General features: G+C 32.4%; 6 protein-coding genes, 1 long non-coding RNA gene, 1 other non-coding gene and 2 pseudogenes across 30 annotated transcripts; 6 read left to right on the forward strand and 4 right to left on the reverse strand.

Moving 5' to 3' along the window:
• Positions 1-5,924: 5,924 nt before the first annotated feature.
• Positions 5,925-6,582, forward strand: LOC130805306 (uncharacterized). The gene is made up of 4 exons (XR_009040183.1): positions 5,925-5,961; positions 6,200-6,241; positions 6,414-6,440; positions 6,556-6,582. It is a non-coding gene; the product is annotated as an uncharacterized LOC130805306 (long non-coding RNA).
• A 6,339-nt stretch (positions 6,583-12,921) lies between these two features.
• On the reverse strand, positions 12,922-23,592 carry LOC130805492 (uncharacterized; annotated as a pseudogene).
• A 10,145-nt stretch (positions 23,593-33,737) lies between these two features.
• Positions 33,738-37,716, forward strand: LOC130805311 (uncharacterized). Its single transcript, XM_057670025.1, has 7 exons — positions 33,738-33,894; positions 34,112-34,215; positions 34,446-34,487; positions 34,660-34,686; positions 34,802-34,907; positions 36,104-36,347; positions 37,473-37,716. The coding sequence occupies exons 2-7, from the start codon at positions 34,139-34,141 to the stop codon at positions 37,547-37,549; spliced, it is 573 nt and encodes a 190-aa protein (XP_057526008.1). The 5' UTR covers positions 33,738-33,894; positions 34,112-34,138; the 3' UTR covers positions 37,550-37,716.
• A 3,901-nt stretch (positions 37,717-41,617) lies between these two features.
• LOC130805309 (uncharacterized) lies at positions 41,618-43,328 on the forward strand. Its single transcript, XM_057670024.1, has 3 exons — positions 41,618-41,659; positions 41,733-41,819; positions 41,918-43,328. Exons 2-3 carry the CDS (start codon positions 41,817-41,819, stop codon positions 42,788-42,790), a joined length of 876 nt encoding a protein of 291 aa, XP_057526007.1. The 5' UTR covers positions 41,618-41,659; positions 41,733-41,816; the 3' UTR covers positions 42,791-43,328.
• A 1,411-nt stretch (positions 43,329-44,739) lies between these two features.
• LOC130805493 (uncharacterized) lies at positions 44,740-48,371 on the reverse strand. Its single transcript, XM_057670269.1, has 3 exons — positions 47,350-48,371; positions 46,003-47,287; positions 44,740-44,919 (listed from the first exon to the last, which is right to left on the reverse strand). The coding sequence occupies exons 1-3, from the start codon at positions 48,369-48,371 to the stop codon at positions 44,740-44,742; spliced, it is 2,487 nt and encodes an 828-aa protein (XP_057526252.1).
• LOC130807092 (small nucleolar RNA R71) lies at positions 48,088-48,193 on the forward strand. The gene has a single exon (XR_009040465.1). It is a non-coding gene; the product is annotated as a small nucleolar RNA R71 (small nucleolar RNA).
• A 2,939-nt stretch (positions 48,372-51,310) lies between the features above and the next one.
• LOC130805312 (uncharacterized) lies at positions 51,311-52,771 on the forward strand. The gene is made up of 2 exons (XM_057670026.1): positions 51,311-52,445; positions 52,535-52,771. The coding sequence occupies exons 1-2, from the start codon at positions 51,963-51,965 to the stop codon at positions 52,619-52,621; spliced, it is 570 nt and encodes a 189-aa protein (XP_057526009.1). The 5' UTR covers positions 51,311-51,962; the 3' UTR covers positions 52,622-52,771.
• A 17,377-nt stretch (positions 52,772-70,148) lies between these two features.
• LOC130805307 (uncharacterized) lies at positions 70,149-102,197 on the forward strand. Of its 23 annotated transcripts, none has more exons than XM_057670006.1 (13): positions 70,149-70,290; positions 70,510-70,612; positions 70,728-70,750; positions 70,852-70,893; positions 71,066-71,092; positions 71,132-71,237; positions 72,432-72,684; positions 73,807-73,863; positions 74,603-74,688; positions 88,852-88,954; positions 89,157-89,199; positions 89,372-89,398; positions 89,514-90,813. In XM_057670006.1, exons 2-13 carry the CDS (start codon positions 70,574-70,576, stop codon positions 89,635-89,637), a joined length of 930 nt encoding a protein of 309 aa, XP_057525989.1. In that variant the 5' UTR covers positions 70,149-70,290; positions 70,510-70,573; the 3' UTR covers positions 89,638-90,813. The 23 variants fall into 23 exon arrangements, 17 of the variants coding, with proteins under 17 accessions (XP_057525989.1, XP_057525990.1, XP_057526001.1 ...); XM_057670007.1 differs by having other exon boundaries at positions 70,520-70,612; XR_009040184.1 differs by lacking the exons at positions 89,372-89,398; positions 89,514-90,813 and adding an exon at positions 90,820-90,916 and having other exon boundaries at positions 88,852-89,057; positions 89,158-89,199.
• On the reverse strand, positions 94,806-98,889 carry LOC130805314 (uncharacterized; annotated as a pseudogene).
• LOC130805313 (uncharacterized) lies at positions 98,889-99,366 on the reverse strand. Its single transcript, XM_057670027.1, has one exon. The coding sequence runs from the start codon at positions 99,246-99,248 to the stop codon at positions 98,925-98,927; it is 324 nt and encodes a 107-aa protein (XP_057526010.1). The 5' UTR covers positions 99,249-99,366; the 3' UTR covers positions 98,889-98,924.
• Positions 102,198-127,829: the final 25,632 nt, after the last annotated feature.

A 127,829-nucleotide genomic window follows, 5' to 3' on the forward strand; every position in this document is an offset into this window, starting at 1 on the left:
CCGAGAGGGTCAGCTGAAAAGGGTATGAGCTCATACTTTTCCATGGGCGCCGGGTGGCTGATAACGCCCTTGGCCGTGTCATTATGCCATGAATAGAGCAAAGATCCACTACTTTTGAATATACTTCAAAGGATTAGTAGTTGAAAGAGAAGCCACGAATAGAGCAAAGATCCACTACTTTTGAATATACTTCGAGGGATTAGTAGTTAGAAAGAGAAATCATGAGCAAATAGAGGTGTTTAGACAGATGAGTAGATTCGTTATTGCTATGTTATATCGTTGTATATAGTGTTGTTTAATGACTCTAATTGTTATAAGTTCATTGATTACTAACGTGTATGTGTTTGTTGTTTGTTCATGACTTCCTATGATGTTCCTGTTATGATAGATTTGACTATGGTCATTATGTTGACCAGCAGGAGGATCATAGTTTGACGTAACATGTATAATGCTTCTTTTGCATTGCATTGGGGAAAAGAGTGGAGTACGATCGTAGCAATTGTGTACAAGTTGCCTAATGATTTGTAGCTTTTACATTACTTGTAAAGTTTTCCTTTTTGAGGTTGTATAATTCTTTTGTTTGGAGACATGTGACTCCTTGTATGATTCATAGTTTCGCTGCGTAGTTTTTGGATGTATGATCGTAAGAATAGTTCTTTTGTAGCCGTTAAAATCGATGCGTTAACACTGGAACCACGATCCATATTGGAGTTGATAATTTGAGAAACCGACGATGATTCACTCCGTCGTGACATATTTTGGATGGGATTGAGGTCTTGGATCATTTTAGTTGTGTTATCTTATTTACTTACCTTGGTCACACCCTCAATTTTTAGAAGAGGTGCTGCCAAAATTTCTACTCACTCATCTCTTTAAAGTTAATCTTTAACGTTTATTTAAATTCTTTCTTTTTCTTTTTATGTAACACAAGAATTTCCTCCCACCCTTCACGATTTTGGTTTTTTTTTAAGGAGATGGAAATTCAGGGGTGTTACATGCATTATATAAACAACCTACATGCAAAAATGCAATAGAAAAAAGGCACACTACAAGCACTCCACGACATGTGTAACCCAAAATGAAGATGACAAAGCAAAAACACTAACATACGTGCAAAAAAACTAACATACATGCAAAAGCAATCTACATGCAATCCACCACATGTGTGTAGCACCAAAGATGAAGTGCAAAGAACCCTACATGCAATCCACGACATGTGTAACCCCAAATGAACATGTGTAACCCCAAATGAAGATGACTAAGAAAAAACATGCAATCCATTACATGTGTGTAACACCAAAGATGGAGTGGAAGATGACTAAGCATAAACACTATTCATTTCCAAAATGTGAATAGTGAAGAAGCCTTACACTCTTTTTATTTATAATGGAAAATTTATAAACCGTGGTTGGCACGAGAATCTATCTAGTTAATGATAGTTGACACATTGTGATTGACTGATTTTAAGTATCAGATTATTTGTTTCATTTTTACTTTGGGGTTCAGTATTATAAATGGATATGATTAAATTGTTTAAATATTCTATTGATAAAATCATTAATCAAATAGCACAACTATCCTAAGTCTGCCACCTGTTAATATACATGAAAATTAATAATTGGTATGATCCAATCGAAAAAGACAATCTATCTATACATATACTAATAAAAAAATAATTAGGACTCTATATAATATACTAATGAAGAAACAATTAGGACACTTGTCGACTTTAGGATAAAAATTTTCCCCCTCTTTTAAATTCTTATTAGATTTGTTTAATTAATTAGTCACAAAATAATTTTTGAAACTAGACCTTATTTGCTAATTTTTTACCATATGCAATCAATTAAGATATGTAGTATCTTTTAATTACAATGGTTAATTATCTAATAACATATTAATTACTTTTATAGTTTTTTAAAACAAATTGATTTATAGTTTCAATATGCTTAGGAGTAATATATAACTTAATTACATATATAAAATTAGTAATTTTTTATTTAAATAATTCATAAACCGTGGTTGGCACGAGAATCTAGCTAGTATTAAAAATTTTAAGTAATATATTAAATTTAAATGATATAAAAAAATAAATTAAATTTAAATGATATATGGAGTGAAAATATAAAAATTAAAAAATTTTAATTGTGAAGAAAATATTATTTACTGGGTGTTGTCATTTTTATTTTGTCTTCGAAATATTTCATCATTTTAATTATTATATATAGTAGTTAGAAAATATTTTCTAGGTGTTCAAGTATGTAAAAAATTGGAAAATATTTCAACAAGAATCAAGTCCCTGATGGACCTTGAGTGTATATCTATTATTAAGGTGTTCGTAAGATATTTCGAGTCATGTCAATTTTAAATCGTGTGTACATAAATATCTTATCAATCTGATATAATTTTACATACAAATTATTTTGAGTTGAGTCGAATTATGCTAAATTTGGATCATGTATCATCTTAGTTTATTTGTGTAGAAATTTAAAGAAAAGTTAGTTGGACGGTGATACCAAACCAACTAGGACTAGGTCACCATCACACTACATACTTTAGTTAAGTTCAATGACCACTTGTAATTGCTTAAAATCCAATTATGAACATAGAACTAAATAAATGCTAAAATACTACTGCACATATTCTAAACACCAACTTAACCAGCATCAAAATCCAACATATTATGTAAAATTCCTACTTATATCATCTTTATTGCCTACTTATAGTATGCTTAATGTTACTTACAATATACTTAATGCCAACTTACAGTATGTTTAATGCTTACTTACATCATCTTTAATGCCAACTTACATCATTCTTAATGCCAACTTACAGAATGCTTAATACCTACTTACAATATACTTAATGCCAACTTATAGTATGAATGCCAACTTATAGTATGCTTAATGCCTACTTACAATATGCTTAATGCCTACTTACAATATGCTTAATGCCGACTTACGATATGCTTATTGCCTACTTACATCATTCTTAATGCCTAATTACATCATCCTTAATGCCCACTTATAGTATCCTTAATGCTTATTTACATCATTTTTAATGTCTACTTACAGTATAGTTAATGCCAACTAATAGTATGCATAATGCCTACTTAAAGTGTACTTAATGCCGACATATAGTATACTTAATGCCTACTTACATCATTCTTAATGCCTACTTACATCATCCTTAATGCCCACTTATATTATCCTTAATGCCTATTTACATCATTCTTAATGCCTACTTACAACATGATTAATGTCTATTTCTAGATTCTTTAATACCAACATATCATGTAAAACAACAATACAAACACCAAAAAAATAAACAAAATAAAGGATTAACCATCGTTTTTCAAGCTTGCTTTCTTCTTATAAGTTTTGCTATACTTAACAAAAAAAGTTATATATTATTCTCACGAAAAAAATTACATATTATTCACACGAAAAATTACATATTATTAAACAAACAACTAGATCGATTCCCGTGCTAAGCACGGTTTATAAATTATTCAAATAAAAAATAATTAATTTTATATATGTAATTAAGTTATTATATGACTGTTAAACCATATTGAAATTATAAATTGATTTGTTTTAAAAGCTGTAAAAGTATTATTAATATATATAAAACATAATCATAAAATCATACATTAAACAATATAGATTATAAGTAATTACATAAAAATAATTGAAAATTTCAACACATAAAAAATAATATAAATAATAATTTAAATGTTTAATGTCTTTGTATAAAACCTTAAAAATAAGTTTTCAGGCTAAAGATTATACTGCCACCATTCCTTAAATAAGTTTCTATTTGTCATTTTGGGATGCTCCATTTGTTGTTCTCATAAAATATCTTTTTGCTTGTGTCACAAATTTTGAACAAAATAACCTTATTCATCCCAATTTAATATTTTAATAATACTTATGGTCTCCACATATTTTTAACTAACTTCATTTTAACATTTTTATATTCTTTATGCCCCTATATATTTTCCACTAACTTTATAAAAATATTTTTTATTAGTTGTGGTCCTTAGAATTTTATCCACTAAATTTTATTTAATATTTTTTAACGTTTATGATCTCTTTTTTTCTTGCATTAAATTTATTATTTAATAAAATAGTGTTTCTATTATTTAAAAGATTTTATTTTTCTTAATTCTCGTGAACATTACTTGTGGAAACTTTATTAAGAAATGAAGGGAGTATTTTTTTACTATAATAATAAACATATAACATAATTTATTTATTTATGTGTTATAACTTTGTCAAACATAGGTGATAGAATTATCATTTGAAATTAATTTCACCAACATTTTTTTCTTATTATTTACTTAAATAATTAATGCATAGTCTATTTGATTTGTGTAGTTTTTTTTAATATAGTCATGTAAGTTCACTAGTGGAAAAAACTTCATCTGCTACGCCACATATGCTACAGTTTTTTACAGACGTAGCATAAATAGGATAAAAAAACAAGGGAAAAAAATAATCATAAAGGCTGCGGTTTTATTACACTACGTAGTGTATTTGATTATCTATAAAAAAGCTATTTCAAAATTATTTTCTTTTTTTAATTTATTACAAAATATTTTAATGAAAATAAATTTTTTACATAATTAATTAATATGTTATCCGATAATTATCCGTTAATTATCCATTGTAATTAAAAGATACTACATATCTTAATTGATTGTATATGATAAAAATTAGTAAATAAGATATAATTTTAAAATCTTTTGTAACTAATATATTAAACAATCTAATCAGAAAGATAATACATGATATGCGAAAATATATTTGCCTGATAAGAACATGAAAAGAGCGGAAATTTTTTTATTGTGAAGTCAACATGCGTCCTAATTGTTTCTTCATTAGTATATTGTATAGATAGATGTATAGATAATAAGAACATGAAAAGAGCGGGAAAACTTTTATTGTGAAGTCAACATGCGTCCTAATTGTTTCTTCATTAGTATATTGTATAGATAGATGTATAGATAATAAGAACATGAAAAGAGCGGGAAAATTTTTATTGTGAAGTCAACATGCGTCCTAATTGTTTCTTCATTAGTATATTGTATAGATAGATGTATAGATAATAAGAACATGAAAAGAGCGGGAAAACTTTTATTGTGAAGTCGACATGTGTCCTAATTGTTTCTTTATTAATATATTGTATAGAAGATTACAAAAACAATCATAAATATTATGAAACAAATAATTACAAAAACAATCATAAATCCTACAAAAAATCACTTATTATTAAACAAATAATACCAAAAAAAAATAAATCAACAAATAAATGAATCAAACTTGTTTACTTGTGAACAAAGAAGAATAAAGAAGATGAAAAGATAAAAAGTTTAATCAAACTTGTTATTTCAACAAGTAATGGTCTGAATTTTTAGAAAATATGATAAGAGAAAACTTGAGGATGGATAGTATAGGTCGAAGAAAGTTGAATAGATTGATGAGGAAAAATTAAAACTAACATAAATAATGCACAAATAATAAGATGAACTTTTTGAAATTCACAACTTTGAGCTCTCTTGAGAGTCCGTCTTTTATAAAGACGGCTCTTAAAAGCCAAGCCAAAATCTAATTTATATTAATTGTAAAAAAAATTACTGCTGAAATTAAAATGTACGTGTCAAGTGGGATGTGAAAAAGTCACATAACCCTAAATATATTATATGACTTTTCAGATTTCATAACACGCTTTTGATTTCAATAGTAGTTTTTTTTTTATAACCCTAAATATATGTTATAACCCTTTCTTCTTCAAATCTCTTCATCTTCAAGGTTAGTTTGTTAATTTTCGTTTAATCTCTATTAAATTTTTCGATTTGTTTTGATTATATATTTTTTTTTCTGTTTTTTATGTTTGGTTAACTGATCTCATTCTAGTTCATGCATCAAGGCCTCAAAAAAAATTGAAATCAATTCCTTGGTACGTCACTGTTTGTTCATTTGTTATGTTTTTAATTAATTTTTTAAAGTTAGTTGTTAGTTATGTTATTGCTAATTCCGATCCATAATTCGTTTACCATCTGTGCCGCATAAAGGCCCAGAACCTTGATCGTTATATGTATGTACTTCTATGTGTTTAATATTTCCTTAATTTTATTGACTTGAATTTTTAATCATAGTAATATAATTCACTTGGTTTTTTGTTTGCTTTTTCTCAGCCTGGATTATCCTGGAGATTATTACATTGATCGTGATCAAATGTATGTGTGTAATCTTTGCTTAATTTTAATATTTGATTTCATTTTGTTTACCTGTTCAACAGTTTATGTGTTTAATACTGTATTTGCTTAATTAATTTATTTACTTGGAATTTTATTACTAGTAAAATTGACTTGAATTTTGATTTTTTGATTTTGTTTATCTGTTTAATAGTGTTGATGAGGAGGAGGAGTCTGATACGTAAGTAATTGAATGAATGAGTGAATTTGTGTTGTTTTGTTTTATTTTTTGAACCCGATTTTATTTATTTCGTTACCCCTTCAGTGGGTATTTTTCTTTGTTTTGCTTTGTTTAGCCCTGGATATCTCGAAGGCCCTCCCAGAAGGGTGGCTACTCTTGCTAATTTGAATTTCTATAAGCCTCTTGCCGAAAAGGCGCTAACCTACTACAATTCTAAAGAGGTCAGTTTTTATTTTCCCTATTGTTTGTTTAGTGTCATACTGTCTTGGGCATTATCTGTTGATTATTTTTTTTCTCTTATATAGCCGATCGATTGTTTTGTATTCCTTTTATAGATTCACTTATAAAGTTCTTTATATGCAGTTGTTTTAAAGTTTTTTTTTTTTTGCATTGCTTACAATCTTTACCTCTTTGCTTGTGTCTCTTCTTTTGATGTTCCCACTGCTCCCCATTAGAAGTTGAATTAGTTTGGGGGGTTGACTCAGGTATCGATATCGACATACTCGGAAAACTGTGCGTTTACTAGCATCGGACCCGTCTCAATATGCAATTTTTATACCTAAAATGAAGTGTCCAATGTCCTAGTATCAAGGATTGGATATGGGTACGTGAACCAAAATGAAGAGTCGGAGTAACAAACTGATTGATTAGGCATATGTGTGTGTTCTGACCACCCTTTTCTTGAATTTCATTCTTGTTATTTATATATGCATTCTCAAGTTAATTTTATAATTCTACAAGCATAAGATTTATTTTTGCTTTAGTGTTGGAGAAGCACATCAATGCTTGTTTTAGGCTTGTGTAAAATTTTATTTGAATAGAAACAAAATTTAATTCAGTAGGCATTTTATTTTATATCTCATTGTTGAACTATTTTATGTACTTCATATTAACTCAAATATTAATACCATAGATGTGATCAATTACAATGACGAGTCTTTACAAATTTTGCTACGACCAATCTTGTGGGAATTGTGAAAGAAGTACTGATAATTCTGAATAGGGCGTGTGAGCTATTACGAGTCTTAAGTGTTTGATTTGATATGTTGTACTTTTGTGAAATATTTCCAATGGACTTATTGATACCCTAGGAGAGTGAGATGTAAGGATCATGGGCTATTTGAATTGATTGAAATTCTGCATGGACATTTGAGGTGTAAGGATCCTTACCTCATGCATTTCTTCCCTTTCCTCCCATGAAACCCACCCTAAAAAAACATTATCTCTTTAAAATCTTAAAGATTGTACCAATTTGAACTACTAATTCTACTCCAAACACAGTTGTGCAACTTTATCATAATATTTGAGATGTTTGTTGCAGTGCACAAATTTGTTGCTGAAGGAGGTACTTGTTGCAGATAGGCAGCACCAACCTGTAACAGTGGTGTGCATGAATTTCATCGCTCGTTCTGAAGATGATTCCAAGCTGTTTTATTTCTTTGCTAAACTTCAAGATGGTCCGTATCCTAATTATCATGATGTCAAGGAGATGTGCTTCGAGGAAGATTTTAAGGAGCCTCAACCTAGTGACTTTCAAGTCAAAGAGTTATGTTCGTTGGAAACACATGATTCCGGTAAGTCTCTTTATGTAGTTACAATGTTGCTCTGATTCTTCATTCTGACTCATGTACCCAGTCGTATTGTTGATGATCGGACATTGGTAGACACTTAGGACACTTTATTTATAGGTGTGAAATTGAATATTATAGACATGTTCGATACTTGGAAACATACCAGTATCGGAGTCCAAGTAACATAGTGTAGAAACGTATACATGAGTTTTCAGTGAAGTATTGAATAGGATATATTGAAGAAATGAAATCAGTCACATGAACATTCATTTATTAAATTAATACCATGGAATGAACATCATCGAGTATTTATGGAACATAATCAGTATTTATGGATGGTTGTTCATTGCTTATCTTATCTCATATGGCAAAGGATATTCTTGTTCATTGCCTATCATACTTTTTGATTTAGTGACTTACTGTCGCTATTATTATGTGAGAATTGAGGACTTGTGTTGTTGATTTTGTTCTCTTACCCTCTTACATATATCATTTGAAAGATAGAAAAAAAATATAAATAAAATTCTATTTTCGAACTTTTTCACCAAGTCATTGTATCCAAACAAGTTGTCAAACAATAATGTATGTATCATGTACTGCAGATTATTCGCAGAGTATTGCTAGCAGAGCTTGGGGTTACAAGGTTGTTTATCCGCAAGGTTATTTCTTGAGATTTTGAGCATGTCAAGATTAAAACCAAATTTGTAATCTTAATGATCATAACGGTCAAATTCTACTACTTTTTTAACTGCTTATGAGACATGTTCTTGCACATCACTATGTAGGGAACTGAATGTAGTTTTTATTCTCTTAATTTTACCGTTTTTCTGGGTTGTTTGAGTTGTAGATTACCTTTTGATTTTCTCATCTAGTTTTTTATTTTCCTTTCATCTTCAATTTTTTTCCTCTTAAAAGACTAATACAAATATTAGGGTACTATACTTCAATGTATTTTGGAACTTAATCAGTATTTATGGTTGTTCATTGCTTATCTTATCTCATATGGCAAAGGATATTCTTGTTGAAAATATTAGGTTTTTATTTGCCTATCATACTTTTTGATTTAGTGACTTACTGTCGCTATTATTATGTGAGAATTGAGGACTTGTGTTGTTGATTTTGTTCTCTTACCCTCTTACATATATCATTTGAGATTTTGAGCATGTCAGGATTAAAACCAAATTTGTAATCTTAATGATCATAATGGTCAAATTCTACTACTTTTTTAACTGCTTATGAGACATGTTCTTGCACTTCACTATGTAGGGAACTGAATGTAGTTTGTATTCTCTTAATTTTGGTTCGGACACATACACTTTTTTAGAAATTAAAATTTTTCTAAACTTATTTTGGGAATTCTTTAAAAAAAATGAAGGAAAAAATTATCTATAATAATCCAACTTTTTTATGATTTCCCTACAATTATCCAACCTATTGATTAACTATGAACAATCCCAATTTTAGGGGTTTTTGTCTTGAGTAACCCGATGACCTGCTATAGTAGGTAATTCACTAAAATAGTAAACTAAAAATTAATTTAATATTAGAAAATTTTCAAAAATTTACATACAAAATTTTCTGAATAATAAAAAAATCATAAAATTTTTAAAACATTTTTTTAACATTTTTTTGATATTTTATTTTAATTTATATTTTTTTATAAAAACAAAACTTGTTATTGCAAGTCATTTGGTTACCGGGTTTACTTTACGAAAATACCCTTTAAAGTTGAGATTATTCATGGTTAATCAATAGGTGAGATTATTGTAGGAAAATCATGAATAGATTGGATTATTATAGATAATTTTTCCAAAAATTTATGTCAAAAAGGGTATGACTTTGGACTAATGAAAAGAAAACTGAATGTTTTTTGGTTTGACTTGGTTTTGATAGAAACCAAACCGTAATCCAAACTTTCATCCCTACGATTTCAAGCATTTTCTCAAGTTGGAGCTACTTAATGCTCGAAAGTTCCAAAAACGCTTAAAACCCCTTAAAATTGCAACTTAGTACGTAATTTCAAGCATATGACTATGATTTTGAATTCTAACCATGTCAACACAATAATATATACCAAATAGCGTTGTGTGTCAAGTTTCGTGCAAAACAAATCAAGTTTGAGCTACTTTATGCGCAAAAGTGCCAAAAACGCTTAAAAACCCTTAAAATCGCAACTTAGCACGTAATTTCAAGCATATGACTAGGATTTTCAATTCTAACCATTTCAACACAATAATATATACCAAATGGTGTTGTGTGCCCTGTTTCATACAAAACAAACCAAGTTTGAGCTTCTTTATGCGCGAAAGTGCCAAAAACAAATACGTCAAGATCATCAAACATCAAGTGAATAACAAAATGCAGCTAAGTCCTCGATAGCACAAATAATTGGTAGCTACGGCCTGGATCGGAACCTGAAACTAATTCCTGCAAAATCCTATCATCCATAAAATTGTGGTGGGAGTCGTCACCCCGCCAATGTTTATGCTCGAGCTGTAGCTAACTCCCTGTCTAACACCGCATTTATACGTGCCGGCTAACATGGGCGCCGGGATTTTACATGTCGGTCCATGATTTGACATTACCTTACTATCATGGTCATTCAACCAATAATCAGATAATTTCACATAAGTTCATCACATTTTCGTTATTACATGCTAACTTTAACTTTATTCAACTTAGGTGAGAATTTCTTTTATTTAATATAGTTACTACCATAGACTTAAATTTTACCTCTAGGCCCTTGTGATTCATATATTAATCTTTACTCATTATATTTTATTTATCACTCTATATTTAATAGTTTCCTCATTTATTACCAAAAAGTTTACTTATTATTTTGTTAATAGTCTTCTCTTTAATATTTTCCATTAGTAGCTTATAAAATTTATTTTTCTTGAAATAAACTCCTAAAATCGATATTACCTAACTTAGAATCAATACAACTTATTCTTTTCGGATAATTAATTATTTTATTTATAACTCCAAGTTAAATGGTAATCTTAGGATAAGTTTTCCAAATCCAACAATTTCACAAAAGTCAACGTTTCAAGTTTTAGACAAACAAGTAACTTTATTAAGTTTACAAAAAAAATTAATATTTTAGCAAATAATCATAAAACTTGGAACTTCTCAATAATTAATATCTCTAGTTATAAAAACAGAGTGACACTTACAAATTTTTCACAAAAATCCATATTTCACGTGAACTTTGTAATTTTTATGAAAATTCAATATTTTTAGTTGTAAAGCAAGTAAAACTTTATTACTTCACAAAAATCATTATTTTAATTAAACTTTATAATTTTCAAGAAAATCAATGTTTTAGATATAAAGCGGATAAAAACTTTATTTTTTTGACATTTTCATAAAAATCAATATTTCACTCATAATTTAAGAGACAAATTTCTTATAATACTTTCACATTTTGTACCTAAATTTTCGCTCAAATAGTAAACTTAAAAATTATTTTGTACGACTAATTTATTTAATATCATAAAAGTTATGTTTATTATAATTTCTCATATATTCAAAGAAACACTTTAAATGCTTATAAAAAGTTATACACAAATATATTTTAAACTTATTATGGATACTTAGTAACTTATAGTATTTAATTAAAACGCTTTTTTTCTATTATATATAAACTAATTTGGTCGAATGGCTTAGGTACTTTTGGAGTATTAATTTTCCACTTATAAACAACTTAATTTATTTTATTGTAGTATATCCTAAATTTAAATAATTAACATAATCATTAAAAAAAATTAAAACTTTTACACAATAACTTGAAAATTTGATATAACATTAAGGATATCATAAATATCAAATAAAATTCTAATAACAACTTTTTTAATATAATCCTAGTTAATATAACATGTTCATAAAAAACTACTCACAACTTATTAAAATTATTTAAAACTAACATAAACATATTAAAAATAAATTCTAGTATAAACATACTTAATTATAATAACAATCCTAATATAGCACATAACCCATAAACATACTAACACAAATTTATACATAAGTAAAACTTAATTTTAGTTCTAGCATAATAATCCACCCAACTTTGTAACATGTTGAAAATTTATTAAACAACATACTAACAATATTTTTAGTATAACACTAGATAGATACCCGTGCCATGCACGGAGATTAAAAAAATTTGAGTTAATTTTATACTTGTATTATAATTTTTTTAAAGGTTATTAGTTAGTATTTTAAATATTATATATATATATATATATATATATATATATATATATATATATATATATATATATATATTATTGAATATTTAATTTTTTGTTCAATAAAATTAGGAAAATAATAAATGGTAATACAAAATTTATCATTAATAACTTAAGTTCGTTACAATAATTAAATAATTACAACTAAATCAAAATTTTTACCATAAAAATGGCTTCATAACTTCAATATAGATCACCTTGTAACTATATTGTATGAAACACCTTGCAATATATATATATATATATATATATATATATATATATATATATATATATATATATATATATATATATATATATATATATATGTATATATATATATATATATGTATATATATATATATATATATATATATATATATGTATATATATATATATATATATATATATATATATATATATATATATATATATATGTGTATATATATATATATATATATATATATATATATATATATATATATATATATATGTATATATATATATATATATATGTATATATATATATATATATATATATATATATATATATATATATATATATATATATATATATATATATATATATATATATATATATATATATATATATATATAATATATATTGATTAGTTATATTAATAATAAAATTATCAAAAGGAAATTACTTAAAGAATATGAACGCGTAATTTTTTACCTCATAAGTTTTGAAATACTTCTTTATATACCACATTGTCAGTAGACGACGACGACGACGTAGTTGTTTGATTATCTTTGTCAACAATAAGAATTTTAAGTCCTTTCTTACTTCTCACTCTTGATACGGCAACATAAAGTTGTCCATGACTGAATACAGGTTTAGGCAAAAATAATCCAACATGACTCAATGATTGTCCTTGACTTTTATTAATAGTCATCGCAAAACAAAGCATCAAAGGAAATTGTCTTCTTTGAAGTCTAATTGGGAGCTGTGTGGTATCTGTTGGAGTCAATGTTATCCTTGGTATGAAAACCTTTTCTCCTTTATTGCATCCCGTAAGAATAGTTGCCTCGACAATGTGATCTCCAAGCTGGTTGACTACCAATCGTGTGCCATTACACAATCCAGCTGATTGATCAATGTTTCTAAGCATCATAACAGGAGCACCAACCTTCAATTTCAGCTCATGATTTGGAAGGCCAAAGCACTTAATACTGTTTAAGTACTCTACAGAAAATGAATCGACATCAGACTCAAAACATCCATCTGCTTTATTTATAGAATCAGAACTTAAGTAAACCTTTTCGTCCCCAGGTAATAATGAAAGAACATATTCATTCACTTTCCCAACAATATCATTTGTAGGACAAAGTATGACCCTTTCTTGAAAAAAGTTTGTGTCACTTAAGTTCTCCTGTATGGATGGATATGTACTTTCAACTATGGCACCAATAGGATCTACAACATCCTTGATGAGAAATTGATCAGGAATATCAATAATGGCTTCTCCATCATTAGGTTCTCCTAGTATGCCATCACCAATCTTTAAAATCCAATCAGCGAAATCCTTTAAATCATTATCATCAACAGACTGAGTTTGCAACCTCATATTCTTTGTAAGCCTTAAAACCTTACACGAATGCCAAATGTAAGAAGAGTTTAATGATGCAAAAACTATATCTTGTCGTGTTCCTTTTGGAATAACTGGTAATACCTGCCTAAAATCACCTCCAAAAACAACTACCTTACCAGCAAATGGAGAGTCCGAAGCAATACCATTTGAATCTCGTAAAGCGTCTCGCATACTCCTGTCTAAAGCTTCAAAACAATATTTGTTCGTCATAGGGGCTTCGTCCCAAATGATGAGCTTAGTCTTATTTAGCAAAGAGGTTAAATCGCTACCGGAGTAATACCTCTACACATAGAATCAGGAGTGGCAATCAAAGGAATTCCAAATCTTGAATGTGCAGTTCTTCCTCCTGGCAGTAATAGAGAAGCAATACCACTTGAAGCAACAGGAAGGACAATATCCCCTTTTGATCGAATAGCTGCACACAAAGTTCTCCACATAAATGTTTTACCAGTTCCGCCATGCCCATAAAGGAAAAAAGCACCACCTTTATTATCATTCATAGCCTGCATAATATCATCATATATGATCCGTTGTTCAGCAGTCAAACATTGAAATAACTGCTCATGCTCTATGCGTAGTGCTTCTCTATCATAACTTAACTCATCAGCTATGAGTCTATTAAAACTATGCTGAATTATTAATTCATCTGGAAGTAGCTCATTGCTATAATTGCGTAGTGAACAACCATTATTCTGCAGAATCTTCTCAATATCAACTAATGCATAGCATTTCAATTGTTCATCACTAAGCTTCAAATCTATAATCATCACTTAGAAATTAATATAATACTTAATGGTTAAACATGATTAATAAAGCTATTTCTTAATTAAATTAAATAATAAAAAAAATTACCGGGAAATCGAAGTATCATGCGTTGCCTATATAGTACATCTTCTAAAAGCACATGCCATGTACTGTTCCATACAAATTCAGGTCTGGATATACTATTAGACATAAGCAAAATGGCAAATAATTTTCTTAAGTAGTGTGCAGATCCCCAAAAACTTGCCTCTAATATACCATTAATATATTCTTTATCATCATCTAACAAACCCATTGCATAGCAAGAATCTTTAAAGGTAGGGTAGAGAACACCATTTATGGTACGAATATCTTCAAAACTTGTTGGGCCCTTAACATAGTTCAAAAGTGTGCGTAAGTAATATCGTTCCCCACATCCTGGAGATACATGATAAAGTCTACCGATAGAAAAACCTCTCTTACGAATGGTCCACTCACGCTCTTTTCTCTTCCAAACAAATTTTCCCGGAAATTCAAAATACCGAAGTTCTCTAGCTTCTTCAAATCTAGAATTACATTCCATTCAAGCCAAAAACATTGACTTATCAACCAAAGGTTTATTCAAGACATTTTCAATTGTTTCATTTTCATTGAACACAACAGTTTGTTCTCCTGGTAGGTGAAAATTCAGTCTCTCAACAGAAGGATGCCTATAGTGAATCTCGAAGGCAAAAATTCTCCAAATAGCCTCACAAGCCGAAACATAACGACAATCATAATATTCTTTGATCTCGTCGATAGTATTATCATCGGCATTCTCATTTCGTTTCCTAACTAATCCTGCTGTTACTCTATCATTACCCTTATTAATGTACTTGAATAAATATTTAATTGCCCGAGACTGATTGCACCACTCTACATTTATGTGTGCCTGATATTTCAAAAGTAACGTAGGGTTATAAGGAACAACAAAACGATTATCAATCGACACATTGTTTTTGTCCACAGTAGCGGAGTAGCCCCCGTATCCCTTCTCCTGTACACAGGATATCCTTCATCACTTAGTACTGTAGTATTGTTGAATTGTTTTGGATATCTTTTACTACAGCTTCTATCTCTCATATACGGTGAATTTAAATTTAAGGTACCACATGGACCATGTATCATAAAGTCTTTTACATTCTCGTACAAAATGAGAAAAAGATTTTTATCTGGAATCTCTGCAGATATTATGTTGTCTACATCTTCTATTCTTGGAATTTTATCGTCTCGATGCAGAAATAATACAATGTGTGCATGTGGTAGTCCTGTTTTTTGAAATTCAACACTATAGACAACTGCAAATAAATTAAAATTAGAAGCATGTTAAATAAATTAAATCTTCTTCAATATTTATCTATAAAACGAACGAAGCAAAGTAAGTAACAAACCTGCATTGGCTTTGCCAAACAAACTTCCTTTTGTAATATCTTTCAACAACTGGTCCAATTTAAGCTTGAATACTCGACAAAGTATATCTGGTCTATCTTCAGGACGCAAATTTCTCTTCTTAACGAATCTAGATATTTCAGGCCATTTGGAATTACACGTGAATGTAATGACCAGGTCCGGATATCCATATGTCTTGCAAATTCCCATAGCATCATGATATAGTTCAGTCATAAAACGATCACCTCCATGGAAGGTAGATGGCAACACAACACGACGACCAGTATTAGATAAATCTGGAATACCATTAGAATTTGAATCAAGCAGGCTATTATAATTTTCAGCCCTTAATAGCGTTTGATTTTTACGGACAAAAAATAGCCTTTCTGATTCAATCATTGTCCACCCATACGATAAACTGTTGAAATAATTTTCCAGATCGTAAAATTGTATCTGCTTCATTTTCCCTATCCATCAGTCTATAGGCAAACCATTCATGCATGGTTAATTTGATCCTTTGATTAGAATTCGATGAAGAGTAAGACTCCAATCCTCTATGATTTATACCAATTCTATACCCATCTTCTCCATATACAAAAATTAAGGGATATTGTAAAGCTAGATATGAGGGGTGCAACTCACTAATACGCTTCAATAATCCACTTCGATTCTCAATAATTATGTCTCTCTCTTCACACGAACTGCCAATATCTCTTACAATAAGGGCAGCTACTTCAGATGCAGATGGCATATTATATGTCCGACCATCTGTAGCTCTTTTCCCAATCAACTTTAATTGAATGTTAACCTCATTATTCAAGTCAATTCTGTCTCTTGCCATTCTGTATACCTTAGCATACGGGTTAAATTCATCAATCATTTGTTTTAATTTTTCCAACAAAACATCATCAAATTTTTTCGTAGTTTTAGAACTGAAATGAATGGTCAAAAATACATTAATATATTTTACTTAAACATAAATTATAATATTAAAAAATAATTTATTGTAAATTACCTAAAAGCACGTTTTTTGTTTTCAATCTCATTTTCAGTATCTACGATGTATAATTGTTGAAACTTTGCTGTATTTCCTTCTGTTGGCAACAAACTACCAATTCTATGGTAATTTTGACCTCCTAGTCTAAAACAATATGGCCCTCGACCTTTGTTAACAGTATTATCTACTCGACCTCCCATTGATGTAAATGCAAACATCATGTTGAACGCACGTATATTTTCAACAAAATATCTACTCCTAGAATCTTTCCTGCTCAATAAATCCTCCAAAAATCTCGGTGGATTTTTAAGTGTAGGAATTTGAACTTTGCCTTTCATACAGCATAATGAAAACTTTGCATTTTTCAATGATCCATCCTTCCGCGCTCTTTCGTTTAGGCCAAACAATACTCACATTTAAAGTCAGGATCTCCAACATCAAAATACACTGTAAAAAGAATATTACACATTAAATATTAATAAATTACTAAAAGCTAATTTATATATATATATATATATATATATATATATATATATATATATATATATATATATATATATATATATATATATATATATATATATATATATATATATATATATATATATATATATATATATATATATATATATATATATATATATATATATATATATATATATATATATGTATTACCTTCAACATCTGTTCTTGTAAATTTTTCATCATCTAAAAAAATAAATAAAAATTAATTTTATTAGTATGATGTACAAAGTAATGTATAAGTTCACTGCATATTTTTTTCTTAACTCAAAAATTTATATGACATCAACTCTATTTAATATTGGGATATTATAGAACCTTATACATAACACTTACCTATATCAATACTATTTTCTAAATGAGAATCATTTACCTCAAGAACGTTGGTTGTATGTCTTTTGATGAAATTTCTACCAATAGTATACTTTCCAGCCCGAGTAAGTTTGTTTGAGCATACTTGAGGATAAGTGGGTATAGAATGCGCCGTTGATTTTTGTAATTGCGATAAATCAACTACTATAAATCAAAGAATAAAAAACTATTATTAATAAAAGTCATAAGTCTATTAACAAAATGTACATTAATTATTTTTTTCATCATACTTACAATCCATATTAAAACTGGTAATATTTTTTAGTCATGTGAGAATTACCTGAAAATAAACCTTCATTGTCTGGGTTATAGGCTTGGTGCGCAGTATGACGACGTTTTGAACGTGGATGAGAAAAATCGACTGTACAAATGATAAAATATTAGATATAAAATATAATTCCTAAACATTAAAAATTATATTTTATAAAATATTTATATGCTAAATTGTAAACTATTTAATTCATTATTGTTATCCCATTTGATTTTCGAACAATATTTATCAATCATTCTTACACCATCCTTAACAAATAACAATGATCCAATTATAAAGATTATGAAATTATTTATTTATTTCCCCTTTCCTAAAGATCATCTTTTAATCTATTTTTATTAAAAGTAATTTTTTTTTAACATGTAATCATTTATAATCAAGTATAATTAATGATATTTAAGATTAAAATGATTGATTGAAAAATATATCAAAATCACATAAGACAATAATAATGGATAAGAGAAAATAGCAAAGTGTGATATTATTTGATTCGTCTAGATTTAATTTTTATTAATACAATTTTTTACAATATTAAATTATCTCCAATCATAAATATTAGTAATTCAAACAATATATTAATTTGTTTATAAAATAAATGAAAAAACAATAACAGAAAATACCGACGTGGGTATCAGAAAATGTAATAGCTCAATGCTAATAATAATTACCTTAACCTGCTTATCAATTAACTCTTTAGCAGTAACTTGTAATTCTTTCTTCACTTGTGAATCAAAAAGAACAAAAGTGGATTGCCCAACACCATCCGAAACACGCACAAAAATCTTGTACCTTTAATTCACATTGATGGAATTTAGATTAGTTGAGTGTATTGTTGAAATTTTACTTGTTTTACTTGTTAATCAATAGAAGTCAAAAGCCAAAAATTTTATGTAAATTATTTACCTTGGCCAAACAATTAGAATAGGTACTTTGCATGTAAGACAACTCATGGAACCATCTGACTCTTTTTGAACAGCATGATAGCATTTGTAACATGATGAATAAGACCATTCGTGCTCACAATCAATAGATGTGATTGTGCCATATGTGACATAGTAACCTTCCTGTAGTTTACAATTTGCATACAATTCAGTGGTTTAGTTTTGTATTTAAGATTCTTATAAATTAAAGTTGTAAATATAACCTTTTGCAGCAGCACTATATCCTTCAATTGCACAGCCTCGTGATTATGAAGAAATATTAACTCTGATGATTTTAAACTGTGATTAGACTTATCAAGCAATGATCGTTGAATTATTGAACCGTCGTTGAGTTTCCTTCTGTTGAATGAAATAAAACAGTAATTGATGGTGCATTTTGTTAGGTATTTTAATTTGGTACATGTTTAATTTGGGGCTTGGTATTAATTTCTAGATTTTTCAGATGCACACATTTACTAATCCCCAATGCATAATTAAATAAGTTTTAAATGATTTTTATACCTGTTTTTAAATTCATGCACTTCATGAATATCAGGTTCAATGGTGAGTCACGTTATGAACATTGAATTGGTCAATGATGTCGTACCTAATACATATGGATAAAGAGTTATTAAATAAGATAAGTATTTTCTTAATCATGCAACATTCAATTAGGTATTTTAAAATGATTATTACCTCTCCATAATTTGACTTTTGCATATTGAATAATAATCACAAAAGATTTATTATTCTCTGGTTTGGATACGTAACTATAAATTTCCTCTGCATATTGTTCCCAAAACCTTCCTGAAATTTGGTTGTTCCTACATCGAACACAAGGTTTAAATAATTATTTAATCTCAATTTTTCTGTAATTTAATTTTAATAAAATATGATATTAAAATGACTTACTCCTCATCAATCAGTTCAAGGTTGATTTATAATTTGAAACCATCATTTACATTACTATATGCAGTTACTTCTGCAATTATGTCTGTGTAGAAGAAGTAAAAGGTCAATATTTATGCTATTTAATGTTTTGCAATCAGTTCAATGTATTAGAATTGTTGGTAAACCTGTCAATACTGTTGTGTCATATTTCAAAGCAAGTATGTCATTGAAATTGGGAAAATTAAATCGGTCTGCTGGAATTGTTATGTCATTGCATCTTCTTATGACAGAGTTCTTGAGAAAAATTATCTTGTGATTGTGTTTAGTTGGTTTATAGTCTCCAATATTTTCGGTCACTTTAAACCTTGTGATATAGTAATGTTCTCCCTCCTTGATTTTATCTTGATGAGCAGATAATACATACTTTGAGATAATAGCTTGAATTCTAGTACCCTGTAAATTAACATTTTTTCATCAGTTAAATAAATAGTAAATAAAACCAAAACATGTACGATAGTCTATTATGTAAAACATGAATTTGCTAAACCTCTTCATCAATAAGAATTGTATGGATGCCGTTCACTTCACCATTCTGTTCATATGTTTTCCATTGATAAATTGCTTTGATTTTTATTCTCCATGTTCCGGTTTCTCCCACAATATTTCTAATCATGTGGTAGCTTTGAGCCATAGGAATAATTTGTGATAAAAAACTGAAATGAATGACAAAGGGCTAAAATTATTGAAGTGTTTGATAGGTGAATGCCAAAGGGCTAAAATTTTTGGAGTTTGATAGGTGAATGACAAAAGGTTAAAATTCTTCATGCATTTATAGCATGAAAGCAGGGTTCAATAATCCTAAAATTTTCTGTAATGTTATTTTTGTATTATTCTCCAAGTTAATTTTGTTCTATTTCCAAATTAAAATCTCTGAAAATAAAATCTTCTCAATTTTCCCCAAATAGAACCCTAAAAATCAAATTTGGACTTCACTGTAATTTTATTGCTTCTCTTATGACTTGTCTGATTTAATATCTAAAATCAGTATAATAATTATTAATAATTTCTGTATTTTAGGAAATGATATTGTAATTATACAGAATTTATTGACAATATTACAGGAAATTTGTAATTATATATTTTATATTGACAATGTTACAGAAAATTAGGTGTTGGTTGTTAATAATTTCTGTATTTTAGGAAATGATATTGTAATTATACAGAATTTATTGACAATATTACAGAAAATATGTAATTATATAATTTATATTGACAATATTACAGAAAATTACAGATTGGTTGTAAATAATTTCTGTATTTAGGAAATGATATTGTAATTATACAGAATTAATGACAATATTACAGAAAATATGTAATTATATATTTTATAATTACAGTATTACAGAAAATTTTAGAAGATAACGTTTATGTATTTCAGCATTCATATGGGCGGGAAACTAATGAAGGACAGGCTGACATGTGTCAGTCTGTTTCTTCATTAGTATAATTAATGATACTTAGTATAAACATAATCATAAATTCATCAACCAAATTTTCTTAATTAATCATGCCCAATATATTTCATACTTTGCATATTATAAAGTAAATATAATGTAAAATTTCCACATAAAAAGTAGAGTAATAAATTATACCATACTATCATCAAGGATTACTACTAAATACAAATTCAGAAAATGGATTGTGTGATCCTCCAAGCTCCAATGCTCCAAAGCCCAATACTCTAAAATGATAATCTTCAAGTACCCAAAATTATACCCAATTATGCTTCTTCTTCTTGATTTTCTTCAACTAATTAATTTTAGGGAATTAGTATATGACTTTATAAAGTGAATTTAGGAGAAAATGGAGAAAAAATTAGTGGGTTTATTTTGCACAAAGGCCACGTCTAACAAGAGGGAAAACATAGGTTGATTTTTCTTCCCACTTTTGCAAGATTGACTATGTAGTTAAATAGGCTAAGTTAAGGTATGGTTGTTGAGATATTTTGATAAAGAAAATCAAGTAAACATGGCCTATGTTGCTAGAATAACCTCTAAGATAAGGAGGGTATCGTGTTGGGATTATTTTTTTTCCAATTTGGTTTACTTGCATAAGTAAACAAGATTAAAATATTGGATAGGTTTTGAGTTATTAGTATTAGGTAGTTAGGATTAGTTTAGGTGTAAAAACAAGCTTAAAAGTGTAATTAAATTTAGTATTATAATTACACTAGTTTTAAAATAGTTTAAGTGAAAGTGTTAACTTCGTTAAAATAATTGTTAACGGAATTAATTAGGAATTAAGCATATAAAACGTAAAGCTTTAGTGAATCGTAAGTTAATTAAATAATTTTGAAAATTTTGTAGTATATAAATTAGTATTTAAAACTTTTGGGCTCAAAAAGAATATTTTAGAAATTTAAAATTTTGAGTTCGAAATAATTTAAAGAAATCAGACACGTATTGAAAATTTAAAGGAGTATCGAATTGTATATAAGAATTGAATCTTGAGGAAATAATGTTATGATGACTAAACTATATTGGAGTTAAGGATTATGAATTAAGAATTTATTGGGAAAAATTAATCGGATGATTAATGGGAAATTTCGAGTCTGTTACAATTTGTTTACCCAAACTTCATGCAGCATTGAAGAAAAATTACCAACACAATAAGAAAACAACATATATAAGAATCTTTCTTTGAACAATGAATAAATGTAAATCAAAAATTAAAAAGAAGAATAATTCAACTATATCACCCAAAATCAGAGGGTTTTGATTTTGGTTTCTTTGAAAAAGTTGAGAAACAATGTTGATCAAGAATTAGAATTGGATTAGTGCATTATATAACTAACAAGAATTAGAATCAACGAGAATAAGAATCAAAATTCAGATTTTGGCTATAATTGATAATTGATTAAGTGCATTGTAACACCCCGAGATTTTTATAACGCTATTAATTAATATTTTAAATAACTTTTGGAGATTTTACAATTATATATTAAATTGTTTGAATTTGTTTTAATAAATTTCTTTCATATCTGAAAATAAATATTAACACATTTATACTAAAAATAAATTACGATTTCTAAGATGAAGAGGTTTGAATTATATGATTATAATTGTATCAAAAATAAAAGTACGAGTAAAACGAATGTGTGTTTTTCTTAGTTGGGCCTTATGAGACAATTAATCTAGGAAATTAATTAATTAATTAATTAAATGAGTTAGGGTTTTACTTTTTAAGTGAGACCAGACCCTTTAATGAGCCGCACACTTCCTCCCTTCTCCCTTCCCTCTCTCAATTCCTTTTCCCTCTCACTCACGGTTCAGTCCACAAACAACCAAGCAGCAGCAGTTCCTCCCTTCCCCACCAGCAAACAGCCGACAACACCTCACAAACAGCCAGCAACAGCCCTCCACGCAACCAGCCAGCAGCAGCCCGGTTTCCTCCCTCCTAGCAGCAGCCACGGCTGCCTTTTTGTCCCCCAATAGCAGCAGGCTGCTGTAACACCAAGTATAGCACCACCACGCAGCTTTCCTCCACCATTTTGTGCTCCACTCCACCACAACTACCACCTATACCTTCACCCATTTCTAGTTCCCCCTTTGTGAGTCATCTCCTCTTTTCTCTAATTTATTTCTAGTTTTTAATTGGAGTTTTATTAAGTATATTGAGTTTGATGTTGGTTTGTGTTAATTTCATTGAATTTTTTTGTGGGTAAGAGTTTGATGGATGAATTGAACATGTTTATGACTTAGAGTTTGAAGTGTGATTTGAAATTATGGGTTATGTGTTGATTTTGTATTAGTTCTTTGAATCTTAGTATGGGTAGTAATTAAAGATGTTATCTTTGAACATGAAATGACTAGGGTTTGGATTTAGAGATGAAATTACTAATGATTTGTGTTTTGTGCTATATTTAGTGATGATTGATTAAATAACCTTAAAAATTATTTTTTAAGACTTAGTCGATTGGTTATTGTCGTGATAATTAGTAATGTTGATGATTTTAGTTGACGATGGAAGTGATTTTGGTATTCAAATTGGGAATAATAGTTGCTATTGTTATGGTTTGAATGTTGTGAATTACAAATACTCTTATTAGATTGTTATTGAAGTCATAATGCATAATGTTAGTAAGCCAAGAGCATAATGTCAACTTATCGTCGATGGTTGCAAAAAAAAAATTACTTGTCGTGTTGTTTTGATTATACTTCTCTCTAACTCTGTAGAATGTAGCGAAGGATGTCGCGATCCGACCACTTTAAGAATTGTCATCATGTCATGTTAGTGTTATATTTAACATTGCGAGACTTAAGTGTGAATTGTTGTTTATTTTCTAAGATAATGTAAATTGTTATAACTCAAAGTTAGTTGATGTAAGGAAACGGTTCACCTAATTCTTTTATTCCTTTGTCAATGGAAAGACTTGTGTTATTGTTGAATTAACGATTATGTTTGGTGTTGAATGAGTTGCGTACGTGCTAGAAGTAATTGAAAACTTGTCGTGAATGGATGATAGTGGTTACTTTGGCTCCTAGCTGGTGTGACAAAGCATTAGGAGACTATGAGAACAAATTTCTAAATAGTAGAGAACGCACTATGGTTGTGTGTGGTATCGAAGTGATTCCCTAGTTATTGAGCCTTGATTATGATTAGTTGGCGTGACTCAACTAGATTATGTCCGGTTGATTTAGTAGTCCCCTACGTGAGATCCGACGGGATCAACGTAAGGCGGGGTATGAGCATACTTTTGTCGTTGGGCGCAGGGTGACCGATACCGCCCCTTGACCGAGGTGTTACCATGCGGGCCTTGCAAACCCCAATATGGTGGCCTCTTCACTGGATTGATACCCCAGTGTGTTAGTTTTCCCAAAGGTAGGACCCGAGAGGGTCAGCTGGAGGGGGTATGAGCTCATACTTTGCCATGGGCGCCGGCTGGCCGATAACGCCCTTGGCCGTGTCACTATGCCATGAATAGAGCAAAGATCCACTACTTTTGAATATACTTCAAAGGATTAGTAGTTGAAAGAGAAGCCATGAATAGAGCAAAGATCCACTACTTTTGAATATACTTCGAGGGATTAGTAGTTAGAAAGAGAAATCATGAGCAAATAGAGGTGTTTAGACAGATGAGTAGATTCGTTATTGCTATGTTATATCGTTGTATATAGTGTTTTTTAATGACTCTAATTGTTATAAGTTCATTGATTACTAACGTGTATGTGTTTGTTGTTTGTTCATGACTTCCTATGGTGTTCCTACTATGATACATTTGACTATGGTCATTATGTTGAGCAGCAGGAGGATCATAGTTTGACGTAACAGGTATAATGTGATGCATGTACGTGGTGGAACAATCCAAGAACCCGCTTAATGTCTTCAAGAATATGGCCAAGAACACTCTTGACACACAAAGAACAAGTAAACCTCCTGTTTGTATGAAAACAGTAGGGTGACAAGAACAATCCTTGGGGATTGTTCTTTGTCGTGGATGGAGACAAATGGACCTTCACTCAGTCCTTGGCCTCGTCCTCACACTCAAGATTAAGATTCACTCTCTTAACCCTCGTGGAATTGATTGAATACCTCCCTTGCTTCACTCACAAAGGTAATACTCAAGTTTGTAATTGCACCAATTACTTTGAATGAATTTTCATAAACCAAGTCTGAGTTTTATTACAATGATCATGCCCTTTATATAGAGCTTTGTCTAACGGCTAGTTGGGGGGGTTTTAACAAACTAACTACCCCGTGCTTATTACTACAAACACGTGCAAAATAAAGAAAATAAAACAGAACAAAAATATAGCCTAAGTGTTCTAACTCAGCCATTATCGAACAGTTGGCGAACCAGCGACCTTGGGGCTGGTCTTGTGGGCTCTGTGAGGATTCTCCGTGCTAGCTCTAAGTCTTGGCTTCTTCCTTCTTGTCCAAAGATGCCATTCTTTGAAATCCCATGCTCAAACACACACCAAGATAAACGTTCCAATGCTCGCACAGTGGGCTGCCAGGCTGTTTGACGCCTTTGCTGTTCAGCAGCTTGCTGGCTTGGGAACAGCATTCTGTTCTGGTTGAAAGCTATTGGGAGACATCCTTTTGTTTCCCCTTGGTCTTGCCATGCTTGCATGTAGATGTTCAATCCAATTTGAAGATGATCTCCTTTATTCAAGCCATGATCAGCACGTTCATTAAGTTTAGTACATGAAGGTTCAATGGGTTTTAATAATGTCATGATGCAATTATGTCCTAATTTGATTTTGAATTGAGAGCTCTTCATAATTGCATCATAATGCTTCTTTTGCATTGCATTGGGGAAAAGAGTGGAGTACGATCGTAGCAATTGTGTACAAGTTGCCTAATGATTTATAGCTCTTACATTACTTGTAAAGTTTTCCTTTTTGGGGTTGTATAATTCTTTTGTTTGGAGCCATGTGACTCATTGTATGATTCATAGTTCCGCTGCGTAGTTTTTGGATGTATGATCGTAAGAATAGTTCTTTTGTAGCCGTTAAAATCGATGCGTTAACACTGGAACCACGATCCATATTGGAGTTGATAATTTGAGGAACCGACGATGATTCACTCCGTCGTGACATATTTTGGATGGCATTGAGGCCTTGGATCATTTTAGTTGTGTTATCTTATTTACTTACCTTGGTCACACCCTTAATTTTTAGAAGAGGTCCTGCCGAAATTTCTACTCACTTATCTCTTTAAAGTTAATCTTTAACGTTTATTTAAATTCTTTCTTTTTCTTTTTATGTAACACAAGAATTTCCTCCCACCCTTCACGATTTTGGTTTTGTTTAAGGGGATGGAAATTCAGGGGTGTTACATGCATTATATAAACAACCTACATGCAAAAATGCAATAGAAAAAGGCATACTACAAGCACTCCAGGACATGTGTAACCCAAAATGAAGATGACAAAGCAAAAACACTAACATAAGTGCAAAAAAACTAACATACATGCAAAAGCAACCTACACGCAATCCACCACATGTGTGTAGCACCAAAGATGAAGTGCAAAGAACCCTACATGCAATCCACGACATGTGTAACCCCAAATGAACATGTGTAACCCCAAATGAAGAGGATTAAGCAAAAACATGCAATCCATTACATGAGTGTAACACCAAAGATGAAGTGGAAGATGACTAAGCAAAAACACTATTCATTTCCAAAATGTGAATAGTGAAGAAGCCTTACACTCTTTTTATTTATAATGGATAATTCATAAACCGTGGTTGGCACGTGAATCTATCTAGTTTATGATAGTTGACACATTGTGATTGACTGATTTTAAGTATCAGATTATTTGTTTCAATTTTACTTTGGGGTTCAGTATTGTAAATGGATATGATTAAATTGTTTAAATATTCTATTGATAAAATCATTAATCAAATAGCACAACTATCCTAAGTCTGCCACCTGTTAATATACATGAAAATTAATAATTGGTACGACCCAATCAAAAAAGACAATCTATCTATACATATACTAATGAAAAAACAATTAGGACTCTATACAATATACTAATGAAGAAACAATTAGGACACTTGTCGACTTTAGGATAAAAATTTTCCCCCTCTTTTAAATTCTTATTAGATTTGTTTAATTAATTAGTCACAAAATAAATTTTGAAACTAGACCTTATTTGCTAATTTTTTACCATATGCAATCCATTAAGATATGTAGTATCTTTTAATTACAATGGTTAATTATCGGATAACATATTAATTACTTTTATAGTTTTTTAAAACAAATTGATTTATAGTTTCAATATGCTTAGGAGTAATATATAACTTAATTACATATATAAAATTAGTAATTTTTTATTTAAATAATTCATAAACCGTGATTGGCACGAGAATCTATCTAGTATTGAAAATTTTAATTAATATATTAAATTTAAATGATATAAAAAATAAATTAAATTTAAATGATACTCCCTCCGTTCTTTTTTGATCTTCCACATTACTATAACGGGTAGTTTCAAAAGTTCTTCCACTTTAGAATACTTTCTATTTTTTGAAAGTTTTTATCCCACTTTTACCCTTTAAAACCCCATTTTTCTTTTAATGTACTCCTTTTCTTTTATTTATAATTATTTTCTCTCTCATACTTTCAATACAATCATTACTTCACACTACTATTTAATTAAAATAATATCCACTACAACCTCATACTTTCAATACAATCATTACTTCACACTACTATTTAATTAAAATAATACCCACTACAACCCAAAGATACTATCTTCCTTAATATGTGTGAAAAATCCAAAGTGGAAGATCAAAAAAGAACGGAGGGAGTATATGGAGTGAAAATATAAAAATTAAAAAATTTTAATTGTGAAGAAAATATGATTTAGTGGGTGTTGTCATTTTTATTTTGTCTTCGAAATATTTCATCATTTTAATTATTATATATAGTAGTTAGAAAATATTTTCTAGGTGTTCAAGTATGTAAAAAATTGGAAAATATTTCAACAAGAATCAAGTCCCTGATGGACCTTGAGTGTATATCTATTATTAAGGTGTTCGTAAGATATTTCGAGTCATGTCAATTTTAAATCGTGTGTACATAAATATCTTATCAATCTGATATAATTTTACATACAAATTATTTTGAGTTGAGTCGAATTATGCTAAATTTGGATCATGTATCATCTTAGTTTATTTGTGTAGAAATTTAAAGAAAAGTTAGTTGGACGGTGATACCAAACCAACTAGGACTAGGTCACCATCACACTACATACTTATGAATCGAGGTCCGAAAAAACACATACACAAAACGATCACGTATTAGAACGTGTTCACACATTTAATCCACTCCATACAACTAAGATATCACTAAGACTTGATAATTTTAAATGTTTTCATCCAATTCCCAATGAATCCAAATTTCAAATTCTGACCAGAAACTTTAATGGCAATTTCGGATAGTTTAGAAAGTTCAAATGAAAAATCTGACTTCATCACTGCATCTGGAACGCATCAATTACCTTGGGTACCGAATTTCACAATTTCTAACATCCAATTACTATTTTTAATTATTTTAAGCGTTTAACGAGTTTTTAACGCATCAGATACATAAACCAACAACGGAACACAACTAACGTTTCCGGATCGGCACCAAAACCGAGGCAGCAGCTGCTGTCCAACACTCCATTGTTATTATTATTATTATTATTATTATTTTATATATTCATTATTCAAATTACTAACTTTTTTAATCCCATGACCAAAATAATCTAACAAGACCAATATCACAATGACTAAAATAAAACAAGCAAGGCAAATTTTTCTATCACATAGCCACTTGATATATCCACACATATATTAATACACAAAAACCCCATCATCAAAGCATAAAAGTCATCAAATAAAAAGAAATATGCCCATCCACAAGATCCTTCAAGAACTTAAAATTTCACAAATTATGATAATTAAATTAAATATTTAATTCTCTTAACAAATTAAAACTTTGTAAAGAATTATAGAACCAAATCATCCTTTTTAAACCAAGACATATTTAAATACACAATCCTTCAAGCAAATCAAATTTTGCTAAAGGATTTATAAATTCTTCGATGACTACACCACTTGATCCATACCAATTAAATTTCTTCTAACAAATTGAAATTTTTGTTAGAGAAATTATAAATCATAAAAAGAAATTTATTAAAATATCAATATAAACTTAATTCTTATAACAAATTTAAACTTTGTTAAAGAATATAAATCAAGAAACATAACTTAATCCTTTTAACAAAATTAAAGTTTATTAAAGGATTATTAGAGAAAATTATATATATACATAAAAAAAAATACTCAATCCTCCTAAATGTCATAGGATATCATCATACAAAAAAAAATATAATTCACCTTAGAAATCTTGTATATAAAATTTTTAATTAACAATTCAATTAACTTACCCCTTAGATCAAAAGATTGGATTGAACAAACAAAAAAAAATTTTTTTTTTCTTTGTGACAGCCGAAACCAGGAGCAAGGGAAGGAATTTTTTTTTCTGATTTTTGTGTTCACTTTTGAGGATTAAGAATGTGAGGAATTCAAATGAGGTTTAAAGAATTAATAGGAATTAATAATCAACTTATTGTGCCATAAAATCCAATTATGAGAGGAGTTACAAAATTCCTCCTATTCACCTATACTCAACCGGCTGCCCCCTTCCCATTCCCTCCATAATTTTTTTTTTATTTTTTTATTTTATTATTATAATTATTCTATTTATTATAAATAATGTTAAATCGAAAAAGAATACTACGCGATAACAAAGTACGCGATAAAACACGTTACCGTTATTTACATTTTTTTTTTGTTTTTATATTTAATTTACTTTATTTCGTATAGTTGTCCATGTAAATAATATAATTTTAATAATATTTCTTTATTTAGTTTATTATTTTTTTTCTAAAACCGATAAAATACGGGGTGTTACAACTTGTAATTGCTTAAAATCCAATTATGAACATAGAATTAAATAAATGCTAAAAGACTACTGCACATATTCTAAACACCAACTTAACCAGCATCAAAATCCAACATATTATGTAAAATTCCTACTCATATCATCTTTATTGCCTACTTAAAGTATGCTTAATGTCTACTTACAATATACTTAATGCCAACTTACAGTATGCTTAATGCCAACTTACAGTATGCTTAATGCTTACTTACATCATCTTTAATGCCAACTTACATCATCCTTAATGCCAACTTACAGAATTCTTAATACCTACTTACAGTATACTTAATGCCAACTTATAGTATGAATGCCAACTTATAGTATGCTTAATGCCTACTTACAATATGCTTAATGCCTACTTACAATATGCTTAATGCCGACTTACGATATGCTTATTGCCAACTTAATTACATCATTCTTAGTGCCTACTTACATCATTCTTAATGCCCACTTATAGTATCCTTAATGCTTATTTACATCATTCTTAATGCCTACTTACAGTATACTTAATGCCTACTTACAGTATACTTAATGCCAACTAATAGTATGCTTAATGCCTACTTAAAGTATACTTAATGCCGACTTATAGTATCCTTAATGCCTACTTACATCATCCTTAATGCCCACTTATATTATTCTTAATGTCTATTTACATCATTCTTAATGCCTACTTACAATATGATTAATGTCTATTTCTAAAACCTTTAATACCAACATATCATGTAAAACAACAATACAAACACCAAAAAAATAATCAAAATAAAGGATTAAGCATCGTTTTTCAAGCTTGCTCTCTTCTTATAAGTTTTGCTATACTTAACAAAAAAAGTTAAATATTATTCTCACGAAAAAAATTACATATTATTCACACAAAAAATTACATATTATTAAACAAACAACTAGATCGATTCCCGTGCTAAGCACGGTTTATAAATTATTCAAATAAAAAATAATTAATTTTATATATGTAATTAAGTTATTATATGACTGTTAAATCATATTGAAATTATAAATTGATTTGTTTTAAAAGCTGTAAAAGTATTACTAATATATATAAAACATAATCATAAAATCATACATTAAACAATATAGATTATAAGTAATTACATAAAAATAATAGAAAATTTCAACACATAAAAAATAATAAAAATAATAATTTAAGTGTTTAACGTCTTTGTAAAACCTTAAAAATAAGTTTTCAGCCTAAAGATTATACTCCCACCATTCCTTAAAGAAGTTTCTATTTGTCATTTTGGGATGCTCCATTTGTTGTTTCCATAAAAAATCTTTTTGCTTGTGTCATAAATTTTGAACAAAATAACCTTATTCATCCCAATTTAATATTTTAATAATACTTATGGTCCCCACATATTTTTAACTAACTTCATTTTAACATTTTTATATTCTTTATGCCCCTATATATTTTCCACTAACTTTATAAAAATATTTTTTATTAGTTGTGGTCCTTAGATTTTTTTCCACTAAATTTTATTTAATATTTTTTAACGTTTATGATCTCTACTTTTCCTGTATTAAATTTATTATTTAATAAAATAGTATTTCTATTATTTAAAAGATTTTATTTTTCTTAATTCCCGTGAACATTACTTGTGGGAACTTTATTAAGAAATGAAGGGAGTATTTTTTTACTATAATAATAAACAAATAACCTAATTTATTTATTTATGTGTCATAATTTTCTCAAACATAGGTAATAGAATTATCATTTGAAATTTATTTCACCAACATTTTTTTCTTATTATTTACTTAAATAATTAATGCATAGTCTATTTGATTTGTGTAGTTTTTTTTAATATAGTCATGTAAGTACACTAGTGGAAAAAACTTCATCTGCTGCGCCACATATGCTGCGGTTTTTTACAGACGTAGCATAAATAGGATAAAAAAACAAGGGGAAAAAATAATCATAAAGGATACGGTTTTATTACACTACGTAGTGTATATGATTATCTATAAAAAAGCTATTTCAAAATTATTTTCTTTTCTTAATTTATTACAAAATATTTTAATGAAAATAAAATTTTTACATAATTAATTAATATGTTATCCGATAATTATCCATTGTAATTAAAAGATACTATATATTTTAATTGATTGTATATGGTAAAAATTAGTAAATAAGATATGATTTTAAAATCTTTTGTAACTAATATATTAAACAATCTAATCGGAAAGATAATACATGATATGCTAAAATATATTTGCCTAATAAGAACATGAAAAGAGCGGAAAATTTTTTATTGTGAAGTCAACATGCGTCCTAATTGTTTCTTCATTAGTATATTGTATAGATAGATGTATAGATAATAAGAATATGAAAAGAGCGGGAAAACTTTTATTGTGAAGTCGACATGTGTCCTAATTGTTTCTTCATTAATATATTGTATAGAAGATTACAAAAACAATCATAAATATTATGAAACAAATAATTACAAGAACAATCATAAATCCTACAAAAAATCACCTATTATTAAACAAATAATACCAAAAAAAATAAATCAACAAATAAATGAATCAAACTTGTTTACTTGTGAACAAAGAAGAATAGAGAAGATGAAAAGATGAAAAGTTTAATCAAACTTGTTAATTCAACAAGTAATGGTCTGAATTTTTAGAAAATATGATAAGAGAAAACTTGAGGATGGATAGTATAGGTTGAAGAAAGGTGAATAGATTGATGAGAAAAATTAAAACTAACATAAATAATGCACAAATAATGAGATGAACTTTTTGAAATTCACAATTTCGAGCTTGAGAGTCCGTCTTTTATAAAGACGGCTCTCAAAAGCCCAGCCAAAATCTAATTTATATTAATTGTAAAAAATATTACTGCTGAAATTAAAATGCACGTGTCAAGTGGAATGTGAAAAGTCACATAATATATCTAGGGCATAATTTATTTGAAGTTATAACATAATATATTTGAAGTTATAACCCTAAAATATATGCTGGTATAATACCAAATGTATTATGTTATAACCCCAAATAAATGTTGTTATAACTCCAAATATATTATGTGACTTTTCAGATTTCACTTAACACGCACAATTTTGATTTCAATAGTAGTTTTTTTTTTTTAAAATTAACATAAATTAGATTTAGATTGGACTTTTAAGAGCCATCTTTACAAAAGACAATTTCAAATGAGAATGTGTTCGGTTTTTGATGAAACTCTACTTCTATTTTTATTTAATAAAAATATTAAATGGGCTAGCATGTCTATACCGTCCTTCATTAGAATTTGTGTTGTTCTATAACCCATTTCATTTTCCAGTTAGGGCAGTTACCATTTCACGAAAACCCTCTTCGCCGCCTCCTTCTCTGATTCTCTCTCTAACCTTAACCCTTTCTTCTTCAAATCTCTTCATCTTCAAGGTTAGTTTGTTAATTTTCGTTTAATCTCTATTAAGTTTTTCGATTTGTTTTGATTATCTTTTTTTTTTTTTTTTTTTTTTTTCCTGTTTTTTATGTTTGGTTAACTGATCTCATTCTAGTTAGGGTTATTGATTTTTGTTAGTTTTAATCTCTATTATGTTTGTGTTAGTTTAATCTATCAAGTTTTATTTTGTTTTTTTTTTCCTGTTTTTGTAAGTTTTTTTCAGAAAAAAAAGCTCTTTTAATGGCGACGATCGACCCCGATGGCGGTGATATAGTTCATTCATCAAGGCCTCAAAAAAAATTGAAATCAATTCCTTGGTACGTGTTCATTTGTTATGTTTTTAATTAATTTTTTAAAATTACTTGTTAGTTATGTTATTGCTAATTCCGATCCATAATTCGTTTACCATCTGTGCCGCATAAAGGCCCCAAACCTTGATCGTTATATGTATGTACTTCTATGTGTTTAATATTTCCTTAATTTTATTGACTTGAATTTTTAATCATAGTAATATAATTCACTTGGTTTTTTGTTTGCTTTTTCTCAGCCTGGATTATCCTGGAGATTATTACATTGATCGTGATCAAATGTATGTGTGTAATCTTTGCTTAATTTTAATATTTGATTTCATTTTGTTTACCTGTTCAACAGTTTATGTGTTTAATACTGTATTTGCTTAATTAATTTATTTACTTGGAATTTTATTACTAGTAATTTTGACTTGAATTTTGATTTTTTGATTTTGTTTATCTGTTTAATAGTGTTGATGAGGAGGAGGAGTCTGATACGTAAGTAATTGAATGAATGAGTGAATTTGTGTTGTTTTGTTTTATTTTTTGAACCCGATTTTATTTATTTCGTTACCCCTTCATTGGGTATTTTTCTTTGTTTTGCTTTGTTTAGCCCTGGATATCTCGAAGGCCCTCCCAGGAGGGTGGCTACTCTTGCTAATTTGAATTTCTATAAGCCTCTTGCCGAAAAGGCGCTAACCTACTACAATTCTAAAGAGGTCAGTTTTGAATACTAAAGTCCACTTCATCGTTTTTTATTTGATTGTATCCACTTTTTATTTTCCCTATTGTTTGTTTAGTGTCATACTGTCTTGGGCATTATCTGTTGATTATTTTTTTTCTCTTATATAGCTGATCGATTGTTTTGTATTCCTTTTGTAGATTCACTTATAAAGTTCTTTATATGCAGTTGTTTTAAAGTTTTTTTTTTTTTGCATTGCTTACAATCTTTACCTCTTTGCTTGTGTCTCTTCTTTTGATGTTCCCACTGCTCCCCATTAGAAGTTGAATTAGTTTGGGGGGGTTGACTCAGGTATCGGTATCGACATACTCGGAAAACTGTGCGTTTACCAGCATCGGACCCGTCTCAATATGCAATTTTTATACCTAAAATGAAGTGTCCAATGTCCTAGTATCAAGGATTGGATATGGGTACGTGAACCAAAATGAAGAGTCGGAGTAACAAACTGATTGATTAGGCATATGTGTGTGTTCTGAAGATATGCTATAGCATCTATTTTTATTTTACCTTGCATAACATGACCACCCTTTTCTTGAATTTCATTCTTGTTATTTATATATGCATTCTCAAGTTAATTTTATAATTCTACAAGCATAAGATTTATTTTTGCTTTAGTGTTGGAGAAGCACATCAATGCTTGTTTTAGGCTTGTGTAAAATTTTATTTGAATAGAAACAAAATTTGATTCAGTAGGCATTTTATTTTATATCTCATTGTTGAACTATTTTATGTACTTCATATTAACTCAAATATTAATACCATAGATGTGAGTCAATTACAATGACGAGTCTTTACAAATTTTGGTACGACCAATATTGTGGGAGTTGTGAAAGAAGTACTGATAATTCTGAATAGGGCGTGTGAGCTATTATGAGTCTTAAGTGTTTGATTTGATATGTTGTACTTTTGTGAAATATTTCCAATGGACTTATTGATACCCTAGGAGAGTGAGATCTAAGGATCATGGGCTATTTGAATTGATTGAAATTCTGCATGGACATTTGAGATGTAAGGATCCTTACCTCATGCATTTCTTCCCCTTCCTCCCATGAAACCCACCCTAAAAAAACATTATCCCTTTAAAATCTTAAAGATTGTACCAATTTGAACTACTAATTCTACTCTAAACACAGCTGTGCAACTTTATCATAATATTTGAGATGTTTGTTGCAGTGCACAAATTTGTTGCTGAAGGAGGTACTTGTTGCAGATAGGCAGCACCAACCTGAAACAGTGGTGTGCATGAATTTCATCGCTCGTTCTGAAGATGATTCCAAGCTGTTTTATTTCTTTGCTGAACTTCAAGATGGTCCGTATCCTGAATATGATGATGTCAAGGACTTGGAAGATTTTAAGGAGCCTCAACCTAGTGACTTTCAAGTCAAAGAGTTATGTTCGTTGGAAACACATGATTCTGGTAAGTCTCTTTATGTAGTTACAATGTAGCTCTGATTCTTCATTCTGACTCATGTACCCAGTCGTATTGTTGATGATCGAACTTTGGTAGACACTTAGGACACTTCATTTTTAGGTGTAAAATTGAATATTATAGACATGTTCGATACTTGGAAACATACCTGTACCGGAGTCCAAGTAACATAGTGTAGAAACGTATACATGAGTTTTCAGTTAAGTATTTCCTGACATTAGGATTGAATAGGATATATTGAAGAAATGAAATCAGTCACATGAACATTCATTTATTAAATTAATACCATGGAATGTTTCGTGTCAAATTGCTCATGCATTATTGTGGTTAATATATAAAGTACTTATTACATCAAGTATACCTTGTTATCAATTCAGATAAGCACATGTTACCATCATCGAGTTTGATGCTATATTATGTAGTATTATTAACAAAACTCCTTGTTTTATTCTTCAGAATAGTAAGAGAAATTAATTCAGATTTGAAATTATTTACGCTCTAATTTTTTTAAAAACAAATCAATAAGTAATTTGGGAAAACAGGATTACTGATGTAAAATGGTACTCCCTCTTCTAAACCTCATTTACCATTTTGGATCGTTCAAGAATATAAGCAACTATGCATTGCGGAACTTTATCGGTATTATTTAAAAAATTATAAACATGGAGGTTGTTGCTCATTTCTTTTCATCTAGCAAAGGATATTCTAGTTGAAAATACTTCTATTAGGTTTTTATTTGCCTTTCATCTTCAATTTTTTTCCTCTTAAAAGACTAATACAAATATTAGGGTACTATACTTCAATGTATTTTGGAACTTAATCAGTATTTATGGTTGTTCATTGCTTATCTTATCTCATATGGCAAAGGATATTCTTGTTGAAAATATTAGGTTTTTATTTGCCTATCATACTCTTTGATTTAGTGACTTACTGTCGCTATTATTATGTGAGAATTGAGGACTTGTGTTGTTGATTTTGTTCTCTTACCCTCTTACATATATCATTTGAAAGATAGAAAAAAAATATAAATAAAATTCTATTTTCGAACTTTTTCACCAAGTCATTGTATCCAAACAAGTTGTCAAACAATAATGTATGTATCATGTACTGCAGATTATTCGCAAAGTATTGCTAGCAGAGCTTGGGGTTACAAGGTTGTTTATCCGCAAGGTTATTTCTTGAGATTTTGAGCATGTCAGGATTAAAACCAAATTTGTAATCTTAATGATCATAATGGTCAAATTCTACTACTTTTTTAACTGCTTATGAGACATGTTCTTGCACTTCACTATGTAGGGAACTGAATGTAGTTTGTATTCTCTTAATTTTACCGTTTTTCTGGGTTGTTTGAGTTGTAGATTACCTTTTGATTTTCTCATCTAGTTTTTTTATCATCGTTGATTTTTAGTTTCATATTTTATTTAGTTTTGAGTTATTGAGCTATAATTGTACAAAATTATCCTCTATATTTTACATGGAAGCGTGAAACTTGCTCTTTCTAATTGAAATCTGTAGGGAGTTTGTTCTTGGTGGTTTATTTAGGAGGAAGAGAAATGGAAGGAAAGTTATTTCGGAGGGAATGGAAGAGAAATGGATGGAGATGAGTGTTTTTCCTCCGGATCTTTCTGCCTTAGAAGGGATTATATCCTCTAAATATAGAATATTTGTAAGCAAGGAATATTGTTCATGATGAACAATACTTTGTACATGTCAGCAAGTGCCTTTCCTTTATCTTCTTCTCACATTCTCATCTTTTCATTTCTTCTTGACCATTTCTCGCCAGTCGCCATACTTGCCATTTTGTATAAGCGGGTCCCATTCTCGCCATTCTTGACATTCTTTAACTCATGTAAAGATGAAATGGTGTGCTTAGTCATTCTCGCCATTCTCTATCAGCTGGTGCCAGTCTCACCTTTGGTAAGAGCTGCAGTCCTTCCATCTATCACTTGGCCAAGGCCTCAAGAAAAATTGAAATCAATTCCTTGGTACGTCACTGTTTGTTCATTTGTTATGTTTTTAATCAATTATCTAGCCAAAATAGGCTCAACAAATGTGCAAGAACTTGTTAAGCTCTTTCTGTAGACGGTCTTTGCTTAAGCTTTTTCATTAAGGCTGTTGTGAATCAAGGGAAGTTGATTGTCATCATCGATATTTTTGTGAGAGATTTTAATTTCAATTGTGGCAATCATTTTGGGACATAGGAGTAGTTTGTTGACCAAATATGCAGGAACTAGGAACCGGGTTTTTTTGTGTAGCCAACAATGGAAAATTGCATAAAATAAATTTAATTCTTTTAAAAATTAAAATGAAAACTTTAACTTTGGTTAAACTTATTTTGGGAATTCTTTAAAAAAAATTAAGGAAAAAATTATCTATAATAATCCAACTTTTTTATGATTTTCCTACAATTATCCAACCTATTGATTAACTATGAACAATTCCAATTTTAGGGGTTTTTGTCTTGAGTAACTCGATGACCTGCTATAGTATGTAATTCACTAAAATAGTAAACTAAAAATTAATTTAATATTAGAAAATTTTCAAAAATTTACATACAAAATTTTCTAAATAATAAAAAAAATCATAAAATTTTTAAAATATTTTTTTAACATTTTTTTGATATTTTATTTTAATTTATATTTTTTTATAGAAACAAAACTTGTTATTGCAAGTCATTTGGTTACCGGGTTTACTTTACGAATATACCTTTTAAAGTTGAGATTATTCATGGTTAATCAATAGGTGAGATTATTGTAGGAAAATCATGAATAGATTGGATTATTATAGATACTTTTTCCAAAAATTTATGTCAAAAAGGGTATGACTTTGGTCTAATGAAAAGAAAACCGAATGGTTTTTTGGTTTGACTTGGTTTTGATAGAAACTAAACCGTAATCCAAACTTTCATCTTTACGTCTCATGAATCATTTTTTATTAGGTTACCAAATGTACACTTGTAGTATTAATACGATTACTTATAACCTTAAAATAATTAATTATAACTATGGTGAGATGGTCTTCTACAAATTTAATGCGAAAAATAATGGTGGTATCAATTTAAATCAATATTTATTTAGTAGTCAATTTTTTAATAATTATATGAATGAATATTGTTTGTTGCAGACATAGATTAATTAGATTTATGAATCCCTTTACAAGTAGGTTACGTTGCTGTGCAACTGTGCGAGGCCACGATGTAATTAAAGCTTGTAGGAGTACTAAATACCTTAATTGTTATAAAAATTTGAAAAGAATAAGAAAGTTAATATAAATATAAAAAATTCAAAAAATAATCAACTTTTAAACTTATTTTTCAAAATAAGTATTTTTTTTTCTGGAGCACAGGTTTGGGGTTAGAAGCTTGGTAAAATAAGTCAAGGTCTTTGTTCACTTTTAGTAACAACGAACAAAGATTTTTATCAAGCATTTTTGTTCGCTGTTATTAACAACGAACAATTACAAGTCTAATTATGTGCACTTTCTTGTTTCAATTTTAATTGTTATTTTCTTGGGCCATGTCAATTTTACAAGGCTTATTTTTAGAATTTTAATTATTAGCTTTCCTATTTTATTTTCTAAAAATTTGGGAAAGTTGATAATTATGGGATTAGAGGTGATTTTATTTAATTATATAAAGTGACTTAATGTTATTTTAATTCTCTCCAAAAGAATGTTATTTTAATTAAAAAACTAAAATTAACTTTTCTAATTTATTTCCTAACAATTTGGAAAAGTTGATAATCATGAGATTAATGGTGATTTTATTTAATTATAGAAAGTTTTAATAATTGAAAGCCTAAAAATAAGCCTTATAAAATTGACATGGCCCAAGAAAATAGCAATAAAAATTGAAACAAGCAAGTGTGCCTAATTATCCTTGTACTTGTTCGCTGTTAATAACAGCGAACAAAGAAGCTCGGTCAACAATGGTTAAACAGCGAATAAAGACATTGACTGACAGCGAACAACCTCGAACCTGTGCCCTGGGCAAAAAGTGCTTATTTTGAATATTAAATTTAAAAGTTGCTTATATTTTGAATTTTTACATTAATTTTCTTATTCTTTTTAGATTTTCAATTTCTATTTCCCTTATTTCTTCTCATTTTATTGCCTTGCATACTTCTTAGTTGTTCTCTTGGGCCGTAACAATTGTACGTACTATTAATTTACTCCTTTTTTATCACGAACATTATAATCTTTCATCTTAAAATATTTTATATAGATTTACATAATATTATAACAATAGAACAAATAAAAATCTATTCTGCTGTTGGAGTTTGTATTATGGAACTCAAAAATCTCTTAAATATTCAAGTCTCATAATGCAAATTCAAAGAGACAGAAAAAGTATTTCCTCTGTTTTACTATATTTATTACATTTGACTTTTTACACAATCGAATGTGTTATTTTGATCATTTATATAGTGAAATATAGACATCTAAAAATTGTAAAAGTTAATATTCTAAAACTATGCGATTAGATGATTCAAACAAGATCTCACCCGACTATATTTTCTTACATATTAGCTGTAATAAATAAAATAAATTTAAACGATAAATAGTATCAACAATCGTAATGTAGCGAGTATTTCAGAATGGAGAAAGTACACATACATGCAAATGAAGGAGTAATTCATTTAGAGAAAGTAGGCTTTTCAAAATAAGGTTTGAATTTCATTATCATGTAATTCTTCTCTTTTCTTAGCCGATTAAAATAAAATAAATAGATAAACTATGAAAGTAGAATGTTATAAGATGTAATTAAATTAAAACTAAACATACTAGATATTAATTAATATTAATAATTAATATTAATTTGAACAAAATGTGGCTAAGGATTTAACACTATTTATTTGAACAAAATGTACTTTTGACGTGTTCGGTTTATGGCTTTTTGGCTAGCTTTTTAATTGACTTTTAGTCTATTGGTTGAGCAAATCAATTATCTATTATCTATTATATATTATCTATTATCTATTATTAATATTGGTAATATTAATTAATATTAATAATTTATGTTAATATTATTAATATTAATTTACATTAATATTGTTAATATTAAGGAAAATTTACCCAAAATAATCCAACCTATTCACGATCTTCCTATAATAATCCCAACTATCGATTAACCATGAATAATCTCATATATTGTATCAATTTACCCCATCTGCTCCATGTTTGTTTCTACTTCCCACTCCATTGACGACACAACAGTGAGTGAAGAAGCCCATCTCTTTTGAGCTCCCATTTCTAGTGATTAAGTGCAGCTCCGCCATTTCCAGTGACTATAGCCATCAATGGTAAGTTTTCGAATTTTGTAAAATTAAATTGATGGGTTTCAAATTTTCATCTCCAATTATGCATTCTAAGCAGTGAGTGAAGAAGCCCATCTCTTTTGAGCTCCCATTCTAGTGACTATAATCGCAGCTCCGTCATTTCCAGTGACTATAGCCATCAATGGTAAGTTTTCGAATTTTGTAAATTAAATTGATGGGGGTTTCGAATTTTCATCTCCAATTATGCATTCTAAATTTTGTTCTTGATTTGATCTATGCTAGGCTAGTCAGTGTGATTCCTTTACAATAAAATGGTGGTTTGGTGGGGTGTTTAAAAAGACAAGGTTTGAATTAGAGTATGTGGGTGGTATGTGTAAATCCATGAGCATAGAACCTGACAAGTTATCTTGGTTTGAACTTAAGGGAATAGTTGAGGAAGATATTGGTTTCAAGTCTCCATTTAGCTTATACTACTTAGATCCTAAGGCAATGACTTTTGAGGAAGGGTTGAAGAAACTAATCAATGATGTTTCTGTAAGTGAAATGGGTAATGTTGGTACTGACTTTAGGGCTGTAGATGTATATGTTGTTGATGTTAAAGATGATGACAAATTGTCTGTGAAAATAAAAAAAGAATTCAGTAATGTAGGTAAAGCATATGGCTTTGTAGGTGAAAGGAAGAAATTAACACCTAGGAAAGCACATAAAGATACATGTGAGGCAAGTGGTCCCCAAGACCTCATTATAAAACCCAACCCACCTAATATTTCAGATATTTGTAATGAATCTGAAAATCAAAGTTGCTTTCTTCATATCCCAAACAGCCCCATAAACTCACAACATGAAAAGAATTATAAGCTAATCCCCATCGAACAAGGTTTATCTGAAGATGAGCTAGATTTTACTTGTGATTGGTATGAGACTTGGCCTGGTAAAATTGCATCTGGTGAGATAAATGAGGGTTATGAAGAAGCTTTTGAAGATGAAGATGATAGCACAGATCTAGACTATATCATATCAGATGAGGATGAAACTGAAGGAGATGGGTCAATTGAGCTTGTTTTGAGTGAGGACTTGTCAGTGGAGGGGGATGAAGGTGTTGTTCAATCAAATTTGAAGATTGGTGAGTGCTCTTTCAATGATATTGTGTCTTAATATGAAAATAGTGATGATGAAATTGTCACACCTACTATAGTAAATGATAAAACAGATTTTAGGAGGTTTAAATGGTGTGTTGGAATTGTTTTTGGTAATTCTCTTGAATTTAGACAAGCTGTTACTAGATATGCTATTGCTCAAGGGAGAAATGTTAAAATTTGTGCAAGTGACAAAAAAAGATTGCAAAGAATTGGAGTAAGATGTGTTGAAGGGTGTCCATTTAGGATTTTTGCTAGTTGGGATAGGAAGACGGCTTCATGTGTTGTGAAAACAGTGGATGGTCAACATACTTGTCAAAGGAATATGGATTCAAATAGGCAATTCAAGGCTTCTTGGTGTGCGGAAGAGTTACTTGATCTGTTCAAAAGTAGACCACACATAGCATCATCTGAAATTATAGACATTGTGAGGAAGAATTTCAGGATAATTATTACTAGGGTTTTGCATATAAGATTAAATATGCTACTCACAGAAAGTTACATGGTTCAATGAAGCAACACTACTCCAAGCTAATGAGTTACATGGAAGCATTGAAATAAAGTAGCCCAAAAAAGCCATTTTAGAATTGTCACTGATGGGAATATTGATAGGTCGTTTATGTACTACCAAACAATTCCTAATATGCAACTAGTATAGCAGCAGTTAGGGTGGAATCCACAGGGAACAATATAGTAAGTGATTATTTTCCGGCTACCAATTGATCCTAGGTAACACACAAATTTGGAGGATATATGTCTAAACTAACTAAACAACTAGAGCGCAAACAATTAAATTAGAAAAGTAAATCGATGATACTAAAACATCCAGGGATAAACTTCCCCACTAGCATGATATGATGACAATGAGATCCTACTACCCTTACAACAATCATAACCAAGTTCAATAGGACGAATACACCATTAAGAATACTAATAACTCCTTTCGAAGACTATTAGCTTCACTACCATACTATCAAACATATTTTCATGGAATCAAGTATAGTAATGACATTGAGCACAATATTCTATAAGATCCAACAATCAAATCTATCTATTTTCATGAAGATTATCAAGCCCTTGATCTAAAAGGCCATTCATTCAACTCTAACTTTCGTTAACGATGAATAAATTGTTAACTACAATTTCCAAAGTTTCCATTGAAAAACGTAAGTTAACTAGCATAAGAGATCAAGCATGAACAAGGATTGTGCATAACAAAAAGGGATTGAAACTCAATAATTCATCATCAAAATCATGGCTAGGGTTCCATCTAACCTTAGATTAAGAAACTACTCACACATATTAAATGCAACAAAACAAGAATTCATTAAAGGAAACATGATTAAAAATAATAACAAGAAAAGGGATAAAGAAATAGTACTTGAATTCGAATACCAAATGATGAACGAAAGTAAATGAAGTTACAAAGTTTCTTTCCTAAAGTGAAGAATTAAAAGTATCTAAAAAAAACATAGAAAATGTTAACTCCCCTTGTTTGGTTACATTCCCCATCATTTAATAAAAAACCGTGCGGAAAATAAAATGGCCTGAAAATAATCAAAGACACACAAAACTCCAACCAAGCGTAAAACCACATGGAAAATGCGAAATCACACATCAAAATGCCATAAAATGCAAGGGAAAGGAGCATAAAAATATAGTACGAAGTGCATACATCAAACTCCCCCAAGCCAAACCCTTGCTTGTCCCCAAGCAAATGGACCATCAAAGAAAAGTGGAGATCAAATAGGTCAAAAAAGTTCTTCCCCAAAAGTTTTCGAAATTCATTTAAAAGAAACTTCAAACGACTCGGCATTTAGGCGCACTTAACCTCAATCCGGAATATCATAGCGCAATCAGGCTTTCACGATTCATCCAAAAGGTAACCAGTTAAGGCCATCGTAAACACATCATAAATCAAATGAGGAGGTACTCACGGGGCAACTCACCACTCCATTGTCGATGAGTCTAGAACTCATTACACACACCGAAGTAGTAAAAAGGACTACTTCCATTCCCCAGCAGTGTTTCCCTCCCAACTCTCACACTCATGTGTTTAGAAGGACAAAAAGTTCTCTCCAATGCAAACAACATTCTAAAGACTTTCACTTTAACTTTGCTATCCTTCTCCTTTGAAATAGACTTCAACTACCAAGAGAATCAATTCAGGTTAATAATGGGAGCGACGTTGGCTAAGGTTATTGGTCGTGCTAAAAGTATGAGACCTAGTAGGGACAGTAGGGAGTGAAATCTCTTTTCTCGCAACTACACACATTTCGAGCATGAGCATCATACAACCAATCATAAATGAACTTAACCAATGAAATTTCGAGCTTCTGGAAGAATAAGATATAACCCCTTTTAATTGAATTTATAACTACAAGCAAAAATCACATTCTTTTTGTTGTTTCTGTTGAGTTTTTTTTTTTTTTTTTTTTTTTTTTTTTTTGAAGAAATAATACTTGGGGGCGTCTATATACAGAAGAATTTAAAAGAAGCTCGAGATTTTACCATTATGGATCAGTAACCACACCAACAACCAACATCAAACTTAAATAATTGATTCACTCCCTAAGTGGTGTAAGAGGGGGAAATTTTGGGATTGTGGAGCTTTAGTAATGCGGGTTGAAAGAAAAGGGGCTCAAGCTCAAGAGGGCTAAAACCTAAAGTCAAGTAGTGCAAGGTGGCTTTTTAGTCCATGTGGTTTCAAGTAACATCTAAGCCTGAAAATCATTTTCAACAAGGTATATCTAGTCAAATTCTAGGAGGAGTAAAGCAAAGTCAAGATCAGTCTAGCCCCTAATGGGCATCCTAGCACATAATGCACACACATTTGATTAGGCCAACTCACCAGCTAACCTACTCATGCTCATGAGGCAATTAAATGCCACTTAACTGGTTCTCAAATTAGGAGTGTCTGCGGTTTACCTCTGACATCCAAATAACAGTATCACATGCCAAAATACCAGTCAAAACATTTTGCAAAATTCATTTTAGGGGAAAAGACAGTGTTACTCATATACAGGGGATTCCAACAATTCTCATCAAGCCATAACACGTTTTTTCTTTTTTTTTTTTTTGCGAGAAATAAAACCTAACTCAATATGCTGAAAATGATAAAAATATGCAGGTGCATGAGTGAGTGAGTGAGTGAGTGGGAAGTGATTATCCCCCCCAAGCCAGTCCAAGCACGGTCCTCAGTGTTTGGCACAAGATCAAATAAATGATCACTGGCCCGAACCACCACCTCCAGGACCAGAAGGACCACATCTTATGAGTGCAGAATGAGGGATTAATACCCTTGATGTCATCAATAGTGTACCCAATAACACTCTTATACTTTTTCAAAACTGTGAGCAATCGCTCAATTTGACTGCCATTGAGTTCAACATTGACAATAACAGGGTAAGTGTCATTATCCTCTAGAAAGACATATTTCAAAGAAGGAGGAAGGGATTTTGATTCTACCTGAGGAGGCGTAGTACACTCCTTTTGTTCCTCAATGGTGGACACCTTCCAGGGTAGGATGTCCTCAAACTTAGCTTTTGCAGGAACAAATGTAGGTGCAACATCTAAAACTTGGACCATCTCAATCACATCGGCTCTATCCTTCTCGTAGTTGCCTTCAATAGCTGCATAAAGTGGATCAACAATGGAGGGTGTGGACTCCCTCTCTGTAGTAGCATCAACTATCGCATCCACTCGATAAACAGTCTCCCCAATGACAGAATGTGCCATGGATGAGGGGAGATGGAAGTGCAGCTGTTCTCCAAAAATTTCAAGTGATAACTTCCCAATCTTCACATCAAAATTGGCTGCAGTAGTCTTTAAAAAATCACGACCCAAAATCACCGGAATGCGGGCATCCTCTTCCATATCCATAATGACGAAATCGCAGGGTACGAAGTAATTACCAACTTGGACGGGGAAATCCTCAAGAATACCGATTGGGTACCTCACAGATCGATCGGCTAATTGTATAGACATCCGAGTGGCTTTCATCTCGCCATTGATCTTTTTGCATAGTGTTAACGACATCACACTCACACTAGCCCCTAAATCAGCAAGGGCTACAGCAGACACATCTTTCCCCAACTTCAGTGGGATAGTAAAACTACCAGGATCGGCTTGTTTCTTAGGAAGCTTGCAATGCAAAATAGCGCTACATTGCCCATTCAAAGTTTCCACCACACTCTCCTCTAGCTTGCGTTTGTTGGAAATGATGTCTTTGAGGAATTTAGCATAAGAGGGCATTTCCTTAATGGCTTCTAAGAAGGGGATGTTGATCTGTAGCTTGCTCAAAACTTGAAGAAATTTTCCATATTTATGCTCAAGCTTCGCCTGTGCCAATCTAGAAGGAAATGGCACTGGTGGTGTGTACGTTCGACCGGCAGTCATGGGCTTGTCTGAATTGACTGGCTCATCTTTCTTTTCTTCAGAAACATCATCATTAGTACCTGGAGCTGGAACAAAAATGGGTGAAGTCTTTACCTTTGGGGTTGGATCATGAAGTGTCCTACCATTCCTCGTAGTTACTGCATTGAGTTGTTGATGTGGGGATGTGGTTGGGTTCTTTACTTCTTTTCTCTGTTTCCCGGAAGTTTCCCCTTTTGCATGGATAGGTTACTCAATTGTTGTGCCATTTGAGCCATCTGAGTATCGATCATTTTGTTGTGGGCCAAAATCTGATTAATAGAGGTGCTGAAGTGTTCATTTTGCTTGCTTTGGGTAGCAATAAAGTTCTCCATCAAGCTCTCAAGGTTAGACTTCGGCGGATGTTGTTGTTGAGGTGGGAAGGGAGGTCTTTGTTGGAAACCCGATGGTATGTTGTACGAGGGTGAGGGATTCTGCGCATTGTTGTTTCTGTAGGAAAAGTTTGGATGATCCCTCCATCCTGGATTGAAGGTGTTGGAATAGGGGTTGTATTTTTGTCTCGCATTCTGATTTTGAATGGCGTTGACTTGTTCCACAGCAGCAACCCCTTCGGCTTGAAGTTGGCAATCAACACTAGAATGCCCTTTTAACCCACAAGCCCCACAGACTTTATTTATTGCAGCGACATCCAATTGTTCAACCTTCCTTGTCAAAGCCTGTACATTATTTGTCAAAGCAACAATAGCATCCACTTCATACCTACCACCTCTCCTTGGAGTTGATTGTTCTCGCCAGTGGTAATTTGAGGCCATATCATCATGAATTTTCTTCGCCTGGGTCAATGTTTTCATCATGAAGTTACCCCCAGCAGCAGCATCCAAAGAAGTCTGGATTTCATGCCTCAAAGCATTGTAAACTGTCTCAATAACCATCCAATTCGGTAATCCGTGATGTGGGCACTTTCTGATTAGACTTTTAAATCTCTCCCATGCATCAAAGAGTGATTCCCCGTCTTTTTGCTTGAAAGTAGATATTTCATTTCGGTACTTTGAAGTTTTTCCGGGTGGGTAGTATCGATGCAAGAATGCCTTTTTCAGAGCCTCCCAAGTAGCAATGGAGTTGGGTTCTTCCTCACGAAGCCACTGTTTAGCCGCCCCCGCAAGAGAAAAAGGGAAAGCTATTAACATTAATTGATCGGAGGTGACGTTGTTGTACTTGTGTGTCATGCACTTGTCGATGAACAGATTAATGTGATCGGTTTGGGCTCTCATTCTCAATACCATGAAATTGGTCCTGAGCGATCCAATTGAAGAATGCTGACCGGATCTCATACTGGTTCCCGGAAATTTCTGGCCTCACAATGCTTGTAGTGACTATGCTAGCATCGGGAGTGATGTAATCCAGGAGGGGTTTCTCTGGTGTTTCAGCCATGGTAGAATCTTCCCTTCTCTTGTTTCTTCGCCTTCTTTGCCTAGAGTTGAGTCTTTTTGCCGTTGCTTCGATTTCAGGGTCAAAAGGTACTAGTTCGTATCCGTGTCGTCTGGTATGCATGCAACAAAAGAAACTACAAGCAAAGGGTTAAATAGATAGGGGAGGGGGACCTAACCTAAGTACAATCAGAGAAAAAAGAATCAATTTAAACTCTGAAAATAAACACTAAACTAATCCGTTGTTTCCCGGAAACGGCGCCAAAATTTGATAGGTCGTTTATGTACTACCAAACAATTCCTAATATGCAACTAGTATAGCAGCAGTTAGGGTCGAATCCACAGGGAACAATATAGTAAGTGATTATTTTCCGGCTACCAATTGATCCTAGGTAACACACAAATTTGGAGGATATATGTCTAAACTAACTAAACAACTAGAGCGCAAACAATTAAATTAGAAAAGTAAATCGATGATACTAAAACATCCAGGGATAAACTTCCCCACTAGCATGATATGATGACAATGAGATGCTACTACCCTTACAACAATCATAACCAAGTTCAATAGGACGAATACACCATTAAGAATACTAATAACTCCTTTCGAAGACTATTAGCTTCACTACCATACTATCAAACATATTTTCATGGAATCAAGTATAGTAATGACATTGAGCACAATATTCTATAAGATCCAACAATCAAATCTATCTATTTTCATGAAGATTATCAAGCCCTTGATCTAAAAGGCCATTCATTCAACTCTAACTTTCGTTAACGATGAATAAATTGTTAACTACAATTTCCAAAGTTTCCATTGAAAAACGTAAGTTAACTAGCATAAGAGATCAAGCATTAACAAGGATTATGCATAACAAAAAGGGATTGGAACTCAATAATTCATCATCAAAATCATGGCTAGGGTTCCATCTAACCCTAGATTAAGAAACTACTCACACATATTAAATGCAACAAAACAAGAATTCATTAAAGGAAACATGATTAAAAATAATAACAAGAAAAGGGATAAAGAAATAGTACTTGAATTCGAATACCAAATGATGAACGAAAGTAAATGAAGGTACAAAGTTTCTTTCCCAAAGTGAAGAATTAAAAGTATCTAAAAAAAACATAGAAAATGTTAACTCCCCTTGTTTGGTTACATTCCCCATCATTTAATAAAAAACCATGCGGAAAAACCGGACCGGGTTTCATCAAGACCGGACCGGGTTTCAGCAAGAACGGACCGGGTTTCTGGAAGACCGGACCTGGTTTCTGAAGACCCGACCGGTTTTCCGGAAGACCGGACCAGGTCCGTGTGTTAAGAGTTTTCTAGAGAGTAGAAGTTGCAGGACCCGACCGGGTCCGTGGGTTGAACATTCCAGCAAGTGATTTTAAACAAACCCGGCCGGGTTTATGCGGGACCCGACCGGGTCATGGGCTTGGATGCTTGCGTTCTTACTTCTTGCTTGAAATCACCCGGGTATGAAAATACCCGCCCGGGCCTATCATCTTGTGCTCACTTTTCTTCATGAGAACGCGGAGAAAGTACAAACGAAACCCAACGGGACTCAAAGCATGTCCGAATGGGCTCGTGAGCTCATTAAAGTGTCGCAATGCGGTCTCGAACTCTGCCAAATCTCGAAGCACGCATTCTAATGCTCAGGAGTGATCCGCTTCCAATACAAGAGTGGAGTAAAATGGCCTGAAAATAATCAAAGACACACAAAACTCCAACCAAGCGTAAAACCACATGGAAAATGCGAAATCACACATCAAAATGCCATAAAATGCAAGGGAAAGGAGCATAAAAATATAGTACGAAGTGCATACATCAAATATAATTTCACCTACATTTCAAAGAATGTTTGTTTGTTTTGAAGGTGTGAAGGAAGGTTGGGTTAAAGGGTGTAAGAAGGTTTTGTGTATTGATGGTTGCTTTATAAAACCTTCTTGGGTGGCATGTTACTAAGTGCAGTTGGAAGGGATCCAAATGAGCAAATGTATCCCTTGGCATGGGCTGTAGTTGAAGGTGAGAATAATGATTCTTGGCAATGGTTTATTTCTGAGCTTAAAAAAAGCGTTCCACATGGCAATGGCACTGGATGGACTGTGATTTCCGATGAACATCAGATATGATTTCAAGGTATTCTTAGTTGTTTAGAGCTGGTGAAATTTGCATCCATATTATTGAAATTCTTAGCTGTTTGAGCTACTGTTTAGCTGCTGTTTTGGTATTGCTTTGAGCTGGATTTTGTTATATGAAGTCATTACATGCTTAACTGTTTACTTCAAGCTAACTAGTTGTTGTTTCAGCTGTTTTGAGCTACTGTTTAGCTGCTGTTTTGATATTGCTTTGAGCTGGATTTTGTTATATGAAGTCATTACATGCTGAACTGTTTACTTCAAGCTAATTAGTTGCTGTTTCAGTTGTTTTGAGCTACTGGTTTAGCTGCTGTTTTGGTATGATTTGAGCTGGATTTTGGTAAATGAAGTCATTACATGCTGTTTTGTTGAGTCAAGGTAATTAGTTGCTGTTTCAGCTGGTTTATCTACTGGTTTAGCTGCTGTTTTGGTATTGTTTTGAGCTGGATTTTGTTAAATCAAGTCATTACATGCTGTTTTGCTATTCTTAGTTGTTTTGAGCTGATGAGCTACTGTTTTAGCTGTATATGAGCTGGTGAACATGGTGTGTTGGGCTATATATATGCTAATTGGATGTGATACACAAAGCATTGTAAGGGCTGTGGGAATTAAACTTCCAAATGCCGAACATAGGTATTGTGCGAGACATATATATGCTAATTGGAACAAAAGCTTCAAGGGTGAAGAGATGAAGCTTTTATTTTGGAGGTGTACAAAAGCTTATAATGAAGCTGATTTTAGTGATGGAATCACAGAAATGAACAAAGTAAACCATGTTGCTGCTGAAGCATTTAACTTGGCTAATCCTCGTTTATTTTGTCGAGCTTTTGTGAAGGTTGATACAAAGTGCGATGTGATATTGAGTAACATGGCCGAAACTTTTAACAATTACATCATGCATGCTAGATCAAAACACTTGATTGATATGCTTGATGATATTTGAACAATGATAATGAAGAGGCTAACTACAAAGAGGGAGGAGTGTGCAAGCAAGTGGAGTGGATTATTATGTCCAAAAGTACAAGTTATATTGGATAAAGAGAAAGAAGAGGCATCTAATTGCACTGTTCTACCGTCTACTGCTACAGTATTCCAAGTTGCTCATCACATTGACGTATTAGAGGTGGACATAGAAAGAAGAACATGTACGTACAAGAAATGGGATCTTAACGGGATTCCTTGTTGTCATGCTGTTGCCTCAATTAGTTACCTACATAAAGACGTCGAGTCATTTGTGGATGAATGTTACACCAAAGCTGCATACACAAGACTTATACAGGTAGCATAGCTCCTTGCATTGGAGAACATCATTGGCCTAAAATTGATATGTCCATCGATCCACCCCCCATCAAAATTGGTCCTGGAAAACCAAGAATGTCACGAATCAAAAGTGCTCATGAGGACCCAAAAAAACCAGGGAAACTCACAAGACATGGCATGCAGATGAGTTGTACCATTTGTAAATTCACTGCACATAATAAACGAAATTGTCCGGAAAAGGGTAAAGCTGCTGACCCTACACCCCCACCAATTAAGAGAGGAAGAGGAAGACCAAGAAAAGATGTTAGTGAAAGAAGAGTAAACCCAGAATCACAATCATGTCAACTAGCCCATTATCAGCTAACTGCACATCCTGGGGCAATAGGTAGAGGGGGGAGAAGGATCCATACAGGGCAAGGGAGCAAGGGTGGTAATCCCAGTGGTTCAGTTACAACTGCTGAAACGGTTAGTTAGTTAAACTTTATGCCAAAACATTATTACACATCAAATAAAAGTTCAGTCAATCTAATAATTGTTATGTTCCTTTTTAACAGTGCAAAAGAAAAAGAGGAAGGCCAAGCAAGGGAAGCCAAATTCATGTAGACGTACTCTCAAGTCAAGCATCAACAACCAAGCAATGAAGAATCTTTATTAATATTCAGACTAATAGTTAGTATAACACTTAAGAGTTTTTGTAAACAATGAAGCGTATGTATAATTAATGTATTGTTAATGACTTAAGTTTTGCTTTTGTAAACCTAAATATTTTGTCAAACATTTAAGTATGGTAGTGATATTTTGTCAATGTAATGGAGCACACGACAGTGATATTTTGCCAAATATTTTGTGAAGCAATATATTAGGAAATGGGATCTAATTTCATTACATTAATTGTCTTACATTGTTGTAGAATTTTCATTACATTGTACTAATCATGTTAACATAAATAAGATTACAAATAATAACCATGATGCAACAAGCACAAATCCTAAAGCTTTTGTTGCATTAATTTGTTTAGCAAGTTCAATCTTCAACAAAGCTTCACTCTACTTCAATTTTTGTTTCTTCATCTTCAATTTGTCAATTTTCTCAAGTAAAATAGAATTTTGTTCTTCCAAACAATATGCTCCTCCAATTGCTTCCGACTTGATTACATCATCCTCCCACTTGAAAAATTTGCAATTTAAGTCCTATAAAAAAATACAATCAAAATTAGCTAAACTAAATTACTTTACTAAAATAAATCATAACCACAAAAATCAAACCATAACTTACAGGCCAAAGACCACAACCATAAAATCGATGCCCAACTCTAGAACCTTTTCTAGCAGTTTGCAATTTTGCTAGAACACCATGTTCACATTTAGGGCTTTCCTTTGCAATTGACCTTCTTGGTGTTGAAGAATGAGATGTGGTAATGCTCTTCATAGCATGAGACAGATGAAAAAAAAAAAAGAAAAACAGAGATTCTTGCTGAATTTTTCGGTTTTAATGGAGGATTTGGGGTATGGGTTTTAATGGAGGAAGGAATTCATGGTAAAATGATGAAGAAGCTGGGTTAAGCATAAGCTACAACAACTTAACCGGAACAATTGGTAAAAATGGATTCAACAGCACTCCGGGTAAATTGATACAATACATGAGATTATTCATGGCTAATCGATTGTTGAGATTATTGTAGGAAAATCGTGAATAGGTTGGATTATTCTGGGTAAATTTTCCTAATGTTAATAGATGAAATTCTTGTATTCTAATGTGTTATGTTTTGCGCATTGTATAAGTAATAGATGGAAATAAAAAACTAGAAAAATGGCGAGACGAGGACAAATTACAAGAATTTAGAAGAATTATAAACTCATATCAAATCAAATCAAATAATAAAACAAACAACCAACCACAATTACTGAATTTGTTGGATTAAATGGCAGAACTTGAGATGTAAAGGAAGAAACTGAAAGAGAAAATGAAGAAATGGGGAAAATGAGAAAGAAAATGACAAAGGAAGAAACTAAGAGAGAACGTGAAGAAATGGGAAAATAATAAAGAAAATCAAAGTAGTTGATGAAGTGGCATACGACGTGGTAGTTCAGTGGCAAAAGAACTATTCATCAACTAAGGATGAATAGTGTTCATCCTTGTAATAATTCACATTTCATTTTGCATGACTCGGCCCGACCCGACCTGTTTCATTTAAGTCCGACCCAACTTTTGCCATGTTTTATTGTCTACTAGGTTATCATAATTATATTGAGATCAATTGTTGAAAGATGCAAATAATTATATTTAATTTGTTTGTCTTACTTTATAGAATTAATTTGATTTGAGGGCAAAATTTCATACCAATTTCACGCGATTAGAGTTAGAGTTCATGATAAAATGTTGCATTTTGTGAGTTTTGTTTCACCTCTATGTTTGTTTGGGGTTGATTTTCAATTTGTTTGTGAGTTTTGCTACATTAATACAATGTCATTTTAGGGATTTAGGGTTTTAGCTAATAAAGCTTAAGTCTAATAATTAAATAATTTATTTTTTTTCTTTCTTTAAATTTCTTCTCTTTAATCTAATATTTAATTACTTAAATCAACAGATGTTAGGACCTTGGACAAACTGATGTTTACATAATTACATGATGACTACATGTGTCTTGTAATGGAAAGTTTGTGTTGAAAGATTACAAATATCTTAGATTGACCAGCAACGCAGATAACACAATTCTGCAATATAGATCTAAAGCAAACGATAATCATCCATAACAAGACAAGTGTCTCATACATATAATGACTTTAATATTTTTCCATGTCTCAATTTAATTATGCTACCTAATATTAACTATACACCTCCGGCCCTTGCATCATTTACCCTTTACACGCTTTTACATTTTAATATTTTCATTGCATTATTTTTAATAAAAATGTATAAAACTACATTATTGCATTTAATAGTGTAACTTGGGGGACCGCGTGCCACTTTTCTTCTATCTAAACATAATGTTAGTGTTTTATCCATGTATAACCTTAAAATTGTGATTTATTGTTTTTCTTGTCACAAACTATAGAGATGTCAGGAAATAGGTGATTAGAGTTGGTTCGCATTGGATGTTACTTCTATTCTATCGTTTGTACTTTAGCTAAATTTTCATGTGCAAAATATATCTCATCTTCGTATTTATAGCTTAACAGTTTACTACTTGCGTTAATGTAATGAAAAGTATTCTAGTAGAATAATATAAGATAGTTTTAGTTGAGATAAACTGCAATGAAAATGAATAAACTTTAGAGGAATTTGCACTTGTCTTTCATTTAGGAGCGAGTCAAATAATTTTATGTTAAGTAACTTAGACTCGAAGTTTGCATCATTAATTTTGAATGTGTTATAAACGATGTCAGATGCGAGAGTTCTATTGGGTGCTCGGAATCTGCATATTAAGTTCCAGAATTTGAAGGGTAAAGGTTTGAAAAAGGAGCATGCTGTCACAAACATTTCTACTAAAGTGTGGAAGAGGCAAACAACTGCTTTTAATGTTGAAAAAGCAATCAAAGGTCAGTAAGAGCGCAGGGTAATTATTCTTAATTCATTATGATAAATTTTGTTGCCAATTAGTGAGAGCAAGGACTACATGTAATCTATATTAGGATGGATGAGAAAAGTCGATAGGATTGTGATGAAGGGTACTTTGGTACATTGCATTGATCTATGCTTTTCTATATATACTCTTCTGTAATAAATGTAAGGCATTAAGGATCATTTCCTATATGGTATCAGCCCTCCCTTCGATCCTCTTTCACATTCTGCCTATCAATCATCTTCTTCCTTTCTTCTTCATTACCATGGCTGGTGAGAGAAACTCATTGCACCCTTCTCTCTCTGTAACTAATATCAAGAACCATATTCCTATACAGTTAGAATTGGAAAGTGGGTTATACTCAACATGGTCTCAACTATTTCAAACCCACTACAAAGCCTACCGTGTTCTTGATCATATTATTTCTAATATGGCTGCCTCTGATTCGTCTTCTACACCAGTTGTAACATCTCGGAATAACTCGGATCGTTTGAAAAGAGAAGAAGACCTTTTTAAAGAAAGGTAAATGTAGTCCGAGTCAAACCAGGATATTAGAAGGCAGTTATAAAAACGGATTTTTGAAAACAAAGAAAGGTTGCGGATCGAGTTCTATTAGTGTTATTATAAACTACTAGATAAAAGAAATTCTTAGCAGCGGATAAGAACGTAAAATTAAATCTACTTATTACAACTTGAGAACGAAATCGCCTCATAAACCAAATATTCTTTAAAATTTATTAGAAGTTCTTATCAAGACTTCTGTATCCTAACGATTTATTTCTCCAAGGGACAATCCTCACTCCCCAGACCTGCAACTTAACTTACTGCTAGTCATTGCCCAGATAGGAAACAACATCATCGCAGGGTCGTTAAGACCAAAAGTACACGTCTGCAAAAACCTCTCTTATAACATTAACATTATAGCATAAAGCACAATGGCAACTTACCATACGTCGGCTACAGTTCAATATTTACTTTTTAATAAATATCAAATAATTCATTGAGTCAGTTAGCCATACTGCTGTACTTTTCCTGGCCATACTGCCGGACCAAACCCCAAACTTCAAGAGTGAGACAATACATTAGGGGAAGCTAACCCCTAAGCAAGTCTCTACCATAGACACTCGCCTTACTTCGGTGCCTATGGTTAAGTATGCATACCCCCGCGGTGGCTCATAATGCCCCCATATACCGCGAGTAATTCATTTCCACCAATTGACGTCATACTACGTCCACTTTTAAGGTTAGTGAGGTCATACTATCTCTGCTTATCAAAACAATGTATCAAAATTATTTATTCGGAAAGATAACATTATTCGTACTATATATCCATACTTTACTTTTGTATGCCATTATTATATGATACATCGAACTAAATGCGAACTTCGCTGCGTGTACATATGTAACACCCCAGAATTTCCGACCCCTTAACGAAACCAAAACCGTAAAGGACAGGAGGAAATTCGGGTGTTACATAAAAGAAAAAGGAAAAGAATTTAGATAAACTTTAATTATTAACTTTAAAAAGGTGAGTGAAAATTTCGGCAGCATCTGCCTTAAAACTGTGCATCTTTATAGAAAAACAAAAGTTATTTAGAAGCTAATAAAGTAAAGGCACCAACGGCCTATCAAAACTATGTCACGGCGGAATGATACGTCGCCGGCTTCTCAAATCAACATGCCAAGCATGGATCGTGGTTCCAGAGTCGACGTTTGCGTTTTAAAAAGACTTAACTCCTTAAAACCATATAGAGTTATAGACTACGCAGCGGAAATACAAATACACGTGGGAGGACACAAGGCCTCATAACAAAACATATACAACCAAAATTTACAAAAGATAACAAGAGATACAAAATCGAAAGATAGGGGTAATGACACAAGTTATGCTTCGCCCTCATCACTTTCCCCAAATGCAATGCAATGCATAAGAAGCTCCAGTACCTGCTACGCCTGTCTATGATCCTCCTGCTGCTCGACATTAGACCAAAGGCCAATGTGTCATAGCAGGACAATCGTAGAAAGTCATCAACAATCAAACATAAACACAAACACGTACACGTCAGTAACTAACATCAAATAGAATAAGGCCAACTACTAGATAGCATTATATCATAAAACAAAATAAGATGATTTCATAAAACGCAAGCAAGGATAGTAACCGTTTATCGGCCACTTATACTTCTTAGTTTCATTACGTGCTTTCCAACCCGAACCATGTGCTCTTGGGTAGAATGTAGGTCTTCACGCTCCTCGTTTCAAACATAAACTTTTGCAAAACACGCATAGTTCAACTCGACCAAGGCATTAACAGAATACCTAACACATAACCTTATAGAGCTTGTCTATCTTAAGGTAAGTGTGATCATAGTCCGTAATACCCTTGAGGTGACTTAACTTAGGCACATTTCTCAATAGCATAACTATTCTATCGATAAGTAGATATCCTATCAAAGAGTAAATATTCTATCAAAAAGTAAACGTTTTATCAATGCGTAAGCTTTCTACCAAAGAATGAACCTTCTATCATTAAATAACTTTCGATCAGTGAATAAACTTTTTATCACTGAATAGTTTTCTATCAGTGGATCTTTCTCTATTTCCTGGCATAGTGACACGGCCAAGGGCGTTATCGGCCATCCGGCGCCCATGGCAAAGTATGAGCTCATGCCCCCTCCAGCTGACCCTCTCGGGTCCTACCTTCGGGAAAAACCTAACACACTGGGGTACTAAACCAGTGAAGAGGCCACCATATTGGGGTTTGCAAGGCCCGCATGGTATCACCTCGGTCAAGGGGCGGTATCGGCCATCCGGCGCCCAGTGACCCAAGCATGCTCATACCCCCCTTACGGTGGTCCCGTCGAACCTCACCTAGGGGACTAATAAAACAACCGGACATAATCCAGTTAAGTCACGCCAGCTAATCATAATATAGTACCTTATCAGATGGGAATAACTTCCACTCTCAACTATTAATGAGCGCCCTGGGATAGCAGCGCGCCAAAACCCACTGAGCCACTCAATAGAATATGAAATTCACCTATAAAGGAGTCATTCTAACTCCAATTAGACATAATCTAATTCTTAAATAAATAAGGGGTAGTTCTCGTCCTCTATTAACTCTCATTCTCTAAACTATTCTAAGCGCAAGGATTTCATAGTCGATAGCTCTTCATGTAAAGTGTACTCAATAGTATCTCATAGTTTCAATGCAATGTATATTATCACAATAAACAATAATGTCTTAAAGCAAATTACATATAAGGGTTAGTTTCTGCGTGTACGTACCTGTAAGTGTCACTGCACGATCAAGAATCATAAAATCACCCAACTAAGGCTCTGCTTCCTCTTATGAAATAGGCACCTATATAAGTTATGAGTAGAACTAATAAGTTCCCTTAACTACTTTGCCATACCAAACTAAATGTCCAAGTAACCACTATCACCCATTCAACATGAGTTTCCGATCACTCTAGCACGCACACAACTCATTCAATACAAGTCAAAATCATCAACTCAACACAACATAAGTCTTTCCATCCATTTAAAGTAAAAGTATGTGTGAATCTTTCCTTTACATTAACTAATTTTGAGCATATCGGCTCGCGTTACCCAAAAATAACTAATCACAACTAAATCTTACAATTTTAATATGACATTAATATAACGATAAGACTAATCGTAGAGTTATCATGTTGAGATATCATTTGTTCATTCTCCAAAACTATTAAGAACTATAGTCAAAACAACACGACAATTAACTTTAGCAACCATCGACGATAAGTTGACATCATGCTCTTGGCTTACTAATATCATGTATCTATAACTTCGATAACATCCTAATAAAGACATTTGTAATTCAAAACAATCAAACCACAACAATTAGTAGCTATTATTCTCAATTTAATCAATCAAAAATCACTTTCAAAGTCAACTAACATCTTCACCATTACTAATTATTCACAATAATAACCAATCGACCAATCTTAAAACTTTTAAAGTTGTTTAATCAATCATCACCAAGATATAGTATAAAACACACATTATTAGTAATTTCATTTCTAAATCCAAGCCCTAATGGTTTCGTGTTCAAAGATAACATATTTAATCACTCCACATACTAAGATTCGAAGAAATTACTACAAAAACCAACACACAACCCATAATTTCAATCACACTTTAAACCCTAAGTCATAAACATGTTTAAATCATCAATCAAATTCTTGCCCACAAAAATTCAATTAAAATAACACAAGAATCAACACCTCACTCATAAACTTCATAAAACTTCAATAAAACTTCAAATAAAACTAGAAATTAATTAGAGAAAAGAGAAGAGATGGCTCACAAAGATGGGACTAACAAAAGGATGAAGACTAGATGGTGGTGAAGGAGAAGACGGCTGGGCCGTGGCTGTTGGTGGCGCAGCCTCCACAGCAGAAAAGGGAGAAGAGCCGGTTGGGTCGTGGCTGTTTGGGGAAGGAGACGCAGCCCCCTGCTGCTGCTGGTCGGGAAGGTGGGAAGGAGACGCACGGCTGTTGTCCCTGTTGCCTGTGCTGGTGGTCGTGGCTGCTGGCGGCACAGCAAGGGGAAGGGAGGAGAGAAAGAAAGAAGAGAAAGAAGGAGAGGAGAGTGGCGGCTGATTTTTGGCATGTAGGGTTTTACAGCCTCCTATTCATTATTATTATTATTATTATTATTATTATTATTATTATTATTATTATTATTATTATTATTATTATGTTTTATTTATTTATTAAATCTAAATTCATTTTCTTGCGAGGCTCAACTAAGAGACTCGCCTTTGTGTTTTCACACATTTCGATAAAATAATTATTTTGATTCAAACCTCTTTATTTAGAAGTCGTAATCTTATTTTTTAATATAAATATATGTTAATATTTAAATTCATATACGAAAGAAATTTATTAAAACTACTTCAAAATTAATTTAATATAATTATAAAATACCCTAAAGTCATTAAAATATTAATTGATGACGTCAGAAAATCTCGGGGTGTTACAGACTACCCCCCTTAAAAGGAGTTTCGTCCCCAAAACTAGAGTAACAAGAGTACAATTCATGGAAACTTGTATTTCTAATAACTCAAGAAGGTGTTTTAACTATTCTGAGCTCCAAAATTGACTCAAGGATTGTGACCTTATTGACACTTTTAACAAAAGGATACTCAATCTATCAGAATATTCATACATATCTCATTTCGAGTATTTATAATCACCTAAATTGGCTCAACATCTAATCAAAAGCATGTAAATATCACACCAATTGATTCAAACAATCAGTTAAAAGCATGTAAATAGCTCAACATCTAATCAAAAGCATGTAAATATTACACAAATTGGTTAAAACGATCAATCAAAAGAATGTAAGTTTGTAATAGGTTGTTATCATAGACGCGAAAATGCATGAAAGTGCAGGTGAAAATGCGTGTAAACGCGCGAAATTCTATCGCATTCTACCCCCCTTAAAACTTAGTTACGACCCCGTAACTCACTAACCTCGAAACATATGCAAGGATAGTGTGGTTATACCATGGAACTCCAATTATTTAATATCTTTGATCTCAGTACTACACACCTTAGTATCTAGGTCTCAATATGTTCTAGTAAGACAACTCTCCTCAATGTTTACAAGAGTAATGGATCTAGCACATGTGCCTTTTAAAGTGTATCACTTGAGCTCTTAACAACACGAAATGTCCTTTTATCTAATGTTATTCTTCAAACAACCTTTCCACTTCTACGTGACCACCTAAGGTCGTACTTTTTGATAATCTTGAAATGTACGGAAGGTTTAACTATTATAATTTGAACCATGAATGGGGGTAAAATATCAAAACAACAAGGTCCTAAAAGTAAGGTGCACGAAGTTGCTCGACACTTAACTCGTATTACAATTAGACCCTATACCTAAGGATACATGAATCTTACAAAACTGGTTGGTTATCAACTCCCAAATCGAGTCACCACTAACTTTACTTATCCTAACATAATCCTAACCTTTTACTTAACATGAAATGCTCTTTTCACTAATCATATATGATCAAATTATTTTATAACATTCTAGATCATACATCATGACTTGATTAATAGATTAACAACTCGAATTAATAACTCATAACATAATACATGTTTCAAGTATATAATCCAATTATATATGCCATATTTTAGCAAGAGACTGTAGTTAATAATCATACATTCACAGCCACAATACTAATACACATATCATAGTTATTCCATAATAATATCCATTATCCATCATAATATCAAATTCTAATTATGACAATGTGAGGATGATTTAGATTCATGAAGGGTAATGTCAAAGGTTATCAACATTTTCTGGCTATTCACTTACTATGCGACTAGATATGTTGAAAGTATAGAATGTATATCAATTAAGATCACGAACTTATACATGACTAAAGTAATGTATGATGTACATATATAACGACGGTGCTAATGGTACTATTAGGGTAATAATAATAGTAATGATCAACAAAGATGACATGTTATGTATACATAAAAATATGCACGATGAAAAGTAACTGATGAACACACCTACATCACCGCAATTTTCAATATCAATAGCAAAGCAGTCATGTATCATACAGTTTGATAAAGTTGATATCAACACAAATTTCACAATATCCAATCTTCATCATAACATTTCCATCACAATACTACCTCTAACTATAAGACCGTTATCGCAACCACATGACTGCTACATTAATAATCCTAACACTATACAAAAGTACAACGACACAAGCCAACAAAATAACACAACACTTGAAATTATGCATTACAATTATTCCTTCGCAAACAAGTGGAATTCAATTGTCCTTCGACCTAAGATGCAAAACTTAAAACTAACAACTATAACATAATCGTTTGTATTAAAACACGTCAAAATTTCAAAACTCTTTTCATCAAATGCTTATTACGATCCAACAATTTAGTAACATCAAATTAAAACTCTTCTTAACACAAGTGCGAATATTATTTAACTCTCCTTATCACATAATAATGATTGTGTATAATAATCGTTTAAGACATAATCCATTATCTCGATTCATTTCTCAAATTATGATTATTCGCATACTCATTGTCATTTCTTCACTGTTTAGGTTTAAAATACCATAACTCTCCAAATTAATTTACCACGTATCACATCAATCCTTATTAAAACAATAACTTGCGTAAAGTCAGCTTCATTTAGAATCTCATCTAAGTCTTTCATTTCAATACATTGGCAGGACTATTGAATTGGTGATCAATGAGATACTCTAAAATACTTAAAACATTTAACTGTATCTTACGTACACAAAGACGCTTAATCCACCTCATCATCAGGTTATTTTATCCTTATGTCTTATAAATGCCATGAGGAAAAACAAATTATAATATCGCTGATTCCTTTTTAATTTCAAATATCATTTTATCCAGCTAACGCTTTAAAACAGTCATGATTCTTCTTCACATTATCAACCGATTAAAACATTCATCACTCTATATAAGCATTTAATGAGATAAAATGTCTTAACTCAATAGTGTTCCCTCGAATCGATTCTTAGGCCCTTAGCACACAAATTTGTTTATGACGATTATTCTTTGACTATCCACTTTAATATAAAGTTACCGACTTATGTATGAATGATATACCATGTCTCAACGCTATACAAAACTCAGAGGACTTGCGAATGATAATTCTCTCCCTTGATACTCAAACTCATATGTCTTCAAGAAAAAAAAAATCACCCTTATTTTATCCAAAGAACCACTTCAACTAGGTTTTTATTTTATTTTATTTTATTTTTTTTTGACAACAAATAGTGATTTAAAGGTCGTTATCACTCGACAAACATGAAATACTATATTCAGTATGATGAGAGTTGGATGCTTACAAAAAAAAAATCAAAATCAATGACAAGGGACCCTTATAGTATATAATTCATCAAAATATATATAAAGTGTTTACTAAGGCTAATAGGTTGACTATCATTTTCACTCTGAACTGATTCTCAAGGTCTCACTACAAGCATAATATGTTGGGTTTAGAACTAACAAATATATGTTACATAAACCAATTTAAAGCATCAGTCTCAATCAATGTATGAGACTAAAAACGTTTATTGGTAGACACGATCATGCCACACTAAAACACAACCCCAAAGTTACTATAGCTAATTACAAAGGCCAAGAGCCTCAACCTAGTAAGAATAATAACTTCAAATGAAAATATTAAGGTAATTCTAGTTTGAACAACAATACTAATGTGATAATTTAGTCCAACTAATATAACATTATCTTTAAACACTTTGAGACGTTGAAAACAATCTCTTTACTTAAACTCATCACTATATGAAGAATATATCAATAATACTCTTATAAACCATGGTTCGAAATTGGGGGTTGAATTCTCAAACTATAAACTCTTAGCGTGCTCTCAAACTTCTCCTTATATTTAGGTTTTAACGCATCTGTACTTTAACAATGACCATATTATTATCATCAACTGGTGATAAAAAAAAAATTTATTTACAAGGTATCGCATACAAGACCCCCCCCCCTTTTTTTTTTTCATTTACAATATATCGAATTCTTATTGCCCTTTAGCTCTTATCCTTATTCTAGTTCAAACTTCTTACGCTCGTACTTGCACAGTCATTCAACATATTCAAGAGAATTATGATCACCACCTTCTATGTTATGATATGATGGACGAATGCACTTAACAAAGGGAATGCTCAAGCAGATAAATAAATAGTGGGTTCATGTATAGAATCAATATCAAAACTAGTAAGCTTTATGAAAGCAATTAACATGAACAAATACTCAAACACATAAGGCTAAATTTCATATAATCATCACGAGCAAGAGGAAATTCCCGATGCAACCAACTTCTTTAGAATTTCTTCATTCATACTTCATATCTTCATAATGACTACTTATAATACAACTCATGAGTTGAACCAAATACTCAAAAATTTCATTATTGCTTGATAATGCATAATTCAAATCTACTGATTTGTTAAATCATATCATCATTCAAACCAGCATCATAATTATTATTTATAATAACACACATGAGAATTAGTCTCATAACAAGCTAAACAAACTATATATTGATCTATGCACGTGCAACGGTAATCATTATGCATGAATATGTAATGTATGCACCTATCCCGTATCTACCCAAACTCTCACGAATGACTTCTAACTTCAAGCAATCTCTACACGATTTTGAGGACACAAAGCGTCGAAAATAGGGACCACTGGCTCTGGTAACCACCTATAACACCCCAGAATTTCCGACCCCTTAACGAAACCAAAACCGTAAAGGACAGGAGGAAATTCGGGTGTTACATAAAAGAAAAAGGAAAAGAATTTAGATAAACTTTAATTATTAACTTTAAAAAGGTGAGTGAAAATTTCGGCAGCATCTGCCTTAAAACTGTGCGTCTTTATAGAAAAACAAAAGTTATTTAGAAGCTAATAAAGTAAAGGCACCAACGGCCTATCAAAACTATGTCACGGCGGAATGATTCGTCGCCGGCTTCTCAAATCAACATGCCAAGCATGGATCGTGGTTCCAGTGTCGACGTTTGCGTTTTAAAAAGACTTAACTCCTTAAAACCATACAGAGTTATAGACTACGCAGCGGAAATACAAATACACGTGGGAGGACACAAGGCCTCATAACAAAACATATACAACCAAAATTTACAAAAGATAACAAGAGATACAAAATCGAAAGATAGGGGTAATGACACAAGTTATGCTTCGCCCTCATCACTTTCCCCAAATGCAATGCAATGCATAAGAAGCTCCAGTACCTGCTACGCCTGTCTATGATCCTCCTGCTGCTCGACATTAGACCAAAGGCCAATGTGTCATAGCAGGACAATCGTAGAAAGTCATCAACAATCAAACATAAACACAAACACGTACACGTCAGTAACTAACATCAAATAGAATAAGGCCAACTACTAGATAGCATTATATCATAAAACAAAATAAGATGATTTCATAAAACGCAAGCACGGATAGTAACCGTTTATCGGCCACTTATACTTCTTAGTTTCATTACGTGCTTTCCAACCCGAACCATGTGCTCTTGGGTAGAATGTAGGTCTTCACGCTCCTCGTTTCAAACATAAACTTTTGCAAAACACGCATAGTTCAACTCGACCAAGGCATTAACAGAATACCTAACACATAACCTTATAGAGCTTGTCTATCTTAAGGTAAGTGTGATCATAGTCCGTAATACCCTTGAGGTGACTTAACTTAGGCACATTTCTCAATAGCATAACTATTCTATCGATAAGTAGATATCCTATCAAAGAGTAAATATTCTATCAAAAAGTAAACGTTTTATCAATGCGTAAGCTTTCTACCAAAGAATGAACCTTCTATCATTAAATAACTTTCGATCAGTGAATAAACTTTTTATCACTGAATAGTTTTCTATCAGTGGATCTTTCTCTATTTCCTGGCATAGTGACACGGCCAAGGGCGTTATCGGCCATCCGGCGCCCATGGCAAAGTATGAGCTCATGCCCCCTCCAGCTGACCCTCTCGGGTCCTACCTTCGGGAAAAACCTAACACACTGGGGTACTAAACCAGTGAAGAGGCCACCATATTGGGGTTTGCAAGGCCCGCATGGTATCACCTCGGTCAAGGGGCGGTATCGGCCATCCGGCGCCCAGTGACCCAAGCATGCTCATACCCCCCTTACGGTGGTCCCGTCGAACCTCACCTAGGGGACTAATAAAACAACCGGACATAATCCAGTTAAGTCACGCCAGCTAATCATAATATAGTACCTTATCAGATGGGAATAACTTCCACTCTCAACTATTAATGAGCGCCCTGGGATAGCAGCGCGCCAAAACCCACTGAGCCACTCAATAGAATATGAAATTCACCTATAAAGGAGTCATTCTAACTCCAATTAGACATAATCTAATTCTTAAATAAATAAGGGGTAGTTCTCGTCCTCTATTAACTCTCATTCTCTAAACTATTCTAAGCGCAAGGATTTCATAGTCGATAGCTCTTCATGTAAAGTGTACTCAATAGTATCTCATAGTTTCAATGCAATGTATATTATCACAATAAACAATAATGTCTTAAAGCAAATTACATATAAGGGTTAGTTTCTGCGTGTACGTACCTGTAAGTGTCACTGCACGATCAAGAATCATAAAATCACCCAACTAAGGCTCTGCTTCCTCTTATGAAATAGGCACCTATATAAGTTATGAGTAGAACTAATAAGTTCCCTTAACTACTTTGCCATACCAAACTAAATGTCCAAGTAACCACTATCACCCATTCAACATGAGTTTCCGATCACTCTAACACGCACACAACTCATTCAATACAAGTCAAAATCATCAACTCAACGCAACATAAGTCTTTCCATCCATTTAAAGTAAAAGTATGTGTGAATCTTTCCTTTACATTAACTAATTTTGAGCATATCGGCTCGCGTTACCCAAAAATAACTAATCACAACTAAATCTTACAATTTTAATATCACATTAATATAACGATAAGACTAATCGTAGAGTTATCATGTTGAGATATCATTTGTTCATTCTCCAAAACTATTAAGAACTATAGTCAAAACAACACGACAATTAACTTTAGCAACCATCGACGATAAGTTGACATCATGCTCTTGGCTTACTAATATCATGTATCTATAACTTCGATAACATCCTAATTAAGACATTTGTAATTCAAAACAATCAAACCACAACAATTAGTAGCTATTATTCTCAATTTAATCAATCAAAAATCACTTTCAAAGTCAACTAACATCTTCACCATTACTAATTATTCAAAATAATAACCAATCGACCAATCTTAAAATTTTTAAAGTTGTTTAATCAATCATCACCAAGATATAGTATAAAACACACATTATTAGTAATTTCATTTCTAAATCCAAGCCCTAATCGTTTCGTGTTCAAAGATAACATATTTAATCACTCCACATACTAAGATTCGAAGAAATTACTACAAAAACCAACACACAACCCATAATTTCAATCACACTTCAAACCCTAAGTCATAAACATGTTTAAATCATCAATCAAATTCTTGCCCACAAAAATTCAATTAAAATAACACAAGAATCAACACCTCACTCATAAACTTCATAAAACTTCAATACAACTTCAAATAAAACTAGAAATTAATTAGAGAAAAGAGAAGAGATGGCTCACAAAGATGGGACTATCAAAAGGATGAAGACTAGATGGTGGTGAAGGAGAAGGCGGCTGGGCCGTGGCTGTTGGTGGCGCAGCCTCCACAGCAGAAAAGGGAGAAGAGCCGGTTGGGTCGTGGCTGTTTGGGGAAGGAGACGCAGCCCCCTGCTGCTGCTTGGGAGGGCGGCTGCTGGTCGGGAAGGTGGGAAGGAGACGCACGGCTGTTGTCCCTGGTGCCTGTGCTGGTGGTCGTGGCTGCTGGCGGCACAGCAAGGGGAAGGGAGGAGAGAAAGAAAGAAGAGAAAGAAGGAGAGGAGAGTGGCGGCTGATTTTTGGCATGTAGGGTTTTACAGCCTCCTACTCATTATTATTATTATTATTATTATTATTATTATTATGTTTTATTTATTTATTAAATCTAAATTCATTTTCTTGCAAGGCTCAACTAAGAGACTCGTCTTTGTGTTCTCACACATTTCGATAAAATAATTATTTTGATTCAAACCTCTTTATTTAGAAGTCGTAATCGTATTTTTTAATATAAATATATGTTAATATTTAAATTCATATACGAAAGAAATTTATTAAAACTACTTCAAAATTAATTTAATATAATTATAAAATACCCAAACGTCATTAAAATATTAATTGATGACGTCAGAAAAATCTCGGGGTGTTACAACATACCTTAAGCAAGATAGCCAACTCTAAAGTGTCCTATTAAATTCCCGGTCACGAATCGACTTCCTACAAGGTTCAGTCGTATTCGGGAAATAAGCACACATACACACTTTCCCCAAATCAACCATAACACACACATACAATTACACCCACACCTAGAATACGACACACATCATGAACATCCATCACATACTATAACATGGTAAACGCACAAAACCAAACAGCATACATAATCTGTCCAGAAACGCAATTTAAAACTAATATATATAAAACATAATCATAAAATCATACATTAAACAATATAGATTATAAGTAATTACATAAAAATAATAGAAAATTTCAACACATAAAAAATAATATAAATAATAATTTAAATGTTTAACGTCTTTGTATAAAACATTAAAAATAAGTTTTCAGCCTAAAGATTATACTGCCACCATTCCTTAAATAAGTTTCTATTTGTCATTTTGGGATGCTCCATTTGTTGTTCCCATAAAAAATCTTTTTGCTTGTGTCACAAATTTTGAACAAAATAACCTTATTCATCCCAATTTAATATTTTAATAATACTTATGGTCCCCACATATTTTTAACTAAGTTCATTTTAACATTTTTATATTCTTTATGCCCCTATATATTTTCCACTAACTTTATAAAAATATTTTTTATTAGTTGTGGTCCTTAGATTTTTTTCCACTAAATTTTATTTAATATTTTTAACGTTTATGATCTCTATTTTTCCTGTATTAAATTTATTATTTAATAAAATAGTATTTCTATTATTTAAAAGATTTTATTTTTCTTAATTCCTGTGAACATTATGTGTGGGAACTTTATTAAGAAATGAAGGGAGTATTTTTTTACTATAATAATAAACATATAACCTAATTTATTTATTTATGTGTTATAACTTTGTCAAACATAGGTGATAGAATTATCATTCGAAATTTATTTCACCAACATTTTTTTCTTATTATTTACTTAAATAATTAATGCATAGTCTATTTGATTTGTGTAGTTTTTTTTAATATAGTCATGTAAGTACACTAGTGGAAAAAACTTCATCTGCTGCGCCACATATGCTGCGGTTTTTTACAGACGTAGCATAAATAGGATAAAAAAACAAGGGAAAAAAATAATCATAAAGGCTGCGGTTTTATTACACTACGTAGTGTATATGATTATCTATAAAAAAGCTATTTCAAAATTATTTTCTTTTCTTAATTTATTACAAAATATTTTAATGAAAATAAAATTTTTACATAATTAATTAATATGTTATCCGATAATTATCCATTGTAATTAAAAGATACTATATATCTTAATTGATTGTATATGGTAAAAATTAGTAAATAAGATATGATTTTAAAATCTTTTGTAACTAATACATTAAACAATCTAATCAGAAAGATAATACATGATATGTTATAACCCCAAATAAATGTTGTTATAACCCCAAATATATTATGTGACTTTTTAGATTTCACTTAACACGCGCGCTTTTGATTTCAATAGTAGTTTTTTTAAAAAAAATTAACATAAATTAGATTTAGATTGGACATTTAAAAGCCATCTTTACAAAAAACAATTTCAAATAAGAATTTGTGTTCGGTTTTTGATGAAACTCAACTTCTATTTTTATTTAATAAAAATATTAAATGGGCTAGCATGTCTATACCGTCCTTCATTAGATTTTGTGTTGTTCTATAACCCATTTCATTTTCCAGTTAGGGCAGTTACCATTTCACGAAAACCCTCTTCGCTGCCTCCTTCTATGATTCTCTCTCTAACCTTAACCCTTTCTTCTTCAAATCTCTTCATCTTCAAGGTTAGTTTGTTAATTTTCGTTTAATCTCTATTAAGTTTTTCGATTTGTTTTGATTATCTTTTTTTTTTTTTTTTTTTTTTTTCTGTTTTTTATGTTTGGTTAACTGATCTCATTCTAGTTAGGGTTATTGATTTTTGTTAGTTTTAATCTCTATTATGTTTGTGTTAGTTTAATCTATCAAGTTTTATTTTTGTTTTTTTTTTTTCCCGTTTTTGTAAGTTTTTTTCAGAAAAAACAGCTCTTTTAATGGCGATGATGGACCCCGATGGCGGTGATGTAGTTCATGCATCAAGGCCTCAAAAAAATTGAAATCAATTCCTTGGTACGTCACTGATTGTTCATTTGTTATGTTTTTAATTAATTTTTTAAAGTTAGTTGTTAGTTATGTTATTACTAATTCCGATCCATAATTCGTTTACCATCTGTGCCGCATAAAGGTCCCAAACCTTGATCGTTATATGTATGTACTTCTATGTGTTTAATATTTCCTTAATTTTATTGACTTGAATTTTTAATCATAGTAATATATTTCACTTGGTTTTTTGTTTGTTTTTTCTCCAGCCTGGATTATCCTGGAGATCATTACCTTGATCGTGATCAATTGTATGTGTGTAATCTTTGCTTAATTTTAATATTTGATTTCATTTTGTTTACCTGTTCAACAGTTTATGTGTTTAATACTGTATTTGCTTAATTAATTTATTTACTTGGAATTTTATTACTAGTAAAATTGACTTGAATTTTGATTTTTTGATTTTGTTTATCTGTTTAATAGTGTTGATGAGGAGGAGGAGTCTGATACGTAAGTAATTGAATGAATGAGTGAATTTGTGTTGTTTAGCCCTGGATATCTCGAAGGCCCTCCCAGGAGGGTGGCTACTCTTGCTAATTTGAATTTCTATAAGCCTCTTGCCGAAAAGGCGCTAACCTACTACAATTCTAAAGAGGTCAGGTTTGAATACTAAAGTCCACTTCATCGTTTTTTATTTGATTGTATCCACTTTTTATTTTCCCTATTGTTTGTTTAGTGTCATACTGTCTTGGGCATTATCTGTTGATTATTTTTTTTCTCTTATATAGCTGATCGATTGTTTTGTATTCCTTTTGTAGATTCACTTATAAAGTTCTTTATATGCAGTTGTTTTAAAGTTTTTTTTTTTTTGCATTGCTTACAATCTTTACCTCTTTGCTTGTGTCTCTTCTTTTGATGTTCCCACTGCTCCCCATTAGAAGTTGAATTAGTTTGGGGGGTTGACTCAGGTATCGGTATCGACATACTCAGAAAACTGTGCGTTTACTAGCATCGGACCCGTCTCAATATGCAATTTTTATACCTAAAATGAAGTGTCCAATGTCCTAGTATCAAGGATTGGATATGGGTACGTGAACCAAAATGAAGAGTCGGAGTAACAAACTGATTGATTAGGCATATGTGTGTGTTCTGAAGATATGCTATAGCATCTATTTTTATTTTACCTTGCATAACATGACCACCCTTTTCTTGAATTTCATTCTTATTATTTATACATGCATTCTCAAGTTAATTTTATAATTCTACAAGCATAAGATTTATTTTTGCTTTAGTGTTGGAGAAGCACATCAATGCTTGTTTTAGGCTTGTGTAAAATTTTATTTGAATAGAAACAAAATTTGATTCAGTAGGCATTTTATTTTATATCTCATTGTTGAACTATTTTATGTACTTCATATTAACTCAAATATTAATACCATAGATGTGATCAATTACAATGACGAGTCTTTACAAATTTTGCTACGACCAATCTTGTGGGAGTTGTGAAAGAAGTACTGATAATTCTGAATAGGGCGTGTGAGCTATTACGAGTCTTAAGTGTTTGATTTGATATGTTGTACTTTTGTGAAATATTTCCAATGGACTTATTGATACCCTAGGAGAGTGAGATGTAAGGATCATGGGCTATTTGAATTGATTGAAATTCTGCATGGACATTTGAGGTGTAAGGATCCTTACCTCATGCATTTCTTCCCCTTCCTCCCATGAAACCCACCCTAAAAAAACATTATCTCTTTAAAATCTTAAAGATTGTACCAATTTGAACTACTAATTCTACTCCAAACACAGTTGTGCAACTTTATCATAATATTTGAGATGTTTGTTGCAGTGCACAAATTTGTTGCTGAAGGAGGTACTTGTTGCAGATAGGCAGCACCAACCTGAAACAGTGGTGTGGATGAATTTCATCGCTCGTTCTGAAGATGATTCCAAGCTGTTTTATTTCTTTGCTAATCTTCAAGATGGTCCGTATCCTAATTATCATGATGTCAAGGAGATGTGCTTCGAGGAAGATTTTAAGGAGCCTCAACCTAGTGACTTTCAAGTCAAAGAGTTATGTTCGTTGGAAACACATGATTCCGGTAAGTCTCTTTATGTAGTTACAATGTTGCTCTGATTCTTCATTCTGACTCATGTACCCAGTCGTATTGTTGATGATCGGACATTGGTAGACACTTAGGACACTTCATTTATAGGTGTGAAATTGAATATTATAGACATGTTCGATACTTCGAAACATACCAGTATCGGAGTCCAAGTAACATAGTGTAGAAACGTATACATGAGTTTTCAGTGAAGTATTTCCTGACATTAGGATTGAATAGGATATATTGAAGAAATGAAATCAGTCACATGAATTAAATTAATACCATGGAATGTTTCGTGTCAAATTGCTCATGCATTATTGTGGTTAATATATAAAGTACTTATTACATCAAGTATACCTTGTCATCAATTCAGATAAGGACATGTTACCATCATCGAGTTTGATGCCATATTATGTAGTATTATCAACAAAACTCTTTCTTTTATTCTTCAGAATAGTAAGAGAAATTAATTCAGATTTGAAATTATGTACGCGCTAATTTTTTTAAAAACAAATCAATAAGTAATTTGGGAAAACAGAATTACTGATTTTGTAAAATGGTACTCCCTCTTCTAAACCTCATTTACCATTTTGGATTGTTCAAGAATATAAGCAACTATGCATTGCGGAACTTTATCGGTATTATTTAAAAAATTAAAAACATGGAGGTTGTTGCTCATTTCTTTTCATCTAGCAAAGGATATACTAGTTGAAAATACTTCTATTAGGTTTTTATTTGCCTTTCATCTTCAATTTTTTTCCTCTTAAAAGACTAATACAAATATTAGGGTACTATACTTCAATGTATTTTGGAACTTAATCAGTATTTATGGATGGTTGTTCATTGCTTATCTTATCTCATATGGCAAAGGATATTCTTGTTGAAAATATTAGGTTTTCATTTGCCTATCATACTTTTTGATTTAGTGACTTACTGTCGCTATTATTATGTGAGAATTGAGGACTTGTGTTGTTGATTTTGTTCTCTTACCCTCTTACATATATCATTTGAAAGATAGAAAAAAAATATAAATAAAATTCTATTTTCGAACTTTTTCACCAAGTCATTGTATCCAAACAAGTTGTCAAACAATAATGTATGTATCATGTACTGCAGATTATTCGCAGAGTATTGCTAGCAGAGCTTGGGGTTACAAGGTTGTTTATCCGCAAGGTTATTTCTTTTCTTGAGATTTTGAGCATGTCAGGATTAAAACCAAATTTGTAATCTTAATGATCATAATGGTCAAATTCTACTACTTTTTTAACTGCTTATGAGACATGTTCTTGCATTTTACTATGTAGGGAACTGAATGTAGTTTGTATTCTCTTAATTTTACCGTTTTTCTAGGTTGTTTGAGTTGTAGATTACCTTTTGATTTTCTCATCTAGTTTTTTTATCATCGTTGATTTTTAGTTTCATATTATCTAATTTTATTTAGTTTTGAGTTATTGAGCTATAATTGTACAAAATTATCCTCTATATTTTACGTGGAAGCGTGAAACTTGCTCTTTCTAATTGAAATCTGTAGGGAGTTTGTTCTTGGTGGTTTATTTAGGAGGAAGAGAAATGGAAGGAAAGTTATTTCGGAGGGAATGGAAGAGAAATGGATGGAGATGAGTGTTTTTCCTCCGGATCTTTCTGCCTTTGAAGGGATTACATCCTCTAAATATAGAACATTTGTAAGCAAGGAATATTGTTCATGATGCACAATACTTTGTACATGTCAGCAAGTGCCTTTCCTTTATCTTCTCGCATTCTCATCTTTCCATTTCTTCTTGACCATTTCTCGCCATTCGCCATACTTGCCATTTTTTATAAGCGGGTCCCATTCTCGCCATTCTTGACATTCTTTAACTCAGGTAAAGATGAAATGGTGTGCTTAGTCATTCTCGCCATTCTCTGTCAGCAGGTGCCAGTCACACCTTTGGTAAGAGCTGCAGTCCTTCCATCTATCACTTGGCCAAGGCCTCAAGAAAAATTGAAATCAATTCCTTGGTACGTCACTGTTTGTTCATTTGTTATGTTTTTAATCAATTATCTAGCCAAAATAGGCTCAACAAATGTGCAAGAACTTGTTAAGCTCTTTCTGTAGACGGTCTTTGCTTAAGCTTTTTCATTAAGGCTGTTGTGAATCAAGGGAACTTGTTACTCGTCCCATGTTGATTGTCATCATCGATATTTTTGTGAGAGATTTTAATTTCAATTGTGGCAATCATTCTGGGACATAGGAGTAGTTTGTTGACCAAATATGCAGGAACTAGGAACCGGGTTTTTTTGAGTAGCCAACAATGCATAAAATAAATTTAATTCTTTTAAAAATTAAAATGAAAACTTTAACTTTGGTTCGGACCCATACACTTTTTTAGAAATTAAAATTTTCCTAAACTTATTTTGGGAATTCTTTAAAAAAAATTAAGGAAAAAATTATCTATAATAATTCAACTTTTTTATGATTTTCTTATAATTATCCAACCTATTGATTAACTATGAACAATCCTAATTTTAGGGGTTTTTGTCTTGAGTAACCCGAAGACCTGCTATAGTATGCAATTCACAAAAATAGTAAACTAAAAATTAATTTAATATTAGAAAATTTTTAAAAATTTACATACAAAATTTTCTGAATAATAAAAAAATCATAAAATTTTTAAAATATTTTTTTAACATTTTTTTGATATTTTATTTTAATTTATATTTTTTTATAAAAACCAAACTTGTTATTGCAAGTCATTTGGTTATCGGGTTTACTTTACGAATATACTTTTTAAAGTTGACATTATTCATGGTTAATCAATAGGTAGATTATTGTAGGAAAATCATGAATAGATTGGATTTTTTCCAAAAATTTATGTCAAAAAGGGTATGACTTTGGACTAATGAAAAGAAAACTAAATGTTTTTTGGTTTGACTTGGTTTTGAATTTTGATAGAAACTAAACCGTAATGCAAACTTTCATCCCTACGTCTCATGAAACAATTTTTTATTAGGTTACCAAATGTACACTTATAGTATTAATACGATTACTTGTAACCTTAAAATAATTAATTATAACTATAGTGAGATGGTCTTCTACAAATTTAATGTGAAAAATAATGGTGGTATCAATTTAAATCAATATTTAATTAGTAGTCAATTTTGTAATAATTATATGAATGAATATTGTTTGTTGCAGACATAGATTAATTAGATTTATGAATCCCTTTACAAGTAGGTTACGTTGCTGTGCAACTGTGCGAGGCCACGATGTAATTAAAGCTTGTAGGAGTACTAAATACCTTAATTGCTATAAAAATTTGAAAAGAATAAGAAAATTAATATAAATATAAAAAATTCAAAAAATAATCAACTTTTAAACTTATTTTTCAAAATAAGTACTTTTTTTCTGGAGCACAGGTTTGGGGTTAGAAGCTTGGTAAAATAAGTCAAGGTCTTTGTTCACTTTTAGTAACAACGAACAAAGATTTTTATCAAGCATTTTTGTTCGCTGTTATTAACAACGAACAATTACAAGGCTAATTATGTGCACTTTCTTGTTTCAATTATAATTGTTATTTTCTTGGGCCATGTCAATTTCACAAGGCTTATTTTTAGAATTTTAATTATTAGATTTCCTATTTTATTTTCTAAAAATTTGGGAAAGTTGATAATTATGGGATTAGAGGTGATTTTATTTAATCATATAAAGTGACTTAATGTTAATTTTAATTCTCTCCAAAAGAATGCTATTTTAATTAAAAAACTAAAATTAACTTTTCTAATCTATTTCCTAACAATTTGGAAAAGTTGATAATCATGAGATTAATGGTGATTTTATTTAATTATAGAAAGTTTTAATAATTGAAAGTCTAAAAATAAGCCTTATAAAATTGACATGGCCCAAGAAAATAACAATAAAAATTGAAACAAACAAGTGTGCCTAATTATCCTTGTAATTGTTCGCTGTTAATAATAGCGAACAAAGAAGCTCGGTCAAAAATGGTTAAACAGCGAATAAAGACATTGACTGACAGCGAACAACCTCGAACCTGTGCCCTAGGCAAAAAGTGCTTATTTTGAATATTAAATTTAAAAGTTGCTTATATTTTGAATTTTTACATTAATTTGCTTATTCTTTTTAGATTTTCAATTTCTATTTCCCTTATTTCTTCTCATTTTATTGCCTTGCATACTTCTTAGTTGTTCTCTTGGGCCGTAACAATTGTACGTACTATTAATTTACTCCCTTTTTATCACGAACATTATAATCTTTCATCTTAAAATATTTTATGTAGATTTACATAATATTATAACAATAGAACAAATAAAAATTTATTCTGCTGTTGGAGTTTGTATAATGGAACTCAAAAATCTCTTAAATATTCAAGTCTCATAATGCAAACTCAAAGAAACAGAAAAAGTATTTCCTTTGTTTCACTATATTTATTACATTTGACTTTTTACGCAATCGAATGTGTTATTTTGATCATTTATATAATGAAGTATAGACATCTAAAAATTGTAAAAGTTAATATTCTAAAACTATGCGATTAGATGATTCAAACAAGATCTTACCCGACTATATTTTCTTACATATTAGCTGTAATAAATAAAATAAATTTAAACGATAAATAGTATCAACAATCGTAATGTAGTGAGTATTTCAGAATGGAGAAAGTACACATACATGCAAATGAAGGAGTAATTCATTTAGAGAAAGTATCGCTTTTCCAAATAAGGTTTGAATTTCATTATCATGTAATTCTTCTCTTTTCTTAGCCGATTAAAATAAAATAAATAGATAAACTATGAAAGTAGAATGTTATAAGATGTAATTAAATTAAAACTAAACATACTAGATATTAATTAATATTAATAATTAATATTAATTTGAACAAAATGTGGCTAAGGATTTGACACTATTTATTTGAACAAAATGTACTTTGGGCGTGTTCGGTTTATGGCTTTTTGGCTAGTTTTTTGATTGACTTTTAGCCTATTGGTTGAGCAAATCAATTATCTATTATCTATTATATATTATCTATTATCTATTATTAATATTGGTAATATTAATTAATATTAATAATTAATGTTAATATTATTAATATTAATTTAAATTAATATTGTTAATATTAAGGAAAATTTACCCAAAATAATTCAATTTATTCACGATCTTACTATAATAATCCCAACTTATCGATTAATCATGAATAATCTCATGTATTGTGTCAATCTACCCCATCTCCTCCATGTTTAGGGATGCAGGCGGGGTGGGTCTAATAGGAGACCCGCCCCATCCCCGCCCCGATGGGTCCCGGTTTGATGGGTCATGGGGCGGGTACGGGTATAAAATTGATACCCACCGCGGGGATGGGGATGGGGATGGATTTTAGGTGATACCCGCCCCATCCCTGCCCCGCCCCGCCTCCCTAAATTTATTTTAAAAAAAAAAATTTTAAATTTCTGGAAACCTTGAATTTATTTTCAAATTTTTGAAAATTTTTTTAAAAACCCCAGTTTTTATTTTTTTTATTTTTAAAAAAAAAATTCAGTAATTTTTACCAAGATTAACATCCATCGATCACTGCACAGTTGTTTTTTCCGATCTCTTTTTCCTGCCTTTTTTATTCCACTCTGGTAAGTTGATATTGTGATAGTTTAGTTCTTCTCATGGATGTTTTTAAGCACAGTTGTTCTTCCACGTTCTGCTCACTAAGTGGCACTTATTGTAATTCATATGTAGGTATTGAATTTCAATATGTTATTATATTGTGCAAGTAAACACTGATTAATTTTTAGTTCTTCAAACACCCTTAATATAATGATCAATTTTTACATGATTAATTTTTACATTGTTTCTGGAATTTCAATATGTTATTATATTGTGCAAGTAAAATGGGTTTTAAGGCCTAAATAATTGAATATAAATATGTGATACAGATGGGTATTAAGCGAGGATTTGATGGGTGGTGGAGCGGGTAAAATGAGTATTAGACGGGGATGGATACCTAGATGGGTGGCGGGGCGGGGATGGTATTAGGTACAAACCCATCGGGGCGGGGACGGGGAAAAAAATTATACCCGCCGCGGGGATGGGGATGGGGATGGGGATTGATTTTCCAGATGAGGATGGGGATGGTAAAGCCAATACTCCCCCCCCCGCCCCGTTTGCATCCCTATCCATGTTTGTTTCTACTTCACATTCCATTGACGACACAACAGTGAGTGAAGAACCCCATCTCTTTTGAGCTCCCATTTCTAGTGACTATAAGTGCAGCTTCGCCATTTCCAGTGACTATAGCCATCAATGGTAAGTTTTCGAATTTTGTAAAATTAAATTGATGGGTTTCGAATTTTCATCTCCAATTTATTATTCATTCTAAGCAGTGAGTGAAGAAGCCCATCTCTTTTGAGCTCCCATTCTAGTGACTATAATCGCAGCTCCGTCATTTTCAGTGACTATAGCCATCAATGGTAAGTTTTCAAATTTTGTAAAATTAAATTGATGGGTTTCGAATTTTCATCTCCAATTATGCATTCTAAATTTTGTTCTTGATTTGATCTATGCTAGGCTAGTCAGTGTGATTCCTTTACAATAAAATGGTGGTTTGGTGGGGTGTTTAAAAAGACAAGGTTTGAATTAGAGTATGTGGGTGGTATGTGTAAATCCATGAGCATAGAACCTGACAAGTTATCTTGGTTTGAACTTAAGGGAATAGTTGAGGAAGATATTGGTTTCAAGTCTCCATTTAGCTTATACTACTTAGATCCTAAGGCAATGACTTTTGAGGAAGGGTTGAAGAAACTAATCAATGATGTTTCTGTAAGTGAAATGGGTAATGTTGGTACTGACTTTAGGGCTGTAGATGTATATGTTGTTGATGTTAAAGATGATGACAAATTGTCTGTGAAAATGAAAAAAGAATTTAGTAATGTAGGTAAAGCATATGGCTTTGTAGGTGAAAGGAAGAAATTAACACCTAGGAAAGCACATAAAGATACATGTGAGGCAAGTTGCTTTCTTCATATCCCAACCCACCTAATATTTCAGATATTTGTAATGAATCTGAAAATCAAAGTTGCTTTCTTCATATCCCAAACAGCCCCATAAACTCACAACATGAAAAGAATTATAAGCTAATCCCCATCGAACAAGGTTTATCTGAAGATGAGCTAGATTTTACTTGTGATTGGTATGAGACTTGGCCTGGTAAAATTGCATCTGGTGAGATAAATGAGGGTTATGAAGAAGCTTTTGAAGATGAAGATGATAGCACAGATCTAGACTATATCATATCAGATGAGGATGAAACTGAAGGAGATGGGTCAATTGAGCTTGTTTTGAGTGAGGACTTGTCAGTGGAGGAGGATGAAGGTGTTGTTCAATCAAATTTGAAGATTGGTGAGTGCTCTTTCAATGATATTGTGTCTTAATATGAAAATAGTGATGATGAAATTGTCACACCTACTATAGTAAATGATAAAACAGATTTTAGGAGGTTTAAATGGTGTGTTGGAATTGTTTTTGGTAATTCTCTTGAATTTAGACAAGCTGTTACTAGATATGCTATTGCTCAAGGGAGAAATGTTAAAATTTGTGTAAGTGACAAAAAAAGATTGCAAAGAATTGGAGTAAGATGTGTTGAAGGGTGTCCATTTAGGATTTTTGCTAGTTGGGATAGGAAGACGGCTTCATGTGTTGTGAAAACAGTGGATGGTCAACATACTTGTCAAAGGAATATGGATTCAAATAGGCAATTCAAGGCTTCTTGGTGTGCGGAAGAGTTACTTGATCTGTTCAAAAGTAGACCACACATAGCGTCATCTGAAATTATAGACATTGTGAGGAAGAATTACAGGATAATTATTACTAGGGTTTTGCATATAAGATTAAATATGCTACTTACAGAAAGTTACATGGTTCAATGAAGCAACACTATTCCAAGCTAATGAGTTACATGGAAGCATTGAAATAAAGTAGCCCAAAAAAGCCATTTTACAATTGTCACTGATGGGAATATTGATAGGTCGTTTATGTACTACCAAACAATTCCTAATATGCAACTAGTATAGCAGCAGTTAGGGTCGAATCCACAGGGAACAATGTAGTAAGTGATTATTTTCCGGCTACCAATTGATCCTAGGTAACACACAAATTTGGAGGATATATGTCTAAACTAACTAAACAACTAGAGCGCAAACAATTAAATTAGAAAAGTAAATCGATGATACTAAAACATCCAGGGATAAACTTCCCCACTAGCATGATATGATGGCAATGAGATCCTACTACCCTTACAACAATCATAACCAAGTTCAATAGGACGAATACACCATTAAGAATACTAATAACTCCTTTCGAAGACTATTAGCTTCACTACCATACTATCAAACCTATTTTCATGGAATCAAGTATAGTAATGACATTGAGCACAATATTCTATAAGATCCAACAATCAAATCTATCTATTTTCATGAAGATTATCAAGCCCTTGATCTAAAAGGCCATTCATTCAACTCTAACTTTCGTTAACGATGAATAAATTGTTAACTACAATTTCCAAAGTTTCTATTGAAAAACGTAAGTTAACTAGCATAAGAGATCAAGCATGAACAAGGATTGTGCATAACAAAAAGGGATTGGAACTCAATAATTCATCATCAAAATCATGGCTAGGGTTCCATCTAACCTTAGATTAAGAAACTACTCATACATATTAAATGCAACAAAACAAGAATTCATTAAAGGAAACATGATTAAAAATAATAACAAGAAAAGGGATAAAGAAATAGTACTTGAATTCGAATACCAAATGATGAACGAAAGTAAATGAAGTTACAAAGTTTCTTTCCCAAAGTGAAGAATTAAAAGTATCTAAAAAAAACATAGAAAATGTTAACTCCCCTTGTTTGGTTACATTCCCCATCATTTAATAAAAAACCGTGCGGAAAAACGGTTATTAAAGTAGGACCGGACCGGGTTTCAGCAAGACCAGACCGGGTTTCTGGAAGACCGGACCTGGTTTCTGAAGACCCGACCGGTTTTCCGGAAGACCGGACCGGGTCTGTGTGTTAAGAGTTTTCCAGAGAGTAGAAGTTGCAGGACCCGAACGGCTTTAAGCAAGACCCGATCGGGTCCTTGGGTTAAACATATTAGCAAGTGATTTTAGACAACCCGGCCGGGTTTGAGCTGGACCCGACCGGGGCTTGTAATCTTGTGCGAGACATATATATGCTAATTGGAACAAAAGCTTCAAGGGTGAAGAGATGAAGCTTTTATTTTGGAGGTGTGCAAAAGCTTATAATGAAGCTGATTTTAATGACGGAATCACAGAAATGAAGAAAGTAAACCATGTAATTGCTGAAGCATTTAACTTGGCTAATCCTCGTTTACTTTGTCGAGCTTTTGTGAAGGTTGATACAAAGTGCGATGTGATATTGAGTAACATGGCCGAAACTTTTAACTATTACATCATGCATGCTAGATCAAAACACTTGATTGATATGCTTGATGATATTTGAACAATGATAATGAACAGGCTAACAACAAAGAGGGAGGAGTGTGCAAGCAAGTGGAGTGGATTATTATGTCCAAAAGTACAAGTTATATTGGATAAAGAGAAAGAAGAGGCATCTACCGTCTACTGCTACAGTATTCCAAGTTGCTCATCACATTGACGTATTAGAGGTGGACATAGAAAGAAGAACATGTACGTACAAGAAATGAGATCTTAAAGGGATTCCTTGTTGTCATGCTGTTGCCTCAATTAGTTACCTACATAAAGACGTCGAGTCATTTGTGGAAGAATGTTACACCAAAGCTGCATACACAAGACTTATACAGGTTGCATAGCTCCTTGCATTGGAGAACATCAATGGCCTAAAATTGATATGTCCATCGATCCACCCCCAATCAAAATTGGTCCAGGAAGACCAAGAAAGTCACGAATCAAAAGTGCTCATGAGGACCCAAAAAAACCAGGGAAACTCACAAGACATGGCATGCAGATGAGTTGTACCATTTGTAAATTCACTGCACATAATAAACGAAATTGTCCGGAAGAATGAGATGTGGTAATGCTCTTCATAGCATGAGACAGATGAAAAAAAGAAAAGAAAAACAGAGATTCTTGATGAATTTTTCGGTTTTAATGGAGGATTTGGGGTATGGGTTTTAAGGGAGGAAGGAATTCATGGTAAAATGATGAAGAAGCTGGGTTAAACATAAGCTACAGCAACTTAACCGGAACAATTGGTAAAAATGGATTCAACAGCACTCCGGGTAAATTGATACAATACATGAGATTATTCATGGCTAATCGATTGTTGAGATTATTGTAGGAAAATCGTGAATAGGTTGGATTATTCTGGGTAGATTTTTCTAATATTAATAGATGAAATTCTTGTATTCTAATGTGTTATGTTTTGCGCATTGTATAAGTAATAGATAGAAATAAAAAATAGGAAAAATGGCGAGACGAGGACAAATTACAAGAAATTAGAAGAATTATAAACCCATATCAAAATCAAATCAAATAATAAAACAAACAACCAACCACAATTACTGAATTTGTTGGATTAAATGGCAGAACTTGAGATGTAAAGGAAGAAACTGAAAGAGAAAATGAAGAAATGGGAAAAATGAGAAAGAAAATGAGAAAGGAAGAAACTAAGAGAGAACGTGAAGAAATGGGAAAATAATAAAGAAAATCAAAGTAGTTGATGAAGTGGCATACGACGTGGTAGTTCAGTAGCAAAAGAACTATCCATCAACTAAGGATGAATAGTGTTCATCTTGTAATAATTCGCATTTCATTTTGCATGACTCGGCCCGACCCGACCCGTTTCATTTAAGTCCGACCCAACTTTTGCCATGTTTTATTGTCTACTAGGTTATCATAATTATATTGAGACCAATTGTTGAAAGATGCAAATAAATATATTTAATTTTTTTGTCTTACTTTATAAAATTAATTTGATTTGAGGGCAAAATTTCATACCAATTTCACGCGATTAGAGTTAGAGTTCATGATAAAATGTTGCATTTTGTGAGTTTTGTTTCACCTCTATGTTTGTTTGGGGTTGATTTTCAATTTGTTTGTGAGTTTTGCTACATTAATACAATGTCATTTTAGGGATTTAGGGTTTTAGCTAATAAAGCTTAAGTCTAATAATTAAATAATTTATTTTTTTTCTTTCTTTAAATTTCTTCTCTTTAATGTAATATTTAATTACTTAAATCAACAGATGTTAGGACCTTGGACAAACTGATGTTTACATAATTACATGATGACTACATGTGTCTTGTAATGGAAAGTTTGTGTTGAAAGATTACAAATATCTTAGATTGACCAGCAACGCAAAATAACACAATTCTGCAATATAGATCTAAAGCAAACGATAATCATCCATAACAAGACAAGTGTCTCATAAATATAATGACTTTAATATTTTTCCATGTCTCAATTTAATTATGCTACCTATTATTAACTATACACCTCCGGCCCTTGCATCATTTACCCTTTACACGCTTTTACATTTTAATATTTTCATTGCATTATTTTTAATAAAAATGTATAAAACTACATTATTGCATTTAATAGTGTAACTTGGGGGACCGCGTGCCACTTTTCTTCTATCTAAACATAATGTTAGTGTTTTATCCATGTATAACCTTAAAATTGTGATTTATTGTTTTTCTTGTCACAAACTATAGAGATGTCAGGAAATAGGTGATTAAAGTTGGTTCGCATTGGATGTTACTTCTATTCTATCGTTTGTACTTTAGCTCAATTTTCGTGTGCAAAATATATCTCATCTTCGTATTTATAGCTTAACAGTTTACTACTTGCGTTAATGTAATGAAAAGTATTCTAGTAGAATAATATAAGATAGTTTTAGTTGAGATAAACTGCAATGAGAATGAATAAAATTTAGAGGAATTTGCACTTGTCTTTCATTTAGGAGCGAGTCAAATAATTCTATGTTAAGTAACTTAGACTCGAAGTTTGCATCATTAAGTTTGAATGTGTTATAAACGATGTCAAATGCGAGAGTTCTATTGGGTGCTCAGAATCTGCATATTAAGTTCTAGAATTTGAAGGGTAAAGGTTTGAAAAAGGAGCATGATGTCACAAACATTTCTACTAAAGTGTGGAAGAGGCAACCAACTTCTTTTAATGTTGACAAAGCAATCAAAGGTCAGTAAGAGCGCAGGGTAATTATTCTTGATTAATCATGATAAATTTTATTGCCAATTAGTGAGAGCAAGGACTACATGTAATCTATATTAGGATGGATGAGAAAAGTCGATAGGATTGTGATGAAGGGTACTTTGGTACATTGCATTGATCTATGCTTTTATATATATACTCTTTTGTAATAAATCTAAGGCATTAAGGATCATTTCCTATATGGTATCAGCCCTCCCTTCGATCCTCTTTCACATTCTGTCTATCAATCATCTTCTTCCTTTCTTCTTCATTACCATGGCTGGTGAGAGAAACTCATTGCACCCTTCTCTCTCTATAACTAATATCAAGAACCATATTCCTATACAGTTAGAATTGGAAAGTGGGTTATACTCAACATGGTCTCAACTATTTCAAACCCACTACAAAGCCTACCGTGTTCTTGATCATATTATTTCTAATATGGCTGCCTCTGATTCGTCATCTACACCAGTGCCAGATAAGACGAGTGGGAATATGTGGACGCTCACGTCCTAATGTGGATTTATGGATCCATCTCTCGTGACCTCCTCCTTAGCATCATCTCCAAGGCCGACACCGCGCAAAAAGCATGGGACAACCTACGTGATATATTTCAAGACAACAAGACTACCCCTGCTCTCTATCTTGAAGAACAATTCACACACATTGATCTTGCAAATTTTGTGGATATGAATGCATATTGTCTTCATTTAAAGAACCTTGCGGATCAACTTGATAATGTTGAGACTTCGATTACGATTCAACGATTGGTTCTTTAACTAATCAAGGGCTTAACTCTTTCTTATAGTGAAATTGATACTGTGCTTGAACAACAAGAACTCTTGCCCTCGTTCCATCAAGCGTGCTCTAAAATTCTCCTTCACGAGACTAGGCGAAATCATCAGGCCTCAAGAAGTAATTAGCAGACCTAAATCCTTCATAGCAAACTCAATAGCAAGTAAGGAAATAATATGTCTACGTAAGAAAGAAATATTTGAACCCGGACGATAGATAAACAAGGAAGTGTCACACACACTGTTCACAAAACCAATCGTCCGAACATAATCAGCAAAACGCTGGTACCACGCTCTCGGAGCCTGTTTTCAGTCCATGTAGATATTTCTTAAGTCGACACACATAATCAGGATGCAACTGATCACGAAACCCCATCGGCTGATACATATAAACAGTTTCATTCAAATGACCATGTAAGAACGCATTCTTGACATCAAGTTGATGAATAGACCAAGAACTAGCAACAGCCAAACTCAGAACCACCGGAATGGCTGCAGGTTTAACCACAGGGCTAAAAGTGTCAATACAGTCAATCCCAACCTGTTGAGAACTACCATCAACAACTAACCGAGCCTTATAGCGCTCAAAAGAACCGTCAACATTAGTTTTATGACAAAATATCCACATACATCGAATAACATTCACATTAGAAGGACAAGGAACTAACTCCCACGTATCATTATTAATAAGAGTAGTATATTCATCAGTCAATTTTTAGGGCTTGATCTAATATCTCTTTCTTTGATCTAAGAACCTCAGTACCAAAAAAGTACTTAAGGTTTCCTAGATCCTTCATCTCGAACTCCAGGAACAACCTTCTTTTGAGCTCATTAATATCCTCTTCATTATTTCCAGTGATAACCATATTGTCAACATAGATTATTAAGCAAGTAATTTGATCCTTTTCCTTCTTTAAGAACAGTGTTACTTTGCACACAACCAAACTTTCTCATTGCTGTTGTGAATCCACCAAACCATGCTCGTGGAGATTGCTTCAACCCATATAGTGCTTTCTTAAGCCTACATCCTTCCCCTTGAATATAGTCATCAGAGAACCCCAAAGGTGCTTTCATGTAGAATTCTTCTTCTATTTCACCATGAAGGAAGGAATTTTTTTACATCAAACTGGTACAATGGCCAATCTTTGTTAGCTACAACTGAAAATAAGATTCTAACCGTGTCGATCTTGGCCACAGGGGAGAAAGTTTCCATGAGTCTACCCCATATGTCTATGTATACCCTTTGACTACGAGTCTTGTTTTGTATCTTTTGATGGTTCCATCTGCATGAAATTAAATTGAAAACACCCATTTGGGTAACATACAATTTTCCCTTTAGGTAACATACAATTGTCTTCTTCCCTTTGGGTAACATACAATTTTCCCAGGTTTTGTTCCTTTAAAGTGCTAAAATCTCTTCTTCCATCGCCTTCCACCATCTAGGGTTTTGGAGTACTTCCTCAACATTTCGGGGTATAGCATGAGAATACAGTGAGGTATTGAAAGCTACAGCTGCTTCAGGTAAGGATCCACTATTACCCTGATCAATAGGCTACCGAGACCTCATTGCCTCAAACTCTGGATCATATCTCCTTGGAGAAGCACCCCTTGTACTCCTTGGTGGAAACTTATATCTGCACTGTTCCTCAACATCTGGTATATCATTAGCAACATCAATTAAAAGTTCAGAGTGTACCTCTTGTTTAGTATTTTACTTGATGCTTCAGATAGAACAGGGATAGTCTGAGGAAGAGGAAGTACTATGTCTTCAATGACAGCAGCTGTGGTTCACCTACTTGCTCTTTAGGATAAGGATCAATTACTATGGGATGCGTAAGACAGCTAAGTCATTAATAGTAGTCTCCCCCTGAGGACTAAGCTGGGAATAATAATATGAGTCCTTAAAGAAGTCACAGTCCATAGTGGTATAGAGTTTGTTATGGACTGGATCATAGCACCGATACCCTTTCTGAGTTACCCTATACCCAAGAAAGACACATTTTAGAGCACGAGGTTCAAGTTTGTTACGGGCTTGTTTAGGAAAATGAACATTCACAACATAACCAAACACACGTGGAGGTAAGGAATGAGAAGAGGGGATAGTATGATGCGTTTGGAGGGTGGCTAAGGGAGTCTTGAAATTGATGGATTTTGTGGGAAGACAGTTTAGTAAGTGGGAGTGACAATTGCTTCGGGCCGAAAATGGGTGGGAATATGAGCTTTAAACATAAGAGCTTGGGTTATCTCAAGGAGAGTACGGTTCTTTCGTTCAGTTACCCCATTTTGTTGTGGAGTATTTAAACAAGTGGTTTGATGAATGAGACTTGAGATGAAAAGAAATTTTGGATGTCGGAGTTGATGTGTTACCCCCCTGTCTAATCGAAGCATTTGTGGTTGTGTTTGAAATTGAGTGATGAGCATATTATAGAACTTAACAAAGACATCAAAAACCTTAGATTTGTGTTTTAAGAAGTAAACCCAACTCATACAATTACAATCATCCACAAAAAAAACATAGTAAGAAAAACCGTGCGTATTAAACTCAGAAGCAGAGCCCTAAATATCAGAATGTATCAAAACAAATGGTTTAGTACTATGAGTCAAACTAGGAAGATAGGTTTGTTTATGACTTTTTGCTAGTAAACAAGCTTCGGAATCTAGGGGTATATTACAATTATTGAGGGATGGAAAAAGACGTTTTATAAACCTGATGAGTGGGGATGGAGATGGAGATGGTAATTAAATCCAATACCCGCCCCGCCCCGTTTGCATGCCTATCTATGACCCATTTCATTTTCCAGTTAGGGCAGTTACCATTTCACGAAAACCCTCTTCGCCGCGTCCTTCTCTGATTCTCTCTCTAACCTTAACCTTTTCTTCTTCAAATCTCTTCATCTTCAAGGTTAGTTTGTTAATTTTCGTTTAATCTCTATTAAGTTTTTCGATTTGTTTTGATTATCTTTTTTTTTTTCTTTTTTTTTCTGTTTTTTATGTTTGGTTAACTGATCTCATTCTAGTTAGGGTTATTGATTTTTGTTATTTTTAATCTCTATTATGTTTGTGTTAGTTTTTTTTTGTTTTGTTTTTGTTTTTGTTTTTTTTAATCTCTGTTTTTTATAACCCTAAATATATGTTATAACCCTAAATAGTAGTTTTGTTTTTCCTGTATTTGTAAGTTTTTTTCAGATAAAAAAGCTCTTTTAATGGCGACGATGGACCCCGATGGCGGTGATGTAGTTCATGCATCAAGTCCTCAAAAAAAATTGAAATCAATTCCTTGATACGTCACTGTTTGTTCATTTGTTATGTTTTTAATTAATTCCGATCCATAATTCGTTTACCATCTGTGCCGCATAAAGGCCCCAAACCTTGATCGTTATATGTATGTACTTCTACGTGTTTAATATTTCCTGAATTTTATTGACTTGAATTTTTAATCATAGTAATATAATTCACTTGGTTTTTTGTTTGCTTTTTCTCAGCCTGGATTATCCTGGAGATTATTACATTGATCGTGATCAAATGTATGTGTGTAATCTTTGCTTAATTTTAATATTTGATTTCATTTTGTTTACCTGTTCAACAGTTTATGTGTTTAATACTGTATTTGCTTAATTAATTTATTTACTTGGAATTTAATTACTAGTAATTTTGACTTGAATTTTGATTTTTTGATTTTGTTTATCTGTTTAATAGTGTTGATGAGGAGGAGGAGTCTGATACGTAAGTAATTGAATGAATGAGTGAATTTGTGTTGTTTTGTTTTATTTTTTGAACCCGATTTTATTTATTTCGTTACCCCTTCAGTGGGTATTTTTCTTTGTTTTGCTTTGTTTAGCCCTGGATATCTCGAAGGCCCTCCCAGGAGGGTGGCTACTCTTGCTAATTTGAATTTCTATAAGCCTCTTGCCGAAAAGGCGCTAACCTACTACAATTCTAAAGAGTTCAGTTTTGAATACTAAAGTCCACTTCATCGTTTTTTATTTGATTGTATCCACTTTTTATTTTCCCTATTGTTTGTTTAGTGTCATACTGTCTTGGGCATTATCTGTTGATTATTTTTTTTCTCTTATATAGCTGATCGATTGTTTTGTATTCCTTTTGTAGATTCACTTATAAAGTTCTTTATATGCAGTTGTTTTAAAGTTTTTTTTTTTTTTTTTGCATTGCTTACAATCTTTACCTCTTTGCTTGTGTCTCTTCTTTTGATGTTCCCACTGCTCCCCATTAGAAGTTGAATTAGTTTGGGGGGGTTGACTCAGGTATCGGTATCGACATACTCGGAAAACTGTGCGTTTACTAGCATCGGACCCGTCTCAATATGCAATTTTTATACCTAAAATGAAGTGTCCAATGTCCTAGTATCAAGGATTGGATATGGGTACGTGAACCAAAATGAAGAGTCGGAGTAACAAACTGATTGATTAGGCATATGTGTGTGTTCTGAAGATATGCTATAGCATCTATTTTCATTTTACCTTGCATAACATGACCACCCTTTTCTTGAATTTCATTCTTGTTATTTATATATGCATTCTCAAGTTAATTTTATAATTCTACAAGCATAAGATTTATTTTTGCTTTAGTGTTGGAGAAGCACATCAATGCTTGTTTTAGGCTTGTGTAAAATTTTATTTGAATAGAAACAAAATTTGATTCAGTAGGCATTTTATTTTATATCTCATTGTTGAACTATTTTATGTACTTCATATTAACTCAAATATTAATACCATAGATGTGAGTCAATTACAATGACGAGTCTTTACAAATTTTGGTACGACCAATATTGTGGGAGTTGTGAAAGAAGTACTGATAATTCTGAATAGGGCGTGTAAGCTATTACGAGTCTTAAGTGTTTGATTTGATATGTTGTACTTTTGTGAAATATTTCCAATGGACTTATTGATACCCTAGGAGAGTGAGATGTAAGGATCATGGGCTATTTGAATTGATTGAAATTCTGCATGGACATTTGAGGTGTAAGGATCCTTACCTCATGCATTTCTTCCCCTTCCTCCCATGAAACCCACCCTAAAAAAACATTATCTCTTTAAAATCTTAAAGATTGTACCAATTTGAACTACTAATTCTACTCCAAACACAGTTGTGCAACTTTATCATAATATTTGAGATGTTTGTTGCAGTGCACAAATTTGTTGCTGAAGGAGGTACTTGTTGCAGATAGGCAGCACCAACCTGAAACAGTGGTGTGCATGAATTTCATCGCTCGTTCTGAAGATGATTCCAAGCTGTTTTATTTCTTTGCTAAACTTCAAGATGGTCCGTATCCTAATTATCATGATGTCAAGGAGATGTGCTTCGAGGAAGATTTTAAGGAGCCTCAACCTAGTGACTTTCAAGTCAAAGAGTTATGTTCGTTGGAAACACATGATTCTGGTAAGTCTCTTTATGTAGTTACAATGTTGCTCTGATTCTTCATTCTGACTCATGTACCCAGTCGTATTGTTGATGATCGGACATTGGTAGACACTTAGGACACTTCATTTATAGGTGTGAAATTGAATATTATAGACATGTTCGATACTTCGAAACATACCAGTATCGGAGTCCAAGTAACATAGTGTAGAAACGTATACATGAGTTTTCAGTGAAGTATTTCCTGACATTAGGATTGAATAGGATATATTGAAGAAATGAAATCAGTCACATGAACATTCATTTATTAAATTAATACCATGGAATGTTTCGTGTCAAATTGCTCATGCATTATTGTGGTTAATATATAAAGTACTTATTACATCAAGTATACCTTGTCATCAATTCAGATAAGGACATGTTACCATCATTGAGTATTTATGGATGGTTGTTCATTGCTTATCTTATCTCATATGGCAAAGGATATTCTTGTTGAAAATATTAGGTTTTTATTTGCCTATCATACTTTTTGATTTAGTGACTTACTGTCGCTATTATTATGTGAGAATTGAGGACTTGTGTTGTTGATTTTGTTCTCTTACCCTCTTACATATATCATTTGAAAGATAGAAAAAAAATATAAATACCCTTTAAAGTTGTTATTTTATTTTAATTTATATTTTTTTATAAAAACAAAACTTGTTATTGCAAGTCATTTGGTTACCGGATTTACTTTACGAAAATACCCTTTAAAGTTGAGATTATTCATGGTTAATCAATAGGTGAGATTATTGTAGGAAAATCATGAATAGATTGGATTATTATAGATAATTTTTCCAAAAATTTATGTCAAAAAGGGTATGACTTTGGACTAATGAAAAGAAAACTGAATGTTTTTTGGTTTGACTTGGTTTTGATAGAAACCAAACCGTAATCCAAACTTTCATCCCTACGATTTCAAGCATTTTCTCAAGTTGGAGCTACTTAATGCTCGAAAGTTCCAAAAACGCTTAAAACCCCTTAAAATTGCAACTTAGTACGTAATTTCAAGCATATGACTATGATTTTGAATTCTAACCATGTCAACACAATAATATATACCAAATAGCGTTGTGTGTCAAGTTTCGTGCAAAACAAATCAAGTTTGAGCTACTTTATGCGCAAAAGTGCCAAAAACGCTTAAAAATCTTAAAATCGCAACTTAGCACGTAATTTCAAGCATATGACTAGGATTTTCAATTCTAACCATTTCAACACAATAATATATACCAAATGGTGTTGTGTGCCCTGTTTCATACAAAACAAACCAAGTTTGAGCTTCTTTATGCGCGAAAGTGCCAAAAACAAATACGTCAAGATCATCAAACATCAAGTGAATAACAAAATGCAGCTAAGTCCTCGATAGCACAAATAATTGGTAGCTACGGCCTGGATCGGAACCTGAAACTAATTCCTGCAAAATCCTATCATCCATAAAATTGTGGTGGGAGTCGTCACCCCGCCAATGTTTATGCTCGAGCTGTAGCTAACTCCCTGTCTAACACCGCATTTATACGTGCCGGCTAACATGGGCGCCGGGATTTTACATGTCGGTCCATGATTTGACATTACCTTACTATCATGGTCATTCAACCAATAATCAGATAATTTCACATAAGTTCATCACATTTTCGTTATTACATGCTAACTTTAACTTTATTCAACTTAGGTGAGAATTTCTTTTATTTAATATAGTTACTACCATAGACTTAAATTTTACCTCTAGGCCCTTGTGATTCATATATTAATCTTTACTCATTATATTTTATTTATCACTCTATATTTAATAGTTTCCTCATTTATTACCAAAAAGTTTACTTATTATTTTGTTAATAGTCTTCTCTTTAATATTTTCCATTAGTAGCTTATAAAATTTATTTTTCTTGAAATAAACTCCTAAAATCGATATTACCTAACTTAGAATCAATACAACTTATTCTTTTCGGATAATTAATTATTTTATTTATAACTCCAAGTTAAATGGTAATCTTAGGATAAGTTTTCCAAATCCAACAATTTCACAAAAGTCAACGTTTCAAGTTTTAGACAAACAAGTAACTTTATTAAGTTTACAAAAAAAATTAATATTTTAGCAAATAATCATAAAACTTGGAACTTCTCAATAATTAATATCTCTAGTTATAAAAACAGAGTGACACTTACAAATTTTTCACAAAAATCCATATTTCACGTGAACTTTGTAATTTTTATGAAAATTCAATATTTTTAGTTGTAAAGCAAGTAAAACTTTATTACTTCACAAAAATTATTATTTTAATTAAACTTTATAATTTTCAAGAAAATCAATGTTTTAGATATAAAGCGGATAAAAACTTTATTTTTTTGACATTTTCATAAAAATCAATATTTCACTCATAATTTAAGAGACAAATTTCTTATAATACTTTCACATTTTGTACCTAAATTTTCGCTCAAATAGTAAACTAAAAAAAATTATTTTGTACGACTAATTTATTTAATATCATAAAAGTTATGTTTATTATAATTTCTCATATATTCAAAGAAACACTTTAAATGCTTATAAAAAGTTATACACAAATATATTTTAAACTTATTATGGATACTTTTGGAGTATTAATTTTCCACTTATAAACAACTTAATTTATTTTATTGTAGTATATCCTAAATTTAAATAATTAACATAATCATTAAAAAAAATTAAAACTTTTACAAAATAACTTGAAAATTTGATATAACATTAAGGATATCATAAATATCAAATAAAATTCTAATAACAACTTTTTTAATATAATCCTAGTTAATATAACATGTTCATAAAAAACTACTCACAACTTATTAAAATTATTTAAAACTAACATAAACATATTAAAAATAAATTCTAGTATAAACATACTTAATTATAATAACAATCCTAATATAGCACATAACCCATAAACATACTAACACAAATTTATACATAAGTAAAACTTAATTTTAGTTCTAGCATAATAATCCACCCAACTTTGTAACATGTTGAAAATTTATTAAACAACATACTAACAATATTTTTAGTATAACACTAGATAGATACCCGTGCCATGCACGGAGATTAAAAAAATTTGAGTTAATTTTATACTTGTATTATAATTTTTTTAAAGGTTATTAGTTAGTATTTTAAATATTATATATATATATATATATATATATATATATATATATATATATATATATATATATATATATATATATATATATATATATATATATATATATTATTGAATATTTAATTTTTTGTTCAATAAAATTAGGAAAATAATAAATGGTAATACAAAATTTATCATTAATAACTTAAGTTCGTTACAATAATTAAATAATTACAACTAAATCAAAATTTTTACCATAAAAATGGCTTCATAACTTCAATATAGATCACCTTGTAACTATATTGTATGAAACACCCTGCAATATATATATATATATATATATATATATATATATATATATATATATATATATATATATATATATATATATATATATATATGTATATATATATATATATATATATATATATGTATATATATATATATATATATATATATATATATATATATATATATATATATATATATATATATATATATATATATATATATATATATATATATATATATATATATATATATATATATATATATAATATATTGATTAGTTACATTAATAATAAAACTATCAAAAGGAAATTACTTAAAGAATATGAACGCGTAATTTTTTACCTCATAAGTTTTGAAATACTTCTTTATATACCACATTGTCAGTAGACGACGACGACGACGTAGTTGTTTGATTATCTTTGTCAACAATAAGAATTTTAAGTCCTTTCTTACTTCTCACTCTTGATACGGCAACATAAAGTTGTCCATGACTGAATACAGGTTTAGGCAAAAATAATCCAACATGACTCAATGATTGTCCTTGACTTTTATTAATAGTCATCGCAAAACAAAGCATCAAAGGAAATTGTCTTCTTTGAAGTCTAATTGGGAGCTGTGTGGTATCTGTTGGAGTCAATGTTATCCTTGGTATGAAAACCTTTTCTCCTTTATTGCATCCCGTAAGAATAGTTGCCTCGACAATGTGATCTCCAAGCTGGTTGACTACCAATCGTGTGCCATTACACAATCCAGCTGATTGATCAATGTTTCTAAGCATCATAACAGGAGCACCAACCTTCAATTTCAGCTCATGATTTGGAAGGCCAGAGCACTTAATACTGTTTAAGTACTCTACAGAAAATGCATCGACATTAGACTCAAAACATCCATCTGCTTTATTTATAGAATCAGAACTTAAGTAAACCTTTTCGTCCCCAGGTAATAATGAAAGAACATATTCATTCACTTTCCCAACAATATCATTTGTAGGACAAAGTATGACCCTTTCTTGAAAAAAGTTTGTGTCACTTAAGTTCTCCTGTATGGATGGATATGTACTTTCAACTACGGCACCAATAGGATCTACAACATCCTTGATGAGAAATTGATCAGGAATATCAATAATGGCTTCTCCATCATTAGGTTCTCCTAGTATGCCATCACCAATCTTTAAAATCCAATCAGCGAAATCCTTTAAATCATTATCATCAACAGACTGAGTTTGCAACCTCATATTCTTTGTAAGCCTTAAAACCTTACACGAATGCCAAATGTAAGAAGAGTTTAATGATGCAAAAACTATATCTTGTCGTGTTTCTTTTGGAATAACTGGTAATACCTGCCTAAAATCACCTCCAAAAACAACTACCTTACCAGCAAATGGAGAGTCCGAAGCAATACCATTTGAATCTCGTAAAGCGTCTCGCATACTCCTGTCTAAAGCTTCAAAACAATATTTGTTCGTCATAGGGGCTTCGTCCCAAATGATGAGCTTAGTCTTATTTAGCAAAGAGGTTAAATCGCTACCGGAGTAATACCTCTACACATAGAATCAGGAGTGGCAATCAAAGGAATTCCAAATCTTGAATGTGCAGTTCTTCCTCCTGGCAGTAATAGAGAAGCAATACCACTTGAAGCAACAGGAAGGACAATATCCCCTTTTGATCGAATAGCTGCACACAAAGTTCTCCACATAAATGTTTTACCAGTTCCGCCATGCCCATAAAGGAAAAAAGCACCACCTTTATTATCATTCATAGCCTGCATAATATCATCATATATGATCCGTTGTTCAGCAGTCAAACATTGAAATAACTGCTCATGCTCTATGCGTAGTGCTTCTCTATCATAACTTAACTCATCAGCTATGAGTCTATTAAAACTATCCTGAATTATTAATTCATCTGGAAGTAGCTCATTGCTATAATTGCGTAGTGAACAACCATTATTCTGCAGAATCTTCTCAATATCAACTAATGCATAGCATTTCAATTGTTCATCACTAAGCTTCAAATCTGTAATCATCACTTAGAAATTAATATAATACTTAATGGTTAAACATGATTAATAAAGCTATTTCTTAATTAAATTAAATAATAAAAAAAATTACCGGGAAATCGAAGTATCATGCGTTGCCTATATAGTACATCTTCTAAAAGCATATGCCATGTACTGTTCCATACAAATTCAGGTCTGGATATACTATTAGACATAAGCAAAATGGCAAATAATTTTCTTAAGTAGTGTGCAGATCCCCAAAAACTTGCCTCTAATATACCATTAATATATTCTTTATCATCATCTAACAAACCCATTGCATAGCAAGAATCATTAAAGGTAGGGTAGAGAACACCATTTATGGTACGAATATCTTCAAAACTTGTTGGGCCCTTAACATAGTTCAAAAGTGTGCGTAAGTAATATCGTTCCCCACATCCTGGAGATACATGATAAAGTCTACCGATAGAAAAACCTCTCTTACGAATGGTCCACTCACGCTCTTTTCTCTTCCAAACAAATTTTCCCGGAAATTCAAAATACCGAAGTTCTCTAGCTTCTTCAAATCTAGAATTACATTCCATTCAAGCCAAAAACATTGACTTATCAACCAAAGGTTTATTCAAGACATTTTCAATTGTTTCATTTTCATTGAACACAACAGTTTGTTCTCCTGGTAGGTGAAAATTCAGTCTCTCAACAGAAGGAAGCCTATAGTGAATCTCGAAGGCAAAAATTCTCCAAATAGCCACACAAGCCGAAACATAACGACAATCATAATATTCTTTGATCTCGTCGATAGTATTATCATCGGCATTCTCATTTCGTTTCCTAACTAATCCTGCTGTTACTCTATCATTACCCTTATTAATGTACTTGAATAAATATTTAATTGCCCGAGACTGATTGCACCACTCTACATTTATGTGTGCCTTATATTTCAAAAGTAACGTAGGGTTATAAAGAACAACAAAACGATTATCAATCGACACATTGTTTTTGTCCACAGTAGCGGAGTAGCCCCCGTATCCCTTCTCCTGTACACAGGATATCCTTCATCACTTAGTACTGTAGTATTGTTGAATTGTTTTGGATATCTTTTACTACAGCTTCTATCTCTCATATACGGTGAATTTAAATTTAAGGTACCACATGGACCATGTATCATAAAGTCTTTTACATTCTCGTACAAAATGGGAAAAAGATTTTTATCTGGAATCTCTGCAAATATTATGTTGTCTACATCTTCTATTCTTGGAATTTTATCGTCTCGATGCAGAAATAATACAATGTGTGCATGTGGTAGTCCTGTTTTTTGAAATTCAACACTATAGACAACTGCAAATAAATTAAAATTAGAAGCATGTTAAATAAATTAAATCTTCTTCAATATTTATCTATAAAACGAACGAAGCAAAGTAAGTAACAAACCTGCATTGGCTTTGCCAAACAAACTTCCTTTTGTAATATCTTTCAACAACTGGTCCAATTTAAGCTTGAATACTCGACAAAGTATATCTGGTCTATCTTCAGGACGCAAATTTCTCTTCTTAGCGAATCTAGATATTTCAGGCCATTTGGAATTACACGTGAATGTAATGAACAGGTCCGGATATCCATATGTCTTGCAAATTCCCATAGCATCATGATATAGTTCAGTCACAAAACGATCACCTCCATGGAAGGTAGATGGCAACACAACACGACGACCAGTATTAGATAAATCTGGAATACCATTAGAATTTGAATCAAGCAGGCTATTATAATTTTCAGCCCTTAATAGCGTTTGATTTTTACGGACAAAAAATTGCCTTTCTGATTCAATCATTGTCCACCCATACGATAAACTGTTGAAATAATTTTCCAGATTGTAAAATTGTATCTGCTTCATTTTCCCTATCCATCAGTCTATAGGCAAACCATTCACGCATGGTTAATTTGATCCTTTGATTAGAATTCGATGAAGAGTAAGACTCCAATCCTCTATGATTTATACCAATTCTATACCCATCTTCTCCATATACAAAAATTAAGGGATATTGTAAAGCTAGATATGAGGGGTGCAACTCACTAATACGCTTCAATAATCCACTTCGATTCTCAATAATTATGTCTCTCTCTTCACACGAACTGCCAATATCTCTTACAATAAGGGCAGCTACTTCAGATGCAGATGGCATATTATATGTCCTACCATCTGTAGCTCTTTTCCCAATCAACTTTAATTGAATGTTAACCTCATTATTCAAGTCAATTCTGTCTCTTGCCATTCTGTATACCTTAGCATACGGGTTAAATTCATCAATCATTTGTTTTAATTTTTCCAACAAAACATCATCAAATTTTTTCGTAGTTTTAGAACTGAAATGAATGGTCAAAAAATACATTAATATATTTTACTTAAACATAAATTATAATATTAAAAAATAATTTATTGTAAATTACCTAAAAGCACGTTTTTTGTTTTCAATCTCATTTTCAGTATCTACGATGTATAATTGTTGAAACTTTGCTGTATTTCCTTCTGTTGGCAACAAACTACCAATTCTATGGTAATTTTGACCTCCTAGTCTAAAACAATATGGCCCTCGACCTTTGTTAACAGTATTATCTACTCGACCTCCCATTGATGTAAATGCAAACATCATGTTGAACGCACGTATATTTTCAACAAAATATCTACTCCTAGAATCTTTCCTGCTCAATAAATCCTCCAAAAATCTCGGTGGATTTTTAAGTGTAGGAATTTGAACTTTGCCTTTCATACAGCATAATGAAAACTTTGCATTTTTCAATGATCCATCCTTCCGCGCTCTTTCGTTTAGGCCAAACAATACTCACATTTAAAGTCAGGATCTCCAACATCAAAATACACTGTAAAAAGAATATTACACATTAAATATTAATAAATTACTAAAAGCTAATTTATATATATATATATATATATATATATATATATATATATATATATATATATATATATATATATATATATATATATATATATATATGTATTACCTTCAACATCTGTTCTTGTAAATTTTTCATCATCTAAAAAAATAAATAAAAATTAATTTTATTAGTATGATGTACAAAGTAATGTATAAGTTCACTGCATATTTTTTTCTTAACTCAAAAATTTATATGACATCAACTCTATTTAATATTGGGATATTATAGAACCTTATACATAACACTTACCTATATCAATACTATTTTCTAAATGAGAATCATTTACCTCAAGAACGTTGGTTGTATGTCTTTTGATGAAATTTCTACCAATAGTATACTTTCCAGCCCGAGTAAGTTTGTTTGAGCATACTTGAGGATAAGTGGGTATAGAATGCGCCGTTGATTTTTGTAATTGCGATAAATCAACTACTATAAATCAAAGAATAAAAAACTATTATTAATAAAAGTCATAAGTCTATTAACAAAATGTACATTAATTATTTTTTTCATCATACTTACAATCCATATTAAAACTGGTAATATTTTTTAGTCATGTGAGAATTACCTGAAAATAAACCTTCATTGTCTGGGTTATAGGCTTGGTGCGCAGTATGACGACGTTTTGAACGTGGATGAGAAAAATCGACTGTACAAATGATAAAATATTAGATATAAAATATAATTCCTAAACATTAAAAATTATATTTTATAAAATATTTATATGCTAAATTGTAAACTATTTAATTCATTATTGTTATCCCATTTGATTTTCGAACAATATTTATCAATCATTCTTACACCATCCTTAACAAATAACAATGATCCAATTATAAAGATTATGAAATTATTTATTTATTTCCCCTTTCCTAAAGATCATCTTTTAATCTATTTTTATTAAAAGTAATTTTTTTTTAACATGTAATCATTTATAATCAAGTATAATTAATGATATTTAAGATTAAAATAATTGATTGAAAAATATATCAAAATCACATAAGACAATAATAATGGATAAGAGAAAATAGCAAAGTGTGATATTATTTGATTCGTCTAGATTTAATTTTTATTAATACAATTTTTTACAATATTAAATTATCTCCAATCATAAATATTAGTAATTTAAACAATATATTAATTTGTTTATAAAATAAATGAAAAAACAATAACAGAAAATACCGACGTGGGTATCAGAAAATGTAATAGCTCAATGCTAATAATAATTACCTTGACCTGCTTATCAATTAACTCTTTAGCAGTAACTTGTAATTCTTTCTTCACTTGTGAATCAAAAAGAACAAAAGTGGATTGCCCAACACCATCCGAAACACGCACAAAAATCTTGTACCTTTAATTCACATTGATGGAATTTAGATTAGTTGAGTGTATTGTTGAAATTTTACTTGTTTTACTTGTTAATCAATAGAAGTCAAAAGCCAAAAATTTTATGTAAATTATTTACCTTGGCCAAACAATTAGAATAGGTACTTTGCATGTAAGACAACTCATGGAACCATCTGACTCTTTTTGAACAGCATCATAGCATTTGTAACATGATGAATAAGACCATTCGTGCTCACAATCAATAGATGTGATTGTGCCATATGTGACATAGTAACCTTCCTGTAGTTTACAATTTGCATACAATTCAGTGGTTTAGTTTTGTATTTAAGATTCTTATAAATTAAAGTTGTAAATATAACCTTTTGCAGCAGCACTATATCCTTCAATTGCACAGCCTCATGATTATGAAGAAATATTAACTCTGATGATTTTAAACTGTGATTAGACTCATCAAGCAATGATCGTTGAATTATTGAACCGTCGTTGAGTTTCCTTCTGTTGAATGAAATAAAACAGTAATTGATGGTGCATTTTGTTAGGTATTTTAATTTGGTACATGTTTAATTTGGGGCTTGGTATTAATTTCTAGATTTTTCAGATGCACACATTTACTAATCCCCAATGCATAATTAAATAAGTTTTAAATGATTTTTATACCTGTTTTTAAATTCATGCACTTCATGAATATCAGGTTCAATGGTGAGTCGCGTTATGAACATTGAATTGGTCAATGATGTCGTACCTAATACATATGGATAAAGAGTTATTAAATAAGATAAGTATTTTCTTAATCATGCAACATTCAATCAGGTATTTTAAAATGATTATTACCTCTCCATAATTTGACTTTTGCATATTGAATAATAATCACAAAAGATTTATTATTCTCTGGTTTGGATACGTAACTATAAATTTCCTCTGCATATTGTTCCCAAAACCTTCCTGAAATTTGGTTGTTCCTACATCGAACACAAGGTTTAAATAATTATTTAATCTCAATTTTTCTGTAATTTAATTTTAATAAAATATGATATTAAAATGACTTACTCCTCATCAATCAGTTCAAGGTTGATTTATAATTTGAAACCATCATTTACATTACTATATGCAGTTACTTCTGCAATTATGTCTGTGTAGAAGAAGTAAAAGGTCAATATTTATGCTATTTAATGTTTTGTGTTGGCCTCTTAAGGTTTTGATGATGACTTCACTTTTAAATAAACAAACATATTTTTAGAGATTGTTTTGTAGGTAAATATCCGATTTAATGTGAATCGTTGATGAAGCCTATGACTTGGTTCGTGGAAGATGTACATGTCTTAATATGTCCAAGATGTTAGATAAGTGTTATAATGTTCAAAGTAGACATACAGTCTACTGTTCCTGAAATGAACATTCTGACTGAAGTTGAAGCTGGAGACAGTACACTGTTCCTACGTAGCAGGTCTGGAGAATAACATCGACTGGAAAATTGCGAATTAATTATTTTCTGTTTTTAAGTTGATGTAATGGTTAAGAATTAATTTAATTGCTTAAATTAATTAGTAAGTTAATTGGCTAATCTATTTTTAGGTTTTCTAAAAATAGCCCAAGACTTTTTCTTAATTAGATTTAGATCTCCTATTTTTTAGGATCTTATGTTTTTAACTCCTATGCTATTTTTAGCATTAAGGAAACTGATTTTTCTTTGAGCAAATAACAGCCGGACACTTTCATAATTCCACCACCATTTGTTTTAAGAACGTGGGGTAGTGGAGGTATGTTTGAGATAGTGGACGTTATGCTTATGGTAACTGCTGGCTGTTCCCTCTATAAATAGAAGGAACTTTGCTCGAACCAAAATCAATCCTTTTAGGATTCAAGAGTGTCCATAAAAGGGAGATCATCTTAAGAAAAATATTTTCAGTTTTTCAATGCCAATTAATTTATTATATTTTTCTTAAGTAATTATTTTAATTTTTATCCTCTTGAGAAATGGCCTTGTAAGGGTTAATGAGTATTTTGTTGTAATTAGACTTGTGGGAAGTCTAAGGGAATTAGAGAAAAGAAACGTGGGAAGAGAAAGAGAAAGGGAGAATAGAGAAAGAGAAGTGGCCTAAGTAGAGAAGCTTTGAGTGAAGCATTTAGAGAATTGAGAAGCTTCGAGGGAAGCAAAATTTGTTTTATGTAATTGTAATTAATTGCCTAAACATAGTGAGAATTTTGAAATCCCGGGGGGTCGTGGTTTTTCCTTCTATTTAGGCCTAGAAGGTTTCCACGTAAAAATCGTTTGTCTCTTTTAATTATTTCGCTCTAAGTTTAAGCTTTATTTATTTTATTCAATTCCGCAAAAACAGGGCAAAAACGCTTAAACTAGTAACAACAACAATTCACCCCCCTTCTTGTTGCTGTTCCCGTTCCTAATTGAGTCTACAATTGGTATCAGAGCCCTGTTCCCAGTAGATCAGGAAACCCTGAGGGCAGAATCCTGGTGTTCCCCAAAACTGTCAATTATGAACGAGCGAATGGTAGAAGGGTATTCTACTCAAAGACCACCCATGTTCGATTGAAAATTCTATACATAATGGAAAAATAGGATGAAGATCTTTATCAAAGCGGAAAATTATCAAGTTTGGAGAGTAATCGAAATTGGAGATTTTGAGGTAACCACTACTAACTCCAACAATAAAATTGTTCTCAAACCCGCAACAGGTATATATTTCTAACTCATTTTATTTTCATCCATCCAAATTTAGTAAAAATAAATTAATAGAGTTGCTAAAGGAGACACAAGCTAAACTTGAAAATTGCAATGTTAAGTGTCTCCAATTAGAAAAAGAACTCAAGGTAAGCAAAGATCATGTCTCCTATATAAACACCTTTAGATACGATGTCCAAAACAGATTTTTCGGTTTGTTGGACCAAAATATAATTCTAAAGGAAAATATGGAGAGAATTAAAAAGGAAAATGTTATTCTTAATATTGAGTTGTCGCAATAGAAATTATTAGGCTTGAATAAAGAATTGAATGATGCATCTACTAAAGATATGTGCAATGATTTTCAAAATTTAAAGTTGGATCTAGAACCTAACCGTAACAATAATGATAAACTTGAATTAAATTCAAGAGAAAAAGGGAAAATCAAAATTACTCCCAAATGGATTTAAGATGCCAAAAGTAAAAATTCAAAAGGCCTAAATTACTTTAAGAATAACAAGAAGAAGAAAGCTTACGTTGATCTCCCTAGAGACAGAATCTGTTCCTTCTGTGGAGGAACTGGCCATCTGAAGGACCAGTGCACCAAAAGGGAACAGTACACTGTCTCTAACAGAAATTATGTCGATAACGTTTGGTTGAAGAAAACAAATTCTTGTAAAATCGACAAGGAACCCAAGACAGCATGGGTTCCTGTAACTAACAATTATTTTTTTCAGGTCCAAGTGAGGGGGAACAGCTCATGGTATCTCGACAGTGGGTGTTCCAAGCACATGACGGGTGACAAATCTAAATTTCTCTCACTTGAAGCCTATGATGGGGGAACAGTAACCTTCGGTGACAATATGAAGGGTGAGATAATAGCCAAAGGAAAGGTTGGAAGGTCCTGTTCCCATGCCATTGATAATGTATTTTTAGTCGAGAATTTGAAACATAACTTACTTAGCATTTCTCAATTTTGTGATAAAGGTAACTCTGTAAACTTTACTTCTGAAAAATGCATTATTTCTAGGAATGACACAGGAGACACCATTCTTGAGGGAATCAGAAAAGGGAACACCTATGTGGTGGACCTGGACACTGTTCCCAGAAACAGTCTAACGTGTCTAAGTGTTATAGAAGACGACCCACTTCTTTGGCATAAGCGTCTAGGTCATGCTAGTTATTCATTGATTAATACATTAAGATCAAAAGACCTAGTTAGAGGACTACCAACTATAAAATTCCTTAAGAAGGAAATTTGTGATCCTTGTGCCAGAGGAAAACAAGTGAGATCATCTTTTAAATCAAAGAATGTTGTGACCACCACTAAATCACATGAATTATTACATATGGATCTATGTGGACCAATGAGAATACAAAGCCGTAGTGGCAAAAGATATGTGTTTGTTATTGTTGATGATTATAGTAGATTTACATGGACTCTATTTTTAGTTGGTAAAGATGAAGCTTTTAATGAGTTTGTTTCCTTCGCTAACAAAATACAAAAATCTACTAATAATCAAATTATTCACATAAGGTCAGATCATGGTAAGGAATTTGAAAATTCAAGTTTTATGAGTTATTGCAGTGAGCATGGAATAAGTCATAATTTTTCCGCACCAAGAACACCACAACAAAATGGTGTAGTAGAAAGGAAAAATAGAACTTTAGAGGAAATGGCTAGAACCATGTTAATTGCTAGTGGTCTACCTAGAAATTTTTGGGCCGAAGTTGTTAATACTGCATGCTACATTTTGAATCGTGTGTTAATAAGACCCATCACTTCTAAGACACCTTATGAATTGCTTAAAGGTGTTAAACCAAATATTTCCTATTTTCGTGTGTTTGGATGCAAATGTTTTGTACATGTTAATGGAAAACGGAATATAGGTAAATTTGATGAAAGAAGTGATGAAGCAGTATTTCTTGGCTACTCATCTCAAAGTAAGGCATATAGAGTCTATAACAAAAGAACAATGAGTGTGGAAGAATCCGTTCACATAATTTTCGATGAAACTAACTTTTTGTCAAGTGAACAGGATACAAATAATTTTAAGATAGGTCTTGCAAATCCAGAGGACGATGATGAAGAATTGAAAGTGCAAGATCAAGAAACAGCTGGTGAACAGCCGGTTCCAGCAGAAGCAGAAAGTACTGATCAAGTTCAGGAACTGCCAGAACATCAGGAACAGCAGACTGTTCCCAATCCAGCTGTTCCCACAGATGAGCAGAATGATCCAGTAGCAGAACAGAATGTCAATCAAGTAGCTGAACAAGAACATGCTACTGTTCCTTCACGAGAATTTGTGCCTAAACCTTGGAAGTATCAAAGATATCATCCTCTTGATTCGATTATAAGTGATATAAATAAGGGAACACAAACAAGATCTCAATTGAGAAACTTTTGTGCATACTTTGCGTTCCTATCATCACTTGAACCTAAAAATCACGAAGAAGCTTTAAAGGATTCCGATTGGATAGTTGCCATGCAAGATGAATTGAATGAGTTTTAGAGAAATAAAGTGTGGCACTTGGAACCCAAACCGAAAGACAAGAAAGTTATTGGTTTGAAATGGGTATTTCGGAACAAGCTTGATGAGCATGGAATAATTGTTAGAAATAAAGCTAGACTTGTGGTTAAAGGATATAATCAACAAGAAGGTATTGATTACACTGAGACTTTTGCTCCAGTTGCAAGGTTAGAGGCTATTAGAATCTTAATTTCTTTTGCTGCATTTATGAATTTTAAACTATATCAAATGGATGTGAAATGTGCTTTTTTAAATGGTTATCTTGATGAAGAAGTTTTTGTAGAACAACCTCCAGGTTTTGAGAATACCTCTTGTCCTAATCATGTCTACAAGCTTGACAAAGCCCTATATGGCTTGAAGCAAGCACCTAGGCAATGGTACGAAAGACTTTCAAAGTTTTTAATTCAAAATAACTTTGTAAGAGGAAAAATCGACAAAACCTTGTTCTTTAAGAATAAAGGTTCTAATATTTTGGTTGTTCAAATTTATGTTGATGATATTATTTTTGGTGCTACTAATGATTCATTATGTAAAGAATTTGCTAACCTTATGGGTACAGAATTTGAAATGAGCATGATGGGAGAATTAAACTTCTTCCTTGGTTTGCAAATTAAACAAACTGAAAATGGCATTTTTATTCATCAACAAAAATACATCAAAGAACTTCTTAAGAAATATGGATTAAATAATGCTAAAACCAATCATACACCTATGGCTACCAATGTTAGACTAGATGAAGACCTAAATGGGACTAATGTTGATCAAACTATGTATAGAGGCATGATAGGTTCTTTATTATATCTAACTGCAAGTAGACCTGATATTTCTTTTAGTGTTGGTTTATGTGCAAGATTCCAATCAAATCCTAAAGAAACACATCTCACGGCAGTTAAGAGAATTCTAAGATATCTAAAGGGAACAGACGACTTGTCCCTATTTTATCCTAAAAGTGATGTTTATGATTTAAAAGGCTTTAGTGATGCAGACTATGCAGGTGATCTTGTCAATAGAAAAAGTACGTCAGGTATGGTACAATTTCTAGGTTCATGTTTAGTTTCATGGAGTTCCAAGAAACAAAACACAGTTGCATTATCCACTGCAGAAGCTGAATACGTAGCAGCAGCAGCTTGCTGTTCCCAAATACTTTGGATAAAACAACAACTTAGAGATTTTGGTATTAAAGTTGAATGTATTCCTATTTTTTGTGATAATACTAGTGCCATATGTATATCTAAAGATCCAGTGCATCATTCTCGTGCTAAACATATACATATTAGACATCATTTTCTAAAAGATAACGTAGAACACAAAAATATTGTATTAAAGCATGTTAACACAAATGAACAAGTTGCAGATATTCTGACCAAACCACTTCCTAGGGAACAATATGAAAAGATGAGATTGGAACTTGGTATGATCAAGCTCCACTAAAGTTAGTTGCATATATTTCCCAATGAAGCATCATGAGAATGAAAAGGTCAGAAATCAATCTCAATATCTTGATTGAAAATCAATTATTGCATGGATCAGGTAAACACGTAATAAAGTTTGTACTATGAATGTCTTCACGTTTGCATGTTGTTAATTTGATCAGACCAAAGCAAATGTTCATTATTTTTGTTATAATTCTTATTATATTATAATTCATTCTTTCATTTTTATTTTTATTTTTATTTTCATATTTTACTTTAATATTTCATAATTTATTCATATTTCACATTTTTGTACGGCCAACTTAAATTGAGAGTTTTGGGAAAACGGTTCTTCTTCACTCAAGTAATGCAAAGGCAATAAAGAGATGGGACTTGGAGGAGTAACCGTCACTTCAATCATTTAAAAACCCTGCTTCACGTCATTACCCATTACCTTCCCAAACCTTCTCTCAATTCCTCAAGAAATCGTCCTTCCTTCTCGCTCAAAACCTTAAAAATTCAAAAATGAAAACCCCCAAATCCTCTAAATCAGGCAAGAAAACTCCCAAATCCTGTATACCCGATCAACCAAAACCACTAAGAGTAGTTCTTCCACCACCATTACTGCAGGATGCACCACCCACACCAACTGAAACCACACAAGAATCACCAAAACACTCCACTAAACCCACAAGTACCAAAAGAAAAATGTCAATAGGTGGTTCATCTTCTAGAGTAGTTAAGCCATCGAAGCATGTTGATCCAAACAGCGCAGAAGAAGTTTCAAAGGAGATGACTGTAGGGTTCGGGTTGGACAAATATTGGTATGAATCCACTAACTTTCCTAGATTGCATGACATTTTAAAGTTTCAAGAATGGGAATTATTGATGTCAAACTACAGTTGCAATTCAATTTTTCCAAACCTAATGAGAGAATTTATTGTAAATTTCTCTAATGATGGCGGTATCTGTTCTAGTGTTGTTAAAACTGTTAAAATTGAATTTAACAGCGCTTTATTAGGGGAATGGTTTAATGTTCCCAATGTTGGTTTCGATACATATCATATTGGGTCGAAGATTTCATTTTCTGGTATCAATGAACGAACAATTCTAAAATTTTTAGGAGTTGATCAAAAAGGGAAGATCAGTCACAATATTCTTTCTCCTATGCATAAATTGTTGTATAATGTTGTTCGCAGATTTATCTTACCACGAAACTCAAAACGTAGTCAAGTGAGTTTGCGTGATGCCACCTTGATTTACTGCATGGAAAAAAATATTAAAATAAATTTTTCTTCGTTGATGATCTCTCATTTATCTGACTGCATTGAAAAGAAAAGTTTTATTGGTTATGGAGGATTGATAACATGGATTTTTAGGAAGTTTGAGGTCCCATTGGAAGGGTTGGAGTTCCCAATGGGTCCCAATATGAAAATTGGTGCTAAATGTTTACAAAATTTGCGTTTAAAATTGAATAATGAGGGAGTATTGATGCATGATGAGGTTGTAGAAGTTGAATCTGAAGAAGAAGGGGCTGAAGAGGTTGAGGAAGAAAAGGAGGAAGAGGAGAAAAAGGAGGAAAAGGAGAATGAGGAAGAAAAGGAACAAGATCTTGTTCCCTCTGAAAATATTAAAAAATCTGAGAAAGAGGAACAGGATGGAGCTGCAAGTAAGGGGGAAAGTGATAAGCAAAAAGAAGCCTTGGATGAAAATGTTCCTCACAATCTCTGCAGTGATTCTAGCAATGATGAAGAGATTGTGTTGGCTATGAGGAAAAAGGCTAAGTCAATGCAAAGGAAGAGTAGGAGGTTGGCCTCGAAACGCAAGGCTACTTTGGTTGATGAAACACCATCCGACACCATCCCTGAGCCAACACCTGACGAACCTACCTCTCCCAAACCAGCCAAATCACCATCACATCAAATTCCATTACCACCACCATCACCTATCCCGTGTACACCACCACCACAATCACACACTTCACCCAATATTGGCTGTACGAACTTTGACTCTGTCCCTGCAATTTCCTTACATTCCATTCTCTCCAAGCTCCTTGATCTACAGTCTCAATTCATTGCATTTCAGGATGAAACTCGTGTCTCGCTTGCTTCAATTGTGGATCAGCTAAACCAAATGGAACAACGCCTTGGTGCCTGGACACATTGGAGGTGCAGACTGAGTTCATTGATGAAGAAGAGACTGACCCTTGATCCCTCTCTTCAAAAATTTATAATTTGTTGGCTGTATCACTTCTCAAACATTTTATCTTTTTGTTTTGTACCATCTGAGGTGCAAAATTTGTCTGTTGAACAATTGCTACTTTCTTTTCGTTGTTTTTATGGTCTGTGAAAATTAACTCTATGCAGGTTTGATCATTGTTGATAGCACTTGCTTTTATTATTGTTGTTTCTCGTTTTCATCATTAACAAATCTATATGGTTTGTGCTGAGATTTGATAACTTCCAATTCTTTTTGACTGATGACAAAAGGGGGAAGATTATGCACAAACTTAAGAGGAGAAGTGAAAACACAGTTACATATCTTGGTTGATTTATATTGATTCTTATTGATTGCTAATGTGTTATGCTGTGTATAATATGCTATGTTTATAATAGCTTAGTGATCCTCTGTGTTGCTAAGTTTGTTGAAGTTCTCATGAATATTTGTTTCTGTGAAAATACTTAATAAGTTATGTTAGGTTTATTTTCGTTTAATTGTTTACTATAGTTTAATTAGATTAGTTTTAATTATGTTAGTTTATTCATTTTAGTCTAACTTAGTTTATTCCATTTAAGTTTCAAGTTATTCTATTTTGAAAATTTTTGAAAAACTATTTGATATCTTCGAGTAAACTGTTTGTTTATGAATGAATTGGTAAATTATATCTTAACAAGTTGATTTGCTAATTCAATTAGAGTTACTTTAATCTCTAGTATGCTCTATGTATTTTGTTTTACTCGATTTTCACTTAAGTTTGTTTATAAAGTTTGCCATCATCAAAAAGGGGGAATTTGTTGGCCTCTTAAGGTTTTGATGATGACTTCACTTTTAAATAAACAAACATATTTTTAGAGATTGTTTTGTAGGTAAATATCCGATTTAATGTGAATCGTTGATGAAGCCTATGACTTGGTTCGTGGAAGATGTACATGTCTTAATATGTCCAAGATGTTAGATAAGTGTTATAATGTTCAAAGTAGACATACAGTCTACTGTTCCTGAAATGAACATTCTGACTGAAGTTGAAGCTGGAGACAGTACACTGTTCCTACGTAGCAGGTCTGGAGAATAACATCGACTGGAAAATTGCGAATTAATTATTTTCTGTTTTTAAGTTGATGTAATGGTTAAGAATTAATTTAATTGCTTAAATTAATTAGTAAGTTAATTGGCTAATCTATTTTTAGGTTTTCTAAAAATAGCCCAAGACTTTTTCTTAATTAGATTTAGATCTCCTATTTTTTAGGATCTTATGTTTTTAACTCCTATGCTATTTTTAGCATTAAGGAAACTGATTTTTCTTTGAGCAAATAACAGCCGGACACTTTCATAATTCCACCACCATTTGTTTTAAGAACGTGGGGTAGTGGAGGTATGTTTGAGATAGTGGACGTTATGCTTATGGTAACTGCTGGCTGTTCCCTCTATAAATAGAAGGAACTTTGCTCGAACCAAAATCAATCCTTTTAGGATTCAAGAGTGTCCATAAAAGGGAGATCATCTTAAGAAAAATATTTTCAGTTTTTCAATGCCAATTAATTTATTATATTTTTCTTAAGTAATTATTTTAATTTTTATCCTCTTGAGAAATGGCCTTGTAAGGGTTAATGAGTATTTTGTTGTAATTAGACTTGTGGGAAGTCTAAGGGAATTAGAGAAAAGAAACGTGGGAAGAGAAAGAGAAAGGGAGAATAGAGAAAGAGAAGTGGCCTAAGTAGAGAAGCTTTGAGTGAAGCATTTAGAGAATTGAGAAGCTTCGAGGGAAGCAAAATTTGTTTTATGTAATTGTAATTAATTGCCTAAACATAGTGAGAATTTTGAAATCCCGGGGGGTCGTGGTTTTTCCTTCTATTTAGGCCTAGAAGGTTTCCACGTAAAAATCGTTTGTCTCTTTTAATTATTTCGCTCTAAGTTTAAGCTTTATTTATTTTATTCAATTCCGCAAAAACAGGGCAAAAACGCTTAAACTAGTAACAACAACAATTCACCCCCCTTCTTGTTGCTGTTCCCGTTCCTAATTGAGTCTACATTTTGCAATCAGTTCAATGTATTAGAATTGTTGGTAAACCTGTCAATACTGTTGTGTCATATTTCAAAGCAAGTATGTCATTGAAATTGGGAAAATTAAATCGGTCTGCTGGAATTGTTATGTCATTGCATCTTCTTATGACAGAGTTCTTGAGAAAAATTATCTTGTGATTGTGTTTAGTTGGTTTATAGTCTCCAATATTTTCGGTCACTTTAAACCTTGTGATATAGTAATGTTCTCCCTCCTTGATTTTATCTTGATGAGCAGATAATACATACTTTGAGATAATAGCTTGAATTCTAGTACCCTGTAAATTAACATTTTTTCATCAGTTAAATAAATAGTAAATAAAACCAAAACATGTACGATAGTCTATTATGTAAAACATGAATTTGCTAAACCTCTTCATCAATAAGAATTGTATGGATGCCGTTCACTTCACCATTCTGTTCATATGTTTTCCATTGATAAATTGCTTTGATTTTTATTCTCCATGTTCCGGTTTCTCCCACAATATTTCTAATCATGTGGTAGCTTTGAGCCATAGGAATAATTTGTGATAAAAAACTGAAATGAATGACAAAGGGCTAAAATTATTGAAGTGTTTGATAGGTGAATGCCAAAGGGCTAAAATTTTTGGAGTTTGATAGGTGAATGACAAAAGGTTAAAATTCTTCATGCATTTATAGCATGAAAGCAGGGTTCAATAATCCTAAAATTTTCTGTAATGTTATTTTTGTATTATTCTCCAAGTTAATTTTGTTCTATTTCCAAATTAAAATCTCTGAAAATAAAATCTTCTCAATTTTCCCCAAATAGAACCCTAAAAATCAAATTTGGACTTCACTGTAATTTTATTGCTTCTCTTATGACTTGTCTGATTTAATATCTAAAATCAGTATAATAATTATTAATAATTTCTGTATTTTAGGAAATGATATTGTAATTATACAGAATTTATTGACAATATTACAGGAAATTTGTAATTATATATTTTATATTGACAATGTTACAGAAAATTAGGTGTTGGTTGTTAATAATTTCTGTATTTTAGGAAATGATATTGTAATTATACAGAATTTATTGACAATATTACAGAAAATATGTAATTATATAATTTATATTGACAATATTACAGAAAATTACAGATTGGTTGTAAATAATTTCTGTATTTAGGAAATGATATTGTAATTATACAGAATTAATGACAATATTACAGAAAATATGTAATTATATATTTTATAATTACAGTATTACAGAAAATTTTAGAAGATAACGTTTATGTATTTCAGCATTCATATGGGCGGGAAACTAATGAAGGACAGGCTGACATGTGTCAGTCTGTTTCTTCATTAGTATAATTAATGATACTTAGTATAAACATAATCATAAATTCATCAACCAAATTTTCTTAATTAATCATGCCCAATATATTTCATACTTTGCATATTATAAAGTAAATATAATGTAAAATTTCCACATAAAAAGTAGAGTAATAAATTATACCATACTATCATCAAGGATTACTACTAAATACAAATTCAGAAAATGGATTGTGTGATCCTCCAAGCTCCAATGCTCCAAAGCCCAATACTCTAAAATGATAATCTTCAAGTACCCAAAATTATACCCAATTATGCTTCTTCTTCTTGATTTTCTTCAACTAATTAATTTTAGGGAATTAGTATATGACTTTATAAAGTGAATTTAGGAGAAAATGGAGAAAAAATTAGTGGGTTTATTTTGCACAAAGGCCACGTCTAACAAGAGGGAAAACATAGGTTGATTTTTCTTCCCACTTTTGCAAGATTGACTATGTAGTTAAATAGGCTAAGTTAAGGTATGGTTGTTGAGATATTTTGATAAAGAAAATCAAGTAAACATGGCCTATGTTGCTAGAATAACCTCTAAGATAAGGAGGGTATCGTGTTGGGATTATTTTTTTTCCAATTTGGTTTACTTGCATAAGTAAACAAGATTAAAATATTGGATAGGTTTTGAGTTATTAGTATTAGGTAGTTAGGATTAGTTTAGGTGTAAAAACAAGCTTAAAAGTGTAATTAAATTTAGTATTATAATTACACTAGTTTTAAAATAGTTTAAGTGAAAGTGTTAACTTCGTTAAAATAATTGTTAACGGAATTAATTAGGAATTAAGCATATAAAACGTAAAGCTTTAGTGAATCGTAAGTTAATTAAATAATTTTGAAAATTTTGTAGTATATAAATTAGTATTTAAAACTTTTGGGCTCAAAAAGAATATTTTAGAAATTTAAAATTTTGAGTTCGAAATAATTTAAAGAAATCAGACACGTATTGAAAATTTAAAGGAGTATCGAATTGTATATAAGAATTGAATCTTGAGGAAATAATGTTATGATGACTAAACTATATTGGAGTTAAGGATTATGAATTAAGAATTTATTGGGAAAAATTAATCGGATGATTAATGGGAAATTTCGAGTCTGTTACAATTTGTTTACCCAAACTTCATGCAGCATTGAAGAAAAATTACCAACACAATAAGAAAACAACATATATAAGAATCTTTCTTTGAACAATGAATAAATGTAAATCAAAAATTAAAAAGAAATTAATTCAACTATATCACCCAAAATCAAAGGGTTTTGATTTTGGTTTCTTTGAAAAAGTTGAGAAACAATGTTGATCAAGAATTAGAATTGGATTAGTGCATTATATAACTAACAAGAATTAGAATCAACGAGAATAAGAATCAAAATTCAGATTTTGGCTATAATTGATAATTGATTAAGTGCATTGTAACACCCCGAGATTTTTATAACGCTATTAATTAATATTTTAAATAACTTTTGGAGATTTTACAATTATATATTAAATTGTTTGAATTTGTTTTAATAAATTTCTTTCATATCTGAAAATAAATATTAACACATTTATACTAAAAATAAATTACGATTTCTAAGATGAAGAGGTTTGAATTATATGATTATAATTGTATCAAAAATAAAAGTACGAGTAAAACGAATGTGTGTTTTTCTTAGTTGGGCCTTATGAGACAATTAATCTAGGAAATTAATTAATTAATTAATTAAATGAGTTAGGGTTTTACTTTTTAAGTGAGACCAGACCCTTTAATGAGCCGCACACTTCCTCCCTTCTCCCTTCCCTCTCTCAATTCCTTTTCCCTCTCACTCACGGTTCAGTCCACAAACAACCAAGCAGCAGCAGTTCCTCCCTTCCCCACCAGCAAACAGCCGACAACACCTCACAAACAGCCAGCAACAGCCCTCCACGCAACCAGCCAGCAGCAGCCCGGTTTCCTCCCTCCTAGCAGCAGCCACGGCTGCCTTTTTGTCCCCCAACAGCAGCAGGCTGCTGTAACACCAAGTATAGCACCACCACGCAGCTTTCCTCCACCATTTTGTGCTCCACTCCACCACAACTACCACCTATACCTTCATCCATTTCTAGTTCCCCCTTTGTGAGTCATCTCCTCTTTTCTCTAATTTATTTCTAGTTTTTAATTGGAGTTTTATTAAGTATATTGAGTTTGATGTTGGTTTGTGTTAATTTCATTGAATTTTTTTGTGGGTAAGAGTTTGATGGATGAATTGAACATGTTTATGACTTAGAGTTTGAAGTGTGATTTGAAATTATGGGTTATGTGTTGATTTTGTATTAGTTCTTTGAATCTTAGTATGGGTAGTAATTAAAGATGTTATCTTTGAACATGAAATGACTAGGGTTTGGATTTAGAGATGAAATTACTAATGATTTGTGTTTTGTGCTATATTTAGTGATAATTGATTAAATAACCTTAAAAATTATTTTTTAAGACTTAGTCGATTGGTTATTGTCGTGATAATTAGTAATGTTGATGATTTTAGTTGACGATGGAAGTGATTTTGGTATTCAAATTGGGAATAATAGTTGCTATTGTTATGGTTTGAATGTTGTGAATTACAAATACTCTTATTAGATTGTTATTGAAGTCATAATGCATAATGTTAGTAAGCCAAGAGCATAATGTCAACTTATCGTCGATGGTTGCAAAAAAAAAATTACTTGTCGTGTTGTTTTGATTATAGTTCTCTCTAACTCTGTAGAATGTAGCGAAGGATGTCGCGATCCGACCACTTTAAGAATTGTCATCATGTCATGTTAGTGTTATATTTAACATTGCGAGACTTAAGTGTGAATTGTTGTTTATTTTCTAAGATAATGTAAATTGTTATAACTCAAAGTTAGTTGATGTAAGGAAACGGTTCACCTAATTCTTTTATTCCTTTGTCAATGGAAAGACTTGTGTTATTGTTGAATTAACGATTATGTTTGGTGTTGAATGAGTTGCGTACGTGCTAGAAGTAATTGAAAACTTGTCGTGAATGGATGATAGTGGTTACTTTGGCTCCTAGCTGGTGTGACAAAGCATTAGGAGACTATGAGAACAAATTTCTAAATAGTAGAGAACGCACTATGGTTGTGTGTGGTATCGAAGTGATTCCCTAGTTATTGAGCCTTGATTATGATTAGTTAGCGTGACTCAACTAGATTATGTCCGGTTGATTTAGTAGTCCCCTACGTGAGATCCGACGGGATCAACGTAAGGGGGGGTATGAGCATACTTTTGTCGTTGGGCGCAGGGTGACCGATACCGCCCCTTGACCGAGGTGTTACCATGCGGGCCTTGCAAACCCCAATATGGTGGCCTCTTCACTGGATTGATACTGTAACGGCCAGGTTTAAGTGACCCGGAATATCATGTGAGAACATGAATCCGACTCACAAACGGACACAAGAAACCCATCTTTACTCGGATCGTCAACGTCCCACCGGTAAAGGAATATGGTCCACAAGGTAAACAGCGCCAAACAAACCAAACAAATCAGCGGAAGTCTTTACTTACAATTCGAGAGCCCACCGGCCTCTAGACAAATTAAAAATTGTACGTGATAAAAGAGAAACATCATAAACTTCGGTTACATAAACTGAGTTATTTAGTCTCATTACAAAGTAAGTCTAGGCTTGATAGTTACGGGTTCTAAGCTGAATCCTCACTCCAGCCCCCTCCTGCAATTAACCTGCTGCACGTCGTATGATAACACGTAGCAGGTTCCAAAGAACAACCAATACACGTCAGAGACTTCATACATATACTAAACAGGTTGAATACAAGCTTTGTGTTTACCCTAGCATGCAAAGGCTCTATTATGTAATCTTTGTTCATTATTTCCAACCTTGCAACGTTGCCCGACATGTGCGGGTCGTGCAAGTCATATTTCCAATTTGTTTTGGTGGAATACACTTAGGAGAGCTAATCCCAAGGCAACCACCTACCTAAGACGTTGCCCGTCCTGTTCGGGTCGCCAAAGGTTAAAGTATGCATACCCCCATGGTGATCGTAATGATCCCTGAATGCCATGGGAAAAATAGTTGATAGTTTTCCAATTTATTTGTTAACCCTTTTGGGTAACATATCCATAAATTCTCAATTTCCACATAATTATTTCATATTATTTGAGGTGTCTAATCCTTATGTGATTACAATGCCTTGATTAGGAATAAAACAACATTACTTGCACAACCATATAAATAGCATGGTCTAAGCGTGTACCTTTAAGCACAGCAATTCCAAACGACGTTCAAGCACGACAAGAATTTCACCCTCTTATGAATCAAGGTCGTAATTAACAAACACACAAAACGACCACGTTTAATAACGGGTTTACACAAACAATCCACTCCATACTACTAAAATATCACAAAGACTTGATAATTTCAAATGTTTTCATCCAATTCATGATCGCTCCAAAATTCCCATTCTGACCAGAAACTTTTATGGCCAAATCGGACAGTTTAAAAAATTCAAATTAAAAATCCGACTTCACCGCTGCGTCCGGAACGCATCAATTATCTTGGGTACCAAATTTCATAATTTCTAGCATCCGATTACTATTTTTAATTATTTTAAGCGTTTTACGAGTTTTAAAAACGCATCGGTTAAATAAAACCACAACGAAACACACCCGATACTCGGATCGGGTCGCCACTACCGAGGCAGCAGCTGCTGTCCGAAAATTCCCGCTACTTAAATTATTTTTATTATATTTATATATATATATTTTTTTTTCTATTTAAATTATTCAATCCTTTTTAAATCCCCATATCAAAATATACCTAACCAAAACCAAATTTACCTTTTACTAAAATAAAACAAATAAAACCAAATCTCCTATCCCACCATCCACTTGATATTTCCACACATGTAACAATACATAAAATCCCATCAATAATCCAAACATCATCAAAACACAAAACTAACAATTTAAAATATATTCATCCACAAGATCCTTCAAAAACAATTAAAGTTTCATAACCCATGACAATTAAATTAAATACTTGATTCTCTTATCAAATTAAAATTTTGTAGAGAATCATATATCATCATTTTTGAATCAAACACATATATAAGGACAATCCTTTAAACAAATCAAATTTTGTTAAAGGATTTATAAACTCATAGATACCTACATTACTTAATCCATACACTTAAAATTTCTTCTAACAAACTAACATCTTGCTAGAGAAATATAAGCCATAAAATAAATACATTTTTAACCTTTGAATAAACTTTATTCTTATAACAAATTTAAACTTTGTTAAAGAATGTAAATCAAGGAAAATTTTGCATAACAGAGATATGATTTAACCCTTTTAACAAATCAATTTTATCAAAGGATTATAAAAGAAAACTTATGTAAAATACTCAATCCTCCTAATAAGTCATAGGATTTCATCATATTGAAAGAAATATTATATAATCTCATACTAGAATTTCTTATAAATAAAATTTATAATTAGCAACTCAACTTACTTACCCTTTGATTTGAAGATTGAATTTGAACAAAGTTTTTTTTTTTTTATATATGGCTGCCGAAAACCAAGCACAAGAAGAGGAAGAATTTCTGAATTTTTTTTTTGAAAGTGTGAGGAAGACAATTGATGCTTAGGATTAATAAGGAATTCAAGGACCAATTAAACACTCCTAATTACACCATCATGAGAGGAGTTACAAAAACTCCTCCCATACCCCCAAACCGGCAGCCCCCTTCAAATTCCCACCTATATATTTTTTTTTTAATTATTAACTAATTAATTGAGTAATTATTGTGTTATTATCACAATCGACACAAAACGTCATGCGATAAAACTCGTTACCGTAAAAATTAACCTACTTTGTTACTTATAATTAATTATGTAAAATAATATAATTTAATATTACTTATTTATTTTATTTTGTTATATTTTATTTTATTATATATTATTTATTTTTAAACCCGATAAATTACGGGGTGTTACAGACTACCCCCCTTAAAAGAAGTTACGTCCTCGTAACTTATGTGGCAACGGAAAACACAGAACACACATGCACATCATGACTCACGAGTAAAACACAACTACCAAAACAAAGATTTAACATTCCTTGCGCGAAATTCCTATCGCCCTCTACCCCCCTTAAGAAGTTACGTCCCCGTAACTCCACTAACCTGAAAAAGGTGAGGGTACTTTTCTCGCATAGCGTCTTCTGTTTCCCAAGTAGCTGCTTCACGCTCATGATTCGACCACAGAACTTTTACCATAACTATATCCTTCCGTCGAGTGCTACGGACCTTCTTGTCCAAGATTCGAATCGGTTGCTCAGGGTAAGACAAAGATGCATCCAAATCCAAAGGTTCGGGATCTAATACATGAGTGGCTGCGGCATGATACCGCTTTAGTTGAGACACATGAAATACATCATGTACCTTTTCTAAAGAGTTTGGAAGAGCTAACCGATAAGCCACTTTACCCACACGTTCCAAAACTTCATAAGGCCCTATGAACCGAGGGCTCAACTTTCCCCGAGCACCAAAACGTACTACTCCGCGCAAGGGTGATACGCGAAGTAACACCTGTTCTCCCACGGTGAACTCCTCTGGTCGTCGTTTCAAATCAGCATACGACTTTTGGCGATCCTGTGCCGCTTTTAACCGATCCCTTATCAATCTTACCTTCTCTTTCATCTGAAACAACAATTCAGGTCCTAAGGTCACCGCTTCAGTAAAATCGTCCCAATAAACCGGACTGCGACAACGACGCCCATACAAAGCCTCGAATGGGGCCATCTGTATAGAAGCTTGATAACTGTTGTTGTAAGAAAACTCTACTAGATCCAAATGTTCATCCCAAGACCCTTGCCACTCCATGGCAATTGCGCGCAACATATCCTCCAATATCTGATTCGTTCGTTCTGTCTGTCCATCCGTCTGCGGATGAAACGACGTACTATGGAGCAATGTTGTACCCAATGCCTGCTGCAAGGTCTGCCAAAACTGTGACAGATATCGGGTGTCTCTATCTGACACAATAGTACGGGGTACACCGTGGAATCGTACGACATTCTTAATGTAAGCTCGTGCCAATTGTTCCATTTCCCAGCGACAGTTCATAGGGATGAAACGTGCCGACTTAGTCAAACGATCAACTATAACCCATAGTGCATCATTACCTGCTTTCGTTCGAGGTAAACCCACGACAAAGTCCATAGAGATATCATCCCACTTCCATACTGGTATTTCTAACGGTTGTAATAACCCTCCTGGTCTCTTGTGCTCACTTTTAACCTTCTGACATGTCAGACAGCGTGAGACATAATCTGCAATATCCTTCTTCATACCCGACCACCAAAACATTAACTTGAGATCTTGGTACATCTTGTCACCACCCGGATGTACTGAAAATTTCGTACAATGGGCTTCATCCAGGATACGTTCCTTCAAAGATTCCTCCCCTGTCGGTAAACACCAACGACCCTTGAACCTCAAGCTTCCATCTTCATGAACAAGGAATCCCTCTGTTGTTCCTTCCCGTGCTTGGTCCTTTAATTTCAAGAGTTTCGGGTCTTTATCCTGAGAACTCAAAATTTCCTCAAAGAACGAAGGTCGAATAGCCAAAGCATTCAGACACCCCTGTAATTCACCTTTACGTACTATTTCCAAGTTCAGTCTAGCAAAATCCCGATGCAACTCTTCAACTCCGTTCAGGGCAGATAGCGAGTGACTAGACTTCCTACTCAAAGCATCGGCCACCAAGTTCGCTCGCCCTTCGTGATATATGAACTCCAGGTCATAATCTGTCATCAACTCTAACCACCGACGTTGTCGCATATTTAAGTCAGGTTGGGTATAGAGGTATTTCAGACTCTGATGATCAGTGTAAATCCTACACTTAACGCCATACAAGTAATGCCGCCATATCTTGAGAGCGAAAACTATAGCGGCTAATTCCAGATCATGGGTCGGATAATTAACTTCATGTACCTTCAGTTGTCGAGATGCATAAGCAATCACCTTACGGTCCTGCATCAGAACACAACCCAACCCTTTCTTCGACGCGTCACTGTAAACAGTATAATCCAACTTAGGGTCAGGTAGAGTAAGAACAGGAGCCGTAGTTAACCTTTCCTTCAAAGTCATGAAGGCCTGTTCACATTCATCCGTCCATTGGAACTTCTTCTCTTTCTTCATTAACGAGGTCATGGGCCGAGCAATACGCGAAAAATCCTTAACAAAACGACGATAATACCCGGCCAAACCTAGGAAACTTCGTACCTCGGTGACGTTCTTAGGTGTCGGCCAACTTCGAACTGCCTCCACTTTTACCGGGTCCACCGAAATACCTTCCTTAGAGACAAAATGACCCAAAAACGATACCTTATCCAACCAAAATTCACACTTTGACAACTTCGCGTACAACTTATTTTCTCGCAGGGTTTGCAGGACAAATCGTAGATGTTCCTGATGTTCTTCTCGGTCTTTCGAATAGACCAATATATCATCGATAAAGATAACGACGAATTTATCCAAGTATGCACTAAACACTTGGTTCATTAAGCACATGAACGCGGCTGGAGCATTTTTCAACCCAAACGGCATCACTGTGAACTCATAATGTCCATAACGTGTTCTGAATGCGGTTTTATGTATATCCCCTTCAGCTATTCTTAGCTGGTGATAACCCGATCTTAAGTCAATCTTCGAAAAGATCCCGGCTCCTCTCAATTGATCAAACAAGTCATCTATCCGGGGCAACGGGTATCTATTCTTAACTGTTACTTTGTTTAACTCCCTGTAGTCAATGCATAACCTTAGACTACCATCTTTCTTTCTCACAAACAGAACTGGAGCGCCCCAAGGTGAAACACTAGGTCGAATATAACCTTTATCCAACAATTCTTCCAGTTGAGACTTCAACTCCTCCATCTCTTTTGGAGCCATACGATAAGGGGCCTTAGAAATCGGTCCAGTCCCCGGTACCAATTCAATCGTGAAGTCAATTTCCCGTTGAGGTGGCATTCCGGGAATCTCGTCCGGAAAAACATCCAAAAATTCATTCACCACAGCAATATCCTGGGGGTTCCCTTCTTTCTTATCCCCCTGACTGATATGGCATAAATACAAAGGGTGTCCTTGCCTCACAAGCCTTTGCAACTCTAAGGTCGACACCAAATTCATCCTGGGTCCCTTGGGAAACTTCCTATATCTAACACTTTCCCCACGTGGTCCTTCCAGCAAAACTCTCTGCTCTCTGCATTCAATAATGGCCTTATACCTTCCCAACCAATCCATCCCCAAAATTACTTCTAAACCTTCCATATCTAACACATACAAGTCGCTAGGAAAGACTACCTTTCCTATCCTTAAGGGTACATCCCTATACAATTTTTCACAACTGTACAATTTTCCCGATGGTACAGCCACCGTATAAGAAACTTTTTCAAAGGTTCCCAAATTCAACTCGTTTACCTTACCCTTTGCAAGAAATGAGCATGTAGCTCCCGAGTCAAACAATACATTCACAGCTATAGAATGAATGGCGAACGTACCTGTAACCACATCTGCTGCCTGGTCAACTTCTCTTGCATTGACCGCAGATACCCTTCCGCTCGCGGGCTGTACATTATTTCCTCCCACGTGATTTCCCCCGCGCTGCATTTCTGACCCTTCTACTCGATTCCCATCTACCCGGCCTTGCCCGCCATAAAAAGGTCGCGGGAACCTTTGACCAGCATTGCCACGATTTCCATTCCCGTGCTGTTGACTAGCTTGACTACCAGCGTTGTTTAAATTTTGCTGTCGGTTTTGGCCACTCGGATGTTGACTTCCACTCCCTTTCTTTATGTAGCATTCAAACTCTCTATGCCCCCTCTTGTGGCAAAAGTTACATTCGATCAGATTTCCTTCACAATCCTTTGCCGGATGATTTTTCTTGCACCTCTTACAGAAATACCTCCTCTCATTGCCATCTCGATCCAATAATGGCTTAGCAAATTTCGCGTTGTTCCTAATTCCTGAATTCGAATTAGATCCGCCTCCCTGAAAATTTCCGAAACTCCTTGCTTTCTTATGATAAGAGCCCGGCATATTCTCCAAAACCTGGCCAGGAACTTCCTTCCTTTTCTCTGGGACATTACCCTTCTCTTTTTCCTTTTCTTTCCTCAAAATATTCCCTATTTGTGACGCCCGCTTATACATCTGCTCCAGTGTGTTATATCGGTCACTCTCAATATGCTTTTGAATATCGAAAGACAAACCTAGCTCAAAGCGTTGCATCTTTTTCTCCTCGGAGGGTACATCATCAGGACAATACTTGAGGTATTCCATAAATTTGTGGTAATATTCGTCTACCGTCATACTGCCCATCTCCAATCGCGCAAACTCGTTCGACTTATCCTTTCTAACATGCAGCGGATAAAATTTCTCTCGTAGAGCCCTTTTGAACAAATCCCAACCAAAGTCTCCCTCAGTTTGCTCTAACAACCCTGATCTACTGTTTGCCCACCAGTAGTCGGCTTCTCCCACCAAATAAAAGGCAGCTTGATTGACCTTTAATTCCTCTGGGCACTCTACTACATCGAAAAGCTTGTCAAATTCTCTTAACCAGAGTTCCAGTTCCGATGGTTCCCCCTTACCATCGAAAGTCGAGGGTTTACTCTGGCTAATCCTTTTGCTCATTTCTGAGGCTAACTCTGACAAAGACTTCTCTCGGGGTGCACTTACATTTGTTAACGCTTTCACCAGATTTCTTATCGTACGGTTAGCATTGCTTCGAGACAGACTCTTCCTAGAAATTGGAGGCATCTTCTGCAAACGAAAGAAAGGTACAAATCAAAAGAAAGTCCTAAGATTCGTAGCCTTTGGAGAAAGAACAAGGTTTGCTGGGTAACCCTAACAGTCGATTACTAGTTCGTTTATATCCCTAGATATATATACATATATATAAGTATTATCATTATCATTATTAACGTTATTTACTATTATTGTTATTATTATTGTTTTATGTATATATATATGCTTGCAAAAGGAAATTACGTATGTAATGCACAAACTTACAACACCGTATGAAACAGCAAACACACTTCAATATTTTATATATATATCTTTTAATACATCGAAAGTCGTCTCATGCAAGAGTTACATTATTACCTTATCACTTATTTGATTAAAAGATACAACTTCAAATATCTCAAAGAAAGATGCGAAAACAAAATAAAAAGGTATAGAACATCTAGCGCCAAGCATCCCAAGTGTCAGCACCCTCATCGTAACTTGCTATATCGAAGTCCTCATCATCCCCGTCTTCTCCAGAATCAGAGCTGGAGTCTGAATACGATCCATCTGATTCACTACCACTATCACTGGGGCTGCTTAATGGTACATCCTCTACGTCCTCTTCAGGATCTTCCTCATCAGACCACCCCCTATCAAACCCAACCTCAAAGCCATATAAGTCGTAATGCGATCCCCAGTTCTCCCTCTCGTCATCATCGCTGGAAATTTCTATATAAGTAGGCGGTTCGCGACTAGGCTCCCACATCTCGATATCACTCTCTGCCTGAGCCTCAGTTTCCACCTGTGGGGAATCAGGAAGAACCCGCTCTCTTAACGGTTCCGTGGTCACATTGGTGCCGCCCGATACTGGAGACTCGCCCTTCCTCTCAGGTGCTACACTCTTCCTAGATTCAGACAAACGATGTAACCTATTTAGGTCCAAATCTAGATCGTAACATATTCTATTGGCTTTTTCCCTGACCATAAGCATCCTCTCCCTATAGTCTTGGACACTTTCACCGCTCCTTATTTTCCATATGTCAGCGTTGGAGACTTCCCTCCAAACAGTTTCAAGGTCAAACATCGGTACTTCTCTCGAGTCACTGGGGGTGTGTGGGTCCATAGGTGTTTTTCCCGTATACATATTCCTGAACATACACACATAACGAAAAGGAATCAAGTAAGAAAATTGTTAACTAAGGACACCTAGACACTTCATAACCCTAATGGTCCAAAGCCAGCTACATCACAACAAACACATTCAATATATTTTTTTTTATCACATTCAACCATTCCCCATCTCTCATTACTAAGGTCTGATATTCCTCTAACTCCTAGGGAACGTTGGCTCTGATACCAATTGTAACGGCCCGGTTTAAGTGACCCGGAATATCATGTGAGAACATGAATCCGGCTCACAAACGGACACAAGAAACCCATCTTTACTCGGATCGTCAACGTCCCACCGGTAAAGGAATATGGTCCACAAGGTAAACAGCGCCAAACAAACCAAACAAATCAGCGGAAGTCTTTACTTACAATTCGAGAGCCCACCGGCCTCTAGACAAATTAAAAATTGTACGTGATAAAAGAGAAACATCATAAACTTCGGTTACATAAACTGAGTTATTTAGTCTCATTACAAAGTAAGTCTAGGCTTGATAGTTACGGGTTCTAAGCTGAATCCTCACTCCAGCCCCCTCCTGCAATTAACCTGCTGCACGTCGTATGATAACACGTAGCAGGTTCCAAAGAACAACCAATACACGTCAGAGACTTCATACATATACTAAACAGGTTGAATACAAGCTTTGTGTTTACCCTAGCATGCAAAGGCTCTATTATGTAATCTTTGTTCATTATTTCCAACCTTGCAACGTTGCCCGACATGTGCGGGTCGTGCAAGTCATATTTCCAATTTGTTTTGGTGGAATACACTTAGGAGAGCTAATCCCAGGGCAACCACCTACCTAAGACGTTGCCCGTCCTGTTCGGGTCGCCAAAGGTTAAAGTATGCATACCCCCATGGTGATCGTAATGATCCCTGAATGCCATGGGAAAAATAGTTGATAGTTTTCCAATTTATTTGTTAACCCTTTTGGGTAACATATCCATAAATTCTCAATTTCCACATAATTATTTCATATTATTTGAGGTGTCTAATCCTTATGTGATTACAATGCCTTGATTAGGAATAAAACAACATTACTTGCACAACCATATAAATAGCATGGTCTAAGCGTGTACCTTTAAGCACAGCAATTCCAAACGACGTTCAAGCACGACAAGAATTTCACCCTCTTATGAATCGAGGTCCTAATTAACAAACACACAAAACGACCACGTTTAATAACGGGTTTACACAAACAATCCACTCCATACTACTAAAATATCACAAAGACTTGATAATTTCAAATGTTTTCATCCAATTCATGATCGCTCCAAAATTCCCATTCTGACCAGAAACTTTTATGGCCAAATCGGACAGTTTAGAAAATTCAAATTAAAAATCCGACTTCACCGCTGCGTCCGGAACGCATCAATTATCTTGGGTACCAAATTTCATAATTTCTAGCATCCGATTACTATTTTTAATTATTTTAAGCGTTTTACGAGTTTTAAAAACGCATCGGTTAAATAAAACCACAACGAAACACACCCGATACTCGGATCGGGTCGCCACTACCGAGGCAGCAGCTGCTGTCCGAAAATTCCCGCTACTTAAATTATTTTTATTATATTTATATATATATATATTTTTTTTCTATTTAAATTATTCAATCCTTTTTAAATCCCCATATCAAAATATACCTAACCAAAACCAAATTTACCTTTTACTAAAATAAAACAAATAAAACCAAATCTCCTATCCCACCATCCACTTGATATTTCCACACATGTAACAATACATAAAATCCCATCAATAATCCAAACATCATCAAAACACAAAACTAACAATTTAAAATATATTCATCCACAAGATCCTTCAAAAACAATTAAAGTTTCATAACCCATGACAATTAAATTAAATACTTGATTCTCTTATCAAATTAAAATTTTGTAGAGAATCATATATCATCATTTTTGAATCAAACACATATATAAGGACAATCCTTTAAACAAATCAAATTTTGTTAAAGGATTTATAAACTCATAGATACCTACATTACTTAATCCATACACTTAAAATTTCTTCTAACAAACTAACATCTTGCTAGAGAAATATAAGCCATAAAATAAGTACATTTTTAACCTTCGAATAAACTTTATTCTTATAACAAATTTAAACTTTGTTAAAGAATGTAAATCAAGGAAAATTTTGCATAACAGAGATATGATTTAACCCTTTTAGCAAATCAATTTTATCAAAGGATTATAAAAGAAAACTTATGTAAAATACTCAATCCTCCTAATAAGTCATAGGATTTCATCATATTGAAAGAAATATTATATAATCTCATACTAGAATTTCTTATAAATAAAATTTATAATTAGCAACTCAACTTACTTACCCTTTGATTTGAAGATTGAATTTGAACAAAGTTTTTTTTTTTTTATATATGGCTGCCGAAAACCAAGCACAAGAAGAGGAAGAATTTCTGATTTTTTTTTTGAAAGTGTGAGGTAGTGTGAGGAAGACAATTGATGCTTAGGATTAATAAGGAATTCAAGGACCAATTAAACACTCCTAATTACACCATCATGAGAGGAGTTACAAAAACTCCTCCCATACCCCCAAACCGGCAGCCCCCTTCAAATTCCCACCTATATTTTTTTTTTAATTATTAACTAATTAATTGAGTAATTATTGTGTTATTATCACAATCGACACAAAACGTCATGCGATAAAACTCGTTACCGTTAAAATTAACCTACTTTGTTACTTATAATTAATTATGTAAAATAATATAATTTAATATTACTTATTTATTTTATTTTGTTATATTTTATTTTATTATATATTATTTATTTTTAAACCCGATAAATTACGGGGTGTTACAGATACCCCAGTGTGTTAGTTTTCCCAAAGGTAGGACCCGAGAGGGTCAGCTG

The sequence above is a fragment of the Amaranthus tricolor genome, chromosome 2 (genome assembly GCF_026212465.1).
Source record: "Amaranthus tricolor cultivar Red isolate AtriRed21 chromosome 2, ASM2621246v1, whole genome shotgun sequence".
In the NCBI taxonomy this organism is placed as follows: Eukaryota; Viridiplantae; Streptophyta; class Magnoliopsida; order Caryophyllales; family Amaranthaceae; genus Amaranthus; species Amaranthus tricolor.

What these genes read in the sequence shown, in the direction of transcription:
- LOC130805311 (XM_057670025.1), top strand. Translation starts at nt 34,139, where the DNA reads ATGGCGACGATCGACCCCGATGGCGGTGATATAGTTCATTCATCAAGG. An exon ending in GAGGAGGAGGAGTCTGATAC is followed by an intron (nt 34,687 to 34,801) that starts GTAAGTAATTGA and finishes TGCTTTGTTTAG; the next exon opens with CCCTGGATATCTCGAAGGCC. An exon ending in CCTACTACAATTCTAAAGAG is followed by an intron (nt 34,908 to 36,103) that starts GTCAGTTTTGAA and finishes TGTTTGTTGCAG; the next exon opens with TGCACAAATTTGTTGCTGAA.
- LOC130805493 (XM_057670269.1), bottom strand. Translation starts at nt 48,371, where the DNA reads ATGACACACAAGTACAACAACGTCACCTCCGATCAATTAATGTTAATA. An exon ending in CCGGGAAACAGAGAAAAGAA is followed by an intron (nt 47,288 to 47,349) that starts GTAAAGAACCCA and finishes GAGGAATGGTAG; the next exon opens with GACACTTCATGATCCAACCC. An exon ending in GGAGGTGGTGGTTCGGGCCA is followed by an intron (nt 44,920 to 46,002) that starts GTGATCATTTAT and finishes TTCTCTTGGTAG; the next exon opens with TTGAAGTCTATTTCAAAGGA.
- LOC130805312 (XM_057670026.1), top strand. Translation starts at nt 51,963, where the DNA reads ATGTTACACCAAAGCTGCATACACAAGACTTATACAGGTAGCATAGCT. An exon ending in CAGTTACAACTGCTGAAACG is followed by an intron (nt 52,446 to 52,534) that starts GTTAGTTAGTTA and finishes CCTTTTTAACAG; the next exon opens with TGCAAAAGAAAAAGAGGAAG.
- LOC130805307 (XM_057670006.1), top strand. Translation starts at nt 70,574, where the DNA reads ATGCATCAAGGCCTCAAAAAAATTGAAATCAATTCCTTG. An exon ending in CCAAACCTTGATCGTTATAT is followed by an intron (nt 70,751 to 70,851) that starts GTATGTACTTCT and finishes TTTTTTCTCCAG; the next exon opens with CCTGGATTATCCTGGAGATC. An exon ending in GAGGAGGAGGAGTCTGATAC is followed by an intron (nt 89,399 to 89,513) that starts GTAAGTAATTGA and finishes TGCTTTGTTTAG; the next exon opens with CCCTGGATATCTCGAAGGCC.
- LOC130805313 (XM_057670027.1), bottom strand. Translation starts at nt 99,248, where the DNA reads ATGAAAGGCAAAGTTCAAATTCCTACACTTAAAAATCCACCGAGATTT.